We start from the raw sequence: 121,896 nt of genomic DNA, 5'->3' as shown, positions 1-121,896 counted from the left end.
AAATACTACCATTGGTAGTGGCCATATTACTGCAAATATCACGACTAGTGGACCTACTAATGCTAGTGGTAGTCCTACTAGTGTGATTTATAGGCTTACTACCACCAGTGGTAGTACAATTTGATTTATTGGTTGTCTTTTTTTGGTTACCAATGTGATGATGTTATTGCCATGCTATTTTGGACCAAATATGACTTTTGTGAATGACTCATTAATGCAAACTTGGAAACATGATAAAATCCCTACTATAAGGAAATGTCTTCTATAAGCTTTTAGATATGCGTTAAAAGACATCAATTGTTATTTTGGACCAAATATGACTTTTGTAAATGACTCATGCAAACATGGAAACATCGATAAAATCCCTACTACAAGGTAATGTCTTCTATAAAGCTTTTAGATCTGCATTAAAAGACATCAATTATTATGATCATTTGACCCATGTTTTCACCATAGGTAAGTACCCTTGTATTTCGTGGTACAATTATACATGAATGACAACTTGAATTAGAAGATATGTTGTAGCAACAAGCTACATGGTGCTAGAGCACCAGGGAAGGGCTATCCACATGATAAGCAAAGGCCATGCATGGAGAATAGGCTTCTCTCAAATCTAGTTCCATAGCATTCAATGTGGATGGCTTGAGGTAGGTATCTTCCACAAAACTCATATAAATCTCAAGGTGATTGTGCTTGGCCCATGTGTATGCATGATTTGGCTACACTTTCCCTTACATGACTACCATCAGTGTGGGCTATTTATGTTTTAATACCACACCTGCCACTCCACCATCCATAAAAGTCATGTTAGAAAAGCCATTTTTATGGCTATTTGAACCTTTCATTGTAAAATATCCTACTATTTAGTAGAGGTTGCTCAACTATGAGAGTCAAGTGTTGTGCGATAGTTTTAATTTACCATATGAGAACAAGACTTGCAAATCCAAAAATTTATAGAACAAGTAAAATTTTAAGAGCAAGAGAAGAAAAAATTAGAGAAATAGAACCAATAATTGAAGATGGCATTTTGATGTACTATAATGTTTGAGGACATTGATGCAGTGCAAGGCTTTGACACCAAACAAATCAAATTTTCTTAAAACAATATTGGGTTCAATTATGGTGGTTCTTTTTAAATTTTGTTATATTTAGAAGTGTTTCTAAGTGTAACTTTGAGATTGAGTGTGAGGTATTTGTAGTCCAAACAAATGAAAGCTTTTTGCATGTTCCGTTTTGCCAGAGATTGTAAGAGAATTTTACATGACAAATGTTAAATACGAGTTCTTGTAATTATATTTCTTTAGCTATTGTAAAATTTTAATGTATCAATTATTTCTTAGTTTTAAAATAGTTTATTTTATATTTAGAATTGGGAATTTTTGTTTAATACTTCAAGTTTTTTATTTTATATTTAGAATTGGGAATTTTTGTTTGATACTGCAAAACTGTATCCCTAAATATAGGAGCAAGTAGAGGACATACATTGATGTGAATATGTATTCTATCAAAACTTATGCATCAAGCATCCAATATCATTGGACATGCCCTTAAATTCATAAAATGCATGGTCAAAATAATATACTAGGCATTCCCTAATTTTCTAAAAGATTTTGTTATTCAAGTATCCATGCCCACTTGACACTTTTTCTTTTTTTCGTATGCAATAAATAGCACATGGAATCATATTTAGAAATGCAATGTCTTCATGTGAGTACATGCACACTCAATAATGATTAAAAATGTTGGTCCAAACATGCATTACATACTTAGTTAATAAAATATTTTATGCAATATGCACATTTGGCTATCCTATTTCTTGTGTATTCTATTCTAATCTAGATGTTTACTTTGAGTTCTACTTATATACACATCATTGATCTTGGATGAAGCTTGAGGCTAGAAAAATAATTTTGCCAAAAGCTTTAAATCTATGTGTACATCTATGCGCCTTATGTAGAATAGTATTTTTTAAGTAAGCATTGCAAAACATACATAGGTTTGAAATCGTATAGATGTTACTGGTAAACTATAGAAGGAATGGCTTCATTAAATAACATAAATCTATCTCCTTGAAGCCGGCATGTTAAAGTGGAAGGTCCATAGCTTTCTTACCAACAAATTGATGGTATAATAGTTTTGCATGTGTGTACCTTGCGACTCAAAGGTGGTGTGCAAAATATGGTACATGGTGCAAATGTGTTATATGTGGAGCGTGATCTTTTTTCAAAGATTGTTTTTTGGCCATGCTTTGGACCCAGGCATACTTATACCCATTCCATGAAGGGGGGGTAGGGGGGCAATGCCCCCCTACGTCGCTGGGGGGTCGGTGACATGCATTAGGCCCCCCTTGGGAGAGGTTGGGGGTAGTGCCCTCGAAGCCAAAAATACATGAACTTTGGTGCATGAATTTCTTATGAGTTGTATGGTCAAAATTGTAAGATAAGCATGTGGCTCACATAGCAGGAGAGCAATTGATATATTGTTTGAATCTTGTATCTTTAACTTGCTAGATAAGAAAGATGCAAGACTCGCTATTTCTCCATGGATGTAGCCCACACTGGATGAACCATATATATTAGTGTCTCTTTGTCTCTTCCAATCCATGTGCTTTCTATATTGTGTATTTTATGCATTTTGCTTCTTGCATTGTTGCTCCATTGTTGTGTTGCTCCTAACAACTGATATCAAAGCATTTGTTTGACCAACATCCATTGACTCATTGGGAAGGACGTTCTTGGTTTGAGTTGGAGCAATGATGAAGAAGTCAAGTTTAAAATAAAGAAGTTCAATTGCAAGAACTACCAGCATTGGAAGATGTAGATTGAGGATTATCTATACTAGAAGGACCTTTTCTTGCCATTAGGTGGGATCGCAAAGAAGCCTGTGAGTATGTCAGCCAAAGATTGGGATGTTCTTGACAAAAAGGTGCTAAGAACGATACCACTATGTTTGGGAGCATCAATGGCTTTCAATGTTCTTGAACAGAAGATAACAAAGGACTTGATGATAATGGTATGAAAAACCATCAGCTTCTAATAAGGTATTTCTTATGAAGCGTCTATTCAATTTGAAGATGTCAGAAGTTGGGTCTATAGCTGATTATGAATCAATTGAATATGAATACAAGCCAACTAAGGTCTGTAGGAGTAAAGTTTGATGATGAGGTTCAAGCTCTCTTGATTTTGTGCTCATTGGCAAAAAGTTGGGATAGCTTGGTCATGGCTATGTGAGTAACTTTGTTTCTAGGTCAAACACTTTAAAGTTTGATGATGTTGTTAGTGTTCTCCTTAGCGAGGATACGTGATGGAAAAGCACATGTGAAACATCATATAATTCTTTGACTCTTGAGAACATGGGAAGACAAAGGGAGAGAGGAAAGAACCCAAGACATTGCGACAAGTCAAGAAGAAGCAAATCTAAATCCAAAGGGAACCTGGAGTGCTGGCATTGTGGGAAGAAAAGACACAGTTGGAAAAGATACAGACTACCTAGAATCATGCAGACATGTTGACTAAGGTGGTAACCAGCGAGAAGTTGAGCTCTTGCTCAATTTCAATTGGTTTCAAGAATGAGAAACAATATGAAATACAGCCAGATCCAAAGAATTTATGTGAGTGTAGTAACAATGGAGTTACTATGATTAGTCTCCAAGTGAGAGATTGTTGTATGTGGAGCTTGATCTTATTTCACAGATCGTTTTTTGGCCGTTCTTTGGACCTAGGCATGCTTAAACCCATTCCATGAATGGGAGGTAGGGGGCGGCAACACCCCCCTAGGACATTGTTGGGGGCTTCCAAGGGGGGGCTGGCAACATGCATTAGGCCCCCCTTGGCGGGGGTTCGGGGGTAGTGCCCTTGAAGCTAAAAATACATGAAATTCTGTGCATGAGTTGTGTGATCAAAATTGTACAATAAGGGTGTGGCTCACATAGTAGGAGAGCTGTGGATATACTACTTGTATCTTGTATCTTCTCACCTGCTGGATAAGAAAGATGCATTACTAGCTATTTCTCCATGGACGTAGCCCACATTGGGTGAACCACGTATATCGATGTCTCTTTGTCTCTTCCATTCCGTACACTTTTTGTATTGTGCATTTTACGCATTCCGCTTCTTGCATTGTTGCTCTATAATCGCATTGCTCCTAGCAAAATGCTATTTAAAATGTATTTGATTTAATGGAATCAATGCTTTGAAACATTTCTTTAAAATAGTGTATTTGATTTAATGCAATCAATGCTTGGAAACATTTCTCCCAAAAAAAAAGAGTAAATTGTAAAACTTTAATTATTCAAAGTCCATATGTAGTAAATGTTTGGTGGATTGCAAAATGAGCTTGAAATTGGCCTTGGAAGAGTGCCCAATAGACCTTATGGTGGCCACTCTTTTGGTGTAGGTGGAGGAGGCCTTAAGAGTAGAGGAGATGGAGAAAGAGGAGGCGGTGAGGCTTCAGAATAGGCTACTATGGTTGTCTTAAGGTGATGCTCTGACAAAATTTTCTTCCAAGCTCTCAAGAAGAAGCAAGCAATTGATGCAATCATCCGAATTTAGGATGCAGAAGGTAATCTTGATACTAGTTTTTGGCATATTGCCAAGGTGTTTAACAGGGAGCTGTCAGACATTGTGGGATCCTCTGGTTCTCAAGAGGATGGGTGGAAAGACCAGCTCTAGGAAGTGTTGGAGGATATTCTATACCATGTAGCTTGCACGCTATGCTTCCTTGCTCTAGCACTATATGCTAATCTCTCCATTGGTTGCACAACCTTTATTCTATTCTTATAACTGAGAAGCGTTCATTTTTTTTCTCTAATTTCCTAGTTGATGTAGCAAGCTTTTGCTTGGGGATCCAGTCTCTTTCAACAATTTAGTCTTATCATCAATTAATCTTGTGATTACCTCTTGTGATCTTCTTTCACAATTTTAGTATCAACAAGTTATTTTTGTTCTTGGGTTAGTTGTTCATGGAGATTATGCATGGCATCTTTAAGTGTTTTAATTTCTCCTTCCATCCTCAATAAGTGAAGCTTGGAAGTGACCTTTGTAAATTGGGTTTCATTACTTGTATGACCAATGCATTTGCAAGCGTTGAAGACCATCTCCTACATATTAGATCAAACTTGTGACATTTTCAAACATAGGAGGAGCACCTATTAAAGGATCCACTGGATAGAGTCTACCAACACTCTATAAGTTGACATGCCTTGCTCCTTGCTATCATAGTTGATCTAATGTTTCTTTGTTCAACAATATTGTGGCTGCTACATTGATGAGACATGGCATACTCTAGTGCAACTTCAATATGCAAGGTGCTTTTTTGCAACTTGTTGGTGCAATCTTGCAATGGAGCCATGAGAGGATTTCAAAAATAGATTTTTGGAATGGAAGTCAAAGGAACAAACATTTTAGATTAGCACAGGTTAGAATAACAGTGGAAGCAATAAAGGTTTGAGGTTATAACATAACAACATGGTGATAAGAAATTGGATTTAGGTGTTGAAAAGTGATAATGGTGAGAAGTATAATTTAAGGATTGGAAGGTGATTATGGTGATAAGAAGTAGAATTTAGTGGTAGATATGGTAAATCTTATAATTTTTCAAATTGTAAAGAAAAGCTAGTGTTTGTTACCAAGTTGGGATGATTGTGAGGTTGTGAAAGGCCACAAGTTGGAGAGGATGAGCATTACTTTGATGAAAAAAACCCTTGAACATGCTAAAAATATAAAATTAGATAAGACTTTAGTGTTCAATAGGAAAGCCACATTCGGTGGCTTGTTGAATTTGAACTTCTTAAAGAGACACACTTGTACTTGAAATGCATCTTTGATAGATCTATAATTCCAAATGTCATAGATGCCTAGAACAAAGGACAGTTGCTTGAGCTTGACGGATTTGGATTCTTTAAAGTTTAATGGCACCTGTTACGAGACCTTAAAACGTTGAAGTGTGTTTTGGAATGGAATTGAGTGTAAATGCAAAATATCTATGCCTTTTTTACATGCATTCACAACAAGTTCAAGTGAGTAACAACACGAATACATGACGATGTATAAACTTTCATATCCTACACATAAGGATCCCATTACATAGTATATATAAAAATTCCATAGCTGCACTATCTCATCTTGCATGCATTTTCCATGCAAAACTTCTCATAAGGTACGTACTTGTCAATATCATTAATGAAATGTTTTAAAAAATATTTTAGCATAACAAATCATCATTGAAAAATCATGCAATAAGCAACCTCCTTGAGGAAAAGTATCCATAATGCCAATATCCTAAATTTTAGTAGCATTGCATGTTGACTCTAACTCATTTTCATTGGTATCCCTTGTTGTCTTGTTGTGTATTATTCGTGCCTGCATATCATTAGCACCATCACTAGTGGTGGCTAGTTGTGATGCATGTGTTGATCCATAGAATTTGGAGATAACAATACAATATTATTTGTATATAAAGGCTTTAATATATTTCATTGCTTTGCAACTATGAAAGCAACCTCCTCCTAATTCATTTTGCAACACCTTGATGAAGATACCATTGATGAGAAACAAATTGCAATCAACTCACTGTATCTATTCCATGTTTCTTTTACCATGTTGAATATGATATTATCTTTACTGCATCTCTATGCCAGAGATGCTCAAACATGCCTTCTTTAAGTATATCTTCTACATAGTGATAATAGGAATCCCTACTTTGACCACATTAGGGAGCAATTTAGTATAGATATTATGAAAGCAACCCATTATTAATAGACTAATTATGCATCTAATATCTAGGATGCATGACAAAGGCCACTCTATGTAATGGCATGTGCAATTTCTCCACGTCCATTGCTTATTGTTGGAATTCCCTACTTCTCCTTCGTTGAGAGACCATTCAAATTCTTTACTTCTAAAATAGTGCAAGATATATTTTTGTAGACTTTGTTGATCACAAATGCTTGGCCATTAACCATTGCCATAGCAAATATAAAAGAGTTATGATATTTATCATCCTCTCAAATAAATCCCAAAATATAGTAGACATGATTGAGTGCATGCTTTTGACTAATAGGATACTTATTTAGACTTCTTTGAGCCGAGTTCCCTTCTTTACCTACAGTAGTCTCAATCAAGGTTGCTTACCTTCTAGCAAATGATCCAAAAAAAGATAATAGTAGAAAATCTTGTTTGGAAAAGATGTACTACTCCTTTTTATAATGCAAAGGGCATGGATGAATGGGGGTGATCATGATGTCATTAACTTCCAACAAATGGGGTTGTATGAAAGGCAGATGGCCCAAATTGTCCAAGATTTGATTTAATGTATGAATAGCATATAATACCCAAGGAATGTTAGGATAATTATTTGAAATGAATTTTTTACTCAATCTTTATAAAAGGGAATATCTACCAACCTTAGAGATAGCCCTTTGAAAATGTATCTCACATTAAAGTGTAGACTTGTCTCCCATACAATGTCAATATATTCCAAAAACACCACCACAAACTTGCCTAGATAAGGTTTAAATATTCATCATTCATTGAAACATGGTAGGAGCATTCGTGAGACCCAATGGTAATACTAGGAATTCATAATGCCTATGCTTTGTTCTAAATCTAGATTTGTAAACATCCTCTTCATTAATTCTTATCCAATGATATCGTGTATGATCCATGAGGTCATCCACTAGGAATAGGATATTTAGAATGATTGTAAACTCATTAATTTTCTTGTAATTGGACATCTCTATTTTCAAGAAGAAGAACTCAAAACCTAGGCATTGGAGAATAGAACAAAGTTGGCCAAGGCATGCAACAAAGGGTTATATCCAAGTGCATGAATTGTGTCCATTTGAGCAAGGATTACCCATGAAGATAAACAAATGTATACAAATGATGGAAATCACATGTGACTCAATGATGTCCATTCTTGAAAATTTTCATTTGGAATCTACTCAGTGTTGTGAGTGTAAAATTGTAAGTCTCTATTTCAACCTAATGATTTGATTAAAATGAATGGAACAAGCTTAGTTCATAAAGTATGCATCCCTCTTCTAACCTAGATCCACTCATAATTTCATTTATCATAAACTGATGCAGAGAGTCCAAACTCCAACAAAACCTAGTGATCAACTATATATAGTTCAAATGATATCAGGCAAAGGATAACGTTGGATCAAAAGATTTTGAATCTTTCTTTACAGATTTAGAACTCTATGCAAAACTTACCTTTCCTTGTCATGGATCTAGATTAAGTAAACCGTATGTTGGGGATAAAATGGTTTTTTAACAATAGTGATACTTTGAAGGTTGATTGGAATTGATGTGCTATTCATTTTATTTAGAATGTGCATAATGTGTATCTTTAAATTTAGCTTGTTGAACCATTTTCAAGTATTATGAATGATTTGGAAATATTTAATGTATCATAAGGTGTTGATTTTGAAAATTTTCAATGTGTTGGAATTGCCTACTACTCAAGCTATATTTTGTGAATCCTTATTAGTTAAATCAAAAGTAAGAAGAAGAGATAACAAGGCAAATGAAATAACATTTTGAGGATTGAAAGTATTGGAGCAACTAGATCCCTAGAATGATGGGATATTTTGCATTTTCTTCATGAAACGCCCATTCTTTTTGTCTACTTGGAGAGTAACAAACTTGAAAGCAACCACAACCATGTCATCATAGATCATAGAAAGCCATATAGCATCTTCTAGATACAAAATATTGTTCCTACAAACTCCATCTGTGTCTAACACAAGAACATGCAGTAGATATCTTCACGAAGCCACTGCCCCTTAACAACTTCTCAAACTTTCAATAATAGCTTAGGAAGAGAATGTTAAGTTGTATTTGACATATAGGTTGTATTCATTATATGGACTTTTGCTATATAGTCATTGTGCTCAGGCACATACTATTATGATATTTTTAGGTTTTTTTCTTTTTTAGATCTGGTTCAAAAAGGGAGAGGACTAGGTTAAATGTGTATATATGCATCACGTTCTTTGTTATAATGTGGTGTGTAATTAGTACGTGTGTGCACTATAGGTCGACTAGGAGTTGTGGACCTCTACTTCAAGTTATAACAAGGGGATACTAGATGTCCCTCTTGATCTAAACGGAAGCTGACCATCCAAGAACGCATAAGCCAAAGAGAGGACATGAAAAAAAGACTACTCACAAAACATATAACAAACAAAATATGACCATTTGGCATTCCCTAGAGCATAAATCATGCAATAATACATTGCCACATCTTTGTGGAACTCAAGTCCTTATGGAAATAACAATCATGTATGGGACAATCTCATTAATTGGTGAAATATCTGTGGGAAACTAGACTAGTTGACTTAGAGTCATCAAGAAATGTCAACCCAAAAACAAAGTGTGGAAAATCACACTAAGGCCTTACTCATTTATTTGGATCTAGTTTTGAATTGAATAGACTCAAATAAACCATAATTTTTGTGAGGAAATTGAGAAAACATGTTGAAATAGACGTTTCTCATTATACAACAAGGGGTCATTGGATGTGCCTGATAGTACTGCCCCTTACCAAAATCTAAGATTTTGTATGCTAAGGTAAAGAGCTAATGCACTAGGTGGCTAGGTAGAGTGTGTGTAACTCCCGATTTCAAAGGGCTCCCAAAATAGCATGTTTCCCTATGCTGGCAGTGCTAATAAAGAACTCAAATATACAAATACATTCCAATCCTATTTCCTATACGTACATACACATGCGTTTCTCTCGTACACATACACACACACGCACACACACACACACACGTACATACATACATAAATGATAAAAAGAAACAACAGAAGCAAAGAGGAACGCCAACAGGAACCCGTTTCATCTCCCAGGGCACCGATTTGAGCGGCAGCAATGGACGCAGCGGCCCCTAGAGAACCGCCGATCGTCAAAGATGCAGTTGAGGCGCAGGTAAGACAATTCAGCCATACGTTCTCTTCATATTGGTAAACTCAATGCAAATACATTTGCTCAACCACGCTTTGTCCAATCTCTTCTGTGTAATTCTCTCGTAAAATCGTGTAAGTTCGGACTGCTTAAAATTGGTCCTTTCTCCTTGTTTTCGATCAGAATGAGCATGGTTGTTCCTACAGAATTACATGGTTTAAGCAAACATACGTAAGCTTGTCGAAGACTATTTAGCTGTCCAAGACTTTTCTAAATGGATTTGTCCATAAAATTACGGAAGAGTTCAACTTAGCTTCGGCTCACTTGAACTACACACACGTTATAGCCCTTAGACACATCTACTCCATCATCTTCCAAGTAGTTTGGTTTATTCTTTGTACAGCAATGTACAGCTTCCTCCTTAGCAAGCACAAATCCAAGCATGGATGGTTGGTCAACACAAGAAGATTTCCCAAATATAGGCAAAAGTGTCTTTCTCTCATAGAACATTCAATGGTTCCAGCTCTTGAAGTTTTGTTTCTCTTGGATGCCATGGATTGAGCATGGCTTCCAAAGTTGGAGGCCTGTACTGCAGGTCTTACATATCTGTCTTTTGTACGTGCCATTGTCATTTCTCTGAAACCTTGATTTGACGGATGGCTGCTCAGTATGAATTCGGTAGATACTCAAAGTTGTACGGGGAACAAATATTTAATGTCCAAAAAGGAGGGTCCTTGTCTGCGTGTTTAACATTTGCAAACTGGAGCCAATTTGAAGGTCATCTTTCTGCTGGAAATTAATGCTCCTACACACTGTGGCACGAAACAAGCTATTTTTGAAAGAGGATTGCTAAGTTATTCTCGTTGGGTTCACATCCGACACCCCAACAGAAACCCAGGTGTAAGTGCTTTGCTATGCGTGCATTATACAATGATCTACAGCCACAATTGGTTGCTTTGTTTGAAATGGTCAACGTCTTACTTGTGAGTGCTCAAAGGATGACATCAGGGCTTGACTAGGGAGAAACACATGTCCATTGAGAACTGTGCAGATCTGCCCATAGTTGGGCTGATCATGTCCTTGATTGGGACTGTTTGCATTGCGCTGATCCATGTCCTTGTTGGGAACTGTTGGCATGGATGATTGGTTAACTCAAGGAGATTTCTCAAGTATAGGCGTAAGCGTCTTTCTCTCCTAGAATATTCAAGAAAGCTTTGTTTCTTTGGGATGCCATGTGTAAAGTTTGGAGGCCTGTGCTGCAGGTTTGCATAACTGTGTTTTGTACGCCCAATTGGCATTTCGCTGAAAACCTCGATTTTACAGACGATCGCTGCAAATACTTGCAGCCAGGTCAATGTGAATTTGGTAGATACTCAAGGTTGTATGGGGAACATGATATATTATAATTTCTAAAAAAGAGGGGCCCTTGTCTGCGTGTTATATTTACAAACCTTAGATCCAAGTTGAAGGCCATCTTTGTTATATTCTTGCTCGAGGCCTGCTCCTACTCTATGTGGCATGGATCAAGAGAAAGTGGAGGAGGATTGTTAATTTATCCTTATTGGGTTTGTATTTAGCACCCGATGCAATGTGTTAACTGAGTTAGGAAAAGACTGCTGTCACCTCTCAGTTCAAAGACCCTGTATAAATAGATGCTCAGGTATAGGTGCTCAGATATGTGTGCTTTGTTTGAAATGGTCAATGTATCTGTGAGCTTATGCCCAGCAAGGGGCTGGTTTTGAACCGTCCTGGGTCAGGTTCTGACCCAATCTGAGTTGGCAGTTTACAGACCAGGTTGGCTGCTGATTTGTCAGCTCTGGTTCCCCTTTAGGTGTTGGGGGGGGGGGGGGCGGCGTCGCTCAAGGCTATATATGAAGGCCACTGTGGCTCTTTCTCCACATCCCACTCAAGATTTACCAAAGGCATGCAGGGGAAGAGCATAGCAGCACCACTTGTCCATTTTTGTTGAAAGTTGGCTGAGAACATAGGTCCAGCAGTTGGCTGGTAGTGTCGAGATAGAGTTTTGTACTTTCTGCCTACACATTTGTGGTTCTTCTTCTTCAGTGATCACTTTATCCATGGTTCCTACGCCATGAGATTTTACCATCTTAACATGGTAGTAGCTCCTTTCTGCAGAAGGATTAGCTCCCCCTTCCTTTTGCACGACCTCAGGAGCCAAGGATCACAGGGCTCTGCCCCCGCGCACGTCCTCCAGCTTGTATTCTTGGTAGCACTGCTTGGCTGTTTGCAGCTAGCTCTTGGCTGGCCTTTTTCGCGACTGGCCAGCCCCAGTTCGGTAGAGGCAGCTCCCCTCCAAGGACTCGCTACTGTTAGTCGCAGCTCCCAACTGGAGATGGGCCTCAAGGCATGGTTTACAGCTTGGTTTGAGGCTGAACATTGGCAGCTCGCAGCTCCCTTTCTTGGGTTCTTGCAGCTCGTGCTTCTCCAAGGAATTCTCAGGTTTGCCAGTCCGGCTCTTGAGAGCTCTCTGGGGCTGTTTTCCCCTCAGGTAGGGCCTCTCTCTTTGCTGAGTTCATGGACTCTTCTCAGGCTCCTAGTCGGTGAAGAGCTTGCAGAACGGTGTGTTCTCTCCAGTTGTGGCTGGCCTTTGGTGGCTGTCCTTCTCCTTTCTCTTTTTTGGGCTTTTTCTTTTGCTCGATGCCTAAGGGCTTGTGCCAGCTGTCCTTGACTGAGAGCTCCTCCTTTCTTTTCCCTTTTTCCACCCTTTCCTCTCCAGATGAGACGCAGCGTTTCTTGCTTGTTTTTTGTGGAACAGTGAATTGGTGGCGACCCTTGGTTTGGCCAAAGGGGCTCCATGCAACACCCTCGAATCCACCAGCCGTCAAGGTTCTCCTTTCTCTAGCTGATAAGCAACAGGTAAACCAAGCAGTGCAATCACTTCAGGACAAGGCAATTGTGGGTAGAATAGTTGGGCTCACTCCCACGAGGAGACGGGTGAGATTGGATCTAGGCAAGCTTGGCACTAGAAGGGGACCACATCTAGGAGGTCACCATCTATGGAAGAGGCGTCTTCCTTCCTCCAGTTGAGCTCCCCCGACACCACCCTGGCACTTGTAGAGTGGAGCCCCATTCTTCTGGGCCCTCACTTGGTGTACCCTTTCCCTGGTAGCATGGGTTCACAATGGAGGACATGGATTCGCGACCTGGATGCTTCAGGAGTTTGGGGTAAATGTTCTCTTCAGATGTATCAGGCACGAAAGGTAGGGATTGAGCCAGTTGCGACCCTAGTCTCCCACGCATAGGTGAGCTTTGTTCTCTACCACCCCATCCTCGTGAGCTGGACTATGGTGAGTTGGAATGTGCATGGGCTTCATGACTGTGTACATAGTCAGCCACAATATCTGATACTTCGACATGAGTTGCAGCGAGTAGTGGTAGGACGAGTAGTGGTAGGACGAGTAGTTGACTTTCTCTTGATTCAAGAGCACATGCTCTCAGCAACGGACATTGCACGTTGCCACTGCCTCCTCCTTGGGTGGGGCCCAGAGGTTTGGTCCCCAGCAGTTGGTAGGAGGGGAGGGGTCTGCATCTCGGTTTCCTAGGCGGTTGCCCTAGAGGTTTTTGATTAGGGTGAGCTCAACACAGGTGGCGCGGTTTGGATGGGTCTCCGTGTAGGTGCGTCCAAATTTGGGATCTTGAATGTGTATGCAGCCACTTGCAAACAACACCGCCTTGCTTTCTAGAGGTGGCTGACAGAGTGCCTCTCGGATGTTGACTCCTGGATTGATGGAGGCGACTTCAACAATCTAGAGTTTGCGGGGGAATAAGTAGGGAGGAGCCTCTTTCGCTGAGATGCCAGCAACAAAGAGGAGCACTTGGGAGCAGTTCATTTTTGCGACGAGTGCTAGAGATCCTTAGAGGGAGTCAGAGTTTACTAGACTCTCCGATAGCCTACACTTTTCTTTCAGAGAGCGGAGGCATAATGGCAAGTGGCGCGGTTTGGATGGGTCTCCGTGTAGGTGCGTCCAGGTTTGGGATCCTGAATGTGTATGCAGCCACTTGCAAACAGCACCACCTTGCTTTCTAGAGGTGGCTAACAGAGTGCCTCTCGGATGTTGACTGCTATATTGATGGAGGGGACTTCAACAATCTAGAGTTTGCGGGGGAATAAGTAGGAAGGAGCCTCTTTTGCTGAGATGCCGGCAACAAAGAGGAGCATTTGGGAGTAGTTCATTTTTGCGATGAGTGGCAAAGATCCTTGGAGGGAGGCAGAGTTTACTAGATTCCCCGATAGCCTACACTTTTCTTTTAGAGAGCGGAGGCATAATGGACTGCTGGAACACCTTGATAGTTTTTATGTAGGGAACGGGGCGCTACTTAGAGGAGGCTCTACATTCATTCTAGTGGGCACCATGACAAAAAATGTCATCACTCTCCGGTTGTACTTCATCTAGAGCAGCCCCGCCGTGGACTTCCCCGAAGGGGAATCCGCATCCCAGATGATCTCCTACAAGAGGCGGAGGTGTAGCAGGCAGTAGTGCCTAGAGAGGACTAGGCTTCGTGGGTTGTAGGTGCGATTCAACAAAGCAGCCAAAAACTTCAGCCCCAGGCCCTAGGCGGAGGTACGCTCTTTAGGAGCGAGAGAGCACTTTGCCCCCGACCTAGCATCCATAGAGGGAGTTAGAGAGCAGGATCCAAGCTCCCAGGATCCAAGCTCCTAGAACCGTTATGAGTATGTGCAGCTCGATCTATAGGCTACGGAGGTTCGTCGGGCCGAATTCTTGTACAACGCCTCCTATGCCAGATGGGTGCAACAGGGGGACATGATGACCAGGCAGTTCTTCCGGCCACGTTCAGCAAGGACCTAGCTTCAGCGGCTTCGGGACTTGTAGGGCAGATGCACATGGATCCTTAAGAGGTCCTTGAGCTGACCACAAACTTTTTAGGAGTCATCGCCCGCAACTCTTATAGCCCGAGAGGCAGTTTGGGAGCAGGTTCTGTCATTATTACGGATGAGGAGCTCTGGGAGGCCCTAAAGGCCCTTCCACCCCAGAAGTGCCGTGGGGAGGATGGTTTGAGCATACGACTAGAGGAGCTCTGGGAGGCCCTAAAGGCCCTCCCGCCCTGGAAGTCTAACCCTAGTTTCTCGGTGTTTTTGGGAGCATATTTTCACCCCGCTTAGGTTGGCTTGCCAGGAGTTCTTCGACTCAGGCTTTCTTACTTTAGCAAGCTCCGTACTCTGTATGAGTTGGTGGCGAGTGAGCTCTTCTGCTATCCATATCGTGGTACCTTCGAGTTTGTGAGTTTGTGTGTGTGTGTGAGAGAGAGAGAGAGAGAGAGAGAGAGAGAGAGAGAGAGAGAGAGATGATATGATATGATTTTTTTAAAAGTCCACTGGAGATGCAACAGGATCACAATTAATGCTGATAACAACTCTGGGAATAGCTGTTAGACTGTCTATGAAACTAGTACTTGTCTGGCTAGCTCGTCCTAAATTTGCTGCAGTGATTTGTTCACAGGCATTATTGAGAGCAATGGCTGAGAAGCTGGGTAGAGAAGTGTGTGTTTTTCTGAGTAGCGCAGCATTGCCCACAACAGATGTGAACCTGTCCGGGTCTGCACAAAAACGTGGTTATTTTCCCACTTATATTACTCTTAACATTCTTGTTATTCATCATATTTTACAATGCTGAACCCCAGAGTGTAATTGATGCTTGGATATTGATTGGATGCTATGTTGCTGTTCAAGTTGTTGTCGTCGTATGCTGTTCAAGTTGTCAAGATGTAGTAGTCCTTGCTATTCAAGTTTTCAAGTTTCCAATCATCAGTTCCTTGTCTGCTGTTAAGTAGAGCACTCTCCGTTTTCCATTCTCAGATTCATGCTTAAGCTTTTGAAATAGAATTTCCTCCAACACCACCAACTTTGGCCCGTCATCCATTTCAGGCTACTCCTTGTCTAATACTAAGACCAGACCCAGTCCAATACAAACATGGATGATCGAATTCGATGGGCAGTTGTAGGTCCATATTGACACCATTAAAGACCTTGTTGACTGGGATGAGACCATCTAAACTTGGGTATGATGCATAATTTTTAGCCAGTGCTAGTCCAATTCATTAAATCTATGGTTCATGACTTTCATACACAGCCAGTTTGCTACCTATATTGTACATTATTTTGATGCTTATTGGCATTTCTTGTGCTTGTTCCTTAGCTCGGGCAATCATTTGTCTCACGGGCTCAGGAAGTTCCTCATAAGCCTCTGATATTTTGTGTGCCTGATAAATTATCTTGAGGTACATCAAAGACATGATTCTCTTCCTAGATGCCGTATCATAAGCCATTCTGCCAGTAGCAAATGCATATGTCAGTGGCAATTTGGCCTGCACCAAAATTATAGCAAGCTTGCCCTCACTGCTGGTGGTTGTTGACATAACATTTGATGACATCAAGAGCTAATTATGCATTTATATTTGTATACATCATGTTAATGATGAGGCAAACTAGAAAGAAAGAAATAAAGTTTATTAGAGTCTTCAAAAGACCGTGAGATACAATGAGAAAAAGCCTGAATTGGTGGGACCGCTAAGCAGGCATCCACACCCAAGACAACTTTTTTTCAAAACAGAAAAAGGAACTTCTATTAATGCTTGAAACATAATGAATGACGATAAGTATTCATAAGGCCTGCCCCAGATCGAAAATAGTGAAAAAGAAGTCGAATTGGATGTGCGGCGTGGAAAAGAGGGCGGAAAGCACAGAGAGAGAGAGAGAGAGAGAGAGAGAGAGAGAGTTTATTAAAGTCTTCAGAAGACTGATGGGTCTATCAGACTGATAGAAATTGATACAAATAAAGCAGAAAGGGTGGAGCTACTAAACGAGCATCATCACCCATGCTGAATGCACAGAGAGAGAGAGAGAGAGAGAGAGATGTATTAATGTCCGCGGAAGTTCGTGTGGGCCTACGGGACAAGGTACAAAGTACACCAAAAAGGATGATCTCATACAAGCCCCAGTGGGCTGGAGCAAAGGGTGCGCTAAGGCCCTTGCTGAGTGCTAAGACTGCTAAACTAATAAACTGAAAAACTGAACTCTCTGCAGAGCTTAGTAGCTCAAGCAAAATCAAAATCAGATATAACCCAGAGACTAGCAACTATCTGAGAGCTGTAGCATGCTGAGAGCTGAGACTCGGGCTCAGAAGCCAAAGCAGAGTACCATGGTGGCTCTCGTCTATGAGCGGCAAAAATGTCTCAGATCTGCATCTGTCGGGCTGTATCATGGTGTGGTGGCAGAGGGGGTAGTCGCTCTGCTCTGCCGCTCTCGATGCGAAGTCTGTGTGAAGAGACTTGGAACTGCCCAAGAGAGATCCTCAGCGGGGTGGAGCGGGGGAGAAGGCAGGGCGGGGGGCGGAGCAAGCGGCAGTGGCGCAGGGGGCAGAGCAAGGGGCGGCGGCGCGGGAGTGAAGCAAGGGGTGGTGGCGCGGGGGCGAGGGAGAAGGCAAGGCGGGGGAGCAGCGAGGGGAGGAGGCGCGGGGCGGGGGCAAGGCGGGGGGCGGGGGTGGAGCGGGGAGGGCAGGGCAGAGCGGAGAGGGAGGAGGGGCGAGGCGGAGTGGGGGCAAGGGCAAGGCAGGGAGAAGGGGCGACGAAGAGGAGGGGACGGCGGGCGGAGCAGCCAAGAGCTGCAGGCAGCCTACAGGCTGCCGTGGGCAGCAGGGGGGAGCTCACCGAGCAGCTCCTCCATTCCTGAGCAACCTCTTGTTGAGAATGTGAAACTCCAAAAAAAAGGCGCATAGAGCTCCAAAGTGCTTGGGTTCTCAACCCCGTTTGGTACCTACAATTAATAAACTAAAGCGCACAACCATGGCACCCATTAAAGGTGAGCGTCTTGCATGCAAATAATGATCCGTAGACTAATCCTAGTCACGGTGGGCGTCCCCACCAAGCAAACATGTGAACAAAACATAGAACGCAATTCTTGGTCAACCGAGGTCAACCCTCTTGGTCGTAATTAAGGGGCTTGACCATCAATCACTCAGAGCGTCTTAATTATGGCCAAGTCTCTCCAACTGAAGTTGCTGTACCTTGGTTAACGAAGTTAACCCTCTCGGTGAAAGCCAAGTCTCGTTGATCGAAGTAAACACTCACTGACCGGAGTCAGTGCCTTAGTTCTTTGGCTAGCTGTGGTTAACCATCTTGGCCGAAGCCGAGTCTCCCTAACCGAGGTTAGGCAGGCTTAACCGAGGTTAAGTATCTTTGACCAAAGTCAAGACTTTGACCAAATGAAAGTAGCTCTTTGAACATAATTAAATAAATGAAGAACTCTTTAATTATGATCAATAAATGGTCAACTTATGCTTTGACTTTAGAATATTTACAGCTTGGTAACATCCCCTTGGCTTCTATTCAGTTGACCTTGACTAAAAAGCTTCCTTGTAAACATCCAAAAGCTGTGGATGATCAGACAACATGTCTTCATCCACCCACTTGGCATCCAATGCCGAATAATTCTTGAACTTTACAAGATATTTGTAAAATTCCTTGCCTTGAGGGCCTTTGCGTACAGTATGGTACACAATCTTCTCTGGCTAAAGGACCTCCTCCATCTCATCCACTTCTAGTGGATCCTCTATTACTGGCTCTGTAGGCTCTGGCCCTTCAAATTTCTTTAGAAGACTCACATGAAAAGCATTGTGAATCCTCCATTGCTCTAGCGGTGCTAACCTGTATGCAACCTCATTAATCTCTTCCGTAACCCTGAAAGGGCCATAATATCTGGAGATAACTTTGCATACACCTTTTGTTTGCCCTTTAGCTTGCGGAGCTTGAGACCTTTCAATTGCTATCCGGATTTAGCTGAAAGCTGTCTGGAGATCTCTGACAAACTGATCAGCTGCAAATATTTCATATTTGGTCCTCTGGATAGGTGGCATAATCACCTTCCCATAGATGACCTCAAAAGGGCCTTTTGTTGTGGAGCTGTGAACTGTATTATTATAAGCAAACTCCACCAATGGTAGGTACTTTTCCGAGTCTGAACCTTGGTCACCCACGTAGCATTTCAACATATCCAACGCTGTAGAATTTGCTACTTCACTTTGATCATCTGTCTAGGGATGGAAGGAAGAAAAAAAAATCAGTTTCGTCCCCATATTATCAAATAAAGCTCTCCAAAATAGAGTAGTCATTCTGGGATCTCGATCACTGACAATGGACTTAGTCATACCTTGGTGCTTAAAGATCAACACCATAAAAAGCTTAGCCTTATGATCTGCCTTTATGGTTTTGCGAACCGGAATGAAATGAGCTTGCTTGCTGAATCTATCAATGATAGTCCAAATCCCATCATTCCCTGACTTTGATCTTGGCAAATCAAAAATGAAGTCCATTGCAATACTTTCCCACGGTGTCTGAGGCATGGGAAGAGGCATAAGTAGGCCAGGTGCCTTCCGTCTATCATATTTCACTTTCTGAGACAGGTGAGGCATTCTGTGACAAACTGGTGTATATCTTAATCCCATCATTCCCTGACTTTGATCTTGGCAAATAAAAAATGAAGTCCATTGCAATACTTTCCCACAGTGTCTGAGGCACGGGAAGAGGCATAAGTAGGCCAGGTGCCTTCCGTATATCATATTTCACTTTCTGAGACAGGCAAGGCATTCTGTGACAAACTGGTTTTCTTCATCCCTGGCTTTGCTCTTGGCAAATAAAAAATGAAGTCCATTGCAATACTTTCCCACAGTGTCTGAGGCATGGGAAGAGGCATAAGTAGGCTAGGTGCCTTCCGTCTATCATATTTTACTTTTTGACAGGTAAGGCATTCTATGACAAACTGGTGTATATCTTTCTGCATCCTTGGCCAAAAGAAATACCTCTCTAGTGCTTGAGTTGTTGCTGTAATTCCTCTATGCCCAGCATAGGGAGGTGCATGGCATTCCTCCAAAATCTTTTTCCTCATCTCCTGGGTGATGCATAGGCAGTCATCTTTCATTAGATACACATCTTTCAGGGAATAGTGACTGGTAGAATGTCCCTCTTGCACTTGCTGTAAAATCTCACCAAAATCTGCATCGTTAGCATATTGCTCCCTCATGTCTTCTAGATCCCAATGATAAGCAATAGTCACATTGTTCACCTAGGGTCTTCGAGACAAGGCATCAGCCACTCTGTTCCTAACTCCCGGAGTATGGACAATCTGAAAATGATACATTAGCCCATTTCATATGCTTCTCGGAGAGTTTTGTCTAAGTCAAAAAGCATCTCAGACTTTGGTGATCTGTTTTAACTGTAAAATCTGTACCCAAAAGATAATGCTTCCATGTATGAATGGCATGAATTACAGCCAGCAACTCTTTCTCATAGATTCCTAGATATCTCTCTGCATCTCGGAGTCTCCTGCTCTCATATGCCACTACATGACCATTATGATGCAATGCAACCCCAACACATTCCCCACAAGCCTCACAATCCACATCGAATGGCTGATACAAATCTAGAACTATCAAGATTGGCTCTATGGTGAGCCTCTCTTTGAGTGTAGTGAATGCTGTCTTTTGTGGAATTCCCCATCTGAAAGCTGCATTTTTTGAGGGATTCATCATCGGACCCCAGTATCTCAAGGACAAAGGAGTCTCGCATGCACTGAGGATTGCCATTGGACAGATGCGCGTTTCATCCCATCAGTTGAGGATCGAGACAGGGAGAGTAGCAGACATACCCAGTGAGCAGCGGATATGTATGCTATGCACACTAGGAGTGACTGAGACAGAGGAACATTTTCTATGTGCCAGCCCAGCCTATTATGAGATCAAGGGACGATACCATTGCCTCTACCAGGAGGGGAGCGGCTTAGGCCCACTCTCATGACTGATCCACTTCCAAGAACATGTATGCATTGGCCTATATCTACTTGAGATGTGCCGACACAAGGAGACCCTACTACGGCATATTAGTGAGCAGTAGGAGGCGATCAGACCACAGGACAGAGAGGCTGATAGAGCACAGCGACACCTCACAAACTTTCTATGCATTAAGTCAGCCCCAGGACACAGCGGGATGGAGGTGGAGGAGATAGCTGACATGCAGGCAGCCTGGATTACAGAGAGAGGGACGCAGGGACCACCTACGGCACGGAGAGTGACCACTACAACACACTCTATTGAGTCCGTCCTATCACAGCTTCCCTCAGGAGAGACCGCCCAAGATGAGGGTCACTCTGAACATAGCCTAGCGAGTTCAGAGATCGAGGAGACGACTCCTTCCGCCTCCTTGCCGCCCCGCACTTCCTCCTGTCCTTCTGCTCTCCTCCTGTCAGTGCACTCCCCTCGCCACTCCGCCTCCCCCCTCCTCCTCCTCCTCTTCTCTTGCCTCTCCCGCCCTCCTTCCTTCTCTTCATTCCTCCTTCTCTCCCTCCTTCCTCTTCTCCCCTCTACTTTCCCTACCACCCTCCCATTCTCTCTCCTCTGCCTTTCCGCCTCGCCTCGCCTCGTTGTTCTTTCTTTTCCCTTCTTCATTTGCCTCCCTGCAGCGGGAGCATTCGTGTTTGTTACGGGATAAGAAAATCTTGGTGGTGACCTTTGGTCTGGCCAAAGGGGCTCTATGGCAGCACCCTCGACTCCCACAGTCATCAAGGTTCTTCTTTCCCCAGCTGACAACTAACAGGTACAACAGGCAGTTCAGTCCCTCCAGGACAAGGCGCTTGTGGGCGAAATTGTGGGCCTCACACCTACACGGAGAGAGGTGCGAGAGTGGATCCAAGCGAGTTTGATATTAGAGGGCGACCACGTCCAAGAGGTCACCATCTATGGACGAGGCGTTTTTCTCATCCAGCTGAGCTTCCCTGACACCGCCTCGACACTTGTGGAGTAGAGCCCCATACTCCTTGGCTCGCACCTTGTCTACCTCTTTCCGTGGTATCATGGGTTCACAGTGGAGGACATGGATACGACACACCATGTTCCATGGTTTCCGGTTACACTCCGTTTCCCAGGGCTCCCCAAGGAGCATCGTGCCATCCTCCCTTCCATTGGCTGGGCATTTGGCACGGTGCTAGAGCCCCTGCCAAAGACGACTGCCTCTGTTCTAGCAGATGATGGAGTCCCCGGGATCAGATTGGTGGTGGTCAGCCTGGAGTCCCTCCCAGAGTTGATCCTTCTCGAGACCTTGGAAGGGGGCACACTTCGCCAAAGGGTGGAGATCTCCGGATTACCAGGCCGGTGTAGATAGATGGGCCACCTCGCCAGAGATTGCCCCCGTGGCCTCCCTCGCACGCCTCCTCCCCCTCCTCCACAGAGCAGGCAGAGCCAGCAGGCCCGAGTTCAGTGCCCTCTCAGGCAGGAGTAGCAGTTGTCTCAGACCCCATGGATTACCCCCTCGGAAGGGAACTGGACACAGGTTAAAAAGAAAAAGAAAACAAGCAAGTAGGCCCGCAAATGCTGCAGATAGAGGGCCAACCGTAGGGAGAGGGATAGGGTTGACCGAGAGGCCTCACAAGAGGAACAGCAGGAGCCTCTGCCCATCCAGCCGATCCTCTAGCTTCGTAACTCCAGCCTCCGCACCCACCCTTGCAGCAGCAGAGAGCCCCAGGAGCTCTGGATGCGGCGATGGCGGAAGCCGCAGTCGCTAGCCCGACGAGGGTCGGGGAGGAGCCGATCCAGAGCCCCGACGAGCCTGATCAGCAGGGGGGGCCTAAGGTCGCCCTTTTCCCTCCTCCTCCCCCCCCTCCCCCTCCTCCTCTTCACTTGCCCCTTCCCCTCTAGGGTTCCCCCTCTCCCCCCCCTCAGCCCCCCTTCCGATGGTCACTCTCACTGCCCTTTGTCCCCCGCGTCCCGACCTCTCCCTCTCCCGCTGCTCCCCTCTTCGCTTCAGTAGCAGCAGCTTCCGCTTCGACACCCCTGCCATCAGGCAAGGGAACGATGACGCCCCCTTCTGCCTCCTCATCGCAGCAGCAGGTCCGTTCAGAGAGGGATCCTAAGAGATGAGGCTCGTCCTCCCGACCAGCATCTCCCAACCTCTAGCGTGGGCGCCCCTTACCGCGGGACTTCTAGAGGTTAGGTCCCTGGAACTATCTAGAGATTCCGCACTCATACCCTCTACCATTGGAGATCACGCTCATGGTCCTTCAGGCCCGGAAGGGGGTTTAATCAATGTAGTGGGATCTCAGACACACCCCGTTTGGAGATTTCCGTTTGCCTCCACATGGTTGGAGAAGTGGTCCCCGGAGGTGTTTGATGCTATTTTGGGTAATCAGCTTATGCTCATGATGGACGAGTGGATGGGACCACAGGGACTAGATCTTTGGTACGCCCATGGCACGGAGGTGAACTTTCAGTTGAGCTTCAGGCGCGAGGAGCCAGTGTGTGGTTTAGCGACGGGAGTTATCATATTGCCGATGGAGGCAAAGGTGGACCAGGCACACTTCTAGCCCCTCCAGACGTGTGCGGATTTGTTCGGGGTGGAAGCCTTCTTCATGATGAAGTGGGCATGGAAGATCGGTATTGAGCCGGTATCCACCCTAGTATGACGCTGCACAGACATTGACTACTCGCCCTCCAAACCCCCGGCAAAATCACACAAGTCCGTCTTTCTAGGACAGGCACCCACCCACAGGAGAGTCTTGTTTCCGACTCCCTTGTCCTCATGAGCTGGACCATAGTGAGTTGGAACGTACACGGGCTCCACAATCGTGTTCGTAGCCAGCCGCAGTACCTTATGCTCCGACAGGAGTTGCAGAGGGCAGTGGTAGGGCGAGCAGTGGACATCCTCATGATTCAAGAGCACATGTTTTCAGCAGCAGACATCAGACGACGCCATCACCTTCTTCCAAGAGGAGTGGTCTCCCGCAGTAGAACGGAGTGGAGGGGTCTGCATTTCAATCTCACAGAGCTTGGCTCTAGAGGTCTACGATCAGGGCGAGTTCATTCCAGCACGGGCAGTTTGGATAGGAGTTCGGATGGGAGAGTCCAGGATTGGAATCCTGAACGTGTATGCCCCACTGTGTAGACAGCATCGCCCGGCCTTTTGGAGGAGGCTGTCAGAGTGTCTTCCGAATGTTGACTCCTAGATTGTTGGAGGGGACTTCAACAACTTGGAGTTTGGGGAAGACAAGCAGGGCGGTGCCTCGTTCTCTGAGATGCCAGTAGCAGAGCGTAGTACCTGGGAGCAGTTCATTTTCATGATCAGTGGCAGAGACCCATGGAGAGAGCCCGAGTTCAGCAGGATTCCTGGCAGCCTTCTCTTCTCTTTTGGACAGAGGAGACACGATGGATTGCTCGAGAGACTAGATCGCTTCTATGTTGGGCACTGGGCATTACACAGAGGCGGCGCTATCAGGATTCTGGCAGGTACCACGATGTCTGACCACTCTCTAGTGGTACTTCACTTGGATCAGCGCTGCGGAGGTCTCCCCTAGAAGGGGGTCTGCATCCCAGAGGACCTCTTGCAAGATGAGGAGATTCAGCAGGTTATGGCAGAGATCTGGGAGCACTCAGAGATGGCACTGAGTGAGGGCTGGGCAGCGTGGGTTGTCGATGCGATTCAGAGGAGCAGTGTGGAGCTGTAGGCTCACGCCCTCAGGCGGAGGAGGATCCTCTAGGATCGCGAGCGGGCTTTGAGGAGAGACCTCGCCTCCATCAAGAGGCTCAGGGAGCAGGACCCAGTGTCTCAGTGGCTTAGTGATAGATTGGAGAGCGCTCGTCTTGAGCTTCAGGGTACGGAGCTGCGGCAGGCTGAGTTCTCCTATCATTCCTCCCGGGCTCGATGGCTCCACCCAGTGTCGCCCCCTTGAGGGAGTCCATGTTGCTGCCTCCAATTGCAAACGGCGACCCCGATACGGGTCGTGTAAGAAATGAAGACCACCTCATCCACCCTGTCAGAGCGCCCTACTCGAGCGGGACAGAACGACTACTTTGGATCCCACTGAATGTCCCTAAGAGGACGCCCCTTCCATAACCATAGACGCTCTCTATCCGAGAGAACCATATCCAGGTTAATGGTCCAGTTCTTACCCAGTCATCCCACAATCTTGATCCTCTGCCAAGTAACCCTGTTCACAGCCTCCTCATGCCACTGATTGCTCTCCACCTCTACTAACAAAAGGCCTCCCTTCCCTACTCTGAAAACCTGTGCTAGAAGTGGCAAAGAGTTTGCCTGGGGAACTGAACCCTGAGGGGCACTCTTGTCTGCAAAAATTGCCCAAACCAACAGTGCGGGCTCCAGGTGGTGCTCAACCTCTCCCACTAGGAGTCTGGCATCACTGTATCTATCACTGCCACCAAGGTTTCGGCTCCTCTGATGTGCAATAGTGCCTGTTATCTATCCTCCTCCTCCATAGGAAGTTGCCTCCATGTCCCAAAGGAGCGCGTAGGGCCACTATCCCACTGTGCCCAACTGATATGTGTCCGTTGACCAAGCATGCGTCCCTTTGAATCCCGAACCTGGTGGTGCCATAGCAATGGCTGTCTGTCAAACTCCTCCCTGCAAGTGGGGTCGGCTCTGATAAGACCAAGGACAAGCGCTTCCAGACTCTAAACATGCTTCTTATAAGGGGGAGCCCATCCTTGTGAGAGGCGCAAGCGAGAATATCCATCTAAAAGACGATTGCCACTCACCACCTGTACGGGGGGTGTTCCTGAATAGCTTGCGTTGCATCAAGAGTTTCCAGGGCTTTGAGCCTGGAGTGAGGCCTCACACTATGAGCTTGCCTAGGAGGGCTCTACTCTGCATCTCAGGATCAATAATGCCGAGGCCCCCATGGACTAGTGGCAAGATCATTGTTTGCCACACCACTCCGGCTCGGTCGTTTCGAGTGCCATCTGAATCTGCCCATAGGAAATTGCATACTAGATGTTGGCTGTAACGAATCCCACTGATTTGGCCCAGTTGATCTTGGCACTTGAAGCCATATAGTACGTAGCCAAAGCTCTCTTGACTGCTTCAGGCTCTCTGCAAAGCTCTCCACATAAAGTGCTGTTTCATCTACAAACTCTGAGTCTAGTAGCTCCTCTTCATGCCAAAGTGGAAGTCTCATCCCTGTGAGGCCCCTGGCTTGACAGCACAAAAAGTAGGTAAAACTGACTCGCTCATAAAAGACAGCAATTACAGCTCACAAGACAGTAATTATACTTTCATAAGCTCTCCCTCACTCCCTCTCTCTGTAGATGCACTAGGGCCCAGGACAAAACGTCGGGCTGGACCCCCCCGAAGGTTTTTATTCATGAGAGAGAATCTGTTACAAAAGTTCAGCGTAGAGCTGTCTGGTCACCTCTTTTAAAACGTGAAAAATCCCCTTTATTACAAGAGCTTCAAGCTCATTTCAAATTGGCAACATGCCACTTGTCTAAAATCTAGACTAAGTCCTATTACATGCCACTAAGGGCCATTCTGGAGTCTTCAAAGCACTTGGTCACACAAACCGCCTCCTAGATGCTTGTCAGGCTCCCGTAGCGCTTAGGAAAAATAATTCTTCCTAGTACCTGCAACAATTAATTAAAGCGCACCACCATGGCACCCATTAATTGTTAGCGCTTTGCATGCAAGTAACACACTGTGGACTAATTCTAGTCACGGTGGGCGTCCCCACTGAACACATGTGCACACCTAACAAATATAAAAATATATATTTATTCTCTGGTTGACCGGAGTCAACACTCTTGATTATAATTAAGGAGCTTTGACCAAGGGTCGAGGCGCCTTAATTATAGTCAAGTCTCTCCAACCGAAGTTGGCACATCTTGGTTAACCGGGGTTAACCCTCTTGGCGCATGCCAAGTCTTGTTGACCAAAGTCAACACTCTCTGACCGTAGTCAGCTCTGTAGTTCTCTGGTTAACTGCAGTTAACCCTCTTGGTAATAAACCAAGTCTCCTTGACGGAAGTCAGGTTTACTTGACTAGAGTCAAGTATCTTTGACCGTAGTCAATCCTTTGACCATTAAAATAACTCTTTGACCATAATTAACACATATAAAACTCTTTAATTATGATCAAATAAATGGTCAACTGTACTTTGACTTAGGATATTTACATTGTGGTGACATCCCCTCGGCTTCTATTCAGTTGACCTCAATTGAAAAGCTTCCTTGTAAACATCTAAAAGCTGTGGATGGTCGGATAACATGTCTTCGTCCATCCACTTGGCATCTAATGCCATATAATTCTTGAATTTTACAAGATACCTGTAAAACTCCTTACCTTGAGGGCCTTTACGTACAGTATGGTACACAATTTGCTCCGGCTGAAGGACTTCCTCCAGCTCATCCACTTCTGGTGGATCCTCTGATACTGGTTCTGTAGGCTCTGGTCCTTGGAATTTCTTTAGAAGACTCACATGGAATGCATTGTGAATCCTCCAATGCTCTGGCAATGCTAATCTGTATGCAACCTCATTTATTCTTTCTGTAACCCTGAAAGGGCCATAGTATTTGGGAGATAACTTTGCATAGACTTTCTGTTTGCCTTTAAACTTGCGGAGCCTCGCTTTTTCAAACCTCAAAAGTACCCAATCCCCTTCCTTGAGATCTAACTGTCTCCTATGCTTATCTGCAGCTCTTTTATGTTTCTCTTGAGACCTTTCAATTGCTGTCCGGACTTGGCTGTAAGCTGTCTGGAGGTCTCTCACAAACTGATCAGCTGCAAATATTTCATCTTTGGTCCTCAATATAGGTGGCAAAATCACCTTTCCATATATGACCTCAAAAGGGGCTTTCCCTGTAGAGCTATGTACTGTATTATTGTAAGCAAACTCTACTAACGGTAGGTACTTTTCCCAGTCTGAACTTTGGTCACCCACGTAGCATTTCAGCATATCCAAAATTGTAGAATTTGCTACTTCACTTTGACCATCTGTTTGGGGATGGAAAGAAGAAGAAAAATTCAGATTCGTCCCCATGTTATCAAATAAAGCTCTCCAGAATAGATTGGTCATTCTGGGATCTCGATCATTAACAATGGACTTAGGCATACCATGATGTTTAAAAATTTGTGCCATGAAAAGCTTAGCCATATGATCTGCCTTTATGGTTTTGCAAACTGGAATGAAATGAGCTTGCTTGCTGAATCTATCAATGATAGTCCAAATCCCATCATTCCCTGACTTTGACCTTGGCAAATCAAAAATAAAGTCTATTGTAATACTTTCCCATGGTGCCTGAGGCACGGGAAGAGGCATAAGTAGGCCAGGTGCCTTCCGTCTATCATACTTCACTTTTTGACACGTAAGGCATTCCGTAACAAACTGATGTATATCTTTCCGCATCCCTGGCCAAAAGAAATACCTCTCTAGTGCTATTAGTTGTTGGTGTTATTCCTCTATGCCCAGCATAGGGAGGTGCATGGCATTCCTTCAAAATCTTTTTCCTCATCTCCTGGGTGATGCATAGGCAATCATCTTTCATTCAATACCCATCTTTCAGGGTATAGTGACTGGTGGATTGCCCCTCTTGCATTTGCTGTAAAATTTCACCAAAATCTGAATCACGAGCATATTGCTCCCTCATGCCTTCCAGGTCTTGGTGATAAGCAATAGTCACGTTATTGACCGGGGGTCTCCGGGATAAGGCATCTGCCACTCTGTTCCGAATTCTTGGGGTATGGACAATCTGAAAATGATACATTGACAGCATGTTTGCCCATTTCATATGCTTCTCGGAAAGCTTGGTCTGAGTCAAAAAGTATCTTAGACTTTGGTGATCTGTCTTAACAGTAAAATCTGCACCCAAAAGATAGTGCTTCCATGTATGGATGGCATGAATTACAGCCAATAACTCTTTCTCATAGATTCCTAGATATCTTTCTGCATCCCGAAGTCTCCTGCTTTCATAGGCTACTACATGACCATTCTGATGCAAGGCAGCCCTAACACATTCTCCACAAGCATCGCAATCAACATCAAAAGATTGATAAAGATCCGGGACTACAAGAATAGGCTCTGTAGTCAACTTCTCTTTGAGTGTATTGAATGCTTTCTTCTGTGATATTCCCCATGTGAAGGCTGCATTTTTCTTAGTAAAGGTCATGTAATGGAGCTGCGATATCAGCAAAATGTCTGATAAACCTTCTGTAGTAAGAACACAGGCCTAGGAAACTTCGAACTTCATGCACAGTTTTCAGCTCTGGCCATTCCTGAATGGGATGGATCTTCGCTGGACCCATTTGTATCCCATTCTTGGATATTATATGCCCCAGATAGTGGATTTCTTCCAAGAAGAATTCACTTTTCTTGCTGTTTGCGTAGAGCTGATGATTTCTCAGCTCTTGAAACACTATAGCAAGATGTTCTCTGTGCTCTTCTTCTGTCTTAGAAAAGACTAAGATATCATCAAAGAAAGTACCCGTAAAATGCCTGTACTTTCGGAAGATGCGATCCATCATTCTATTGAATGTGGCTGGAGCATTTGTCAACCCAAAAGGCATTACTAAGTATTCATACAACCCGAATGTAGTGCGGAATGCTGTCTTGTGCACATCCTGAGGCTGTATCCTCACTTGGTGATAGCCACTCTCTTTAAGTCTATCCTGCTGAAAACTGAAGCTCCATTTAACTGATCCAGGACATCATCAATGCGCGGAATAGGGAATCTATTCTTGATGGTCATTTTGTTCAGTGCGCGATAATCGACGCACATACGGAATGAACCATCTTTCTTCTGTACTAACAGTACAGGGGAACAAAAAGGAGACGAGCTGGGCTGAATCAACCCTTTGGACAGCAAATCCTGTACCTGAGCCATAATCTCCTCTCTCTGAGTCGCACTGACTCTATAAGGTGGTCTGTTTGGTGGCTTACTACCAGGCATTAACTCTATTTGATGATCTTCTGGTCTCTCTGGGGGTAACTCCCCTGGCAAAGCATCAGAAAAGCAATCTTTAAAGTTTACAAGAAATTGAAACTTATCTTTGTCTGCATCATTTATTTCAGCATGCATATCATTCTCTTTTTCTTTTACAAAAACCATGTACGCAGAAATTGCAGACTTTATTGCTTTACCACATGTAACATCAGATACAATGGGGATAGTCTCCCCTTTATTCCTGGCAATCAAACGCTGATTTTCACCCCTATGCACAAACTCCAGTACTCTTTCAGGAAGAGTCAACTTCACTGCCTTGTGATGAAACCAAGGCATTCCCAAGACTACATCATGATGTTTCAGTGGAGAAATGAAGAAGTCTTCCTGATCCACATAACTCTGAACATGAAGACGGAGCTTCCCTATCAAGGGAGTAACTGGCACAGGATTCCCACAGAACATCTGATCGGCATCCAAAGCCCTGCCCAACTCCTCCGTCTTTATTCCGAGCCTCAGGGCTAGATCCTCTGATATGAAATTATCAGTAGCCCCTGGATCAAATAAAATTAGCGCTTGCTGGTCTCTAACTTTGCCCCATGATAGCAGCAATTCTCGTTCTTCTGGGTTTGAAACATGACCCAGTATGTCAGGAATTCCCCCTGCCATTGGCTTTTGCGGTCCTCGTGGCTTCTCTGCCTCTTTTCCCTTCGAAGTTGAAGGCTTTTCTGGGCACTGGGCAGCCACATGCCCCTCTTTGCCACACGTGAAGATAAATTTGGGCCTGTGATGCTGACGTGGTCTCGTATGCAAGTCTCGCTGTGAGCAGATCATTGTTGTGGAGGAAGGCTCTTCGGAGATCATCACGCACCGGCGTCTCGCATAGCCCTTAGCCATTTGCTCGAGCGAGCGACGCGCGACGTCGACCAATTCATAGCCAAGGTTTGGAACCTTAGGCTCTTGCTGACGTGGCCAGGTGTTCAGCCAGGGTGTATACGTGGCACACAGACAAGCATGCATGATGACGTGGCAGCCAGCAGGGCAGATGACGTGGCTAGGCGTCCACACGTGCGGGATGATGTGGTAAAAAGACACGTGGCAGTGCACAGAACAGTGCTGATGTGTCATTCTGACACGTGTCAGCTGATGTGGCAGACCCACATGCAGGGATGATGTGGCATGCACGTGTGAGATGACCTGGCATTCTGACAGGTGACATGGATGCTGACATGGCTGACCAGGGGTTAATCTAACTCAACCTTGGTACTGGACTGTTAGAGGTCCAGTTAGTTGACCCAACCAGTCTAGTCTGGTCACTGTAACTAGACTGTGACCAGTCTAGTTAGTCCAGTTGCAGACTAACCAGACCAGAACCAGTCAGTCTGGTTAGAGTAACTAGCCAGTTACTCCATCTGGTTACTGTTCTTTAAAAAAAAAAAAAAAAAGAACAGTTGCAGAGATTGTTTCTGCTAGCAGATTTCACCTGCCTGTCAGACTTTTACTGTCAGAAAAGCAGCAGAAAAGCAGAGAAAACAGAGAAAACAGAGAAAAACAGATTTCTACTGTCAGAAAAGGAGCAGAAAAGCAGAGAAAAGCAGAGAAATCAGAGGTTTGCAGAAAAAGAAAATGCATGCCTTTGTACACTGGGAAGATGAATCAGATGCTTCTGAGTGCTTTTTGCAGTAGCCAGAAAAAGGGCAATACAATTGTTGATGCTCTAGCAATTTTGTGGCTTTATGCTTTGAATTGATAGGCCAATTACTGGCACAAGTTGTGAATGCAAAACACCTCTTGTTGAGGTATTTTTCTGTTGGAAAAGCAAAGGTAGTTGTGCATCAGTTACCTACACGGTGTGAGAAATTTGCAGATCTCAGAATATGGATCAATCACCTATCCAGTGGGATTCACAAGATAGGGATGTACATCCAAGACAGAGAAGTGTGCCGCAAACTCAACAAGAATTTGAACAGATGGTACGCACTCGTATACAAGAGATGGAAAATCTCAAAAGGGATCCAAGGGCTCAGCATTTGTTTCAAGCAGAAGCTATGCCTAATGCAGTATATGACGTGCCAATGCCAGAGGCACACTCTCGTGTACAGCCTGAGAAAGAGAGATTTCATAGGAGACAGTCCCATAGCAGAAAGAGATCGAGGCATCATCACCGATCTCCTAGTCCATCACCGTCTACCTCGAGTTCGACTTCTGTGTCTTCTTCTTCCTTATCAGATAAACCATCCAGGAAAAGAAGGAAACACAAGAAGTCTAGGAAGAGAAAGTCTTCCAAAGAGACCAAGGAATTTAAAGAGGGAGGAAAATCTGTCAAGTTTATGACCTACAATGGACAGTATGGTCATACAGACAAAGCATTGCAGTTCATCAGACAGTTTGATGCTGCATTCGGTACAGAAAAATTTTCAGAATCCTCCAAGTTAAGAATGGTCAGTTTGCACTTGACAGCAACAGCTAGTGCATGGTGGAGTGCACAGACCACAGATGGGTCAGCCCCAAGGAAGTGGAAGGACTTCAAGAAAGCCTTCTACCAGCAGTTTATGCCTAAACAGTTTAGAGACCATGTTCTTCAAGATTGGGACAGCTTGCATATGGATGCAGGAAATACAGTGGATGTGTACAACCGAAAGTTTTGGGATGCTTATTTGCAGGTTGCACCTTCACCTTTCAAAAAGATCTCCAAAGGCACCCAAATGAGAAAGTCTGATACCAATAAAACCGACTCGCTCATAAAAGACAGCAATTACAGCTCATAAAAGACAGTAATTATACTTTCATAAGCTCTCCCTCACTCCCTCTCTCTGTAGATGCACTAGGGCCCAGGACAAAACGTCGGGCTGGACCCCCCCGAAGGTTTTTATTCATGAGAGAGAATCTGTTACAAAAGTTCAGCGTAGAGCTGTCTGGTCACCTCTTTTAAAACGTGAAAAATCCCCTTTATTACAAGAGCTTCAAGCTCATTTCAAATTGGCAACATGCCACTTGTCTAAAATCTAGACTAAGTCCTATTACATGCCACTAAGGGCCATTTTGGAGTCTTCAAAGCACTCGGTCACACGAACCGCCTCCTAGATGCTTGTCAGGCTCCCGTAGCGCTTAGGAAAAATAATTCTTCCTAGTACCTGCAACAATTAATTAAAGCGCACCACCATGGCACCCATTAATTGTTAGCGCTTTGCATGCAAGTAACACACTGTGGACTAATTCTAGTCACGGTGGGCGTCCCCACTGAACACATGTGCACACCTAACAAATATAAAAATATACATTTATTCTCTGGTTGACCGGAGTCAACACTCTTGATTATAATTAAGGAGCTTTGACCAAGGGTCGAGGCGCCTTAATTATAGTCAAGTCTCTCCAACCGAAGTTGGCACATCTTGGTTAACCGGGGTTAACCCTCTTGGCGCATGCCAAGTCTTGTTGACCGAAGTCAACACTCTTTGACCGTAGTCAGCTCTGTAGTTCTCTGGTTAACCGCAGTTAACCCTCTTGGTAATAAACCAAGTCTCCTTGACGGAAGTCAGGTTTACTTGACTAGAGTCAAGTATCTTTGACCGTAGTCAATCCTTTGACCATTAAAATAACTCTTTGACCATAATTAACACATATAAAACTCTTTAATTATGATCAAATAAATGGTCAACTGTACTTTGACTTAGGATATTTACATTGTGGTGACAGTAGCCCAAGGCCTTTGCCACAAAAGAAACAAGAAAGGGGCAAGGGGGCAGCCTTGCCGAACTGAATTAGAGAGAGGGAAGATGTCGCCTGTGTGCCCACCAATAAGCAATTGGTTGGAACTAGGCGGAGACTCCTTTGATCCACCTGTCAAAAAAGCCCAGCCGCTGCATAGTACCCTCCAGAAAAGGGCCACATAAAAATGGTCCAGCCTCTCTAGGAGACCATCGTGCTCTCACTGGCCGAACGAAAAAACTAAGGCTTCTTGGAAGCCTGGAGAACTACGCCTCCCTCCAGGGATCTCTGTTGCAAACCTTTAAGACAAACTGCTCCCAAGTGCTCCTCTCTGCCGTTGGCATGTTTGCAAAGGGCGCGCCTCCCTGCTTATCTTCCGCATGCTCCAGGTTGTTGAAGTCCCCTCCAGCAATCCAAGAGTCTACATTTGGAAGACACTCCGTCAAATGTCTCCAAAAGGTGGGCCGCTGCTGTCTATACGTTGGAGCGTAGACATGTAGGATGCCTGTCCTAGGTGACGATTATGATTTCGCAGCCCTGCAAAGGGGAGCTAGATCGGGGTGGTCGGTTCTTGCACTTGCCCCTTCTGGGGGTTCGACTTGGCCTCGACGGGAAAGGAAAGATGAACCCCTGCTTTGTTTGATCGAATGATGGAGGATCAAATTTATAGCATGATGGAGGACAACCAGGGCAACTCAACCACTTTCAAGCTAGTTTCGCCCCCTAAGAGACCTTGGCATAGGTTATGCCACGAGTCTCATCCGCCTCGGACCAGAGATACATTATTCAGAGGGCACGCATTGGTCCTTACACCAGTTGTGCATGCAAACCGGGGAGGTGTCCTTCATGATGCAGTGGGCCCTCAAGATTGGTGTGGAACGTGTTATGCCTTTCGTTCTCGATGACGTACGGATGCAGAATACTCTCCATCTAAATCCCCTTCGAAATCTCAGAAATCATATACAGCCACACAGGCTCCTTCTTAGAAGAGAGCTCTCTTTCCTCAAGTCCCTTCTTCATGAGTTGGACAATAGTGAGTTGGGACGTAGAAGGAGGAGTGGGGGGTTTGCATCTCGACTTCACTGTCAGTAGATGTTTTTGGCCAGGGAGGGCTGATCACAGGTAGGGCAGCTACGATCGGGATCACTGCTAGTGATCCCCGAGAGCGAGGGGGTATGCATCAGGTATCTCCAGGTAGTTCTAGGGATTGATCCTCTTGAAGTCCCTTGGCAAAGGGTTCCAAGGGTGAAGCTCTGGGCATGAAAACTGAGATGAGTCTCCTGGAGAGGCTTTTTGTGACGAGGCTATGTCCGGTCGACTCCTGAGGACCTTGGCTTGCTGCAGCCAATGGAACTGCTTGAGCAGCCACGCGAGTCCCGGTCCCCTATGCATGGGGCTGGCTAGCTCGTCACCTCTGCCTGCTTCTCCTTAGGTTGGGGAGGAGCGTGCTTCCCCTATGTCTGAGGAGTGGCCTCACGTTTTGTCCTCCTGTGCTCTCTCTGCTTGGCTCGATGTTTGTTGCTTTAAGGTGTTTTTGCTGGGTTTCTTCCGTTTCACCCTAGTCCAGGCCCCACCGGAAGGCTCTACCCAAGGTGTTTGGGACTCCATCCATTGACTTGTCCCATGCTGTACTCCCTTTGGGCGGGCAGTCCGTTGCTTGGGGTGCGGTTGAGGGGCATCCCTGCTCTGACCTCTCCTACAATCCCTGGCCAGGTGTCGCATCTGCGTGCATCGTAAACACTGCCTTGATAAACCTAAAACCTCTATCCGCTGTCTGAACTCGCTATCATCCAGTGTCTCTAGAAGGATTTCCTTTGTGAGAGTCTCCGAACACTCCACAATCAGCCTGAGCTTGGGGACTCCATCATCTGCAATTATTGAAGTGGCCGTCTGAGGAGGCGCCTCTAGCACCATGCCTCAAATGGAGTGGAGAATGGGCCTATACTCCTTGGGGAGCCCCAAGAATCGGAGTGTCACAGGGAAGCGAGGTACGTGATGGGTCGACTCCATGTCATCATCCGTGAACCCGTGGTACCAAGGGATAAGGTAAACAAGATGAGGGCGCAAGAGGATCGGGCTACGCTCCACCAGTGACCGAGTAGTGTCGGGGGAACTCAGATGGAGAAGGAAAACTCTTCTGCCTTAGATGGTAACCCCGAGACACAAACTAATCTCTGAAACCCATGGAAAAAAAGATAGATATACAACGTGGTATATTGTGACGGTCCCTTGTATCCTGTTTGAGGAACTAGATCCACTAGCCGGCTGAGAATAAGCAGGAGGATATAAGAGGATAGAGCTCCGGCAGAGGCCGGTGCTGCTGCCCTGCCGGTGCTGCTGAGAGAGAAAGCCTGTCATAGGGAGCTGTTGTCGATCGACTTGCACGGTTCTTTGTGGTCGCCTTGCAATAGCTCTCCGTTGAGCACGTGCCACTGTCACCCCGGGCTAGCAAACATAGAGGGAAGATTCCCAAGCCTCATATGCGTGTCAACGCCCTAGCAGGTCTATCGTGTATGTCTCTCCAAGTCTCGGCTGCATTCTTTACCTGGGGATTGCGGGTCCATGCTCTCTGATTTAAAAAAATATAGTAGTAGTGAGCGAACAAGGCTCTTGACATCGAAGTCCAAGGGATTGCACATACCTTCACCATTGCCAATGAGGATGCCACTAGTTTCATGACCTCCACTCTGGGGTTCAGGAGCATCGCATTGAGGAAGCTTGGGGCATAGGTTGCGAGCCTACTGGTGATCAGCCTCTAGTCATCTGTTTTAGAGATACCCAGACCCGCCTTGCAGCACTATGCAGATGTACAATGCTCTGCGACCATCCCCAAACTGACACAGATGTACAATGCTCCGCAACCTATGATGGCTAGCTGAGAGCTGCTGTGGCTGGTAGGTGTAGAGGAGCGGAGCAGAGGGCTGAGTGTGAGAGGAAGGGAGCTTGGCAGTGGATGGGAGTTCATAAAAGAAGGCTGGATCTAGCTTGGCAAGACAGAACTTCAGAGCAGGCGTACGGCCTGCAACAGGGCTCTGTGAAGGGCGCGATAACATCAGCAGAGTACGGACCCACTGTATGGGACTGTACGGAGGCTTACTGGATGGAGGACAGGGCTACTGGTGTCCTGGCTGAAGGCGGGATCTGCAGTGGCCAGAAGGCGCCTGCATGGCAGGGTCTTTGGGCCTTGTATGGAGCCTACAACAGGCCTGGAACAGGGCCAGCAGGTGGGCAGAGTGCCTGGGCTCATGACGGGCTGCCATGTGGCCAGGTGGATCTGGAGAACAGCCCCCAACCAGGTCAGTTTACAGACTGGGGGGGGGCAGTCTGGTCGGCCCAAATATCCCTACCAGGTCAATTGGTTCAAGGGCCTTGTGCTCTATAAAAGGAGAATCCCCTTGGCCTCATTTTATATCTTATGGAGCAGCAAAAGACAAGCAGTCAGGAGCAGCAGGAGACCTAGGAGAGAAGGAAGAGCTGCAGACTGAGCTTGGAGGGCGCATACCCAGGCTGACACTCCGGGCAGCAAGGTTGAGAAGAACACTTTGGACAGAGATTCTACATATGCTCGAGGTGGAGCACGCGGGCTCAGAGATCTAGAAGTACTTGACATCTAGTAGGAGAACCTTTTGGTATTGTATCCTGTCCTACTTTGTGGACGGACGGAAATATAAAGTGTTGCTTCTATATTTGTCTCTGAGCATTGTCTATTTACTGGCTTGCACATCTATGCACATTAAGTTAAGAAGTCTGTGATTCCACACCCTACAGCACACTGTGTGAGCTCTTGGGCAATACTATCAGTCTTCCGCTGTGCGTACCCTCTATTGGGTAATTTCTAACACTTAGCTCAGCCCCCCCTAAGATGTTTCCCCCCTACCCAGCTTTTTGCCACTTCCGCCTCCCTACCTCTGTCCCCTATACCCTCATGACAGCTCATGTGCTGTCCGCATGCAGCTCATGTGCTGCCCATCTGGCAGCCCTATTCTCTGCCCATGTGGCAGTCTACATCCCTAGGTCCACCCCCCATGCTCTCCTCATATGGGGGCTTACAGATGGGGAGGTGACCATTCCAACACTAAGCTTGGTTATAGAAGAAGGGGAACTGGCTAAGGGGGAGAGGCGAATGCTGTGGGGAAAGAGGGCACTGTGGTAGTAGGGCTTGGGCTGGGGGGCACATGGAGGCTGAGGCTGAAGCTGAGACTCTAGGCTTCTAGAAGCACAGCGGTACTGTTCATTAGAATCCTAGGCATAGGTCGCACTCTGCTGTTGCCAAGCTTGAGGATTGCGGGTCAATCAGAACCCAGGCACGCAAGGATTATGCACTCAGCTCGAGCTTGATGGCACAATAATATTAAGCAAATGCTTCACATGGGTAACCCTACTGCCCATTTTGTGTCCGTTGTATGTGCTGTTTGTATTTTGCCCTCAGTTTTCCCAGTATATCAGCTAGTATCCTACACTTTAGAGTGTTCCTAACAGTTGGAGCAGATGAGAAGTGGTTTCCATTCTTATGGCAAGGCCTCTCTTATCTCCCATCAGTTTAACCTTGCATATGATTTCCATGGCACTCCCTTTTCAGAGTGTCTCAATGTTGGCTGCCTCCCCACTTTTCTGTCAATGATGACTCTATATGTTTTGTATTCTTTTTGAAGTGCTTGGTTCTTGCCGTATTTGTGAACAAAAGGAGAGATAGAGAGCAAGCCACAAACGTATTGAATAGAAGAGATAGCAAAACATACAAGAGGTGAAGGGTTTGTCCAAGTGACAAAACCTAAACCTATCCACTAACCGTAGTTAGGGGGGAAACCTCTAATGAGGGAAATGTGCCCCCAACTCACTTCTTGACTACACATTGGTCACTGCCATGAATTATGGCGATAATTCCAACACCCCCCTACAGTGCCAATGTGATGATGTACAAGGAAAAGATCAATCACCAAAAGGAGATAAGTTCAGGGCATTGCAAAATGCCTCAAACTTCTCACGTGGAAGTGCTTTGGTGAAGATGTTTGCAACATTGTCATGTGTGGAGACATAGATCATACTGATCTCCCCTGCATGCAACTTCTCTCTGACATAGTGATAATGAACCTCAATGTGCTTCGTGCGAGCATGAAACACAGGATTCTTTGCAATTGCTATAACACTCTGACTATCAGTGAGAATTGGAGAAGGACTAATCTCCAGCTTAATCTGAGTCACTGTAAGCATGCAGATCTGCAAGTCACCCCTCGTGGGAAACATCAAGTCATAAGACTCTGTGCCTTGCAAGTAACGGAAGATGCGTTTTACAGCTTGCCAATGTGTTGTTGTTGGGCTGTGCATATATGTGCTCACCTGAGATACTGCAAATTGAATATCGGGCCGTGTATTGCACAAGTAAATGAGGCATCCAACAGCCTGGATGTAGCGTGTGCCTGCATCATACTAGTAAGCTTCAGCCTTGGCTCCATGGGAGTGGCTGTAGGCTTGCAATCTTGCATGTTGAACCGATCCAAGAGCTTTTGCACATACTTGGATTGAGATGTAATAATGCCACGTCTCTCTTGTATAAATTGGATCCCCAAATAAAAATGTAACATGCCCAAATGTGACATGTCAAATGTACCTTTCAATTCAGCTTTGAAATCTGCAATTTTTTCTTCATGTGACCCTGTGAGCAGCATGTCATCTACATAAAGAATGATGACCAAAATATCCCCCCCATCCTTGTTGATGTAGAGGGTACTTTCAGTTGGATTGTTATGAAGTCCCTTGCTGGTCAGAAATGCATCAATCTTGGAGTACCATGCACGTGGGGCTTGTTTCAGCCCATACAAAGCTTTAATCAGCTTGCAAACTTTATGTGCATTACCCGAAATTTCAAAGCCAGGAGGTTGTTTGACATAAACCTCTTCCAACAAGTCTCCATTAAGAAAAGCTGTTTTTATGTCCAATTGATGAACATTCCAATCAACATGTGCAGCCATAGCAATAACTGATCTGATAGTGGTCATTCTAGAAGTAGGAGCAAACGTCTCCTTATAATCAATGCCCTTCTTTTGAGCATAGCCTTTTGCAACCAGCCGTGCCTGTGTCAATGGACCCATCTGACTTTCTGTTTACTTTGAAAACCCATTTGGTACCTATGGCATTCTTTCCTGGTGGCAAATCCACAAGATTCCAAGTCTGATTTTTCTCAATGGACTGCAACTCATCTTGCATGGCATTCATCCAATGCTTGTCCTTAGCTTCTTCAAAAGTATCGGGCTCTTCCTCATCAAGAAGAGTACCTGCATAAGCTGATTCAACAGAAAGAGCCCCCCCTTTGTGCCTTGTTGCAGTACAAGTTCTGCCAGGTAAAGGAGCATCAAGTTTACTCTCCTTGAGAGTTTGGAGCAGCCAATTGGGAATCGACTTGGCGGCATGTATTTCTGTAATCTCTTGCCTGACAGTATCTTCCACTGCTTGTGGAGGAACTAAATCAGCCGGTGGCTGAATCGGGGCATGTGGTACATGAGGAGCTTGTTGCAAATTCTGATTTTCAGCAAGGATGTCTAGAAGCGGAACCCAAAGCAATCGGTATTGACCCCTCAAAAACATCATCTGATGTAGAAGAAGCTGACACATTAAATTCAGCTTGTGTATGTGCTGAATTTTCTGAAAATATTACATCTCTGCTGACAAAATTATTGCGTGAAGCAGGATTGTAGAGACGGTAACCTTTGCTCTCTGCACTATACCCAACAAATATGCATTTAATTGCCTTGTCTGACAGCTTATGTCGAAACTCAACAGGCACATGGGCATATGCAACACATCGAGAGACACGAAAATGTTCCACTGAAGGCTTTCTCCCATGCCAAACTTCATAAGGAGTCTTGGTTTTCAAAGCCTTAGTGGGAGCTTGATTCGAAACATAGTTGGCACACATGAGACCCTCAAGCCAAAACCTGTGAGGCAGCTTTTTGCTTGTGAGCATGCATCTATCCATCTCCATAAGAGTTCAATTCTTCCGCTCAGCTTTGCCTTTTGTTGAGGGGTAAGCCTCACTGTAAGCTGATGTGTGATGCCTTTCTCTTTCAAATAAGCCTCAAATTCATGAGACACATACTCCCCATCTCTATCTGTGCGTAGAATCGGAACCGTGAGGCCTGTTTCATTCTCAACCTTTGCCACAAAGTGTCAAAAATGCTTAAACACATCTGATTTTTTCTTTAAATCATAGTCCCAAGTGTAATTTGAGTACTCATCAATAAATGTGACATAATAGAGATAACCACCCAATGCAGGAGTCCTCATGGGACCACAGACATCACTATGAATGAGCTGTAATTTTCGAACAGCTCGTATTACACCATCCTTCTTGAAGGGAAACCTGTGCATCTTCCCAAGTATGCACCCTTCACAGGCATGAGGAGGAGGTGACTCTAAAGGAGGCAAAGCATCAACCATAGAATGTTTTTAAAGGATCATCAAGCTGTCATAACTCATATGCCCATATCTAGCATGCCATAACTCCCCATTCTGCATAGCAATAGTGGGAATAGAAACTGCAAGTCTATCATCTGTTCTTTTCTCAAAAACATCAAGCTGAAAAAGACCACGAAACAGCGTGCCAGATAGTCTCAAGGTATAATCATCTTCCCTATCTCGAACTGCACACTTGTCATCTTCCTGAAATCCTCTTTTGTCCAGAGAGGATACGAAAAGCAAATTCTTCTTGATGACAGAAAGGGAGATAGCTGAAAGTGCTAGTGCATCACATGAATCCCACCTTTTCTGTTCCTATGTCGGAGCCACTGCTGCAGCAGCTGCTGCACCTAGCACTTGTCCTACACCTTGAGCTTGTCCTCTACCCCTTCCTCCACCTTGTTGAGGAGTGGCAGGTGCAACCACATTCTCTGGCTGTGGCTCATCCCCATTGACATAGTCCCATAAGTGTTTGCCAACTGAGATATTGCGAACCATAAAACTCCATAGGGAGTAGTTGGTACCATCCAACTTATCCTCCTGTGTGAGGACTCCAAACACTTCATTGGGATTGTTCTGGGCCATAACTGCCAAAGAAAATGCAGCAAATACCAACAAAAAAATTCCCTTCCTGGGAATCAAGGTGCACAACACAAATCCCTTCTGGGATACTGAAACCAACTGCCCACTGTTCAAAAACCAGCCAAACAATGGCTCAAAATGCAACAGGCCAAAAGCATAAACTGAATTGAATCTCTGCCAAATGTGCCTGCGAAACACATTCAAAAAATCCAAAAGCCCCAAATACAAGAGAATGGGTGTCCAAAACCAAAGGACAGCTTGCTGTTTCGGCTTATTAAAGGCTCAAAATGCACCCAAATAACCTGCAAATGCCCAAAATTTGCCAAAAAACACTGCAAAGTTTGCAATGTGACTCAATCTGAGTCCCAAAAATGCTTGCGAAGGGTCCAAACACCTCGTACACTGTGAAATTGCAGCCCAATCACAAAAGCCGCAAATTCGAATGGGAAATTGCAACCAGAAGAGGGTAGGTCTTCCAAAAGACCCAAATATGACGAAATTGCAATGTTCCCATAAAAGTCCCAAATTTCTCTGCAATATAATCTGCAAAGAGACCTGAATGTACTGTACGATGTACGGCTGGAGCACACGTGCATGTATGGTGTACGACAAGCTGGAGCACACGTGCAAGTATGGTGTACGACAGGTTGGAGCACATGTGCATGTACGGTGTACTACCGGTAGGTGCGGTGCTGAACCGTATGATGGTAAGGACAACTATTCGGCAACTTGACAGCGCAGGTGTACGGACAGTGCATGTACGTATGGCACAAGTACACTATACAACGCCTGTACGGGATCAGTGTGGCACTGATGGGATGGTGTCGGCTGAACGGGTATGGCTGTAGGTACGAATAGTACGGGGTACTGGCTGAGCCATACAGTAGTATGGACTGCTAGCAACAGGAGCATACGGATGGACAAAACTATACGGGTACACTGTACGGGCGAGTTGCAGATGGTGAGTGTATGGACAGCTTGTACGACAAGGTGCAGATGCAGTTGTATGGAATGGCGGGCTGGCTGAGGGAAGAGAAGCAGGTTGTACAGTGGGTTGGCTTGCAGGAAAGCACATGGGCTCTGATACCAAATGTGAGCAAGCCACAAACGTACTGAATAGAAGAGATAGCAAAACATACAAGAGGTGAAGGTTTTGTCCAAGTGACAAAACCTAAACCTATCCACTAACCGTAGTTAGGGATCCTAACTGTGGTTAGGGGAAAGAACCTCTAATGAGCGAAAAGTGCCCCTAACTCACTTATTGACCACACATTGGTCACTTCCATTAATTATGGCGATAATTCCAACAGTATTTTATTTAAATACATGAGTAAAATGTATGGGAAGCCATTGCTTGGGGTATTAATAATGTCAGGTCTGTAAGACGATATCTGCAGTTTTTTTGATTTCTTTTCTGACATTTTTTGCAGAAGAGGAGCCAGATGATTTTTATGAATTTACAGCAGACGATTATGCTCGGGTCATGGCCAATAAGAAAGAAGGTTAGTATCTTTTTTTTTTCACTTCTTTCTTTTTGTTTTCGGCAATAATTAGACATCAGACATGATCAGAGATTGCGTAAAGCGTGGTTTAGGGTGTAGAGTATGGCATTGGGAAAATCTTATGCACTTTGTGGCCCTCTTGGGAATGCATACTTTGGGTCTTCTGAGTTTTGGCTTTTGTTATTTGAGCTGGCTGGCATAATTTATTTTTGGAAGTGATCTCAAAAGTCAGTCCATGAGTATCTAGTTTCTAGGGCTTTGGCTGTATCCGTTTTGTGATTACAGCCCGCTGGCCTTTAGGCCTTCTTGTACTCTCGTTTTTCAAGTAATATAACTAGCACTACTTTTTGGGGGAAAAAAAAAAAAGTTTCTAGGGCTTTCCAAGAGCTAAAAGATGGTTCTAGTTTGTTAGAATTTTGAGGAGTTTGGAATTAGATACAAGCCGTTTAAGTTCTAGGGTTAACCGAGTCCTAGGCCCAGATTTGTGCATGGGGCAAATTTTTTAAGAGACCTAATTAAAGTATTCAAATAATCCTAAAAACTATTCTAACATAGAAGAACAAATCAAATACCATAATTAGGAAATAAAACAGTTTTTCAAGCTTTTCACAGCTTTTTCAGCCTGCTTTTGGTGCTGTCTCAGCTTTTTGTAGCTTTCTGCTTTCACCCAAGGTCTATATAAAGTTTGAGATCAGCTCTAAGCAGTCACAATTGCTCGTCAAATTTGCTCCCTCTCCCTGCTGCCCTCTTTTGCAAATTCGCCCTCATCCTAGGCATCCTCCTGCTGTCCAACTTGATGAATTGCTGGAATTTCTGCTTTAGCCTCCTTTCTTCCTTTCCAGTTCCCAAGGTGAGTCACAGGGCAAGTATTCTTCGCATATTTCACTTTTATCAATCACTACTTTTTCTTTTACGCGCTGTTTTTCTCGCATTCAGTTCTGGTTTTTATATTTCAGGCTACCAGAAAGTGATTCTCAGATTTCGTTTTTCACTCATAGGGCGTTCTAAAACTGATTTTGTTTATACCGAACATGTTATCTTCGATTTCCAAAGGTTCTAACCTAATTTAGGTCGAAAACGCTAACCGCTTTTGTTGTGGGTTATGTGTTCCAGAGTCTTAAGATTTCTATACTAACCCTAACGGGTGGAATATGAGTTTTTCATGTTTCAGGGATTAGTGGGCTGACAAAAGCTCAAGAGGTGAGCAACAAACAGCAAAGAGATGCTGAACCGAAAGGTGAGTTTACTCCTCTCCCTGCACGCTTGCTTGGGTGCTGGCTGTCAGTGCTGGTGATGAGGAGAAGTGTGGGGGGGAGGGGGTTTATATAGGTGGGCAGCAAGCCCCTTGAACTGGCCGACTTTCTAGTCGGTTCCAGTTTGTTTGAACCGACCCCCAGAAGGGCCAAGATGGCTGACTTCTGGGCCAACTCTTTGGCATATATAAGGCCCCATATGCTGGGCCTTTTGGACTGCTGCTGGCTGGTACACATGTGCTGCAGATGCCCGCATGGGCCTGCGGTGCTGGCGCATTGTTCCACGCAGGGTGCTGCCCTAAAAAATGCAGACTTGACGTCCATCTGAAAAATAGGCCAACCGTGATGAGCAGCCAAGGCAATGACTGTCCGAATGGTCACCATCCTAGCTGTGGGGGCGAAGGTCTCGTCGAAGTCAAGCCCTTTTGACTGTGCATAGCCTTTCACCACCAATCTCACTTTGTACTTGTCCAAGCTCCCATCTGGCTTGAACTTAAGCTTGTACACCCATTTAGTCCCAGTTACCTTCCGCTTGGTCAGTTTGGGCACTAAATTCCAGGTGTCATTTTTTAAAATGGCATCCATCTCTGCTTGCATGGCTTCCTACCATTCTGGAATATCCTTCGCTTCCTTAAAGGAATGGGGCTCCTCAAGTGAGCCACCATAGCGTAGTTCACGGAGGGAGTCTTCATGTTGCGTTGAGACCGCCACACCCCGAAATTGCTCTCGGGAAGTCCGTGACCTGTGAGTCTGCTAAAGTCTTCAAATACCACTGAGGTGGCTTCTTCTCTTATGGAGGTGCCTTTGCTGGAGTTGCCTTGGGAGCTGGTAACAGCATGCTCCTCCTCCTCCTTGGGGTCTTCAGTCGTCTCCACCTCTTGGATGGTGACCTTGGGTGGGGGTAATGATGGAAGCTCATGAACCTCTTCTAGACAGTCATTGCCTTGGCTGCTCATCATAGTTGGCCTATTTTTCAGATGGACGTCAAGTCTGCATTTTTGAATGGAACCCTGGAGGAGGAGGTATATGTGGCACATCCACCAGGATTGCAGATTCCAGGATCCCCATCAAAAGTTTGCAAACTGAAGAAGGTCTTATGTGGGCTGAAATAGGTCCCTAGAGCGTGGTACCAACGGATGGATGTTTTCTTTTAGAAGATCGGGCTTCAGCAGAGTCCATTAGAGGCAAATCTTTATCTTAACATTGAGGGGGATTTGTGGCTGGTATTAATCCTACATATGGATGACCTCATCATCATTACAAGGGACCATACGAAGAAGATTGCTCAAGTCAAGAGACTTCTCATGGAGGAATTCGAGTTGACGGACTTGGGCATACTTTTTTACTTTCTTGGGATTGAGGTAGCAAGGAAAGAGACGTATCTTTCTCTCACAAGAAAATTATTTTAGGGAGCTGCTCAAACGCTTTCTGATGGAAGATTGCAAAGCAGCAGTGACTCCCATGGAATCTGGTCTGAAGCAGAGCAGGTTGGAGCACCTGGAGGAAGGCTTGAATGACCGAAAAGAGTTCAAATGTCTCCAAAAACTATTCAAAAATACTCGAAATCAACTTTTGACAAATTGAACGGATTCCTGGCAGCATCGTGCACCTGTCCGTATGGCTGTACGGCCGTTCAGACAAAAAAAATTCAGGCGGAATGGTGCGGGACACGGTCATTTGTATGCAGACATCTTAGAAATTTCAAAAAACGTCGAAATCAGACCTCAAAAAGCCAAAAACCAGTCGCTGGACTGTTTTTCTGCTCAAAAAACAGGTTTTTGGCGATGAAATGAGGTACCGGACTGAGCTGGAGCAAAATGGCAGGTAGGAGCAATGGGAGAGCACGAGGGAAGGCACGTAGGAGCAAGAAAACCTGCTCCGATACTACTGTTGGGTGCAGGAAGCAATGGAACGGGAGTGGAGTGTGGGAAGCAAACAACAAGCTGGAGCAAAACGTAGTACTGCTCAAATAGATAAGAGGAAAATACAAAGGGTGGGCTATATGGCCCCCAAGTCAACCATATGGTTGACTAGAGAAGGCAACTCATAGAGTTGACCTAACCTACAAGGTTCATACCAGGCCTAAGTGCTAACATGTCTTTGTTGATGAAAGGGCAGCAGTAGGTTGTTTCTTACTCAGCCATGACAACTCTCTTAATGAGAGTAAGAAACAGTATCCAGAAGTCGATCTCCGAGTTTCACTATCACCTGTCCAATCACTATCGTAGAAACCTCCCAACTCAATGCCTCTCGTATAAGTGATGCCATAGGTGCAGGTACCTTTCAAGTACCTCAGCACCCTCATACCTGCGTCCCAATGGGCCTTCTTGGGTGTGGCGGAGAATTGACAGAGCAATCCAACTGAGAAGGAAATATCTGGTCTGGTATTGGTGAGGTAAAGCAAACTCCCCACCATGCGTCGATACAGTGATGAATCAACCGGCTGAGATGGATCATGCACACTCATTGGCTGGGATTCTCTCCCTCTTGACTCAGATCTGCCTGGTATAGTTGGATTTGAAGCTTTTCACCCTCTTTTATGTCACGTTTGCACACATTGCAGTGACATTGAGGTGATTTTGCTCAAGAGATTGGGGCTTTTGTGTCACATTTGCAGATTTTGCAGTGACATTTGCTCCTTTTGGTCACATTTTGGGGCTTTTGTAGTATTTGCCTTTATTTTCTCCGACATTGGGGATTTTGGATCTATTGCTGATAGGTTGCGGGATATTTTTAGATTTGCAGGTTATTTTGTCACATTTGCTTTATTTCAGCAAAATTTGGGGCTTTTGGTCATTTGCCCCAAATTTGACAGTTATGCCCTTCCAGAAATTGGGGTTTTGTCAATTTTGTTGAAATTTGCATTGACATTGGCTTGGTACAGCCAATTTTGGGCATTTGTGAGACATTGACATTGTCTTGGAGTTGCAGCACATTGAATCACATTTGCAACTTGTAGCACAATTTGGGGCTTTTCCTAATTTGCCCTCTTAGATTTTGGGGCTTTTGCCAGATTTCCTGTCCATTGCAGTGACATTTGCTTTATTCACCTCAATTTGGGTATATTATGCATTTGCCCCTTGATTTGGGCTTGTTGTCTTGTCAGATTTGAGGCAGCCTCCATTTGGGACATTTACAGCTCAATCGATCATTGGATACATTTGCAGACATTTGCCCCTTGTTTTGGGTTGATATTTTTGCAAGACAGCTATCTTTGGCAGGGGGGTCCTTTGACCGGACAGATATTGTTTGTAGGTCATATTTTTGGGGACAGCACGTGCATTTAGCTCATTGTTTGAGCAATCAATTTTTGGTTTGTCACTGACATTTGTTGTCATTTTTGGACAGCCAGCTCATTTTGCAGTGAAAGCCTTGAGGCTACTCTTGAGCACACATTTTTCCTTCAGGGATTTATTTTTGCCATGGGAAGCAACAATTGGATGGGTATGTTCTCAGCTGAGGACAAGCTCAATGGACCCAATTATCCCATGTGGTGATACATGGTGAAACATTTGCTGGTTGCCAAAATTTTTTGGGGTATTGTCTCAAGATCGGATCTTTGACCTTCCTCTGTGGCATCCACTTCTACTATTGCTACACTTGGTATAGCTGCTACAGCCACTTTTGGATCTACTACCACCGCTGGTGCAGCTGTTACAGCCACCTCTGGATCTACTACTACTACACCCACCGGAACAGGCTAGATGGGATGGTAGAGATGGCCAAGTACATTCTATCATTGCTTTTTCAGTCAAGAGACATATCATTTCTCACATTCGGTCTTGCAAAACATCAAAGGCTGTGTGGGACATCTTGGCTCACCTTTACCGGGTTCGCAATGAGGTACATGTTGCTTGCTTACGCAGGCAATTGGAGAATGTCAAAATGGAAGAGGGGGACAACATGGATGCATATATCACAGAAATTAAGGATTTTCAAGAGTAGCTCATTAATGTGGATTCAGATGCTCAGGTAGTGTCCACGACACTCAATGGACTTCTTGAGTCCTACCAGGGGTTTGCTACTACATTGAGGTTGGTTGCCATGGGCAATCCCAACACTTATACTTTCGACCAGCTTGTTTCCCTTCTCCTGCAGGAAGAGCAGAGTCGCACAAATCGTGCTGCTTCTCAAATTGCAAATCAGGCTTTTGTTGCTAATCACAAAATAAGGGAAAGAACGGGCCAAATTACACCAAACCCAAGCCTTTTGGAGGCTTATCTACTGCTGGACACTCATCTAATTCTGCCCTGTCTGATGCAAAGAAGAAAAACAGCAAACGTTGTAATTATTGCCGGAAGGCAGGACATGACATTTTTGAATGTCGCAAGCGCATCGCTTCTGAAAAGAAAAAGTAGCAAAAGGGACTTCCTGTCACTACTACTGCTACTGCCCCAGATCATGGTCATGAGGCAGCAAACATTGCTCACCATGAGTGGGCTTTCACGGTGACATGCCAGTACCATCCAGAGAAGCATGCTACAGCCTTGTTTGTCTTAGATTCTAAGTTAGATTGGTGCTTCGACAGTAGTGCTTCTAAGCACATCACGTCTTGCAGATCACTCTTTCAGACATTGGGGGCTGCTCCACAGTGACATGTGGCAACAATGCATCATATTCCGTGAAAGGGATTGGCTAGGTCGAGATCATTTCAGTTTCAGGTGATACGATCACACTCGCTTTGTTTGTCCCAGGTATAAAAAAGAACCTCATCTCCATTGCAACCATATCCTTGAATGGCTTTCGGGTTCTCTTTGATGGTTATCGATGTGTTGTGTATGACAACCGGTACAATGACATCATAGTACTTACTGGGTCACTTTCTTTTGGGCTATATCATCTTGATGTTTATGACAAACAGCCTGCTATAGAGGCAAATTTGGTGGCTGAATCTGTAATTTCAGATTCCCAGTTATGGCATGCGAGGTTGGGTCACCTCAACTACAGAAGCTTGGTTAAAATGCATTCACAAAACATGGTGGTTGCTTTCTAACCCATGCATGCACCGGTTAAACATGTTTGTGAGGGATGCTTGTTGGGCAAAATGCACCGTTTCTCATTTCCAAAGGATGGGACAATTGGTGCATTCAGGAAGCTTCACTTTGTGCATACTGATGTGTGTGGGCCGATGCGGACAGCATCTCTTGGGGGCTACCTTTACTTTTCTACCTTTGTGGATGACTACACCAGATTTGCTTGGATATATGGCATGAAGGCCAAATCTGATGTGTTCCCATGCGTCAGACATTGGCTTGCCATAGCTGAAAATGAATCAGGGAACCAGCTCCTTACTCTACGCACTGACAGAGGGGGAGAGTACATGTCCCGTGAATTCTCTGATTTTTTGGCAGCTCGGGGTATTATTCATCAATGTACAGTGCCTTATACTCCACAGCAGAACGGGCTGGGAGAGAGGAGAAATCGGTTAGAGATGGAAATGGGCAGGTGCATGCTCAAAGGAAAGTCTTTGCCAAATGAGTTTTGGTTGGATGCTGTCATGTGCTCCAACTATGTGCTCAATCGGGCACCCACAAAGGTGTTGAAAAACAGCCTATTGTTGATTCCTCATATGTCTTTGATACACTGTTGTCTCTCTTTCAGTCGCCCACAGATCCAAAGCAACCAGTGCAGAGTGTTGTGCCATACACTTCTACCCCTCCAATAGTTCTTGCTCAGCCTGATATGCCTTTAGTTGATGATCATGCTATTGAGCAGGATGTTGCACAAGAGAGTGTTGTCATTAAACAGCAAACAAGCTGAGCCTTTGCCAGCCTGAGATGGCTTTTGGACACACTCAGGGACAGCAAACAAGCTGAGCCTTTGCCAGCCTGCACTAGAGGTGCGTATAAATAGATGCATGGCAACTATTTGGCTGTAGCTTTGGTTGCTACTGCTTGCAATGAGGGACCTTTATGTGACAAGGATGCCTTTGACAGTTGACCGCCTCAAAGCCCGCTTGGTTGCAAAGGGATATGCACAACAGCACGGCATTGACTTTGAGGAGACCTTTGCTCCCCCTCACGCATTACTACTATCAGGTGTGTTATTGCTATGGCATCTCATCGGCATTGGGAGCTTCACATCAAGACTGTCTTCCTTCATGGTGAATCGTAATCTTCAGGAAGAGGTCTATGTCACTCAGCCACCTGGTTTTGAACAATTAGGTTCTGAAAATATGGTTTGCCGGCTCAGAAAATCCCTCTATGGCTTGAAGCAGGCACCCTGGGCATGGTATGCGAAGATACATGCATTTTTGACAGCCCGTGGCTTTTAGAATAGCCCAACTGAGGCCACTCTTTATGTCCGAAAGAGTGCATCAGAATTTTTAATTCTGATTTTATATGTGGATGACATGCTTATCATTGGGCCAGATATGGAACAAATTGCAGATTTCAAGGCTGATTTACAGCAGTCTTTTGCCATGACAGATATGGGCTGGTTGCACTATTATTTGGGCATACAATTTGCATATGTTGAGGGGGGTATAATGATGAGTCAGTCCAAGTTTATTGGACAGCTCCTTGATCGCTTCCAGTTCGAGGATTGCAAGCCAATTTCTACTCCATTGGAGCCTGGCTTTCGTTTCTCCTTCGAGGATGGAAGTCCGCCATTTGATGCATCCCTTTATCCCGCAGGCTGTTGGTTGCCTCATATACCTTTGTCATACCCGGCCTGTTCTTCAGTATGCCATTTCCCAGCTCAGCAGGTACATGCACAAGCCTAGTACGCAGCATTGGCAAGCAGAGAAGCGGGTCTTTTGATACTTGAAGGCCACACAGCATTTGGGTTATGGTTCAGAGGCCCCACTTGTTTTGCATGCATTCACGGACAGCGACTAGGCATGATGTTACGACACTAGGGTGTCACACAGTGGCAACGGTTTTATGCTTGGAGCTTCATGCATCTCTTGGTTCAGCAAGAAGCAGCCTACAGTTGCCACATCTAGTTGTGAGGCTGAGTACAGAGCAGCTTTCACAGCTACAGTAGAGTGCGTTTGGCTTCGCAAGTTACTTGCAGATCTTGATATCATTCAGCCCGACTCTGCTATGATCTACACCGATAGCCAGAGTGCTTTGGCAGTTGCTAGAAACCCATTGTTTCATGCGCGAACATAGCATATTGAAGTCCACTAACACTATGTTCGAGAGCGACTGTCTGGTGGAGACATCCAGTTGTCCTATGCTCCCACCGAGGACAACTTGGCAGATCTTTTCACGAAAGCTTTACCGCATCCCAAGTTTGAGGCATTTCGACTTGCTTTACACTTGGCTCCTTTTGTTACATGAGGGATCACTCTGTACATATCATAGGTTGCTATATCCCTCTAGGACGAATATGTGCAACCATGATGTAGTTTCCAGGTACTCCTGAGATATTTCCAGGATACTTTCGCCATACCATGGAGGGGGGTTTGTTAGCACTTAGCCCTGGTATGAGCCTTGTAGGTCAGGTCAACTCTATGAGTTGACCTCTCTGGTCAACCATATGGTTGACTTGGGGGCTATATAGGCCACCCTTTGTATTTTTCTCTTATCCATTTGAGCAGTACTACGTTTTGCTCCAGCTTGTTGTTTGCTTCCCGCACTCCACTCCCGTTCCATGGCTTCCCCGTTCCAAGGCTTCCTGCACCCAACAAGATAGAGTACAGGGCTGCTTGTACAGCTGCATGCAAAGCATTGTGGCTCAGGTGGATCTTGGAGAACATGAATGTGGCCCAAGAAGATGCGACGGTGATTATGTGCGACAAGTAGAGTTGCATAGCAATCACCAACCACCCCGTGTTTCACGCACGGACGAAGCACATGGAGATCCACTATCACTTTGTTCGTGAACTCATCAACGAAGGTGTCATAGAGTCGATGTACTGCCTGACCGACGACGACATCTCGGATGTTTTCACGAAGGCGCTTCCAGGGAGCAGATGGAACACCTCATGCGATGCATGGGGATCGGCCCACAGTTGTGTCATTGAGAGGGGGTGTTAGAAATGTCACCGCCCCACCTGTGAGCCCCTGATTTGAGGGGACAAGGAGGCAAAAGACTATAGGGGGATGGGGGTTGAGAGTACTTGTAGCACCTTGCGTGGAACAATGCGCCAGCACCATGGGCCCATGCGGGGGGATCTGCAACACGTGTACCAGCCAACAGCAGCCAAAAAGGCCCAGCATATGGGGCCTTATGTAGGCCAAAGGGCCAATTGGCTCTGAAACCGACCAGAAGTCGGCCATCTTGGCCCTTCTGGGGGTCGGTTCAAACATATTGGAACCGATTGGAAAGTCGGCCAATTCAAGGGGCTTGTTGCCCACCTATATAAACCCCCTCCCCCCCACACTTCTCATCACCAGCACTGACAGCCAGCACCTGGGCAAGCGTGTAGGGAGAGGAGTAGACTCAGCTTTTGGTTCAGCATCTCTTTGCTGTTTGTTGCTCACCTCTTGAGCTTTTGTCAGCCCACTGTTGTGGAAGAATATATCTGAGTTTTGTCTCTATCTCTCTATCTCTCTTTGAGCTGCGATCGGGAGTGTGAGGAGTGAGTGATTGTTGTTTGAGCTGCGATCGGGAGTGTGAGGAGTGAGTGATTCTATCCTCTACTTTCCAACACCAAGACCATCTATGCAGCTTTCTTCACCTGGTACCGGGCCAGGGGCTTCCAATGGTTACTTTTTTGGATGATTCTGAGTCATATGTACATGTGAGTCCTAGTTTGAAAAGGAAGATAATTGTAATAGTCCTATATTTGAGCCTTGGTCTAGAACTCTGGATTTCCCAAAGGGGTTTTTGTCCAAAGATCTGTACTACCATTGTAGTGAGGCTAAGTATCATTAAATAAATACAAATACAACTGGGTTTACCTAGTTGGGGGGAGTGGCCTCATTCTAACCCAATCGCGTGCCGGTGTACTTGTCTCTATCTCTTTTATTTTATTAATGTTATGTGGTGTGAATGCATTTAAAGGTGTGGCATTTTTATGTGGACTTTATAAAAGTTCTAAAATTCTAAGCTTATTAAGTTATTCAATTGGAAATCATGCTTTTGTCTAAGCACAACTCTGACATATCACGCGGCTAGTGTTGCCTTAGATTTGTTTCCTTGGCTTGCTTGGCAGTATCTAAGACCCTTTTGGTTGTAAAGTCACCACCTTTCATACAAAGCTTGCTTCAGTATTTTTCAGCTATTTAATTTACAATCGGGGAGACGAGCGGTTAACCTTTAAACCCTTGCCTACATTGCTTATCTTAGTGGATGGGGTTTCACTAGCACCACTCTGGTACATTATTTGCTTGTTTTTACTCTCTTGGTCAATATTAATATCCTAAAATACTTGTGTGTATATGATTACTTTGTTTGCTCTGCTACTTGTATTATATTAGGGTAGTTCTCAAATGAAGTGATAGGTCAATTGAGGACATCCTGTGGATTGTTGAATTCTAGACTCGCAATAGGCATTACGTTGATGATCTTCTGTGCTGTGCAGAAGTTTTCCTAAAGACGAAGAAATTAAGAGAAGCAGAAGCGGCCACACGTCGTGCACGAATTACCAGGGTATTTGCATTTCAAGAATGCCTCTTCCCTATCAGAATACACACAAAACAAAAAGGGAAAGAATTTGTATGTTTCCTCTTCCTACATTTATAGATCTATTGCTGATAGACTGTCCGTTTCTCTGTAGGCCATCATTCGTGTTCAATTTCCTGACAACTATGTTCTGGAAGCAAAGTTTCAACCTTCTGATTCCATTTCAATGTTGATTGATCTATTGAAGAAAGTGGTTTCAAGAATAGATTTTCCTTTTTATCTATGTGAGTTCTTTAAATTCCTTGAGACTTTTTTCATGAGCTACAGGTGTATGCTTTGAGAGTTCGTCATGTCTTTATATGCCTTGTTGGTATGCCATTGGAATGAATTCCGTATGTATGTTGTCTTCACTTCTAAGGTTTTGGAATTCTTGCAAGATAATGAATACAAAGATAGAATTGTCATGCACTCGATGCGTTGCCAATTCTATAGGTCAGTGATCTTTCCAATATGGGGCATTTAGGTGTGTTGGTTATGTAAGGTTGGATAGACCATTTTGGAATAATGGTTGTGCGGGAGTGGAGAAAGAGCAACATGGCACAAGATGATAAAAACGATATCCATGCAATGGTTGTAGATCTTCTCATATTTACCATAGATTGAATACATTGTATATCATGGGCTCTTGCCTTGACATCATTGCTTAAATCATCTTCTTGACCTTCATTTCCTACATCACTTGCCCTAATTCATACTCAAGGGTCACTTGACGTTTCAATCACACCTAAGGTACTTACTCTCACACACACACACATACACGTGCGCACACTTTTTTAGGGGGGGGGGGGTTTTGAAAAATTGAGTTGCTTTATATTGCAAAATCATCATCCCAGAATAAAATGATGAGGAATACATCAAGAGAAAACCTCAATATAAGACATATATACATCATGAGCTATGCACTTTGTCTGCAAGCAATCATAGAAAGATTGCGCAGAGAGCACCTAAAGAAAGCAAAAATTGAAAACGTGGGATCACCAAAGGCTCTATGATTTCTATCCTTCCATAGAGTCCAGAGTGCGTAGTAACGAACCCAAACAAAAAATTGTAGCTGGGTGTATCCCAAAGATCGAGAAAGACTTTCCAAAGGCAGCATGTGGAAATCTGGCACGTAAATGCTGTCCAAGGAAAGTGAAATCCTGAGTGGAGGAGCAATGCCAAAGTAGATGTGGCACAGACTCCTATGGAGCTAAGCATCTGCGACAAACAGCCGGAGCAATATGTCTGCGTGCCAATAGTTGCCCAAATGGAAAAACTCCCAATAGTACTCACCACAAGAAAACTTGTTGTTTGAGTGCCATTTTAGAATGCCAAATCTGTCTCAATCTTTTGTGCCACCACTTTGCTGTGTGATTCATTTGCCAAAGCTGATTGAGCTTGTGAGAAACCCATGGTGGGGGTAAAAGGACCTTGTATAATGAAGAGACAGTAATATGTGACACACACACACACACACACACGAGGCTTTGAATCCCAACAAACCCCCCTTTTTAGTGAAGGTGGTGTGACCTTACACGCCTATCTCCTAGCCTTATCATATGCACAAGGAGTGACTCAGCTGTGTGCAGCTCCCGTGCCATGCTGGCCTTCCAATGAGACAAGTGACTTCAAAGCAGCGAGGTCAGCACTTTGACACTCTTTGGCTACAAACAGCTTTTGTCATGGGAACGAAACCTTTTATATGATCAAGACCCTTTTTACAAAGATGAAATACTCCCGCAGGAAAACACACAATAGATGATTCAACTTGGATTTTTGGGGGACATCCTAGGCAGAGAACCAATGACACATGCATGAAAGCTAGAATGCCCATCCTGATTTCCCTCATCGAGAGAGGCATGGACTATTGCTGCAGTTACAGCTATCTCTTTTGCTTCTTCTTTAGTTTGCTCCTCGTGGTCTTTTGCAATGAGATTTTCATGATGTTTTTCCTGTTCATTCTTGAGCTTCTTGAAGCAGTTTGCCTCCTTATGCCCCATGCATTTGCAGTAGAGGCACTTGATCTTCTCACTGTTCTTCGAGTTCTTTCAATCTAAAAAAGGCTCTCTCTTCTTCAACACTAGGGATGACTACTTGCCCTTCTTTGATTTGCCGGTCCTTTTCAAGAAGCAATGCCACCATGTCATCAAATGTGGTAGAGGCTAAGTGTAGGATTAATGGACTGTTAGAACCGAGTGACATTCTGTATGCTTCTTGTGTACCCCGATTTTGTCCTCGTCATTGGCTCACACCTTAAACTAGGTGGTCACTAAATTCTTCATTTTCATTCATTTTCAGACTGTAAAATTTCAGCTTTAAGACTTTTGAATTGGTGATCTTGTTACCAAAAATTTCTAGCTTCAACCATATGTGATTTGATATTGATTTGAATTCAATGTGGTGCACAAGAGAGTGGAAGACAGTGATGGCAATGGTCCTTTGACTGTGATTTTTTCACAGCTTAATTCTGCACCTTTAGTTGGAGGAGCCTCCCCTTCACTAGACATGATCTCCTAGAGACCTTCCCGCATCATCAGCATTTGGGGGTCGAAGGCAAGTCCCGCATGCCTAGGTCCGTCAGGGTCTTGGTATCTTCTCCGCTCTCTGAGTTTTGTTTGGTTTAGAGGGTCCACACTTGCGGTGGCGCCGAATGAATAAGGTGGGGGGAAAGAGTTCTCCATGAGATATTTGGTGGGTGTAAGTGCCTACATAGCAAAGCCGGATCTCAAAACAAAACATCTGCATGCTTGTTTGCCATGTGGAAATATGCTTTCAAGGAACTTCTTGACAAAAGATGAGGTTGCAAGAAGTGGAAGAGCCTATTAGGACACCATGGTCGATGTCGATTTAGATGCTCGTTTGGGAGAGACTGAAATAAAATCGTTTAGTCTTCCCAAGCAATTGTAGCTTGAATGAAGAGATTTGGACTACTTTTTGATTAGCCTTCTCCTTTAGTGCTAGCCTTCGTCATGGCTGAGTTTGCCCTTCACCTCCGGAGTGCCGACAGAAACTCAGTACGAAGACTTTGTATAAATGGATGCTCAAGTATGTGTGGGTGTGTGGATTTGTATGTGTGAGAGCATATTTTTATGCTATGGTCTACACCCACTGTTGGGCGCTGATGACGTCAGTGGGGATGTCATAGTAGCTAGTCCCTGCTATGCGTGATGGAGTTTATGGTTTTCAATCTAATGAGTTGACTATCGTGAGATTGAAACTGCACTATGTTGTGTTTTTAGAGGATGAGTTTGGGAATGTTCCTGGATTCATCTAGGTAGATGTAGAGTGGCTTTCTTTCGATAGTATTCACCTCATTCAAGAGACGAGTTTGTAGTAACATACATGTGATTTCACTGGATTGGAGTCGGAAAGTGGTTTTGATCAAGCAAGTGATGATATGCAATCTTTACAACAGTCTAGGTAGAAGTGTGCAACACACATAAGACCTAAACATCTTCAGAGTGTACTCAGATGCTAAAACCACATACGATTGATGAATGGAGACTGTCTGGATGCAATAATCTCGAGCAGCAGACATACAGGGAGCTCGCCCATCACAACTCTGGTGGCTGTTTCTATCAAGACTGGTGTGCGGCAAGCAATTGGCACACTTGGAGCTGAGGCTGCATGTAGCTAGAGTTGATGGGCTGTCAATGCAACCTGACGAACAGCTAGGTGGCATGTTGGAGATAAACAATGATAGGCAGAGAAAAAACGAGGTTCAACTGCAGGTTGGCTGAGTAGAGCAAGGCCTTTCTTTGATCATTTTTGGAACCATCCAATATAGGTTCCCATCAAACCCTCCATGCTTGCGTGTATCTGATTCCAAACATGCTACACCACCTTAAGATATAGGTAATCGGTCATGATGAGATTCTCCGACTTAAAATAGGGGTAGTCTTATATAGCACAAGAACTATACACATGAGCAACCAAATGCACATCACATGATCAACCAAATGATCGAAAGACTACTAGAGCACAGTCCAATTGATCCCAAGGGATATTGCTCATGCATTTATTCAAGTATAACGTTGAAGAATAGATTATGACATGTTAGGCATATGTGTGTGATTAGTATTGATATTTGAGAAGGAATGTTAGCAGCATATCATGTGATGGATATCTCCTTGAAATTATCTTCAAAAAGTAGCTAGATTTTATAGTGCAAGTGAATAGATGCTAGAGAGACTCATATGACTAGAAATCATAGGTGAAGCTTCACATGAAGACGTATCAAAACAAAGCTAGCAATAAAATTCAATCATCAAGAAGCAAGCCACAAACTATCGGTCAAGAATGCAATCCAACGTTTCATGTAGAGTTAAGCTTACATAAGCTTATAAATAGTAGATCAAAGTTTATTGCAATGCAGATGATGTTACTCTTAATGTAGGACCTTCATCAACCTCAAAGGCAACTCCATAGTTCATCATTCAACTGGGGGCCGTAGTCCTCCTTTGTGAAGCTATAAATGCTTTCTAGTGAATATCCTTTATCAAATGACCTGGTGACTTCTACCCTCACATGCACACACTATCTTGCCTTCATGGCTTCCCTCCGTATTGCAATCAAACCCGACATCACGATTGATGTAACAAAAGTGGCACCTCGCGGTAGTTTGCTCTGACTAGCCCATTTATTTGACTTTGGTGGCTACAACATGGATTGTGATGGTAACTCATTGGTTATGGGACTCACGATGATGACAATCGCAATAAATGCATGGTGTGGCGGAAACATGTACTTGTTCTTAGGCTGGTGGCATCGTGGTGACAATGTGACTATGGCCATATGTCTTGGATCTATGTGCTTGGATTACATGGGTTTGAACTGCATATATAGATGGTTTCGGGGGGATTGTTGGGGACCTCCATCCCCTCATGGCATATTGTGTGACATTGAGACCCGATGGGGTTAAACATAGAACGGGGCTGTAATAGGCCCTCGCGCTTGTTGACGTGGCAAAAAGAGAAGTGACTTATCCCATAGACAAACTCTACGCTAAATGAAGATAATGTATAAAATAGTGTGAAATCTCCTTGAGCTATCCCTTGCAACATTTTCAATTGGGGCTTTAGGGAGCGTAACGTGGCTAGGTTGTGGAGTGTGGGGACCTGAAACCAGCCTTCAATAAATTAAAGGGCGCTAAAACTAACAAGTAACCAGCCAACACAGTTACAATAACAATTCAACAAAAGTATAACCAGAAGATTGGGAGCTAGAGTGCCGACCTGCATACCCCCAAGCATAATCCCTTGCATACCTTGCATTCCAGGTTGAAAACCTATAGGGTGATTTCCAAACATTTCCTTGACCATTCCCAACTTGGCCAGCCATTGCTTGAAACACTAAACCACCACCAAAATATCTTGGATGCAGTGCGGGGTGCAGAATGACTTGCTGCCTCTGATGTGCATGCTGAAAACCATTGCCTTGGCCATGCAAATCAACACCAGGATTATGAATAACTGTTGCAATGGAGCATCTTGTCCATTTGACATAATTTTTGGCTGTCCATTCAATGGCATAGGTCCATAAGGCTGCCTATCAACCTTCTGATCAACTTCAATAGAAGCTCCCTCAAACAAGGATCACCCATCTGCCCTATCCCAATCCTCGTCACTATGTGACATACTTGCTGAATTTTCCTTGCTGCAATTCAATGAGAGCAAGCAATACTTGCATCAGAGACAACCACAGGCTCACCTCCTTAAAGAAGATGGTGATGTCTCCTCACCCAAGCAACCACAGACTCACCATTTGGAGAAAGCATGAAATTGGCCTTCAATAAATTAAAGGCGAGTAAAACTAACAAGTAACCAGCCAACACTGTTAAATAACAATTCAACAAAAGTATAACCGGCAAATTGGGAGCTAGAGTGCCCCTGCACTAAGACAAAGACACTAAGGCCTGCCAATGCTACAGTGGTTGCCTCTACTGCTGGTCCTTCTGCAGGGTGTACTCCTCCGGATGCCTCATCTTCTAGCACTCCTGCTGCCGCTCTTCCAACTCAGGAACAGTCTAGATGGGATGCAAGAGATGCAAATGCACATTCATGTATTGCTTTATCATGCAAAAGAATCATTATTCCACACATCCGGTCTTGCAGGACAGCAAAGGATGCTTGGGATAAATTGGCCTCTTTCGCAATGAAGCTCGTGTTGCATATTTGAGAAGGCAATTACAGGAAGTCAGCATGAATGAAGGTGACTCTATGGATGCATACCTGACAAAGGTCAAGGACCTCATGGAACAGCTTGCCAACATTGATGAGGTGGTGCCAAATTCACAGCTTGTTAGTACCACATTGAATGGACTGCCAGATACATATCAAGGGTTCGCTACAACCCTTCGATTAGTGGCCATGGGTAATGCAGACCACTATTCTTTTGATCAGCTAGTTACTTTGCTTTTGTAGGAAGAGCAAAGTAGAGCTAATAGACAAGCCATTATTCCTGATCATGCATTTGCTTCACAGCAGACAGGGAGAGGCAAGGCTTCCAAGCCTATGGGCAAGCCAAAATCTGCGCATAGCAGCTGCAATTCCTCCCATGCATCTAAAAATACAGCAGATAAGTCAAAGAAGAAAAGATGCAACTATTGTCGCAAGCCTGGACATGACATTTCAGAATGCAGGAAGCGCATTGCTTCGGAGAAAAAGAAAGTAGGGTTGACAGTTAATGCCTCTCATGCTATTGAATCCCATGAGCCAGAAGATGCTTCACATGCACATGCTCTTCAGGATGATTGGGCATGGGCTGTCCATTGCTCATTTGATCCCTCCAAAGCTGATGCATTCTTTACTGCTAATGATGCTCAGTCCTGGTACTTTGATAGTGGTGCTTCCAAGCATGTCACATCTTGCAGACAGTTGTTTCATTCTTTAGCTGATGCACCTCGAGGGGGGACTGTCACATGTGCTAATAATGCTTCATATGCTGTAAAAGGAATTGGAGATGTGCAGCTCACATCCATTTCAAGCCATCCTGTTACTCTTACAAATGTTCTTTTTGTGCCTGGAATTGAAGTCAACTTGATTTCAATTTCAGCAATTGCCACTTCAGGTTTCAGAGTTAATTTTGATGGCTACAGATGCCTAGTTTATGATCTTCGTGATGACAATGCCATAGTTTTCACTGGCACTTTGCAAAAGGGGCTTTATCACCTTGATCATCACTCAGCTGCACTTTCTATTGAAGCATTGGCTATTTCAGATTCAGAGCTTGCTGAAACTCATCTTTGGCATGAGAGAATGGGCCATCTCAATTATAGAGCTCTTGCAAAGCTACATTCACAGCAGATGGCAAATGATGTACTCACACAGTTTCCAAACATGTGTGTGAGGGTTGTCTTTTGGGTGAGATGCATCGGTTTCCTTTTCACAAGAATTGTCCAAAACTCTCACAAAGGAAATTGCAGCTAGTGCACAGTGATGTCTGTGGCCCAATGAGGACAAATGCCATTGGGGGGTACAAGTATTTCATGATTCTCATTGATGATTTCACAAGATATTGCTGGATATATCCTTTAAAAGCCAAATCTGAAGTTTTCTTATGCTTTTAGAGATGGCTGAATATGGTTGAGAATGAATCAGGATGCAAGCTTGTCACCCTCAACACAGATAGGAGGGGAGAGTATATGTCAAAGGAGTTGGATGCATTTCTGTCTTCACGGGGCATTATTCACTCATGTACTACTCCTTACACTCCTCAGCAGAATCCTGTTTCTGAAAGGAAAAACAGGTCCACAATGGAGATGGCCAGATGCATGCTTAAGGCCAAGTCTTTGCCCAATAAATTTTGGCTTGATGCAGTGATGTGTGCCAACTATGTGCTGAATAGATCACCAACACGGGCATTGCAGACTATTACACCTTATGAAGCATGGAAAGGCAGGAAGCCTTCACTTTCACACATGAGAGTTTTTGGGTCTCTTGCATATGCTCATGTACCATCTCAGCTGAGACATAAGCTTGATGACAAGGCAATCAAATGCATATTTATTGGTTACAGCTAGGAAAGCAGAGGGTATCGGTTATACCAACCAAATACTGGGAAGATTATTGTCAGTAGAGATGTAATCTTTGCTGAACATTCAGCTCTCCTCTCGTGGACTGCAAAGCTAAGCCAGATGTTGACATGTTTGATGCCTTTGAATCTTGGTTACCTCTGCCATCCTCAGAAGAGGACTTTGACCAGCAACATGAGCCTCCTGCAGGCCCTCCACCAAGCAATAATCAGCCACTACCTCATGCTGATTTGCAGGTTTCTCTTCCAGCACAAAATGATCCCACTATTCATGATGCAGTCATTGAAGAAAGAGCTGTCAATAGACAGCAAAGGCAAGTTCCCAGAGGGCTTCTTGATACATTGAGGGACAGCAAACAAGATCAGCCTTTTGCTGCCCGGACAAGATCAGGGAATAGACAGCATGGTCACTTTCTTGAGTTTGCACTCCTTGCTACAGCTTGCAATGAAGAGCCTCTGTGCCATAAAGATGCTTTTGACAGCAAAGAGTGGATGATGCAATGAGAGCTGAGTTACATTCCATTGCTAAAAATGACACATGGGAATTAGTAGATCTCCCTCGAGGCAAGCATGCCATTGGAACCAGGTGGGTCTACAAATTAAAAAGGAAATCTGATGGCAGCATAGATCGATACAAAGCCCGTCTTGTTGCAAAAGGGTATGCCCAACAACAAGGCATTGACTTTGAGGAGACATTTGCTCCCACATCCAGGATTACTACCATTAGATGTGTCATCGCCATTGCAGCCCATCATCATTGGCAAGTGCACCAACTTGACATCAAGACTGCTTTTCTTCATGGGGATCTGTAGGAAGAAGTCTATGTCACACAATCTCTTGGCTTTGAGGTTGTTAATTCTGAAAATAAGGTATGCCGGCTTAGAAAAGCCCTTTATGGTTTGAAGCAGGCACCCAGGGCATGGTATGCCAAAATTCATGCACACTTACTATCCCTTGGTTTTCAGAATAGTCCCTCAGAACCCACTCTTTATGTCCACGGGAGTGGATCTGATTTTTTAATGCTGATTTTATATGTGGATGATATGCTCATCACGGGCCTAGATACTCAGCAAATTGCAGCTTTCAAGGCTGATTTGCAGCAGATTTTTGACATGTCAGACATGGGACAGCTCCATTATTATTTGGGCATTCTGTTTGCTTATGTTGAGGGGGGTATCATGATGTTGAGGGGGGTATCATGATGTCTCAGTCCAAGTATAGTGGACAGCTCCTTGATCGTTTTCAGTTTGAGGATTGCAAGCCAATCTCTACTCCAGTGGACCCCTGGCTTCAAATTTTCAGCTCATGATGGGAGCCCACTGTGAAGATCGTGGGAGAGAGGGAAGGAGTCTCACTTGCAGCTTTCTCACATGCACAATGGGGGAATACACACACAGGTGGAGACTGAAAACAGTTTTCCTCTTCTTAGTTGTGAAAGCCAAAAGAACCCAAGTACAAAGAAATAGAAGAACCCTATATGTGGGTCTCAAACCAAACTCAACTAACTAAGGTGGCATACTGATTGAGCCACGAACTAGAGTAGATAAGGATAGCTGTCATCCAGCTATTATTCGTGGGCGGTGTACTAACCGCATCTGCAGCTAACAAGTCGGTGACATAAATACACAATGGTCACCCTGGCATATCATGAGTGGAGCTCGATATCTCAACACTCCCCCTCGAGCTCAATCCCAATTCTTGCACACCAAGCAAGTCTCTGAACTTGCGCAGCTTCTCTGCGCCCAATGCCTTCGTGAATATGTCAGCTACCTGATCCTCTGTGCTGACATAAACTAGATCAATAAGACCTAGTAAAACCTTCTCCCGCACATAGTGATAATGCACCTTAATGTGCTTTGTCCTAGCATGATAGACTGGGTTATTTGCCAAGTGTATACTGCTCATGTTGTCACAATAAATGACAACTGGCTCATTTGTAGACTGATGCATATCATAAAGTAGCTTATGCAACCAAGCTACCTCACATGCAGCCATTGCTGCACCCCTGTACTCAGCCTCTGTGCTCGACAAGGCAACTGTAGGCTGTTTCTTGCTGCTTCAAGTGACTGCAGCACTCCCAAAAGAGAACACATATCCACTGGTAGATCGTCTATTAGAAGTACTACCAGCCCAATCAGCATCAGTGTATCCATGCAACTGTATCTGAACCCCAGCCTCATAAAATAGTCCATACTGCAATGTGGACTTCACATACCTGAGTATGCGTCTAGCCGCATCCAAATGCGGTTTCCTTGGAGCCTGCATAAACTGACTTACCAATCCAACATCATAGCTTAAATCTGGCCTGGTAATAGTCATATAAATCAAACTTCCTACTATGCGTCTGTACATAGTAGGGTCTTCCAGAAGCTCACCTGCATCTGTGCTCAGCTTCACATTCTGCTCCAAAGGAACTGAAATAGGCTTACAGCCTGTCATCCCATATTTGGACAGCATGTCCAATCCATACTGCCTCTGCAAGAGCTGTATCCCACTTGGTGATCTAATCACCTCAATGCCCAAGAAATAACACAGCTCTCCCAAATCCTTCATCTCAAACTTCTGCTTCAATAGCATTTTCACATGAAGGATATCTTCATCACTATCACCTGTGATGATCAAATCATCAACATAAATGACAAGCAACATAATCCCTTTCTCTATTTTTCTCACATAGAGTGAGAAATCTGCCTTGGAAATCTGAAAGCCAATAGTGACAAGATACTGTCCTATCTTGTCAGACCATGCTCTAGGTGCTTGCTTCAAGCCATACAAGGCTTTCTTAAACCTGCAAACAAACTCAGGATGAATAGCATGAACATAACCTGCTGGCTGGTCCATAAAGACCTCTTCTTGCAAATCACCATGCAAGAAGGCATTCTTTACATCCATCTGATGTAAGGACCATCCCTTTTATGCAGCCATAGCAATGACTGCTCTTATAGTTGCCATCCTTGCAACCGGACTGAATGTTTCTTTATAATCAATGCCATATGTCTGTGCATACCCCTTGACAACTAATCTTGCCTTGTATCTATTCACAGAACCATCTGCATTGTGCTTGATCTTATAAACCCACTTACAGCCAATTGCATTCTTGTTTTTAGGCAAAGGCACCAATTCCCATGTAGCATTGGCTTCCAAGGCATCCATTTCTTCATCCATGGCTTTCTCCCATTTTTCATTTTCCATGGCTTGCTCAAAAGAAGTGGGTTCTGGTTCCTGTATCACTTTGACCATATAGGCATAGTGAATGGTTGTAAATCCATCATATTTCAGCCTATCCACAGGATACCTAGCTCTGGTAGACCTGCGCAAAATAGGCTCACTTCCAGGTGTTCTCAAAACATCCCTGGTCTTCCTTACTCCAGGTGTAACAACAGAAGGAATACCTAACTCATCATCAATGCTCTGTTCTGAGCCACTGGATTCACCATCCACATAAGAGTGACCTGCATTTACATCAAACATGGGCTGATCTACCTTCTCTTTTCCTTTTCGTGATACCTGCGTACCACTATTTGCATTGCTTTGAGGAGATTCTTCTGATCTCAATCTACCTGTCCATGGCGAAGTATGTGAACCACTGCTAGAGGACACTGTAGGTCCACTGATATTTTGTGATTGCTGCTGTGAATTCTGTGCAGCATTACCATTTTGTGCATCTACATCAATCATCACATTTACTGGTTTATACCAGCTGCTCATCAGGTTCCTGCAGGAGCATGGCATCAAGCAGCAATATTCATGCAGTCATACCCACACAGCAAAATGGACTTACAGAAAGAAAAAAGAGGTATATTGGAGAGGTATCTCGGGCCATGCTAAATGAGAAAGATCTACCAGATTATTATTAGGCTGAAGCAGTTGCTACAGCAGTTTACATAATGAACAGGACTCCCACTGCAGCAATACATGGCATGACGCCAGAGGAGATGTATACTGGTAGGAAACCAGACATTTCTCATTTGAAAATTTTTTGTTGCATTGCCTATGTTCATGTGCCAGATGAGTTGAGGTCCAAGTTGGATCCAAAAGCGGAGAAGTGCGTCTTTATTGGTTATTCTCTGCAGCAGAAAGGGTATAGATGCTATATGCAAACTCATTTGAGAGGTACTCTCCTCCTCCATCTGACCTTAGGCATTTTATTTGCAGGCCTGTTTCTTTTTCAACCATAGCTTTAAAAGCTTTGAAGTGCCCAAACACTTCACTTTTCCTTTTCATAAAATACACCCAAACTTTTCTGCTGAAGTCATCAATAAAAGTGACAAAATAGTGATAGCCTCCAATAGATGCAGCTTTAGTAGTCCACACATCAGAGTGGATTAATTCCAATGGCTTTTTACTCTCTTGAACATGCCTAGGAAATGGTTTCCTTGCCTGTTTTCTAAATTGACAGGCTTCACAAACCTTATGCATTTCTGTAACCTTGAATTTAGGCAATCCTGCAACAATATTTTGGGCTTGCATTGATTTAAGTCGCTGTATATTAACATGACCAATGCGTTTATGCCAGATATCAATATCTGCAACTACACCGGTCCCATGTGCAAACATTGCTGCACTCAATTCAGGCATGTCCGCATCCAACGTAAACATCCTGCCCTTCTTCTTTCCTTTTGCTATCAAGCGACCGTTATTTTTCATATCCTCAACAAAGCATCCATGAGGATTAAATCTGACCTGCAAGCCCTGCTCAACCATTTGACCAACAGAAACCAGGTTCTTGGTGATGTTCGGGACATGAAATACATCAGACATGTATTTCTTTTTCCCATCCTGCATAGACAAAGGAATTTTACCAATCTGCACAATAGGATGTGCAGTATCATCACCAGTCTCCACAAATCCTGGTTTTTTCATTTTCCTTGCATCTTACATCCACTCTGCATGACCTGTCATGTGGTTTGATGCACCTGAGTCAACATACCACACATCATTTCGTTCTTCTGCACTTGTCACAGAATTGGTCATGTGCTGCACCATAAATAGATGCTCATTTCTGTCATCTCCCTGTCTACTGGAAGATGCATAATTGCCTTGCTGCAATTTTTCATTCATAATGTCATTCTGCTTTTTGTAGCAGTCCTTAGCCATATGACCCATTTTACCACAGTAGTAGCATTCAACATTGTTGTTTGCATTTTGGCCTCTCTGCCATCCACCACGGCCTCTTTGGCTCCCCCTGCCTCTAGAGTTACCACGTCCTCCTCCATAGGACTGGTTTTCTTGAGTTTGCTGCATATTCTGATTTCTACCACGGCCTGCAGATCGGCCTCCTCTACCTCTGCCTCTACCTCTGCCAGCATTTGAGTAGAAGACAGTTTCTTTTGAAGTTCCTCCTGAAGAAGATGCACCCCCATTTCTCTGCTCTTCAGAAATTAGAAGAGCAAACAACTCTTCAAAATCAGGAAATTTTTCACGGACGGCAATGGATGTCCGGAACTGTGCATAATCCTTTCCTAGACCATTCAAGGTCACAGAAACTAGATCATCATCTTCCACTGGCGACCCAATGGAAGCAAGTGCATCTGCAATTTTCTTTACCTTCATAAGTTGTTCTTGTCAAGCTTTTCTGTGACAATCTGTGAAAGAGAATCTGACGCCATTACAGAATACTGCAAAATATTCTGTCACTGCGAAAAACACAGCTTTTGCCTCGCACGGGCAGATCTGCAAAACTGACGAAAGTGGTATTTGACCACACAGTCACTTCCTAGTGACGATTTTGCATGAACAGGCAACAAGCATGATTCTGCAACTCCCAATATCTCTGCACATAGGCATATGATGCAATTTCTGCGGCAACTTTTCACCGACCAGCCGAGCAGTGGTCGCACAGCAAAAACAGGGCCTCTTTCTGAGTGCCTGCAAAGAACTTCCGCCTTCAAAACGGGCCCCGAAATGGCCTCGAATCAGAAAAATAAAGTCACTAAGGGCTTCGTCCTAGCCCGCAGCATACAATGCCCTCTCGCCACACCGCGAAGGACGTCTCAATCTGAGACAGTGCATTCTTGCACTTCTGGCTGTGCTACCTGCAGAGATTTGCTCCCAAACTCGAAATAGGAAAGCAACACTGGTCCTCTTACCAGGACACCACGAACTTGGTTTGCTTTCTTGAGCTCCTTACCACGAACAAGGCTCTGATACCATGTGAAGATCGTGGGAGAGAGGGAAGGAGTCTCACTTGCGGCTTTCTCACATGCACAATGGGGGAATACACACATAGGTGGAGGCTGAAAACAGTTTTCCTCTTCTGAGTTGTGAAAGCCAAAAGAACTCAAGTACAAAGAAATAGAAGAACCCTATATGTGGGTCTCAAACCAAACTCAACTAACTAAGGTGGCATACTAACTGAGCCACGAACTAGAGTAGATAAGGATAGCTGTCATCCAACTATTATTCGTGGGGGGTGTACCAACCGCATCTGCAGCTAACAAGTCGGTGACATAAATACACAACGGTCACCCTGGCATATCACGAGTGGAGCTCGATATCTCAACACCCACCATGTGATATCACTCTTTATCAGCAGGCTGTTGGATGCTTTATTTATTTATGTCGCGCCAGACCTGACTTGCAGTATGCAGTATCTCAGCTCAGCAGATTCATGCACATGCCTAGTTCACAGCATTGGCAGGCAATGAAGAGAGTCTTCAGATATCTCAGAGGCACTCAGGATTTAGCCCTTTTCTATGGTGATCAGGGTTCACTTACCATGCATGCTTACACGGATAGTGACTGGGCAGGATGCTCCGACACCAGAGTGTCACATACTGGCAATTGTTTTTTGCTTGGCAATTCATGGATCTCTTGGCTCAGCAAGAAGCAACCAACAGTTGCCACATCTAGCTGTGAGGCTGAGTACAGGGCAGCTTTCACCACTACAGTAGAGTGCGTTTGGCTTCGAGAGTTACTTACAGATCTTGGTATTCGCCATACATCCTCCACTATTGTCTACACTGACAACCAGAGTGGTTTGGCCATTGCGCATAACCCAGTGTTTCATGCGCGTACCAAGCATATTGAAGTTCATTATCATTATGTTCGGGAGCGGTTGTCAGCAGGAGACATAGAGTTGTCCTATCTTCCCACAGAGGACAACATAGCAGATATGTTTACAAAGGCACTTCCTCGTCCCAAGTTCGAAGTCTTTCGATAGGCTTTACACTTGGTTCCCTTTGTGACATGATTTGACATCCCTTGTACATTCATAGGTGGCTATATCCTTTTGGATGAACATGTGCCACCATGACCAGAAAATACCAGGTATTCTGAGACGTTTCCAGAGTACTTCAGCCCATCCCATGGAGGGGGGTTTGTAGGCCATCCTCTGGTGGTTCTAGTGATGCCCTATAGGCCATGGTATGTGCCTTGTAGGCATAAATAAAGACACTTATAGTGTTAGTGTCTTTTAGGCCACATAGGACATTTAGTCCTATGTGACACTTAGGACACTTAGTCCTAGGTCTAGGTACTTGTACCTTGTACTCGTTTGTTTTTGGTTTATCCAAGATTTGACGTGACGGCTAACTCATCGCTTCTTTAGCTACCTGCACTCCCTCTCTCCTAATCGATCCTGCACCAACCCCTTCAGTGCGACCGTAAGTAATCTCAATGTACGGACCGTCCGCACGGCTTTGTCCGTACAACGCCAAACACCAACAGCCCAACCTTTGAATCACGTACGGCGACCGTACTACGAGTGCATCAGCCCTTACCTCGTGAATCACCTCGTGTGGAGTAAGTCAAAACATCAAGCGATTGCGTTCGAGCGAGCCCAGGGTTCGAGCGATGCTTGTGATGAACTTTTTCTGAACCTATAGTAGCAATAGTTTTTTACTAGAAATGGTTGAATCTACATGACCATATTAGAGATTGTTCTTACTTATTTTTCGTATGATTCTTGGCAACATACAAAGATAAAACCTACTATTGGGGATAACTCATAAGTCCATACAAGTCAGCAATGATTCAATGAATACCAAATGAAAACTTATTGGCAACATACAAAGAGAAAACCTATTATTTGATAAATAATAAATCCATGCAAGTTAGAAATCATTCAATAGATACGAAAGGGGAAATGTTGCAATGTTTATACCTCGAGGTAGTCACTCAAAATTATGTAAGGTAGCACGTGAGTTGAACGGGTTTCTTTATTTTGTGGACTTACATACAAACAAAAATAGTCCCGTCCATGATATAGAAGCTCCTCCTATAAAAATCCTTCACAGAAAACTATTTGTAGCAGGGATGTTTTTATTGAAGCTATGCTTATATATTAATATAGAATCTTGGCGAAACTTTTTAAACTCCTTTTTTTTTTGTTTCACAATATCAGTCGAATTTAGTACCTTTTAATATATTTTCTTTTAAACTTTGAAGAAAAAAATGTAAATCCTGTTGGTGAAACTTTACTTTTTTTAACATAAAAGTTTCAAATCCTAGCGAATGTTTCCAACATTTATTTTTATTAGGGCATACATACTTTCGATGCCAATATAAAATTTTAGATTCATAACGAAACTAACTTGAAAAAATCATCCATGATTTGTAGCTCGTCAATTTTTATGCTACCCATATGATATGATCCATTTTGTACACAAAATGATAACATGAATAAAATGTTTAAACTATGGAGCTAATAAATTATTGATCACCTTATGACCATGATGCTAACAAAATATGGATCACCTTCATATTTCCATGACCATGTATATACCTGTGGGAGGGAGGGAGAGAATCAAGGACCCGAACTCTATATGAGAAAAATTTAAGAAAATATAAGAGTTTGATAAGGTTTAGCTATGATGAAACAAAGATAAGTACAAACTTTCTAAAGTTGTAGAATTTAGACACCCTAACATGATAAATGGATTCATTCATATCCTTTCTAAAGTTGTAGGATTTAGACACCCTAACATGATAAATGGATTCGATCGTTTTGACTACAAACATGACCATATTTGGAGTTTGATTGACCAAGTTATGGCCCAAATAAAATTGGCAGAAGGAGCCTCATATCGCGGCCTCTTGGGAGGCTCCTCCTCCCATTATCTTTTGCCTTGAAAAATGGAAATTTCACAAGAAAAACACATACTCTAACCCCTTTCTTTGACCCCTCCTTCTTCCTTGTCCCTTGCAAAAACATTGCAAAACATTTTTCAAAAATTGTTGTTTGTATGTAAGGCAATTGATTCCTCATAATATCATGGGTAGTACAACAACTGTAAAAGTAAGCAATGCATGCTACTTTTTGAACATAAATCATTACACTAGAATGTCAATTTTATGAAAGTCCTTGCTCGAACTGTCACCTCGCTCGAACGCAGTCGCTCGAATTCTGGTAATCCTCCCTCGTGTGTATATCCGCTCGTCTCCCGTCGGCACATCTTGGCTTACATGATTGTTACTTCTAGGTGATTCCCAAGGCAACCTTGCCAAATGCATCAGGGATGGGAAAATGCCACGTGGCATTCCCTCCCTTCGTTTGCACCTTGCCCCCTCTAGTGGGACCTTTTTAAAGCCAAACCAATGGCCAACTTTGGATCCTAAGGTTCTTTGATCCCTCTTGGACCTAAACCTCTCATTTACCCCCAAGGCACATTTCCCTAGGGGGAAAACTTGCACATCCATACCCCGTGGCCTTGCCCCTCAGTTTTCCAAGGTCTTGCCCCATGCAAGTACAAACCCACGCCCTCGTGACATACCCCTCTCTTGAAACATGGCAAGCGTCCTCGATTGCATGTGGATGTTACTAGGAAATGCAATAACTGAAATACATGTGAATATACCATCATTGAAGCATGTATTACAAACTGGCATAGCATATATGATTGTTCAGAGCCTAGGGTAGCATTCCATATACACTGCAAAAACCTCATAGTGACTAGTATACTAATCATAGAAGTCCCAAGGTAGATGTACTGTTAGCAAGTAGTATCTCGGGTGAAACATACAATGTCACCAAGCGACCTCTAGATATATGAGCTTGTCTAAGGTACTACCCCTCTCTTGAGCATCGGGCAATGCTTCACACACCTACACTCTGCTGAGCTTGAAGGAGCCACAACCAAAGTTGGCTCAAGCTAAAAAGCTTCCATGTAAAGCTACAACAACTGAGGTGTACCTGCTAGATCACCCTCTTCCAGTTGCGTCACATACAATGGTGAATGATTCCAAAGTGAGGAATTTGAGCAGGCTGCTCACCACCCAACCATGACATCTACGGGGTGGGATCTCGAATCAGGAGATGTCCCCCCTCCGAGCCACGACCTGAGCTACTGGCACGAACTCCCAACTAGATCCTAACTAGCTTGGTGTCCCATACCACCAAGTGGCGCCTAGAGGCCTTGGATCCGCTGCTGGGCCTTGGGCTACGCTATGATGCAGGCGCGCGTCCGTGACTCAATCTAGGATCAGACCTAGCACCTGGGAACGAGACTTGCTCCCATCAGCTCCCTGAGAACTAAACCTGTGGGCCCCTTTTATGGACTCGGGCCCAATGCGCCAAAAATAGCAAAAACCTCTAACTGGTTCGTACCTTTGCTACTCAATCCGAGAATTAAGCCTGCCTAGCCCTAAGCCTCCCCAGGCTACGTGAGCTAGTCTTGTGTAACCCAGTACACGTCAGATACCAATTCGTGCACCTTACATACTTCCCCTCCTCTAAGAACTCACTCCTGAGTTTGCTAAAAAACCCGGGAATGTCCTCTGGAGGTTGTGTAATGTCTCCCATGCTGCATCCTCCTTAACACGATCCTTCCACTTGATCTTGTATTCCATGATAGTTCGATTACGAATCTGTCTTTCATGAAATTCAAGAATACTCTCAGGTTCGTGTGGAATAAAAGTCAAATCTGTAACTTCTATTATTTCTTGAGTAGAAACAAGTTGATCATCCGCACCTAGTAACTCTTTCAATTTGCTGACATGAAATAGTGGATGTACTTTAACATCAGGAGGCAATTCTAGTTTATATGCAATTGGTTCAATTCTTTTAATAACTTTGAATGGACCATAGTATCTGGGGGATAACTTCGGAACCAAACCAGTACTTAGGCTCTTGGATTCCTTGGGAATACGCAAATATACCATCGTTCCTTCAGAGAACTCTCTGGGTGAACGATGTCTATTAGCATAAAATTTATCCCGATCTTGGGCACTTCTAATAAACTCCTTGGCAAACTGCAACATTTCTTGCATGTCTTGCAAGAATTTCTTTGCAGCATCATTTTGAATTCCCTTGTACCCAACCATAACTGGTGACTTAGGTTGAAACATGTACATAAGCATAAAAGGACTGTAACCAGTACTTGAATGCTTTGCACTGTTATAAGCAAATTCTATCATGGGGAGATAATCTTCCCATGAAGACCGTCTCTTAGAAACATATACCCGAAGCATATCTTGAACCAATTGGTTGACCTTCTCTGTACTGCCATCAGATTGTGCATGATCTGAGGAACTCATACTTAGAGTAGTTTCCAACTTCTCAAAAACAATTGTCTAGAAGTTACTTGTAAACTTTGAGTCTCTGTCGCTAACTATGTCAGAAGGCAAACCATACAGCTTAAACAAGTGGTCCACAAACTCGTGAGCCAATTAAACAGCTGATATGGTCGATCTAGTAGGTAAGAATCTAGCCATTTTTGTCAGACGGTCCACTATGACCCAAATGGAGTCATTACCCTTTTCTAGGCAAACCGGTAATAAAATCCATCGAAAGATTTTTCCATTTATTACCCAGGATTTGCAACGGTTGTAATATACCCGCGCTTCTAAGATGTTCTGCCTTAGTAACCTGACAAACCCGGCAACTTACCACATAGTTTTCAATAAATGCACGCATCTTAGGCCAATAAAAGGTATGTTTCACAAGAGACAGAGTTCGATGTATATCTGTATGTCCAGCACTAGGAGCATCATGACACTCCCAAAGAATCTTCGATCGAAGATCCGAAACATCTGGCACACATATCTTTCTATTCCGGAACAGCAAGCCGTTCCGAATCATCCACTGACCTTCCGCCGCCTGTACCGTAGGTTGCATAATCCCTGAGTCCTAGTCAACCACGGAGCTCCCATCTTGGACTTTTTGCCAATAAGAACTGAAATGACTATCAGTTGCGCAAAGCCCTTTCAAGATTGAAATAGGTCAGAGGATATTTTCGTAAATGACATAGCATTTACAAACTTGACTCGACTTAAGGCATCCACCACACTATTCATCGAATCCTTTCGATAACGTATTTGAAAATCAAAATCTTGCATTAACTCTGTCCATCTAGCCTTTCTTCCCCTCAATTTAGACCCGTCACACACATACTTGATTGACTGATGATCTGTCAATACGAGAAACTTCGAACCATACAAGTAGTGTCTCCAAACCTTTAGAGCATACACAACTGCATAGAGTTCTTTTTCTAGTGTGGGCCAATGATATTGGGTGTCGTCTAGGTTCTTACTCTCAAAAGCTATAGGTCTGCCCTCTTGAAATAAAGCTGCCCCAATCGCAAAATCACTCGCATCGGGCTCTAAAACATAAGGCTGGGTAATGCAAGAACGGGTGATTCCTTGATAGTTAACTTCAAGGTTTCAAAAGCCTTGTTCAATGCATCATTCCAAGAGATCGGCTGGGTAGACCTCCGTCCACAACCATCTTTCTTCTTTCTTAAGAGGACAGGTGCTCCCCAAGGTGGGAGAATATAGCCCATATTCAGATAATCTTGTAGTTGTGAAGCTAACTCATCCTCCTCAAGCTGGCTCATCCTATAAGGTGGAATACTAATAGGTTGAGCCCCAGTTACTAAATCTATGCGATGATCTACTGTCCCGTTCTGGAGGTAAACCTTCCGGCAGTTGAGCAGGGAATACATCCATGAAATCATCCAACAACGTTCTCAATTCACGGTGTTCAAACATACTTAAGTCATTTTTGTTATTAACAGAGACAACAAATGAAGAAAGCAGAATCAAAACACACTGATATACATTATAATGAGAAGTGTTTATTATATTTTGAAGCTGCATTGCAGATACAATAGGTCCATGAGAAGATGGGATATTGTCACATTGAATACAAAGTAGGGTGTCTATCCAAAAAAGAGAGGGTATGCTCTTTCCATCCAATCCGAATATCGTGGGTTTTAAACCACTCTATTCCGATTAACAAGTCCACATGTTCCAAAGTGCATGACATAGCACGTAAGAGCAGCTGTGTAGTCTTGAATCCGGATAGAAAGTGCGTTGACCTTGCGATCCCAAAATTGCTTCCCAGCACCTCCCCAACAATATCTACTATAGTCATCGATGAAAGTCTAGTAGTAAAGTGAACCATTGATGCTGTGGGTCCATGCATAACCCCATACATCTGTATGTATCAAATCAAGAGTACCTCTTGCTCGAGAGGTCAAATTTGGCTCTTTTTTTAATACCAAAGCAACATGCTTTGCAAACTTTTCCAAGAAAATGAAGTTTAGGAATGCCAAGCTCCATATTCTAATTTCTCTATTGTATCAAACTTTTAGAGTTGACCTGACTGCATCTTTTGTGCAATATTGTGGAAGGTGGCATCGGCTAATGTTGAGCTGACATGGAATGCAAGTTTGGTATTGAAGCTATCATCCTGAATAAGCATCCTTCTTCGACCCACCATGATGATTTCCTCTTCGACAAAATTTTTCTCTATTGTTGTTGCTAGATTGACCTCCTTGGTCATATTGCTTCTTGTGGCAATCTCTTTCATAGTGTCCAAACTTATGACAGTAGTTGCACCCATAGGTGTGATCGCTAGGTATCGTGGACAGCCCCATTCTCTGCACAAGTTTGTAATTAACAAAATTGTGAGCGCTGCCCAGGTCAAAGAGAATGTAAACTCTTTGGTTCCTTACTTCTCCATAAACTCGGAAAAGGTCATGGGGGCCAAATAATGAATTATTAAAAGTGCAATTACAAGAAAGTGGGGTAATGACATTTACAGAAATACATGTCGTTGAAACTTGATTAGCTCCCTTAGCTTTGGTACCTTGGCTCCCTTAGCTTTGGTACCTTGTCCCGCATGGAGCTTCGGTCCCGGCGCTTGCATCTGGTTCTTGCGCTTAGGACAATCATTCTGAGTGTGGTCCCGCTCCTCGCATATGAATCAACGTCCTTTCTTTAACTTCAATGTGCGTAGGAAACGGGCACTACCATTCTTCGTTTGAGTGGAGCTCTTCTTGGAGGCGTTGTCTATAGACTTCGACTCCCCGGTACCAATGGTAGATTGGAAGAGCTTCCTCTTATTCTTCCCACTCGTGTCGGCAATGGTGGTTTCCTTTGCGCTGGCCATGGTATCATCATAGATGCGCGCATAGTTCATGGCCTTTTGCAAAGTGGTACACTTATTGTTCTTAATCTGAACCTTGTACGAGTCAGGCAGACCATCCACAAAGAAACCTAACAAGGTAACTGGATCCCTCTTTATAGCTCTGGACTGCAAATCACGAAACCTTTGAAGATAGGACATATCGAGGGCCTTGAGCTTGCCTATGATATCGTAATCTTCCTCCTCCTTTAGAAACTCTTTCCTGAAGACCTCTTCAAATTCTATCCATGTTGCAGGCTTTGGTCGGAGTTCCTTCCACCACGATAAAGCCTTCCCTGACATATACCCTGCTGCAAGCTGCATCTTCTTTTCATCTGGGTAAGGGTGAAATTGGAAGTGTACTTGCCACTTGTGCAACCAAGTTTCATTTGGTACGGGACTTCTGATCTCCGGGATAAGGATCTGGAGTGATATTTGGACCTAACACTGAAGCCAAAGCATCCACATGGGTGAGTGCTTGAACAGTGCTAGTCAAAAGTAAGAGTGAAGTTTGAATCCCTTGGAGTTGCTGTGTCAACCCCGTTTGATTTGCATTAACTCACTCAAACTTTTCATCGAGAGTAGTGGTGAATTCACTGAAGGCATTCTTCGTAATCAAATCATTGTAGAGGCCCTGGTCATCATCTGCATGGTAATTCATATCTTGATCACCCATAGCGAGCCTGGGGTCTATTGAATCTGCCATGAAGAAAGTGGAGTAAGGGAAGCTCTGAAGGCCAAAGAAAAAGGAAAGGGAATCGTGAGGAAAGGGGTAGACAGCAGTGGAGACGGAATCCAAGAGCAGGCAGCGAGCAACGAATTGCCAAGAGATTGCGTCAGGAGGGAGAAATGGTGAAGTAGAGGGGTAGCAAGCTGACGAACTGGAAGGTGATGAGAGGGGGGCTGTTCCGTACTGATTATTGCAGTGAACCAGCCTAGGCTGACGGGTTGTACTCGGAGATGGTGGGTGGAGAGCTAGCTGCGCGCACTCATGGGGCTTCGAGCTGGAGCGTGAGAGATGGCCGCTAAGACAAGAGCGCCATAATCAGGGGCTTATAGTAGCCTGCATGCCCAAAAAGCACACCCCTACTTTTAGTAGGGCCTTTGCTTTTTTTAAGCTTTCCCAGCCCGAATTGCGTCCAAACCAGTCCCGAGAGACTGGCATCTGCTGCGCACCTCTTCCTGCCACCCGTTCCCTAGTACTCATCCCGAAGGATGCTCGCAGCCTTCCATCCCGTCCTAGCTCCTAGCTTTCCCTCTGGCATCTCGCTCCTCCTTCATCCCTTGCGCCATCCTCTAGAACTGATGATCCACTCCAAAGCTCTTTCCTACCAAACGACCTTTCTCTCAGCCTCACTTCCACTCCACCTTGCTTCCTTCAAATTCACCCTTCTCTCTCTCTCTCCTTCCTTCTTTCCCAATCCAGAACCACTACCCTTTAACGATCAACCAGTTGACACTTGCAGGGCATGAACATGAATTTCGAAATTGAGGCATACCTGGAGAAGATCTCGTCCAAATTTCTCGTAATAGAGATTCCTACCTCAAGAGTTGGCTCTGATACCAACTGACACATCCCCAGCACTCTTGAAACCTTTGATCTGCAAGCAAACATAAGAACACACCAAACGTGAGGAATCTGAGCATGCTGCTCACCACCCAACCATGAGATGTCCCCTCTGAGCCACGAGTTGAGCTACTGGCACGAACTCCCAACCAGATCCTAACCAGCCTGGTATCCCATACCACCAGGTGGTGCCTAGAGGCCTGGGATTTGCTGTTGGGCCTTGGGCTACGCTATGATGCAGGCGCGCGTCTGCGACTCAATCCACGATCAGACCTAGCACCTGGGAACGAGACTTGCTCCCATCGGCTCCTTGAGAACTGAACCTTTGGGCCCCTTTTATAGACTCGGGCCCAATGCGCCAAAAATAGCGAAGACCTCTAACTGGTTCGTACCCTTGCCACTCAATCCGAGAATCAAGCTTGCCTAGCCCTGAGCCTCCCCAGGCTACTTGAGCTAGTCTTGTGTATCCTAGTACACGTCAGATACCAATCCGTGCACCTGACAATAAGGATGCCTATCAGCATTCTGATCAACTTTAACAGAAGCTGCCTCAAACAAAGATGGCCCATCTTGAGAGGACTCTTGTGCCCTCTATCCCAATCCTCGTCACTGTGTGACATACCTGCTGAATTTTCCTTGCTGCAATTCAATGACAACAAGCAAAACTTGCACCAGAGACAACCACGGGCTCACCTCCTTAAAGAAGATGGTGATGTCTCCTCACCAAACCAACCAGGACTCACCCGTTGGAGAAAGTTGGTGATGTCACGGCAACGGAACCATGAAACCGGTCTTCAATAAATTAAAGGGCAGTAAAACTAACAAGTAACTAGCCAACACTGTTACAATAACAATTCAACAAAAGTATAGTCAGTAGATGTGGAGCTAGAGTGCCCCTGCACCAAGACAAAGATACAGATTGGCCCCAAACCTTGGCGCCCCTTTCGGTATTTCTTTAATTAAGTGAGAGGCCTTGAATTCGAGGCTACATAAAGGATTCATTCCTTCTTACATCCGGGGCATTCCACATCTGTTTGAGAAAGAAAATCGAGTGTCAATCCCAAGACTGAAGGGAATTTCATCTTTTTCTAACAATTGTTGTGTCCACAAGAAGAAATCTAGTGTGACTAGCTTGGTTAGTTTGGGTCATGTACTTGAACGTTAGAGCTCATAGTGCTTTGCTTCAGCCTTGGCTGTTATTTGCAGTCCATAGCCCACCATTCTCCTGCACTCCGTAGTCTGAGCGTTGACATCATAAGTGTGAACAATGAGTAGACACTATATCCAAGCATTAACATCATTTAGCAGCATGGACATTGATTCATTGAAGTCTTATCATTCTTAAATGATGATTTAAGAGTCAATGAGTATTGAGAGTTGAGAGTCAACTTTCAAGATCTTGATATGTATGAGCTTTGTGTAGTGTGTGTTGGATGTTATTTAAGATTTCATCTATCATCTTGTGCACAATGTGAGTGCATTGTAGTTTGTACTAGAGTAGTATATATGTGTATCGAGTATTTACATTTATATACCTACGCATATGTATATACTTATAATTAATTTTGGTTTAGATTTTCCCGCATTTGTACAACTAAGGAGTCTTTTATCACTCAATGTAGTAATTTGATCACTTTACTATTACCCAAGAGGTATAATCCAAGGAAAATAATGACAAAAGTACGCACAATCTTAGATATGAAGTCTTTTATCTATGGTGTATCGGCCTTAGGTATGTTTAGAACAATTGAACATAAGCTGAAAACAAAAAGGGAGGAGCTGAATAGCCCGTTTTTCTTTTAGTTTCAAAAGAGAGCTTGATTGAGTATGCTTGTGCTTTCTAAGTTAGAAATGTAATTTTTCCTCTTTGTAGAAAGCGATACGTAAGTGTAAAGGGTCCATTTAGCTTTTTCTGTTTTAAGAGAGAGAGAGAGAGAGAGAGAGAGAGAGAGAGAGAGAGGGCGTATTAACGTCTTTAGGAGACCTCGTGGGTCTATGAGCCAAGGTACAAAATATATGTAACCCATACAAGCCATTGTGGGCTGAAGCACTAAGGCCCTTGCTGAGTGCTAAGTGCTAAAAATGTAAAAAGCGAGTGTAAAATAGTAGATAAAGAGCAATCAAGTATTGCTCAGAACCAGAGCTCCAAGTACATGTGCAAGCTCTATATAACCCGGCTCCTTGATGGCCCTCTGATGTGATGCACATAGAGAGAGAGAGAGAGAGAGAGAGAGAGATTGATTCTTGTTTTTGGAAGATTTTGTTTCTTGACTTGCTTGTTTATTTTTACTTAGTCACCTTCTTGCTTATGCTTGGGCACTGATGATGACATAAGTGTTGCTTTACTTGCTAAGTATGTCTTTCCTTTTGTTTTTCATAAAAGTTTTTGTTTACCTCTTTTTTCTTCTCTTTCATTTTCTCTTTTATTTTCTATGTAGATTTTTGGTCTTTAGAACAACAAAAAATCTAAATTTGTATGATTGGACTTATTCTAGTCTTACAAAGGTATATTTATTTGGGAAAAAAAGACATTTTTAACATCTCTTAAATCTCAGGAACTTTATCTACTTGAACTTTAAATGTTCCTAACGTACCTAATAACCATGGCGACAAGACAAGTCACTGCGCTAGGATTTGTATGAAAAAGAAGACCGACAAAGGAGAAGTCCAAAGCTAATGTGGCACTAATGATGAGCTCCCTCTTTGTTTTTTTTTGGGGGACAAGATTTTCATTGGAGGATTAGGGGAGCCCAGATGGTACCATAGGAATACAGAGGGAGAATTGAGAAAGTTGAGCATAGGCAATAGTTTGACTTCAACCATTCATTGAGGCATGAATCCTGGCTACGATCATAGTATCTGTGCCAATATTTTGAGCTAGATCCGGATAGAGGATTTTCAAGCCATTTGAGCTATTGATAGTACAACATCATTTTATATGGCATTGGCATGCTTTAGTGTTCTTGGGGTATGGGGGCCTAGGTTGTACATGTCCAATTTTGAAGATAGAAAGAGACTCTAGGGTAGGATAATTTTTGGGAAGGGTGATCCTCCATTGTTTGGACTTTGAAAGAGAAGGTTGGAGGGCAATGTGCTATTAGATGTTCCCAAGGCTTTGGATAAGGGTGTCCATGAACCTTGGTCTCTTCACATGGGAGATCTCTTGGCCGGTCACACGTTTGCAGCCATATGCAGCCTATGTAGGGCTTGCCATAAGCCAACATGTGGTCGTGTAACATGGACAAAGTAGAGGGATTTATATGCTTGGTGAGCCAAACCAATAGGGTGAAAAGTCGATGAGGTAGGTGTTGGAGAAGTGAAAGGAAAGCATGGAGCTAAACACAAAACAAGAGAATGCTTATCGAATGAAGAAGCGTGAGGTCCATATGTAGGCACCTCTACATGAGCCACCAAGCTCCACAATCATCTCTTCAATCAGCTCCTAGAATCTCTCAATCAGCCTATGTGGCATCTACCACCGCCTAACAGTGCTTATGGGCACCTAACTGTGCCTCTAGCACACACACATAGAACCCAAGGTGTGCCTGGGGTATACACCTTGAGATATGCCAACAAACCCCCCCTCAAGGGAATGCCTCAGGCTATGTCAAGGATATATCTAGTCACATAGTGTCTCAAGCCATCTCATGGTGGTCAATGATAAATCTATGGCTAGGATCTCATGCTAGCAAGGGTTCCCAAGGGTGTGAAGTCAAACAAAGGGATACATAAGATCCCCCCAATGGTTATCTCCCCTGCATGTACATGCACACAATGTCTGCAGGAGGTACCATGGAGGTAAACACATACACATGGCCTACATCATATGGTGACCAGAGGTGTTTACAAAGAACACAATAGTTTATTCCATTCATTTTGGAGGACTATCCGGGCAGAGTACCTTGACTCAACATAAAAGAGAGATATGGAGCATATGTGGAGCTGGTTCAAAAAGCATAATCATCATAGGAGGCCTCATCTTGTGGAGGCACATCAACTGAAAGTAAATTGGCAGTTTTTGGTTTTGTAGTTGCTTCCTTCTTGGCAACCATTATCTTGGCAATCTGCAACAAGGAAGGCATGTTGGCATTCTCTTCCATTGTAGCATAACAAAACATTGCTTCATGATTTGGCTTTCCACATATTTTGCATAAGCAAACCATGAGAGGGTCTAACCCAAGAATTGGGCAGTGTCTACTCTCTTACAAGGCTAGAAAAAACTGAAAAGCTTCAAAGTACAAGCATTTGGTGTAGCAAAGATTTGTAACCAAATTCCATAATAAAAATCATAGTGGAAATGATACTTCAACTTGCATGCTTCATAGAGGTGGCTAAATGAAAGTATTCCAAGAAAATCCAGGTATAGCAACCTAAAGGAAACTTGTAGCCACAATTGTACTGATGCTATTCAACACTTTAAAATATCAGAATTGCCAAAGTAGCATCTAATGTAGCACCAAATTCATAATACTATCAAAACTGTCCAAAACAGAGGCCTGATCTTGGAGGTCTTGGATCTCCCTCTTCAAAGCAAAGAAAAGAGGGCTTTCTAGCTCAAATGAAAGCTCACATATGGGGGAATCTCTAGTGCAGAGGTCATGCGTAATGTCGCGCGGTGTTGCTGGCTGGAACGTCGTCAATGTCGACTGCTTTTTGGCTGAGAAAGAGAGCTTCGACAGAATTCGGGAAATGGCGACCAGCAGCGACGATCATTCTCTAGTTCCTTGCATGTGGAAGGTCGTCTATACGAAGGGTCTCCCCAGCCAGAAGGACTCTAGAAGAGGTCGCCTGTAGGAGGAGAATTCAGCCCTCCAAGTGGTTGGGCAGAAAGGGGCAAAATGGAGACGAAGGTGGAGGTGGGGAAGAAGATGATGACATGGCATAAATGGGCTCAAGGAGGATCATAGTGCTCTGATACCATGTTGGAGAAGTGAAAGGAAAGCATGGAGCTAAACACAAAACAAGAGAATGCTTATCGAGTGAAGAAGGGTGAGGTCCATATGTAGGCACCTCTACATGAGCCACCAAGCTCCACAATCATCTCTTCAATTAGCTCCTAGAATCTCTCAATCAGCCTATGTGGCATCTACCACCACCTAACAGTGCTTATGGGCACCTAACTGTGCCTCTAGCACACACACATAGAACCCAAGGTGTGCCTGGGGCATACACCTTGAGATATCCCAACAGTAGGTCCATTTGAGGTTGGCCTCATGAGCTGTCCACTAGCTGGCCAGATAGCAGCCACATAGCCAACACCTTAATTGCTAATTTTGATGATTGATTTACAATTATCCATAGAAGGTTGTGCCCCCTTTGTGTCCTAGGTAGTCTCATAATAAAATCCATACATACTTTGCCATTTGCTAGATGGGAACTCTAAAGAATATAACCTCTTACTTTTAGAGATTCAACTTTATTGAATTGGCATATTTGGCACCTTGATGTCATGGCAATAATTTGGTGCCTTGTCTCATTATTATAGATACACATATTATACCTTTGTAGAGTAGATTATCATCTTCAATACTATATTCTTCCATTTATGTCCTTCCACAATCTTTGGTCTGTCACCTTTGTAGAGTAGATTATCATCTTCAATACTATATTCTTCCATTTATGTCCTTCCACAATCTTTGGTCTGTCACCATTTCCACGTGATTCCTCACTAAAAGCTTCTCAACTCATTATTGGACCCATTTTCTTAGTTGCTTTGCATATTTTGGAATAAGGTGCATCATGCGTGCATTTGCCTGTTAGGGATACTAGGAAGCTGTTTGCTGAGTGTTCCATGCTTGCCACCTAAAATTTGCATTAAGACTACAAAACTCAAAGCATAATAATGGTTGAAGGAGCATGACATCAAATTGGGAAAGGCCTTTGAAGCTTGAGCCTTGGAGCAACGTTGGGACTATTGGATTGGGTGGTGAGTCTAACGGTAGATCTCCTATGTATAGTGTTTTACTCCTTGTATAACTGGATACTACATGAGGTTGAGGTTGTAGGGAATATTTCAGGTGTAGGGAAATTTATGGGCCACGTTGTGCCTTCCAATTAAGCAAGCAGAGTGATGTTTTGTGTAGCTAAGGGGATAATGAGTGCATTTGTTTTCATGGTGAGAAATTGGCATGTGCAAAGAGCATTAATAGAATATATTGACATGCATATAGACTTACATGTGGTTACGGCAGTTTGCTTAGTAAGTATGCCAAGTTTGATGATTTGGATCTCTCAAGAATTGTATGGAATATGCAATTTGAATGTCGGTGTGCAACATCAACAAAGGTCTTCAAATGCGAGCACCAATTTCATGTACTTAGTTACAGGAGTCGATACCTATGTTTTGACTATAGTGCATCTAGCTCACACTCAGTGGCTAAGAATTGTGTGTGCTTATTAAGATTCAAGATTTTGCAGAAAGCATTATTCCAGTCAATGTGTTGCCTCACATGCAAGGAATCTTTGTGATGTCCTATTTATAAAAGAAGCAAAATTAATCGAAACGTTTTTGGTCTTACATGATCACGTCTATTCATGAAATGTGCTTAGTGATCCACTTTTCTAAGCAGATACGGCTCCACCTAAGCAACGACTTGAGGATTTAGGAAAAGACTTTTACAGTGCTGGACTCACTCCTGGGGCACACATTTACTTCAGTTATGAGCCACCTAAAGGTATGGTTTTGTCCTCTTGCATGATCTTTGCAAACACTTTGTCTGACACGTTTTTGGTATCTCATTCTTAGTTGATTGCTTGGCATAATGGTCTATTATTTTGATCTTTTGAGTCATTTAGTTTCCTGGCCATTGTCGGATGTAACTTGAATGTTCATTCTCCAGTAATTGTATCTTTGTTTGCCTTAAATCATGGACAAAATTCAAGGGATACACTTAAGCATTTAACGATCTGTCCATGTTCTGCATCAGCCATTGCGTAATGATTCATTGTAGGCATTGTGGTACACTTTGTGACGAGACCAAGCATGTAACATGTTTTTTTCCAATTAGAAGATTGTGGAACTTCTAGGCAAAATGTCCATGTATCTCTATGTATATTGCACATATTTTGTATGCGCACAGGTTTGTATGCACACCTGCACATGCACGTGTTCATGGATGCATGCATGTCCCTTTTAGACATATATATTCTATATTGGAAGGCGGTGGACTTTGAGAAAATGGACTTTGGATAGGGCCAAGTGACTAGATATTGATATTCAAGTCTACTTAATTCTTAAGAGGGGGCTGATGATTCATATTGTGTCTCTAAGAGAGTCTTTGAGTTTGTGTCATTACAAATATGTTGCATAAAGACAGATAATATTGCAATACTTCTCTTTTGGTTGTAATTATTTATTAAGTGTCAACACTAGGCTACTTTTCTCGCTAGGACAGAGGCACGTGTAACAATTGTCTAGGATCTCACAGGACATTATGTAGAGATCAGTTTTAGAATTTAACATCAGTCATACTGAGGTTTCTAATCCTCGAGCTTATGGTGCAATATAGGTTTTAGTAAGAAATAGGTGCAGAGCACCATCATGCTATGCCATGTGCCAATCTGGGATTTAATCTTGTGGGGTTTCATTGCAAAACCCTACATTTGTTTCTGTTCTTCAGAGTGAAATTTCTTATTCGTGGCATAGAGAGGACAATTGGAAGGCATAAATCAGTCCCATCAATTGATGACAGAAAATCCCTCACATCAAAATCCCTCCCAACTCCTTTCATGGGATATGAAAAATTGTTGGCACAAGACACTCTTGTGCCAATAGGAGCAAGCTCAAATTTGCAAACAAATACTTGCTAGAAGTAATGTGCCTGGAAGAACCACTATGAAAGTAACATATAGCATCCGAGGCATCACTCACACTGAGTGAGGCAACCTCATGGTCGGCATCACACCTGGCATCATAATTGCAAACCAAAAAAGACCAATCTTCTACACTAAGATTAGCTGAGGCACTACCCTTGTTTGCATCTGATGCTATTCGAGTATGAAATTGTCATGCCAGCTTCTCTTTTGTTCCTTTCTTTCTTCAACCTTTCCCTACATTCATTTATGTGGTGTCCAAGCTTCTTGCAATAATGGCGGTTTACCCTTTTCTTGGGCTCACTTGCATTTTTTGAAAATTTCTTTGATAGCTGAGCTGAATCCTGGACTGAGAACCACCAAAGTGAGGCTTATTTTTTTATTTAGGGAACAAGACTTGGTCATCAACCTGAGAGGTCTTCGTCTGTCAAACCCATTTCCTGAGCTGCTTCTTAACCCAAGATTCCTGGATGAGAAGCAGACTTCCTTGGAGCCATTGTAAACAACTATGCCCCAAGATCAAATTTCTCAATGCAAATCTGAGTGAAAAGATATTAGAGGGAAGATAAAACCATAGAATAGTTCCAGAATTGTAGATTACATTGCCCTAATCAGGTCAAGTTTTAAGAGAAAAACTTAAATATTCTTACGTGATTAGGTAATCCTTATGCAGAGAAGGAATCAATGAGCCAAATAGGAGTAGAAATCAGTATGAATTGTGGAAATAGGCAGATTCATTATATAGATTGTTGTTCTATGCCTGTTTTGCCCAAACTCCAAGAACCCCAGTCATGCTTAGTCAGCACTCTCCAAATAGTTGAGCGACACCTTGCACTAGAACTGGTGAAAAACAGAGCAGTATAAATGGGCAGATTGCAGCAGGTTAAGATCCTGCAGTTGGATGAATTTGCTAATACTCCTTCATATAAACTCAGATCTTTCCCAAACTCTAGGAACAGCCTGTAGAGATAAGAGCAACCGGAATGAAGTGCCTAATTTGGTACAGCCGTTGACTATGTGCCATTTCCACCCGTGTCAGACGAAGGGCTGAAATGTGGGGTCGAACCCCAATAATTTTTGTGATTCCAGCACACAGGGAGAATCGGGGAGTCCAGCTCTCCATTGATGCAAAAAGACCCAATTTTTGAGCACATTGAAAATTCAACCGTCTAGATGGGTGACATGTGGCAGAACAGGATCCCTGACACTTCTGGCGATGAATTTTTGCATAGAGGTAGCCCTTGGGCTCAGAATATGATGCTCCAAATTTCAAAACAAATGGACTTGTAAATCCCCATGATTTGGCCCAAAATCTGCTCTGATTTCAATTGAACAAGGACTTCTGCTAAAGGCTGCTAGCAATAACTAACTGAGAAACTAGATGGCAGAAATAGCAGAATTAGAAGGAAAAGAAAAGGGAAATTCACCGTTATTAGAAAGAGGGTATGGGATGGAAAGAGCTTCTATGAGACTGGCTAGCTTGATGCTAGATCTAGTCGTTCTTGCATGTACAGCCCCCTTTTATAGTTCTAGGAAAGTGGGCCAGCACACAATTGTCTATGGGATAATACAATAGGGGTCCATGTGGCAAGCCCTCATTAAAGACTAATATTTCTAGTGGATGTACAGAAAAACACTGAAATGTTTGCAATTAATTTGACCCTTTTATAGACTAACAGGGTCCAATAGTTAACTGACTGCTAAACTAGAACTCACTAACGTTACAAAATGACTGGTTTTCAACTCTGTTTTGGTCAAAACAGTAAATTGCAGAACTTTATTTTTGGAGGATGCACACGCGAGTGTGAAAACTGAGATGCCTGAGCAAAATACTGACTGAAACAGGTCTAAATCAGGTAGTAGGCAGCCCCAAAAGCTTTGAAACAGTCCCCAAATGAGTAGTAGACATCTAAACAGTCTGAAAATGACCTCGAAAGTCATGCATTGAGTCAAAACAAGGGCGGCTTGTCTAGAAACACATGCTGCAGAAAAAATTTCACCAAATGTTGGCTGACCAGCTGTAAATCAGATCCAAATGAAGGCAGCCAGCAAGAAACTCCCTCCAAGAGAGGGGTGACCACCCCAGGAGAAGAAAAGCAGCAAAGGGTGGCAGCCAACTCCAGAGACACCACCAAGATAGCTGAAGAGCTCCAAAACTTAGGCGCCCTGCTCTAGGAAGGTTCTAGGAGCATTCTGGGTGCCAAAAATCAGGGCAGCCTGCTTTTTTCAGGTGACATATTGCGACAGAAACAAGTTTCTTCGCGACAAATGTTCAGAAATGAGTTCCCAACCTTGGAATGGAGCGGGAGGGGCTGGAGAGCAAGGGACAGGCTGCTTTGATACCAAATGTGATAGTTTGGGGATGGAGAGAGGTAAAAACGTGGAGCTCAGCTAAATTCAGATTGCAAGAATGAGATCGAAGAGGGCTATCAACATGATTAAGCCCTAAAACCCTAGGGTGTGCTTAGTGAAACAGAACTGTTTCTAACTGTGGCTAACTCCAACTAACTTAGCCTAGTTAGGTAGTCTTAACTAGTTCCATGTAAGCCCTAAGGTCGATGAACATTAAGTGCTTGCCTGGGTCAGATCCATTCATTTAGAGCAGGGAGTACAATTGCTGAAATAAGAAGAAAATGTACAGCGCTGACATGAGCAGGGAGATACCTTTAGAATTGGGGAGAGAGAGAAGTAAGTCAGCTGGAGCTAGGAGCTCTTGCTGTTAGAGCCAATTCCCAAATCTGCCACATGGCATCATTCTAGCAGCCGAAAGTGCAAAGTACAAGGTCAATTAAAAAGCCACTAACCCACCCCATTTGTTACAGTCCTCCCCACCCAAAAAGAATTTGTCCTCAAATTCTGAGAAGTCACTGAAACAGTAGAGGAAAATAGTTTTAAAAATAGTTTAAAAAATGAATCGTATTGGATCATCTCCAAGCAGCAAGGATGATTACTGCATCAGGTGAGTAGATATGGGTACCATGCCACAATGGATGAGGGATGCCATGAGGATTCATCATCTGGGAGGCCCCTCCATTTGATGTATTATTCACATATGATTTATTCCTGAGTACATGGTCCCTAAAACCAATGATCCTCTCTGGAATTTACACAATCTGTCCTTCCTCATCCATGGGAGGCAACTCCTCAAGTGCTGGACCCAAGTACTTCTTCAAGACTGAGATATGGAATACATTATGAATTCTGGAAGATGGGGGCAGTTCCAACTGGTAGGCTACTTCACCAACTCTCCTTAGAACTTTGTATGGGCCATAATATCTATGAGCAAGGTTGGTATTAGTGTTTCCCTCCAGAGAAGCATATCTGGTCTTGTGGAGCCTGAGAAACACATAATCCCCCTCCTCAAAGTAGATTCTCTTTGATGCTGGTTTGCATACAGCTTCATACGGGCTTGGGCCTTAATCATATTATCCTTGCATTGCTATAATAAAGCAGTCATGTGGGCCAAATTTTCCTTTGCTTGTTGGTTGGCCAGTGCACTATCAACAACTGTGGAAGGCACATGAACTTTGCAGCCATACATACCCTCAAATGGGCTCATCCCAATGGGGGTATGTTTAGTACTATTATAGCAGAATTCAGCTAGATGAAGCCACTTGTCCCACGCTGTCTGAGTGTCAAAATAGAAGTGTCTGAGGTACTCTTCCAACCATCTATTTACCCTTTCTTTTTGGCCATCAATTTGAGGATGATCAACAGCACTAGGGGTTAGAAATGTGCCCATAGACTTAAACAACTCCTGCCAGAAATGCCCCATGAATTTGGTGTCATGGTCACTCACAATATCCTGTGGCGATCCATGTACTTTGAAGACATTTTCTATAAATTGAGAAGCAATCATGAAGGCTGAAGATTGAGTCTTGGTGGGTATGAAGTGTAAAGCCTTTGTGAGCCTATCAACCACAACGCAAATGCTCTTCCAGCCTCTAGGAGTCACAGGTAGACCCGTGATATTGTCCATGGATATGTGCATCGATTTGCCTTCTGGAATAAGTAGAGTTTGGAGCAGACCAGCTGGGCTGAGGTTTCATTCTCTGTTTTGCTGGCATGGCTTACAGGATAAAACATAATTGTATACGTCCTTCCAAATCCCCTTCCAATAAAAACTCTGCTTTCACTCTCATAGGTGTTGAATAGCCCTGTGTGACCAGTCATTGGCGAAGAATGCAGCTCCTGCAGCACTAGCAGCTGAGTTTTTAGTAAGGAAAATCATGTCATGGAACCAAATTGACCCATTATGTAACTTGTAATGTGGATTATCAAGGCAGTTGGGGTCCTGCAGGTCCTGAAATAAAGTTGCAGCTGCTGGATCTGATAGGTATTCCTCTTGAATACATGGATCAATCCTTTTAGATTTTTGTAATAGAGGATAAAGTGCATGCCCACAAAGTGCTAGCATGCAATATGGCTAGCCTTTCCTGGTCATAAATGTGGTAGGTCAGCTCCTTGTCATCAAGCTTGTGGCTCTCTCATAGGCAATATACACCATGGCTTTGTTTTAGCACAGCCCCAAGGCCTCTACCACTAGCATCAGCTTCAATGGTAAATTGTAAGAAATCCTAGATTTACTATATTTAGAAATGTGCTAAGGAACAGAAAGGAGACTGAAATAGCAGAGAACAAGGAATAATTGTATTGCTTGGGTGTCTGTAGTGTAGCTGTCGTGTGTCATCTATACAATTTGGCCTCTCTTATATAGAGAGTGAAGAGTCACACATGAAAAGGTGTGTACTTCAAAGTGTATGTGCATGAAGAGGTGTGTACCCCTTGTGAAGGGTGTGACCCTTGATGAGAGGGTACATTACAATAGAAGTGTCTCTTCCATAGAATGTCTCTTGTGAAGGGTTGTGCCTCATAGAAAGTGTCCCGTCGAAAGGGCATACCCTTCCACAAGTGTCCGTTCATCAAACCATCCATAAGTCTAGATATAGAGAAAGGAATACGTCACAGATCGTGACATCCCCTCCCACTCAAAATAAGACCCTGGTGGAGGTAATGAACTGATGTAGAAAATATCACGGTAAATTCTGAAAATACTGCTGTAAAATGTAAGGGTACTGCTGTAAGTCTTCATCAGATTGCCAAGTAGCGTCGGAGTCGTCGAGATCTGGCCAAAGAACAAGGAATTCCGTGATAAGTCGATGTCGAGTCTCTCGCTATCAATGGTCCAGAATACGCTCAGGAATAAGGAGAACATAATCGTCTTCGATTTCTGGGACATAATCACCTGCAGGAGGAACTGCTTCATCGCCTGGAATGTACGTCTTTAGCTAAGAAACATGAAATGTCGGATGGATTTTACCCCATGATGGTGGTAATTCCAATTTGTAACTTAAAGATGAATTTTTCTTGATGATCCGGAAAGGTCCATAGTATCTTGGTCACAACTTAGGAAACACAGACTTAACCGTCTTATAGCGATGTGGGGCTATAAATAATAGCACCATGTCACCAGTGTCAAATTCCAGGTGACGTCTATGTTTGTTGGCAGACCGTTGACACCGCTCTTGCGCTTTTCGCATCTGATCCCTGACTTGGAGTAGAATGTCTTGCATTTCTTGAACCAGTTGATCAGCTAGGGCCACTCGATGTTGAAGTACAAAATTCGTTGGTACAATCGGAGTGTGTCCATAAGCTGCTTGGAATGGAGTCATGCTAATGGCACTATGGAAAGAGTTATTATAAGCAAACTCAAGGAGTGGTAGATACTCTTCCCAAGCTGCTAGGCATGACTGAATATAATGTCGAAGCATTTCTTCCAGAACTTGGTTGACTCTTTCAGTCCATCTGATTCTGGGTGGTAGGCACAGATGGACTGAAAGAGTCAACCAAGTTCTGGAAGAAATGCTTCGACATTATATTCAGTCACGCCTAGCAGCTTGGGAAGAGTATCTACCACTCCTTGAGTTTGCTTATAATAACTCTTTCCATAGTGCCATTAGCATGACTCCATTCCAAGCAGCTTATGGACACACTCCGATTGTACCAACGAATTTTGTACTTCAACATCGAGTGGCCCTAGCTGATCAACTGGTTCAAGAAATGCAAGACATTCTACTCCAAGTCAGGGATCAGATGCGAAAAGCGCAAGAGCGGTGTCAACGGTCTGCCAACAAACATAGACGTCACCTGGAATTTGACACTGGTGACATGGTGCTATTATTTATAGCCCCACATCGCTATAAGACGGTTAATTCTGTGTTTGGTCCCAAAAGTGACTGGTAAACTTAGGATCTCTGTTGGATATGATATTCTTGGGCAATCCATGGTGTCGGAAGATGTGTTGTATGAAGAGTTTGGCGATGTTTGGAGCCCGTGCACTGCTTTTGCAAGCAACAAAGTGTGCCATTTTGGACAATCTTTCAGTTGGAACTAGAAGAGGCTGAAGAAGTCCTGCTGGAAGTCGTCAGCTTGCTTTCATTTGTTGACAAGATAAGCAAGATGTAACCATTTTGATGACGTCGCTTTTCATCCGAGGCCAGTAGTATGTTGCACTGAGTAACCTATAAGTCTTGTTGATGCCTGGATGGGCAGCATAAGGAACTACATGATGCTCTTTTAACAAAAGACGTCGAACATCCTTGTCATGTGGTACACAGACGCGATCTTGATAATACAGAAGGTCGTCCGTATAAGAATTGGATGAGAAAATCTTCTGTTCGGAAGTCGAAGGTTGATCTTTTGAAAGAACTTGTACTGCTATGCCGAAGTCTTTATCATTGAAATACTTCCCTTTGAATGAATTCGGAACATCCACAGATAATGTAGAGATTACCATAGTTGATGCTAGAGTTAACCTGCTGAGAGCATCTGCAACTACATTGCGTAGTCTTGGAATGTACTCAATGGTCATGTGAAAGTTGGCAAGAAACTCAACCCAGCGTGCTTGTCGAGCGTTCATGACTGGCTAAGTAAAGATATACTTTAAAGAGTGATGGTCTGTCTTGACCACAGAGTCGGCTCCCATGAGATAATGTTTCCAAGAGCGATAAGCATGTACAACGGCAAGAAACTCCTTATCATAAACCGGGTATCGGGTTTGGATATCAGAATGTTTATGGCTGTCAAAAGCAATAACTCTGCCTTCTTGCATCAAGACTGCTCCTGTAGCGATTTCGGATCATGACCTCAAATGGAAGGTTTGGGTCAGCAATAGCCATAACTGGTGTTGTAGTGAGTGCTTGCTTGAGTTGTTGGAAACTATACTCTGTTTCGGGAAGCCACTGAAAAATTACTGTGCTTTTCAATAATTCGGACATAGGAGCTGCGATTTCGGAAAACTGATAGACCTTTGTATGGTAGAAGTTTGCCAATCCGAGAAAAGAGCGGACATCCTGAACATTCTTAGGGGTAGGCCAGTTTCGGATTACCTCGACCTTCTTGGGATCCACAGAGATGCCTTGAGCTGAAATAACATGTCCCAAATATTCGAGTTGGGTCTTGAAGAACTCACTCTTCTCAATGTTGATGTAGAGAGAATTTGCGCAGAGAACTTCAAAAACTTGGTGAAGATGTTGTTTGTGCTCATGTAGGGATCTGCTGAAAACGAGGATGTCATCGAGGTAAACGATGATGAACTTATCGAGGAAAGGCCTGAAGATGTCGTTCATTAGTGTCATGAATGTGACCGGGGCATTGTTTAACCCAAAAGGCATGACCAAACATTCATAGTGTCCATACTTTTTTCGAAAAGCTGTATTGTACTCATCGCCTTCTCTTATGCGAATTTGATGATAACCTGAACGAAGATCAATGTTTGAGAATTGTGTTGCGTGTAGAAGTTGATCGAAGAGGTCATCGATGCGAGGCAATGGATACTTGTTTTTAATAGTGAGCTTGTTGAGGGCTCGGTGGTTGATGCAGAGGCGCATTGACTTATTCTTTTTTTCCACAAGTAGTACAGGAGATCTGAAAGGGCTGCGACTGGGCCGAATGTGACCTTTGTCGAGTAGTTCGGTCACCTGTCTTTGGATTTCTTCATTTTGAGTGTAGGAAACCCGATAAGGAGGTTTCGACGGTGGATTATTGCCGGAAATAAGTTCGATTGGGTGATCCACTGGTCGTCGAGGTGGTAACTGCTTGGGCAATTCCAGTGGAAAAATATCGAGGTAGGGCTGGAAAAAAGGTTGGTTGAGGTATTCAGGAGGATCCTTTGTTGGTGTCTCCTCTACTAGCGTAACCAATAGAAGTGAAGTCTTTACTTGACGTTTACGAACCCACTTCTTTACTTGTAGGGCAGAGGCAACTGGGGTTGAAGGAGAGTCCCTAGAACCAGCTAGCTCAATAAGTTTTCCCTGGTGGACAAACTAGATAGTATGGCTGCGAAAACTGATTGATGGATCATAGTCGTAGAGCCACTGTTGTCCAAGTATGACATCGTACCGAGAAAGAGGCATGATGTCGAAGTTCAACTTGTCCGTATAATGTTGGATGTGAAAAGACAAGTTTTTGATCCTGGTGTTGCACAAGAAGGTAGTTCCATTTGCGAGTTCAATCTGATAGTCCATGAGACTAGGACTGGTGGTCAACCGAAGTTTGTCGACCATAGAACTAGCTAGGAAGTTATGAGAGCAGCCACTGTGGATGAGGATAGTGACCGTAGTTCCACGAATCGATCCTTCAACACAAAGTACTTGAGTGGCCAGGAAAGGTTTGGGGTTGCTGGCAAGGCTCAGGTGGATGGTATTTGCCATTCGAACAGCTTTGCCTTTCTTGTCTTGTGCTGGGGTAGCATCTTCTGTTTGGGAAGTGCTAGGTTCCATATTGGAATTTTGCTTTGGTCGCTTGGGACAATCGAACCATCTAGAGTAGCCTGTACAGATGGTACAAAGTTCTTTTGTGTTGGAGTTGTTCTTCTTGTCAGTGGCCGCACCTTTATTTTGGCGATGACGGTGATGACTTTGTAAAGAAGAAGAGGCACGATCCTTGGAGGAGTGCTTCTGTTGGAATCCAGCATACGATTTCTGAGACTTGTGGGGATCTTGAGACTGTCGCTGACCTTGATTACCCGAGTTTTTACTAAACCTGGGGTTATCTTGAGAGCGAGCACCTTTGGCCATAGTAGAGTTTTGTGTTCGATTAGCACTCTGCTTCCATGTGTTTTGGAAATCTGTGGTGCGCTCTGCGTAAGCAATAGCGCTAGCTGTGGTGGTGATGTTTGCTTTAAGGACATCAATGCGTAACGAGGGATTTAGGCCTGAGATGAAAGCATGAAGGTGATCATCATCAGTTAACCCATCAATCTCCAACACCAATGTGGTGAACTGAGAGATGTAGGAAGACAGGGAGCCTATTTGCTCCAACTGTCGGAGTTTTGAACGTGCTTGAAAGTCCGCATTGGCAGGTATGAACTGCTTACGGAGCACGTGTTCAAAACGTTCCTAGGTTAACACACTTTTGCCGTCCTTTAAGCATCTTTGCCACCATAGGAAAGCTGCATCCTTAAGGAGGGAGGCTGCCAAGCCAATCTTTTTGCCTTCCGTGAGGTCAACAGTATCAAAGTACATGTGCAATTTTGCGAGCCATTGGTCAACTGTTCGACGATTTCGTTGACCAGTGTAGGCTTCCGGAAGTTTAATGTCAAGTCTTTTAGTTTTGGAAGCTTGGAGTAAACGGTAGAGGGCACGGAGTTCAGTGTTTTCTACCTCTGGTGGGAATGGGTCCACATAGTCGTCTGGTTGTGTCACGTCATCGTCTGTATGTGTGGTACTGCAAGAATCTTGGAGTTGTTGGACTTTCTGGACCAAGTCGGAGATGCTGTCTTGAAGCTGGGAAATTTGAAGTTGAAGTAGTGCTTCGCCTTGTAAGTTGACTTCAGGGGTCTTTTTTGGACTTGAGTCGCTTCTCTCCGGAGAGGCTGCACGTAAGCGTTGCGACATATCTGAGGTCCCCGTGAGAAAAGCACGAACCTGCGCTCTAGTTTGTACCATTCCTGGAAGAAGATTCGGGCTGCTCCCTGAAGTTGCTCATGTTGGAGGGGGCAGGAGAAGCAGGATGGAACCAGCCATGGAAATCTGGTAAAGGAGGTCCTGTCTGAGGTAACACTGGTGATGCCGAAATGGGTGTCACTGCTCGTGAGAGTACAGGGGTAGGTTGCAGAGTCCACGGATCCGAGAAGGGGTAAGGAGCTGCTGTCGGAAGTGGAGGATATCCAGGAGGAGTGCCTTCAGAGTGTAAATATTGTCTTGGGGAAGGTACAACCTGTATAGGAGGATACCTGGGAGCTGAAGGAGGTGGAGAGTACCCTGGAGATGCTGAAGCTGAGGGGTAAAAGTCTCTCCAAAGATGGACAGCAATCCCCTTAATTGAGTGGTATTAAGAGGACGTGGCCATTCTTTCATCCACTTGACCTTGTTGGGGTCCACTCTTATTCCCTTGCTGCTGACTATATGACCAAGCTACTCCACTTCATTAGCCATGAATGTGCACTTGCTAACCTTGGCAAAGAGTTGGTGGGTTCTCAATACTTCAAGGACTTGCTTTACATGCATTAGATGCTCCTCCTTAGACTTGCTGTAGATGAGTATATCATCAAAGAAAACCAGGACAGATTCGTAGAGATAGGGCTGTAGGATCTTGTTCACGAGTGCTTGGAAGGTATCTGGAGCATTAGTGAGGCCGAATGCCATCACCTTGAACTGATATAGAACACGAGCAGTTCTGAAGGCTGTTTTTGGCTCATCCTCCTCTATTCTTATTTGATGGTAGCGTGATCTTAGGTCTATCTGTGTAAAGTACTTGGCTCCTCTCAGATTGTCCAGTAAATAATCAATTCTAGGGATAAGAAATTTGTTCTTCACAGTCATGTTATTCAAGTCCCTGTAATCAATGCACATCCTATATGAGCTATCCTTCTTCTTAAGCAGGAGTGCAGGGGAAGCAGAAGGGACTGATTGTGTGTGATGAAATCCCTGTTCAAAAGCACTTGTTTTGCTATCTCCTTCCTTTCAGCCCTTCAAGCCTATAAGGTGGTTTATTTACTGGTTTTGACCCTGCCTCAAGGTTTATTGCATGGTGTACAACTCTCTTAGGAGGTAAGTGATGAGGAAGAACAGCAACAACATCTGAAAACTGCTGCAGCAACTCCTGCATATCCTTGTCCTCCACCAACAGTCCATTGCTGTCCTCTGTTTTAGCTAAGTGTACGGCTTAGAGTCCACAATCTGCCTTGAGGTCCCTTGCTAATTTCTAGAGGATATAATTGCCAATTTAGCCATTCTTATATAACTTCACCAAAGCTCCAAAGTTGAGGTGTCCAAACCTCTCATGCCACAAATGGGTATCTGCCATGGTAGAATCAAGAGCAAAGGCATGGGCATCTGCAAGTGCAGCATCATCCAAACACCTGTCATATGCATCAAGTCTAAAGACCTCTAGTCAATGTGCCTGCCAAGACCATGGTAAAGACATGTGTAGCATCATACACTGCACACCTAATAGCATAAAAAAGAACCTGATAGCCACATGTAGCTATGGCTGAAATAGAAATGAGGTTCTTGCGAATGCCTAGAACATAAAAGCACATTCTCTAGAGTGACAATACCACCAGAGACAGAAGTAAGAGCAACTTGCCCAATACCTTTCACAATATATGATGCATTATTGGCACATGTGACACTGCCCTCCTGAGATGTATGCTCTAATGAGCTGAATAACTTCCTGTAGGAAGTGATGTGCTTGCTAGCACCACTATCAAAGAACCAGGCATCATGAACATTTGAAACTACCATGCACGCAACATGAACATCAAGATTATACTGACATGTAACCAAGAAAGCCCAATGCTTGTCTTGTGCAAAATTAGCGGACTCATGTCGATCTTCTGTACTAGAAGAACCAAATATTGCAAGACTAGACTCTTTCTTCTTCTTTTCAGATGCAATCCGCTTCCTGCATTCATAAATATCATGCCCAGGTTTCTTGCAATAGTTACATGTCTTCTTCTTCTTATTATCCCCTGAAGAAGAGGCACCATGTGAATGATCAGCATGTGAATGAGGGGGTTTACTAGTTGAAATATTGCCTTTGCCTTTGTTTTTATGCTGGGCAGCAAAGGCTTGATCACTAGCCATAGAAGCATTGCGATTTGCGCGACTTTGCTCCTCCAGAAGAAGAAGAGCAACCAGCTTGTCAAATGAGAAATGGCTGGCATTGTCACCTACAACCAACCCAAAGCCTTGATAAGAATCAGGCAACCCATCAAGGGTATTAGAAACAAGCTGAGAATCAAGCATAATCTCATCAATGTTGACCAATTGCTCTTTCAAATCCTTCACATTAGTAAGATAGGCATCCATGTTACCACCTTCTTCAAGCTTCAATTCCTTCGACTGCTTGTGGAGATAGGCAACCCTTGCCTCATTCCGCACCTGATTCAAAGATGCAAGCTGATCCCCCCATTGCTTAGCTGTCGTACAAGACCGGATATGATGGATAATAACCGGTTTCACTGGATGGATAATAACCCGTTTCACTGAAAGAGCAATCAAGGCATGTGCTTTGGCATCACGACCATCCCACTGAATCTGCTCCTGTGTAGGAGGCAAAGTACCTGTAGCTGCAGGTGCTCTAAAAGTAGCATTAGAACCATCACCTGAAGACCCATCACGTGAAGTAGCACCAGAGGCGGTAGGTGTAGCACCAGAGTCTGCAGTATGTATAGGCTTGGCCTCAGAACCTGAAACAATATGCCATAAATTCTTGGCAACCAAAACATGTCCCATCATGTATGACCACATGGGATAATTGGTGCCATCAAGCTTGTCATTAACCCCAAGCATCCCAAACAAATCATCCTTGATGTTAGTCATGGTGCTGAAATTCAAGACAAATGCACCAACTGGCAAAGCAAATGAGAGGAACGCAACCTCTCAAAATCAAGGGACAAAATTTTACTCAACCTTCAAAGCTTATCCCTGCAAAAGACTCTGCTGTCCCAACGTGTACCTGTTGCAAGAAAAATCCCCAAAAGGCAACACGAGGCCTTTCCAAAATGCCAATGAAGCAGAAATTGGAAAGAATCAATGCAACAACGGCTTACCCAATGATGTAGCCCGAAAGGACAGCAGTGAAAAAGCTCTGAATGCGAGCAAAGAGTTTCACCCTTGAAGGAGAGGGGAAAATGAGAGCAAATGGCAATGTGAAATGCCAATAGAGGGCTGGAAATGAAAATTACACCAAGAGAAAGTGCTCCCATGAGAAGGAGAACACTTCGAAATGAGAGAAGGGTGATCCAATGGAGGGAAACTTGCAGCCCGAGCCAAAGGATAGCCAATGGAATAAAAAAAGGGCTCAAGGAGAGATCTCCAAATCACTTTAGCAATCTCCAAGGAGCTTCAACAGCCGGCACACAGCACGAGGCAGCAATAAACACCTCCAAAATGTAGGCATGAACATCGAGGCAGGTCCAAGCTACCTTTCGATGCAGTAAAAGCAGGCGCAACAGGTCCATATAGCCTGTACGGATGGCCATACAGCAAGCTGCAGTCACACGTGCAAATTGAATGAGCCGTACAACTATATGAATTCTGTACAGCAGGTAGCCGCCACATGTGTAATCTGAGAAAAAACAGCTCCCTTCGCCTCAAAATGCAGCTTCCTTCGTGGTGGATGCTCCAAAATGTGGTCTTCTCGCCTCAAGATCAGCGTTTTTGCGACAGAAGTGCTTGGTGAGGCTTCAAACACTCACGGGTGTGTAGAAACCAACAAAACCAGCAGGAATGAGGGCTCAAGAGGCTGCCAAACAGCTTGGGAAAGTTGTCAATGGCTGAGGGAATGGATTCCCGACCTGCTCTGATACCACTGTTGGCTATGGCAAGTAATGGAAGCTAAAAAATGGAGGTGAGAAGGAGAAAAACGAGATGCTGTATTGAAAATGCTGCAACAGTGGCATGGTTATCTTGAAGAGACATGGAATCTAGCTAGGAATGGAATGGAAATATGGAAAGCATAATGAAAGGCAGAATGGAAAGGAAAGAAAGTACAAGTGCAAGGCAATAACCAAAATACTCACAATGTATTGATAGCTTGATGTTGATTGTTGTAAAAGACCGTAGACAAGTACAACACTATATAGTGTGACACTAGACTTTAGAAAGTCACAATGTCTATGGGTTATCTCCAAATAGGACACGTGGCACGTATAGGACTCACTTTGGCTTCATATTCCAACACCCCCCCATGAAGGCAAAGTGAGAGACTACTGGAATGGAACCAATGACAGAACATGATAATGACGGTCATCAAAACTGTGCATGCCGATCTAGAACTAGACATGGCTCCCACACAATCTCAGATGCAAGTGAGCATGGCTCAGAGGCTAGTGAGCATAACATAGAAAGCTCATCTAGCATGGCTCAGAGGCTCATCATGCATGGATGCATGATCAACTTAGAGGTCTAGGAGACCAATGCATCAACATCCTGGAACTCTCAAGCCAGGCCTGATAAACAAATAGACCTATCAATGCCAATACATGGCTCCCACAATACATCCTTCCTTGGCTTCATAACAGGACATGTTAGGAAGCCACACACCAAAATAGGAAAACCAATACATCTTTTTAGGAGGACTATCTAAGGCAGAGGACCTTTAGACTCAATGACAACCAAACACTCAGTTACATATCATTTTAGGGGGACTACCCAGGGTAGAGGACCCCAAAATACAGCAAGCTGTAGGAATAATAAAAATAGATCTCTTAGGAGTAAGAGGTGTCCTCCAAGTAGCCACTGCACATGTGTGCACATCCCTGCGAGTTGATGAAGCACTAGGCATGGATGTCCCAAAATATATGTCGGTGAAGTCCATGGGGTAGCTACATGAAGCGGTCATGGCATGACTCTCAAAATAGAAGATGGAGAGTCACCAAAAAGTTGATGTAGATGTTGGAGGTGCCACAAGGACTAGTAGAGTCACTCAATATGCAAGCCTAGCACCACGGGCAATCAGAGAAGTAATCGGAGAAGCCGGGAAGTAACCGTACCTCACATCAAGATCATTTTTCTTTATCTTCTTGCTGCAAATTAGTGTGGAGTCTACACACCGTTATAGAAGGCGGATGAGGTGTGCAATGTGGCAGCTCGAATGGCGAGAAGATAGAGCTTCGTGGGCAACAGGAGAAGTGTGAGCGGCAGGAGTAGCAATGTGGGTAGCTAGAATCAGCGTGCGCAGCTAGATGACGGGCAGAGAGGACAGCTACGTGGGCAGCAAGAGAAGCTGCGTGGGCAGCTATAGCTTAGCTTTGTGGGCACCAATTGGAGCAGCAAAAGATGGAGGTGGAGATGAAGATAGTGACAGTAGGCTGGAAATTATCATCCTGTGAACTCAAGAACAAAATCCGCGCGGAGGAATAATTTTCGTCACTTTTTGCAGGAGCTATATCTTTTCATAGAAAACTCGGATTGCAATGATGTAAAAACGAAAATTTTAGTACTCAAGGTCCTCTACAACTTTCCTGAAGACACATAGTCGTGATTCTGCTTCCAGATCCAGATAGAAGCGTCACATCGTCCGCAGGTCACAGAGAGAGCAACAGAAACAGCACCACTCCAGGATGTCTTTGTAGTTGAAGGAAGGAGAAGAGCTCACCAAGGAAAGGGAAGAGAGGTGGCAGAAGCTCAAGTTGGAGAAGACAATGTTGGAGGAGAATCCCAATGTTGATGAAGCCTTCAATGGAGAGGAGTAGGGAAGGGGAGCTCCTCCAAGAGAAGAGAGGGCAGCTTCTCTTTCCGGCCACCCTCTACCTCATGGAGAAGCAAGGAGGAAGGGAAGGGCTAGGAAGGAAGGCTCTGATACCATATGAAGAGACATGGAATTTAGCTAGGAACGGAATGGAAATATGGAAAGCATAATGAAAGGAAGAATGGAAAGGAAAGAAAGTATAAGTGCAAGGCAATAACCAAAATACTCACAATGTATTGATAGCTTGATGTTGACTGTTGTAATAGACAATAGACAAGTACAACACTATATAGTGTGACACTAGACTCTAGAAAGTCACAATGTCTATGGGATATCTCCCAATATGACACGTGGCACGTCTAGGACTCACTAGACTATAAAACACCACCTAGACCAGGTAGAACATACATTTTTGACTTACTTTGGCTTCATATTCCAACATATCTCTCACCTTAGGTGTTTTTCGAGGGACACGACTCAGATTCAGCCTTCATTATATGACGACACTCTGTGGACTCTTGTTCCCTTCAGGATGTTTCTTTCACTCCTTTCAGAGCTGCTTATGCCTCGGTAGACACTATCATGGGAAATTCTGGCTAGCATTACAGCATGGCATATATAGAGGGCCAGATGTACGGAGGTGATAGAGGGTTCACAGGTTCATCCCTTCCAGTCTATGGCCAGTATATGGACTGATACTATACATACTCTCATGGCCATCTGTCGAGCATGCATGGATCCTCCAGAGCAGCTATTGCCAGGAGGGCTAACTTCTTCAAAGTTTGGAGAGGATCTGCCTTCTTCTCTGAGTCTTCTTCAAGGTTGAGGTGGCATTTTTCTTCAGGGTTGAGGTGGCATTTTCAGCCTCCACCTTTGATTTTTGTTAGCTCTTTTTGAGCTGTTTATTTTCTTCTCATGCATGGCATGTTGTACTCCTCCATTAGAGCTTGCTCTTGGGGTTTTCAATCATACTTAATGAAGTGATCTTTTTGAAAAAAAATAAAATGCTGCAACAAGTGGAGGCTCAAGAGGGAGCTAATATGACAAAACCCTAGGGCTAAATGCCCCCTAACTGGACTAAGTGTCCTAACTGACCTAGGTGGTACATGTACTAATTGTACCAATAGTCCTCACTGACTATAACTAGGCCTACAAGGCACATACCAAGGAATAAGTGGCACCTATGGATAGCCCATAGAATGGCCTACAATTTTTTGTTGATGGCGTGCTCCCCCATTAGCCACTCAACCTTCAGCCCATGACCAATGTAGATGGGTTCAATCTCACTGCTTGGACAGATTTGGAGCTGGTAAAGTTATGGGTGCTTCCACTATCAACCAAAATGTGGATAGGTCTGCCATTAATCATCCCCTTCAATCTAAGAGTTTGGGCACCTCTAGAGCCCACTATAGCCTCTAGAGAGATGCTGTACAAGACATATTAAGTGTCCCAAATTACTTCATCATCCTCAACTCAAGAGTTACCCTCATGTGGGTTTGTTACTGCTCTGATACTGTGTCGAGGAGATGCTGCTCCCCGCTTGGTCGCTCCCTCTACCCTCCCGCTACCCTCACCTTCTCTCCTCCTTGGAGCTCCCCCCACTTCCCTTCTGCCCTTTCCTCCCCGACTCCTCTCCTGCCTTCGCTGCCCCTTCTCCCCCACTTCTTCCCCGCCTTTGCTTCCCTCTGCCCGCGCCTCCTACCCCGCCTCCTCCGCCACCCTTGTTGCCCTCGCCTCCGCCTCTGCTGCCTCCCTTTGCCGCCCACGCCTCCTCTCGCCTCCTCTGCCGCCTCCATTGCCTCCGTCTCCATCTCTGCTACCTCCTCTACCTTCGCTGCTCCTCCCGCCCCCCCAGTTTCCCTTTCCGTCTCCCACTGGCGAAGACTCTAGCACAGTTCCAAATGCTCGACCAATGGAGGGGAGGATGGCTCTATATTCTTTTGGGAGCCCTAGGAAGCGGAGCGTAACTGAAAAGCAGGAAACATTGTCCTCCATTGTAAAGCCATGGTACCAAGGGAAGGTACACCAAATGCGAGCCAAGGAGGATGGGACTCTGCTCCACAAGTGTCGAGGCAGTATCGGGGGAGCTCAACTGGATGAGGAAGATGCCTCTTCCATAGATGGTGACCTCCTAAATGCTATCTCCGCGTCGCCTCCCCCGTTGCCCTTTCTGCCCCCCCTATTGCTATCTCTGCCCCGCCTCCCCCTGCTGCCCCCCGCCTCTTCCCGCTTCTCTCCTGCCTCCCTTCCCCGCCTCCTTCACCCCCCATCTCCTCCTCCCGCCTCATCCCCCCCCTCTCTTCGCCTCCTTCCTTCCGGTTCTCCCTCTTCTTTCTTTGCAGCATGAGCATTTGTGTTTGTTAGGAGGAGAAAGATCTTGGTGGTGACCTTTGGTCTAGCCAGAGGCGCTCTATGGCAAAACTCAAATCCCACAGCCGTTAAGGTCCTCCTTTTTCCAACCGACAAGCAACAGGTACAACAAGCAGTTCAGTCCCTTCGGGACAAGGCGATTGTGTGCAGAATTGTGGGCCTCACACCCACAAGGCGACAGTGCGAGAGTGGATCCCGGCGAGCTTGGCACTAGATATGGCCGCATCAATGGTAGCAGATGACGGGGTCCCCAGGATCAGAGTAGTGGTTGAGAGCCTAGAGTCCCTCCCAGAGTTGATTCTCCCAGAGACCCTTGAAGGGGGTATACTTGCCAACGAGTGGAGATTTCTGGGTTACCAGGCCAGTGTCTTTGTTGCAGACAGATGGGTCACCTAGCCAGCCTCTGCGGCCAAGGCCGAGCTCCTCCCCCCCCACTCGTGCAGAGCAGGCAGAGTCAGCAGGCCAGAGCCCAGCCCCCCCTAGATAGGACCAGCAGGAGTCTCAGACCCCTTGGGTGACCCCTTCAGAAGGGGACTGGACCTAGGTTAAAAAGAAAAAGAAACCAAGCAAACAAGCTCGAAAGCGTCACAAGCAGAGGGCTAGATGCAGAGAGAGAGAGAGAGAGAGAGTCCCTCTATCCACCTTCCTCCCCCTCCCCCTTCGCGTCCCTCTCCACCTCCTTAGCAAGTTCTTCAGCCTCCCTTGTATCAGCAGCGAGCCCCAAGAGCTCCTAATGCTGCGATGGCAAAAGCTGCGGACGTTAGCCCGATAGCGATTGAGGAGGAGCAGATTCAGAGCCCCGGCAAGCTTGATCAGCAGGGGGGCCTGTGGTCGCCCCTACTTCCCTGCCCCCCTCCCCCCCCAAGATCCCTCTCCCTCTCGACTCCTTCCTCTCCCTCCTGGTTTCCCCTTGCTTCCTCCCCCCCCTCGCCCCTTTTGCTATGGTAATCCTCACCACCCCCCCTCGCCCCCTCGCCCCCTCTCCACCTCCTTAGCAAGTTCTTCAGCCTCCCCCCCCCTCCCCTGCCTCAACCCCCTCTGCCAACGGGCAAGGGTAAGACAACGGCCCCTTCTGCTTCCTTATCGCAACATCCCGTCTGCTCTCTCCATTCGGAGGGGGTGCCAAAGGGAAGGGGTTCGTCCTCCAGGTCAGCAGCTCTCAATTTCCAGCCTGGGTGTCCCTTACCGCAGGACTTCTGGAGATTGGGACCCTGGAATTATCTTGAGATTCTGGACTCTTATCCTTTACTCTTGGAGGTAACGCTTGTGATCTTGCAACCCCAGAAAGGGGGTTCGATCAGTGTATTGGGCTCCCAGACACACCCAGCTTGGAGATTCCAGTTCGCCTCCACAGGGTTGGAGAAGTGGTTCCTCGTGGTGTTTGATGCCTTGCTGGGAGATTAGATTTCACACATGATGGTCGAGTGGATGGGGCCACAGGGACTAGACCTCTGGCATGCCCATGGTGCTAAGGTGAACTTTCAGCTGTGCTTTACGCGAGAGAAGTCGATGTATGGTTTGGCGGTAGGAGTTATGAGATTGCCGCTTGAGGCAAAGGTTGATCATGCATACTATTGGCCTCTTCAAAAGTGTGTGGAGTTATTCGGGGTGGAAGCCTCCTTCATGATGAAGTGGGCATGGAAAATTGGCATTGAGCCGGTGTCCATCCTAGTACGCCGACATACAGACATGGACTACTCGCCCTCCAAACCACCGACAAAGTCACATAAGACAGTCTTTTTGGAACAAGCACCCACTCACAGGGGAGCCTTGTTCTCTGCATCCGCGTCCTCATGAGCTGGACCTTAGTGAGTTGGAACGTGCATAGGCTCCATGAACGTGCTCGTGGTCAACTACAGTACCTGATCCTTCGGCAGGAGCTGCAGAGGGTAGTGGTAGGGCGGGTAGTGGACGTCCTTTTGATTCAAGAGCATATGTTCTCAGCATTCGACATTAGGCGGCGACACCACCTTCTCCCGCGGAGAGGCCCGGAGGTGTGGTCCCTTGCAGTAGGACGGAGCGGAGTGGTTTGCATCTCAATCTCACAGACAGTGGCTTCAGAGGTTTATTGTCAGGGCGAGCTTATCCTAGGACGAGCAGTTTGGATGGGAGAGTCCAAGATTGGGATCTTGAATGTGTATACCCCAGCGTGCAGACAACACCGTCCACCCTTTTAGAGGAGGCTGACAGAGTGTCTTCCGGATGTAGACTCCTGGATCGTTGGAGGGGACTTCAACAACCTGGAGTTTGGGGAGGAAAAGCAGGGCGGTGCCTCCTTCTCTGAGATGCCAGCAACAGAGCGGAGCACCTAGGAGCAGTTTATCTTCGCGATCAGTGGTAGAGACCCGTGGCGAGAGCCAGATTTCAGCAAGATACCTGGCAGAGGAGACATGATGGACTGCTTGAGAGGCTAGACCGCTTCTACGTTGGGGATTGGGCACTGAACATAGGCAGTTCTACCGAGATTCTGGCAGGCACTGCGCTGTGAAATCACTCTCCAGCAAAGTACTCCACTTAGAGCAGCCCTGCTAAGGTCTTTCCCAAAAGGGGGTTCGCATTCCAGAGGACCTCCTGCAGGACGAGGAGATTCAGTAGGTCATGGCAGTAGTCAGAGACGGCACCTTGTGAGGGCTGGGCTTCGTGGGTCGCCGACGCGATCCAAAGGAGCAGTGAGGAGTTGCAAGCTCATGTCCTTAGGTGGAAGAGGGCTCTTCAGAAGCGCGAGCAGGCACTACCATGGTTGACACGTACGATCACGTTTGATGCGTATTCTTCGATATTAGTGCGGTACTAAACGAACTAAAAAATCTTAGACGTACGTTCCATGGTACGTTTGATACCTAAGAAAAAAAAGACAGATTTTAGAGTTTTGGAGTAGGTACTTGTACAAGCTTTAAAACTTGTACAAACATGTGATATAGGTGCTTGATGGAGATAAAGAGGGAGAGAGATGAAGAATCAAGATGCTTGATGCAGCTTGAGCCTCGTCACTTGTTGGAGATGGAGAAGGGAGAGTCGAGACTCAGAGTCGGAGGTAGATGCTTAGTGTGAGATCATAGTGAGGAGAGAGGGGGTTTATATGGAACCTTGCCATTTGGGAGGCCCAAATCAGTTTGGCAGAACCACCACCAATAACAAAATCAGTCATCCAAAACAAACGAATGCACCCACAAAACCCCCCCGCCCCCCCCCCCCCCCCCCAAAAAAAAAAAAAAACAATGTACGGGTCGCACGGTACCGTACGGATCAGTACGGAACGCACAAAACGTTCCGTACATTGAACAAGAGCAACCATGGGCACTACGGAGAGACCTCATCTCCATAGAGAGGCTCAGGGAGCAGGACCCACAGTGGCTTAGTGGTAGGTTTGAGAGTGCGCGCCTTGAGCTTCAGGACACGAAGATTCGACGAGCTGAGTTCTCCTATCACTCTTCCTGGGCCCGGTGGGTTCAGCAAGGAGACAAGATGACGAAGCAGTTCTTTCAGACCATTAGGCCCCGATCGGCAGGCACATAGTTGCAGCGTCTACGGGATCCGCAGGGCATCATGCACATTGATATGCATGAGATTTTAGACTTGTTTAGACTTGACCACAGGTTTTTATAGCTAGCTCTTTTAGACGAAGGTGATGACTCCAACTTGTCTTGTGGCCCGCGAGGTAGTTTGGGTCCTGGGATCACGTTCCGAGGGTAGTCTCGCAGGATTTGTGCAGTAGTCTGGAGGAGCCTTTCACGGATGAGGTGCTTTGGGAAGCCCTCAAGGCTCTCCCGACCCAGAAGTGTCCTAGCGAGGATGGCTTGACTCCGGCCTTCTTCCGGAACTTCTGGGAGATCATCTCCACCCCTTTCCGCCTAGGTTGCCAGGAGATCTTCGACACGAGCTCCCTTCCTCAGTCCCTGATGAGGGGGTGGATTCGTTTGATCCCGAAAGGGGGGGATATGTCAAACATCTGACAGTGGAGACCGATCACTTTGCGTGTTACTGCATACAAGATCCTCGGCAAGGTCTTGAGTTTGCGGTTACGACCCCATCTTACTGCCATCATCCACGACACACAGACCGGGTTCGTTTAGGAGCGCAGCATCTTGGACAACATCTTCACATTCTTAGAGGCAGTGGATTGGTCCAGGGAGGAGTCACAGTCGTTGGCCGTCCTCTTGGATTTTGAGAAGGCTTATGATAGGGTGAAGTGGTCTTTCCTGGAGGGTATTATGCAGAGATTGGGTTTCTTAGACAGATGGATCAGAGGAGTTTCTTTGCTTTATGCGGGGAGCTCTAGTCAGATGCTTATCGGTGGACACATGGGCGAGGCCTTTCCTCTCTCACGCTCAGTCCGCGAGGGCTGCCCCCTCACTCCCTTGCTCTTCTTGTTTGTGGCGAAAGCTTTGGGCTACTACTTGAGATCACAAGTGGCGGGCCTCATAGGATTGAGGCTCCCTATGAGATAGGAGGAGGAATTGCTAGACTCTGAGTTCGTAGATGACATGGCCTTGTACGTAGAAAGCACCACAGTGAGTTTGGAGAGAGTCAGGGGGGCCCTGCCATATACTGTGAGGCCTCGTGAGTTTGGAGAGAGTCAGGGGGGCCCTGCACGGTTCAACTGGACAAAATCCATAGGTTTCTTCACAGGCTGTGAGGAGACACAAGAGATTCGAGAGTGGGGGAGCGACTTTGGCTTCCGATGGATACTGCAGGACTAGACAGCGAGATACCTCGGATGCTAGGTGAGTATTGATATTACATTAGAGCAGCAGATCTCTCCCCGGTCCTTGAGAGTGTTTGGCGCAAGCTTCACTATTGAAGCTCGACCAAACTTTCCGTAGCAGGCCGTGCCTTAGTGACAAACAAGGTTCTTCTTGCCACGGCCTGGTATATCACCTCTTGCTGGTGTTTTCATAGAGGGTGCATTGGGCAGCTCCGATGGTTGGTTCGGAACTTCCTTTGGGCAGGATCGGACGGCACGAGGAATACTAGAGCTCGGGTCGCTTGGCAGACGCCGCAGGCATTGGGAGGCTTGGGTATCATTGATCCGGAGATGCAGAGAAGAGCAAGTTGGTTGTTCGCGGCCTCACCCCAAGTGCAAAGCCTCGAAAGCTCCTCTTATAGCAAGGGCTTCTCAGGATCACCACACGTCGCTTGTGTATCCAGTTTAAAATGTCCACCAAATGATGAGGACAAAATGGCGGTTCTCATGAAAAGTATGAAGGGGTCTCTCGTTTTGAGAACACCCTTGAAGTTCTTCGCCTTGCAACGACTACCTTTGATGACACGGTGGTTCTTCTCCTTGAGAAGGATTGCCGTTAACAAGGACACAACTGCAATAAAAAGACTCAACGAAGACCAGGCACTTTTTTCGAAAGGCAAAAGCAAGTTCAAAACCTTCAAATGTAATTACTGCAATAAGGCCATTTGGAAGTTCGTTGCTTTCAAAAGCTGGCAAAGCAACAATCAAAGGAGCATGCCCACTTGGTGCAGTATGCCACCAATGAGGATGACACTCTGGAACAAGCACGTACCGCTGAAATCCGCAATTTATCTCTCCCTCTAGAGGTAGACGAGGATGATGAATATATTTGGCAGCTCGTTGCTTTCAAAAGCTGGCAAAGCAACAATCAAAGGAGCATGCCCACTTGGTGTAGGATGACACCAATGAGGACGACACTCCGGAACAAGCACTTACCGCTGAAATCCGCAATCTATCTCTCCCTCTAGAGGTAGACGAGGATGATGTATTTGGGTACTCTGCCCTGGGTTGTTTCCAAAAAATGAATGAAATAATGATGTATGTTGGGTCAATAGAGGTCCTCTGCCTTGGATAGTCCTCCTAAAATGATGTATTGCTTTTCATATCCATGGGGTGTGGCTCCATATCCCTAATTAGTCCTTGGAGCCAGGAGGGGGATGTACTGTGGGAGCTATGTGTTGGCTCTGATAGGGTCTCTAGGACGTTGGTATATTCCCTAGACCTATGAGCTGGTCATGTAGCCATGCTAAGACATGAGCCTCTGAGCATATTGAGTCTCAAGCCATGAGAATGCTTGGATCAACCTCTGAACACACTCAGACTTTAGCCTTTGAGTTACATAGGGTACACAGATTAGTAGTCATGTCATTGTCATGTTCTGTTCTTGGTTCAATTCCAGTAGTCCCTCACATTTCCTCTATGGGGGGTGTTAGGAAATGGAATCAATTCGAGTGACTTCTATAGTGTGTCTTATTGAGTCCTAGAGTGAGTTCTAGACTATTTTATATCTAGGAGTGCCATGTGTCATATTGGGAGTTATCCCATATACATTTGGTACTTAGAGAGTGTGTGTGCCTATCCTATAAAGGCATTGTACTTTCACTTGTCAAATCAATCAAGCCTCAACCCTCTTTGGTTATGTAAGTAGTTTCCTTTTGTTGTTCATTTCTTTCTAAGCATTTCATTTTCTTTCCATTTCCATTTCATTATGTTTGCTATCTAGCCTATCCTAGCATGCCTCCTATCTAGTTTCATCAAGATCTCCGTGATCGTGCAAAGTGCTGACAATCTGTAAATGCCATGACTAGTTGTACCAGTTTGTACCACTTGACGGGTAGCCTTATCTTGAACTTACACATAGTTTTCATCAAACAATATTGTGGTTCCAAGTTGGCAAGTCTCATAAACAGACAACAGATTGAATCTGAGAGGGAATAAACATAACTTGTCCATTGGGAATGATATCGAAGTTGCCTTCACCACGAACCTTGATGGTTGAGCTATCACCAATACATACATCACCACCGGAGATCACAAAATCCTTCAACCTAGCTGAAGGACTCATATTCCGAGATGCCTTGCTATCATTGATCCAGGTCCGGACGTCTTTGGCTTGGAGCTTGGAGAGACAGAACCCCCTCTCCAATAGAGGATGCAAGAGAATCAATCATGTCAATATGCACAAAAGCGGGAGTGATAGTAACAAAGGAAGATCCTGGCCCTTTGGAAGAACCGGAGCCTTTGTTGTTAGCCTGATATAGGCACTTCCGCCAGTAATGACCTTTCTTGCCACTTCTTCCACGACCTTTCCACCTTCAATGCCTCCTTCTCAGCTTCAGTCCTCGTATCAGGGGTACGACGTCCTTGAAACTTGCCCGACTATGGGGCTGCCAGAGCAATGAGACAACAAAGTAATGGCCATATCTTCAGATGAGATCTCCTTTCCTGCGTGAAGTATCTCCTGTTGGAATTCCTGAAGCTTATTGATATGTTCCCTCATGGAAGATGAATTAGCAGGATCTAATATCCACATCTGAACCTCAAGAGAGACCCTCTTCATCGGAGTAGTCCGGTTATAGAGGGAAGCCAAATGCTCCCAGATACTCTTTGCTGCTGACATGTGCTTTACATGGTTAATGATATGAGGAGTACAGTTCAAGAAAATGAACGAGCGGACCCTTCCATTGACACGGTCCCAAATCCGGGCCAGATAGCCTTGTGACACCTACCAGGATGAAGTTTGTCAGGTCGTAAGACTGCAATACTGACTCCATCATAACACGCCACACGCCATAATTGTTCCCGTCCAATTGTCAGTCGACAGGGAACGTGGGTAAAACAGGAATTTCACCTTGTTTTCTGCCAATTCTTGTAGAGAAGCCATGGGATAGAAGTGAGAGAGACAGGGAAGATCGGGAAGGGGAATAGAGGAAGAGCAATGAAGGAAGAAAGAAGGGAGAAAGGAGAGAAGGCTGAAGAGGTTTGAAGAGGATGCTTCCTTCAACCTCTGAGTGACTGGTCTTCACACAAACTGCCCCTTCGATCTGAAAAGACCCTTCAAAGTAACTATCCTTCTATGTACTTCAACAGCAGCCCGTACCTTCTCAATTTCCACTACGAACAGCTTCCCAAGGTGTTGATATAGCTTGCTGAATCTCCTCTCCACAGCTCAGGTCTTTCTAGCCAGCCTTAGGCTCTGATACCATGTGAGAAGTGCAGCGGTGCGGAGCAACAACAGAGAGAAAACAGCAAACACTCACAAGAGAAACAGGAAAATGAGAGAGACTTGCACAGGATCTCAGGAAAAAACCTCTCTACTGTTGGAAAAAAACCCTCCACTGGTGACTGCCCAAGTGTGAGCTGAGATAAGAAACGGGGGAGGGAGGGGGCCTTATTTATAGGGTCACCCCCTGCCCCAAAAAACCGACTGAGGGGGGGTGTAGGTGGCCAACTGTATGGGCCAACCCCTGCCTGAGCAGACCGACCAGAAGGTCGGCTGTGGGGTCGGCTATTGGGCGGCCAAATGGCCCGGAAAACAGGGCACCAACCAGGCGCACATGTGCGGCCTGGTGGCAGCCCCCAAGGTGGGCTGTATGCGCCCCCATACGTGCCTCTAGCAGGCCCAGGATAGACCTGCAGACCCCCGCAATGCTCCGGACAGATGGCGGCCCCTCCGTGACCTCGAAACAGGGGCAGACAGCCTTGTTTAGGGCCATGAACACGGAGACCTCCATGGTGAACCCCCTCTGCCTCAAACCCACAACAATGGCCCTGACACTCCCTCACATGGGCGGGCAGACCCACAACCAAGGCCCTCACTCAAGGAGACAGGATCATGGTTGCTATCTACAGGGATGACCCCAAGGTCAATCTTTGTAGGCAGTTTGAGATGCATGATCTTCGATTCTTGCATTACATCTCAGGGTGTTGAGATAGAGTAGACCAAGGATGGCATTTTCTTGAGTCACACAAAGCACAGAGCCTCCATTTTGTTGGGGATGCTGGATACCATACCAGTGAGTACACCAGCTGAGACTAGACATAATATGTAAAAAACGGAGAGTGCTCCATTTTTAGATCTCATAAGTACCGACAAGCATTTGGTCAGTTGATATACATAATGATATCATGGTCAAACCTATGCTTTGCAGTTGGTCTTGTGAGCTAGTTTAAGGCAAAGTGGTGTGTGCATCATTTGGAATTGGGTGAAACATTTTCAAATAGCAAATCAGAGCTGCATGTTAAACTACAGCTGGTTAGCTTCTGTGATACAATTTGGAAAGGTAGCCCCAATTGAAGCTCTATTTTAGGATACATGTTTATGCTAAACTCTCATTGTGTATCACGTGGTCTAGCAATAAGCAAGCCAAAAACTATGCAGCAATCAGAAAGATTAGCTGGAGTATTGAGCACAAAGCAAGTGTGTTGACCTGAACTCGGTGAACATTTCACTGATTGTTTTTTTAGAATATTCTAGTTTGTTGATAAGGTATCATGATTTGATATCAATCAGGTTAATTGAGTTACATTCATAGTTTAAGTTTTTGTACCCAGTATGCGATAGCAGCATGATATTTACCATGTCTCTTTTCACTCTACGGGAGTATTTTGTGATTTTTCACCTTGTTTGGATGGTTCAAAACTGAGTATTTTGCTGCATCCCAAATATACATGGAAAAGCATTGAGCAAATAAGTCAGGGATCAAAACAGGAAAACAAATTTTCAATTCTGTAGAAAATGAAGTCAAGTGTTCTTTAATATTATATCGTTTTCTTTTGTTGTTGGGGGGTGAAGGGATATATTTTATAGATAGGGGTGGGGCTTTACCAAAGTGTTTGGCCCACTATGGGTACTTTTTCAACCATTACCAACTCTCATTGTTGACTTTCAGGTGTATCTGCAGAAGAACTGAAAGATATAATGGATGGACCATACCTGAGACGTGATGTGATGGCCTTGCGAGATTTGCATTTATTATCAGCAACTGCTTCTGATGTTGGAAAACCAGTGGAGCTTACAGCTGTAAGCGAGGAAGGCTCTCGGGAGAGAACAATGCATTCTGTGGATCCAAAGCCAAGGAAAAGTGGTGTAAAACCCAAGTGGATGAAGTTATGACGATTCCTCTTCCTTGCTGCTATGAGGTGAAATGCATGTTTCCTACAATACACTGTTCTGCATTACTGTAAACAATTATGCATGTAAGCCCTGTGCTGATGCGTACTATTAGATTCCTCTAGCAAAGTTAAAACTTACAGGAAGATACACGCTGTCTCTTTGCCCACAATGTGTTTGCCATGCATGTACCTTTAGATTACATGCTCAATTTCCGTTTTTCTATGTCATTACACGATGTTTGCATGCAATCAAGCTGTAATTTTTTTAAAATCGGGTGCTGTTTGGCTAAGAGAAAGGGTGGCTGCAGAGATCAAGCGGTAGAAGGCGTGAAGCACTTCAAATAACACCAAACAAGTGCAGATAATGTGCTCACTAGTAGATGGACATTCTGTTGCATTTGTTAATATTGTGTCATGCTGCGATGTAGATGGGTTTATTGAGCTCTACAAAACTTTGTATATCTTCATCCAAATATATTTTGCAAGGAGTATCTTGTTCATCAGGCCTCTTCCCAACCTTCTCTCGACGTTTTATAGTACGTATTGATAATTCTAGCAAGAGACCAATCGTTTGTGACAAAGATGTAGAGATACATGGCATTATCTTATAATAAGAATTGAGTTGATTCTTATACTCGTGGTAGCTTGTACATGTGATGCTTACAGAAGTACTATGCAATTGCTCTCCGCATCCCCCTTCCCCCCCCCCCTTCCCCCAAAACACTCAACTTTGTTTTTTGGGTGAAAACAATGTTGCCATATATTACAAAAGTCAGTCCCAAGAAACCAGACTTTGAGCTAGAATATATCATAACATCTCAATATAAGACAAGTAGGATAATAGTATCCTGGTCCTGCAAACAATCAAAGACCAATTGCCGTAAGGAAGCCCGAAAAAAGGAGTACTTGGCAAGAGATGTTTTCCTTCCATAGAGTCCATAGTGCCCAATAAGGAACCCAAGAGAAGAAGAGATCATATCCTTGCCTTATAGGATAAACCAACCAAAAGCGCTTGCCAAAGCAAGCAGTAGAAAAGCATGCATGTAGACGTTGCTATAGAAGCATAAAAAAATCACGACATTCTGGTGAATGGCAAAAGAGACCAGGCATAGTCTCCCGCGGGGATAGACATCATCGACAAAGAGCATGCACAACATGACGACGTGCCAAGGTCTGTCCAAAGGGGAGAATCCCAAGCAAAACTCACCATAGGAAAACCCGTTGCCGAAGAGGAAGTTTGCAAGCCCAAATGTAATTCAACCTTGTCCTTCACCATCTTTTAGTACAATTTAAGTGAGCCGAAACCAAGGAGGAGGGAGCAAAACTTTACACAAGCTTGCAATCGTAACATCAACCAGTGACATTGAGCGACAGGGAGAATCATCTGAGCTAAGCGTCCCATCTCTAAGGTGATCTATGATCTCAAGGCGAGGCACTCATTCATCATCTATGACAGTAAGTACTAGAGAGAGCTATTATGTTGTCCCAAGCCAAATCTTCGGACTGCCTCAGGAAAAGATAACATCATACTTGCATCATCTAACACATCACCCACAAAGGATAATCCTTTAGAGCAAATAAAATACGAGTGATGGGGCTGTTGCATGGCTAAAGACTCGGAAACAATTTTGACCAATGGAAACACTCATACACAAAACATTCCCCTGTAAACCATCTCTGCCTTTCCATTTTAAATGGAAAAGTATATGTTTCTAGTAAGAAAGCATACGAGTAACAAAAGTATAACCCTTGACCCTGCCATGCATATGCCGTAGTAGAATATCTAATGCCTCCCCCAAAAAAACACACACACACACACACATTTTTTTTTAATAGTGAAATCTTATATTTCTCGGTGGGAAACCTCAAAACGAGTTGAAAACCCACCAATAACTACAAAGATAAAATTTACAAGCAAGCCTCATAGAGAAAAACTCATGAGGTGACTCAGATAAAATCTACATATCAGTTGGAGGAGGATCTAACAAAACATCCTCCAGTTTCAGATTGCTGACTTGCAAAAAGTGATATAACGGAGTGACATCACCGTCAATAAAACAAAGCTGTTTTTTCCCCCTGTGATTCTTCTTAATATAAGCTGGCAACCTGAATTTCTGAAAAAAAAAACACACACACACACACCCTCCCTCCCTCCCTCTCTCTCTCTCTCTCTCTCTCTCTCTCTCTCTCTCTCTGGGGTGAAATTACGCACGTGCGCCAAAAGGTGAAATTACGCATGCGTGCACACACATGTATATATATGTGTGTGTGTGTGTTTGTGTGTGTGTGCACGCGCATCTGTGCATGTGTGTTCTCTCACCAAAAAAAGATAAACTAACTGTACCAATAGTCCTAACTGACTATAACTAGGCCTACAAGGCTCATACCAAGGTATAAGTGGCATCTATGGATAGTCCATGAGATAGCCTACAAACCTTTCTCCATGGTATGGGCTGAAGTATCATGGCTTAGGATACCTAAATATCTAGTGTCATGGTTGCACATGTTCATCCTGTAGGATATAGCAACCTATGACTGTACAGAGTACAACAGATCAAGTTACAAAAGGTACTAAGTTTAAAGCTTGCCGTAAAGCCACAAACTTAGGTCGAGGTAGAGCCTTTGTAAAAAGATCTACCAAGTTGTCTTCAGTGGGAACAGAAGACAATTCAATATCACTTGTTGATAATCACTCTTTGACATAGTGATAGTGAACCTCAATGTGCTTTGTGCGAGCATGGAAAACTAGACTCCGTGCAACAGCCAAAGCACGCTGAGTATCAGTGAAGATGACGGTAGGAGCAGTCTAACATGCACAAAGATTTGCAAGTAGCTTCCGAAGCCAAACACACTCCGCTGTAGCTGTAAGCCGCCCTGTACTCAGCTTCACAGCTAGAAGTAGCAAATGTACTCTGCTTCTTGCTGAACCAAGAAACACATGAAGTACCAAGCATAAAACAGTTGCCACTATGTGACATACGAGTGTCAGAACAAGCAGCCCAATCACTATCAGTGAACACATGCATGACAAGTGAAGTATCAGCCCCATAAAGAAGGCCTAAATGCTGAGTGCCTTTAAGATATCTGAAAACACGCTTCACGGCATGCCAATGGTGCATAGATGGGCTGTGCATATATCTGCTCAACTGTGAGACAGCATACTGTAGATCAGGTCTCGTATGGCATGGGTAAATCAAACAACCAACTGCTTGCTGATAGAGAGTGACATCACATGTACCGCTGCCATCCTCAGAAGAGTAGTGAAAACTAGTCTCTAATGGTGTGGATACAGGCTTGCAATCCTCAAACTGAAAATGCTGCAAAAGCTGTCCAATATACTTGGATTGTGACATCAAAATGCCCCCCTCACTGCTAGCAAATTGAATGCCCAGATAGTAGTGCAGAAGACCAAGATCAGACGTAGCAAATGTTTGCTGCAAATCAACTTTAAAATCTGCAATTTGCTGAGCATATGTCCCAGTTACAAGCATGTCATCCACATAAAGGACTAAAATCAGCAAATCTGTCCCACGCTTGCGGATGTAAAGGGTAGCCTCTGTAGGGCTGTTCTGAAAGCCAAGTGTGAGCAAGTGAGAATGAATTCTCAAATACCAAGCCCGAGGTGCTTGCTTCATTCCATAGAGGGTCTTTTTCAAGCGGCATACCTTGCTTTCAGAACCTTCAACCTCAAAGCGAGGAGGTTGGGAAACATAGACCTCTTGCTGCAAATGCCCACGAAGGAAAGCTGTCTTAATATCAAGCTGATGTATCTGCCAATGACAGTGGGCAGCAAAGGCAACAACAATGCGAATGATAGTGATCCTGGAAGTGGGAGCAAAAGTCTTTTCAAAGTCAATGCCATGCTGCTGAGCCTAGCCCTTAGCAACAAGATGGGCTTTGTAACAGTCCACTGCAACCATCAACTTTCCGTTTGATCTTGTAAACCCACTTAGTTCCCATGGCATTCTTGCCATAAGGCAAATCACACAACTCCCAAGTGTCATTCTGATGGATAGAATCCAATTCAGCTTGCATGGCCTTCATCCAACAATCATTCTGAAAGGCATCTTGATGACATAATGGCTCTTCATTGCATGCTGTAGCAACCAAAGCATAAACAACAAAACTAGCATGCTCTTTCCGAACAGCTACTCTCGTGTGGGTTGGCAGAGGAGTGCCTTGTTTGCTGTCTTTTAATGTGTCAAGGAGCCAACGGGGTACCTTTCTAGGCTCCTGAATTTCTGCTCTTTCCTGGTCAAGAGCCCGGTGCAAATGATCCTGATCAATGATAGGCATATCAGGCTGAATTTCTGCATGCACATGGGGCTGTAAATGACCAACAGATGGAGGACAACCTCAAATGGAACATCATTCTGAGCATCGGATGGAAACAAAGGCATCAAGCTGTCAAATATGTCTGGGGCATCAACAACGGGCTGTTTTTGACAGTCCAACAAAGGCATAGTGAAAGATTCATCAAACACAACATCCCGACTGACAAAACACTTGCCCGTGCAGGGCTGATATAGCTTATAGCCCTTGCTCTTTGAACTATACCCAAGAAAAATGCATGTAACAGCTTTATCATCCAACTTAGTGCGTCTCTGTGAAGGCACATGAGCATAAGCTAAGCATCCAAAAGTCCTCAGGTGGGAAATGCGAGGCTTACGACCCGTCCAAGCCTCATAAGGTGTGATAGTTTGCAATGCCTTTGTAGGACATCTATTCAAGATGTAATTTGCACACATGACCGCATCCAACCACAACTTATTAGGCAAATGTTTGCCTTTCAACATGCATCTGGCCATTTTCATCATTGATCTATTCTTCCGCTCAGCCACGGGATTCTATTGAGGAGTATAAGGCACCGTGCATCGATGATTAATGCCACAGGAAGCCAAAAAAACAGCAAACTCCTTCGACATGTATTCACCTCCCATGTCTGTATTAATGTGAGCAATGTGCAGCCCATTCTCATTCACAGCCAAGACAATAAAGTGCTTGAAGCATGAAGAAACATCAATGCGAAAATCCAAGTGTACCTGGTGAAATCATCAATAAAAGTAACAAAATAGTAGAACTCCCCAAGAGCTGCAACCCTCATGGGTCCACAAACATCACTATGAACCAGATAAAGCTTACGTGAAGGACCAACTCTCCCATCCTTGGGAAATGCAGCACGGGACAGGTTCGAAATTCCGTACAGATGCTGTAAATGCTCGCGTGTGGTTGTTTTTTGCTGCAGCAGGCTGAAAATTGCACCGAAAAACAGTTCCCTTTGCGAGAGTTGCTCCAAAGTGCGGTGTTCTCGTGACCACGACAGAAGTGCTTGGAAAGGTCTCAAACACTCGTGGGAGTGTGAAAACCAGCAAGACCAGCAAGAATGAGAGCTCCAGAGGCTGCCAAACAGCTTGGGAAAGCTATCAACGGCTGAGGGAATGGATTCTTGACTTGCTCTGATACCACTGTTGGGTGTTGGAAGCAATGGAAGCTAAAAAATGGAAGCACAAAGGAGAAAAACGAGATGCTGTAATAGAGTGCTGCAAAACTGAAGTGTGGAGGCTCAAGGGAGAGCCAACATAACAAAACCTTAGGGCTAACTGCCCTAACTGGACTAAGTGTCCTAACTGACCTAGATGGTACATAAACTAATTGTACCAATAGTCCTGACTGACTATAACTAGGCCTACAAGGCTCATACCAAGGTATAAGTGGCATTTATGGATAGCCCATGAGATAGCCTACATATATGAGCCTGCAGAGGAGCAGCTGCAAGGGGAAGAGGGGTGCAGACAAAGTGTAGGTGGTGGCCCACCAATCAAAGGCTTTCTCCAAATTCTAAATGTCCAAGCCTTCCTATTGGCTACCTCCCTTGATGCTAAAGGGCATGCTTAAGACTAAAGGGTCCTTCTTGAATCTAATTCTCCCCTAATAGTTACAAGATCAAATTTGGAGCCCTGGAGCACATGGGATATTAGCTAGCACTACCTCAACATTTGAAAGCACATCAAGTGGCAAATTGAGTGAAATGCAAGAAATGCACTACAAGCCAAGCTTGGATCCTTGTCCATAAGTGTCATTCTCTAGGCATCTAGATACATACATATGCATATGCATATACATATTCATATACACTGAACATATAATGCATATACACATACACATATACATACGTGCTTTAATCTTGTAACTATTAGGGAAGAAATGATTCAAGAACAATCCTTTAGCATGTCCTTAAGCAAAGATTAAGGGAGGCCACTAGTAGGAAGGGTTGGATATTTAAAATCTAGAGGAAACATCTAAGGTGTGGAAACCCCTTCTTGGTAGGCCTCCACCTACCTCTAGTCCTCCCCTTTTCTGCAACCCTCTCTCCTCAGAATACTCCTCTATAGGCTCCTATCTCCCCTTTTGGTGGGATTCTCCCCCTCCTCCTTTGTGGTGGGCATCTAATTTGACCTATAGTGTCTTCTATTAAAGATGAGAAATGTCCAAATCTCTGATGACCAATCCAAACTTGTTTGAACCATTCCCTCAAAGCATTTTCAAATATCCGAACCATCTTGAGATATGGAAATTGCTATATTTTGTTGTGAGGACCAAAAGAGCTTCTTAAAGAATGGTGAGGCTGCCACATCCTTGGAGACCAAAGCTCTTTCTCAATCTTGTGTATACCACAATGTGAAGGATGCAAATAATATTTGGATTGCATAAGAGCTTGGGCCACAATGTAACCCTTTACAATTGCATCACCTATAGGATTAAAAAAAAGCTCATTAACGTCTTCAAAAGACCGAAGGGTCTATGAGATTGAAAAAAACCAAATACAATAGAAGCTAAGGAGGAGGGTCCATAAAGCAGACATCCACAATATATGTGTGTGGGTGTCTATAAATAAATATAAATGAAAATAAATAAATAAATAAATATGTATGTATGTATAATGAGAATATCAATAGAGAGATACACCATGTGGTCTTGTGGAGAGGACACAAAAGCAAACAACATAAGTTAAGGGAGATCCCCATCAGTGGGCCGCTCCTTCCACAGACTACCACAGTGACAAAACCTATGTATGGTGAAACCGGCCTTCAATAAATCAAAGGGCAGTAAAACTAAGAAGTAACCAGTCAACACTGTCACATTAACAATTCAGCAAAAGTGATACCAGTAGATTGGGAGCTAGAGTGCCCCTGCACCAAGACAAAGACACAGATTGGCCCCAAACCTTGACGCCCCTTTCGGTATTTCTTTAATTCAAGTGAGAGGCCCTGAAATCCAGGCTACTTAAAGGATACACTCCTTACAACAACTGGGGCATTCCACATCCAATTGGGCATCCACATACCCTGCATAGCCTTTACTGTTCACTGCACTCACCACTTATGGCAGGAGGTCTCCCTAGTCCAGGAAGCTTGCACACAGCCCAGAACTGTTACTAGCAGCCCACTCAGCCACTCAGTTCCCCACAGTTGTCACTAGTGCCCAACTAGTCATCCATCTGCTCAAAGAAGAGAAAGAAAGCGTACCGAAGCTTTCTCCACTGTCCAGGAGTGCCACACTGCCATGACCAATAGTCTCTCACCCTATGGGTCGCACATATCCTAATACAATAACTTGTTTCCCAAAAGAGATCTAGCATCACAATACAGCAAACACTAAGGCAGTCACACTTGTACCATCCCTCTCGGGGTTCCAGGGATACTTCCCATTCCAAGCATGGATTCCCGACCCTTGCCTACTCAGCAGCAGCGAGGCTGTATCAAAGATGTGCCGTTTGCCTAGCAATCCATGCCTGCATGTGACCCATCTCTTAGAGAAACCAAAAACATATTCCCACACGGAACATGTTACCAGCCAAAGCTTGCAATATGATACACAATGAATTCAAACCCACTTGCATTCAGTGCTCTTCCCACTCTCAGCAGGCATCAATATCACAAACCGTAGCTCTGCTCTCACACCCATGTAACCATAGGCATCCATACTCAGTGCAAACACCTACATTTAACATGGGAGCTGTTACTTGCAGCCCAAACAAGGCCACACGCTCCCCAGACAATCACAAGTGTCCATTGACTCACTGGAATACCCAAACAATGGGTTAAAGCATAACTGGTGCTTAGAAGCACAAAACAATCACTGCAGGCATTCATTGTAATCACTTTGCAAAGCAAGTCTCTTCACAAACCACCCAATGCTCACGGGCATTCACTAGAAGTCTTGCGAGCCCTCTTCACTAGACTGGAGCTCAGCCAAACTCACTAATGAGCTAATGCAAACCATCCACGAACACAATGGATGCCCTGCTCAGCTAGAAGCCTTCTCACTCAGCCTCTCATGACAGCAGCCCATTTCAAGTGCAAGGAAAAGAGCGTTAAACTGCCCGTGCAATGCCATGATATCTTGCAGCCTATGGTCGTCAAGCAGCCCATATAGCAGCAAGAAATCCCTTCCATACAGCCCAAGCAAATAAGGCTGGCTCCTTCCGTACTGCCCGTGAACAG

At 44.5% G+C, this 121,896-nt stretch overlaps 1 protein-coding gene across 7 annotated transcripts; it reads left to right on the top strand.

The window, feature by feature from the left end:
- Positions 1-9,707: 9,707 nt before the first annotated feature.
- Positions 9,708-113,986, top strand: PUX1 (plant UBX domain-containing protein 1). 7 transcript variants are annotated; one of them, XM_087393649.1, is made up of 9 exons: positions 9,708-9,936; positions 15,393-15,501; positions 42,828-42,899; positions 44,071-44,136; positions 53,628-53,695; positions 53,823-53,952; positions 84,222-84,326; positions 113,170-113,419; positions 113,701-113,986. In XM_087393649.1, the coding sequence occupies exons 1-8, from the start codon at positions 9,880-9,882 to the stop codon at positions 113,391-113,393; spliced, it is 831 nt and encodes a 276-aa protein (XP_087249775.1). In that variant the 5' UTR covers positions 9,708-9,879; the 3' UTR covers positions 113,394-113,419; positions 113,701-113,986. The 7 variants fall into 7 exon arrangements, with proteins under 7 accessions (XP_087249775.1, XP_087249774.1, XP_087249773.1 ...); XM_087393648.1 differs by having other exon boundaries at positions 9,711-9,936; positions 15,393-15,504; positions 53,631-53,695; XM_087393647.1 differs by having other exon boundaries at positions 9,712-9,936; positions 15,393-15,504.
- The last annotated feature ends 7,910 nt before the right edge of the window (positions 113,987-121,896 follow it).

Source organism: Dipteris shenzhenensis, chromosome 22 (genome assembly GCF_047967505.1).
Source record: "Dipteris shenzhenensis isolate YYH24624 ecotype China chromosome 22, Dip_SZ_1.0, whole genome shotgun sequence".
NCBI classification, from domain to species: domain Eukaryota; kingdom Viridiplantae; phylum Streptophyta; class Polypodiopsida; order Gleicheniales; family Dipteridaceae; genus Dipteris; species Dipteris shenzhenensis.
Note: the sequence above shows the minus strand (reverse complement) of the source record. Positions and strands in the feature narration are given on the sequence as shown.

What these genes read in the sequence shown, in the direction of transcription:
- PUX1 (XM_087393647.1), top strand. Translation starts at nt 9,880, where the DNA reads ATGGACGCAGCGGCCCCTAGAGAACCGCCGATCGTCAAAGATGCAGTT. An exon ending in AAGATGCAGTTGAGGCGCAG is followed by an intron (nt 9,937 to 15,392) that starts GTAAGACAATTC and finishes ATTTGTTCACAG; the next exon opens with GCATTATTGAGAGCAATGGC. An exon ending in CGGGTCTGCACAAAAACGTG is followed by an intron (nt 15,505 to 42,827) that starts GTTATTTTCCCA and finishes CATTTTTTGCAG; the next exon opens with AAGAGGAGCCAGATGATTTT.